Raw genomic sequence first — 144179 nt, 5'->3', positions numbered from 1 at the left:
TTCATTAACTCCACAGGAATGGGTCCCTAAAAATATGTGTGTATATTATTACTTCAGGCATATTTTGTGTGTTATTTACCAAGGTGAAGAACATTAAAATGGCCACTATGGATGGTACTAGGGAATAATGATATTACAAAATGGTACTCGGGAATAATGATCTTTTAAAGATATTGGTGGACCTGATTTTCCTGTTGCTTACACTAATTTATTGATTTACAAGTAAACAGGAGGAGAATTAGGCCCTTCATGGACGTTGTATTCCTCCCCATATCTTTCTTGCTCTGTTATCTTTCTCTCTCCTTTGCTGTCCTGTGTTCTGCTATTTGCTCCTATCTGTTGCTCACTCTTGTGAGTATATTGTCTTCCCACCCCCAATCTCTATTTCCTTTCCATAAACTTTCTTTTCCTAACTTACCTTCTCTATCTTTCTCTATGGGAGACCTAACAGAATTCTTTCTGAGACCCAGATTGTACTTTGCAGGTTCCAATGGACTCTCTATGGCAGGAGCAGGCAAATTTTTTGGCCTGAAGGCCACATCAGGTTTCGGAAATTGTATGGAGGGCCAGTTAGGAGAGGCTTTGCCTCCCCAAACAGCCAGGCGTGGCCTGGCTCCCACCCCCTATTCCCCTGCTGCTTTTTGCCCCCTGATGGCCTCCCCAGGACTCCTGCCCCATCCAACTCCCCTTGTTCCCTGATGCCCCCACCCCGGACTCCTGGCCCATCCACCCCCCTACTCCCTGTCCCCTGATCACCCCTGCAACCCCCACTCCTGACTGCCCCCCACCGCTCCATCCAACCCCCCATCTCATTCCTGAATGCTCCCCCCCAGGACCCCTGCCCCATCTACCCACCCCTTCTCCCTGACCACCCCAGGAACCCTTGCCCTGACTGCCCCCACTGCCCCATCCAACCCCTCCTCCTGACTGCCCCCAGGGCCCCTGCATCCATTCAACCCCGTTCCCGCCCTCTGACCGCCCTGACCCCTATCCACACCCCCGCCCCCTGACCATCCCCCCAAAGTCCCCCGTCCTCTATCCAACCCTCCCTGCCCCCTTACTGTGCTGCCTGGAGCACCAGTGGCTGGCGGCACAGCTGTGGCTGGAGCCAGCCACGCCACCACATAGCACAAATCACAGGGTCAGGCTGTGGCTCTGTAGCTGTACTGCCTGGCCGCCCAGAGCACTGCACTGGCAGTGTGGCGTGCTGAGCCTGCGGGGAAGTGGCATAGCGGCGGGGGGGCAAGGGGGGCGGGGTCTAGCCTCCTGGGCCAGGAGCTCAAGGGCTGGGCAGGATGGTCCCACGGGCTGGATGTGGCCCGCGGGCCATAGTTTGCCCACCTCTGCTCTATGGTATGTATCTACATCCTTCTTGGCTTAGTAATACCAGCTTGAATGTTGTACCCAATGCAGATGGCAGGGTAGATGTCTCTCTGATCAACAACTAGCAGTGGACTAAAGGGTCTGTCTTTGATAATAATGTTAGATTTATAAGCAGCCCTCTACATCTAACTGTATGACAAGGCTGTGGATCCTGGCAGATGGAGAGTTGGGATGCATGAGAGAAGAGGAGTGGTTAAGCTCATAATGCAAAGTATGTTTCAAAAGGTGGTCATGGGCAGGGGTGGCTCCAAGCACCAGCACACCAAGCGCGTTCCTGGGGCGGCAAGCCATGGGGGGCGCTCTGCCGGTCACCCTGAGGGCGGCAGGCAGGTTGCCTTCAGCAGCATGCCTGCGTAGGATCCGCTGGTCCCGCAGCTTCGGCGGACCTTCTGCAGGTGTGCCACTGAATCCGCGGGACCGGGGACCTCCCGCAGGCAAGCCGCCGAAGGCAGCCTGCTTGCAGTGCTTGGAGCGGCAAAATACCTAGAGCCGTCCCTGGTCATGGGTGTTTGCCAGAGGTGAAAGTAAGCCGGTACGCCCCGGTATGGTGTACTGGCAAGAGCTGGTACGCCAGACCGGAGCGGCTTCCCCAGGTGGCAATTTAAAGGGCTTGGTCCTCCGAGCAGCTGCTGGAGCCCTGGGCCCTTTAAATTGCTGCCAGAGCCCCACTGCAAGAGCCCCTGGGTAGCGGAGGTGGCCAGGACCCCCGGGGCTCTGGCGGCGATTTAAAGGGCCCAGGGCTCCGCTGCAGTAGCAGTGGCTGGGAGCCCCTGGCCCTTTAAATCACCGCAGGAGCCCCGCCATCACTACCCCAGGGCTCTGACAGCGGGGCTCCACACACAGGTGGCAATTTAAAGGGCCCAGGGCTCCAGCTGCTGCTTGGAGACCCAGGCCCTTTAAATTGCCACCTGTGGAAGCCGGTCTCGTCTGGTCCTGTCCGGTAGAGCTCCGGCAGTGGGGCTTGGGCAGCGATTTAAAGGGTCCATGGCAGTAGCGGTGGCTGGAGCCTTGGGCCCTTTAAATTGCCGCCCGAGCCCTACTCCCTGAGCCCTGGGGTAGCAGCAGCAGGGCTCTGGCAGCAATTTAAAGGGCTTGGGGCTCTGGCCGCCACTACTGCCCCAGGCCCTTTAAATCTCTGCCGGCTCCGGCAGCAGGGCTTGGGTAGCGATTTAAAGGGCCGGGGGCTCCGGCCACCATTATCATCCTGGGCACTTTAAATTGCAACCAGAGCCCCACTGCCATCAGCAATTTAAAGGGCCCAGGGTGCTAATGGCCCCTGCCTCTTCCTGTTGAGGCCACACCCCCTGCGCAGGACTCCAGAGTACCAGTAAATCCTTTAAGTTACTTTCACCCCTGGTGCTTGCTCATTGTCCAAGACTCTCCCTTTCAAATTATTGCATAGTACAATGCTGTTTCGTTTTGCTCAGGGAATGCATGCTTTCCTAGTATTTACTAAATGATAATATACAGGGATGTAGGTTGAGATATTGTTAGGATGCTGGCTGAGATATCTCCACTATGCCCTCTTTACTTTTGATCCATTGTTAACTTGTATCCTTTTCTTTTTTATGCTAATATTGCTACAGTCATCCATCCCTTTGTCACCTACAAGATAGAGCATTGCAATTTGCTCCTAATTGGGTTTCTCTGGAAAGCAATGGTTGAGGTGGAGAGTTGGAGTGTAGTTAGTATACCATACCTCCAAGCCTCACAGCTCTGAAAATCAGAACAGCTGTTCAAAAGGTGAGATGGGGAGAAAAGCATTGAGAAAAAAATTGGAACATACCACCATCCTTTTTGAGAGTGAAGGTATATCATCATTTCCTCCTCCTCTGCCGCCAAGTCTGTTCTAGAGGCTGCTGCAGTTACAGAATTTGTCTGCCCAATTTTCTCCTTCTATTTCTAGTCCTGTTGTCAGTTTGTTGTTCTTCATGGTTTATAAAGCTATCCTGGACTTTGGTTATTATGAATGACTATTTATTATTTATTATTATTTGGGGATCTGTTTCTAATGAAACTGAGTTTCCCAGTACCAGGTGAACCTTGTCTGGTTTGTGGTTTTGGTACAAACCTGACACTTCATGACAAGTTTCACCGAATCTTTAATTAACTTGATTAGCGTTTCAGGTGAACTTTCCCGGGGTGAGTTTTGGGCAAAGGGCAAGTATTATCGGACTGATCCTTTGCTAAGGTAAATAGTTATAGCTCTGCTGACTTTAATGGAGCTACAACCATTTATACTAGGAGAGGATCTGAACCATCAAACCTAAGAAGCATTTCATTTTTTCCTCTTTTTTTTTTTAACAAAAAACAAACACTAAACTCCCCAAAAACCACACACTCTGGGGGGGGGGGTGAAGAACAATAATCAAAGATACTTTGAACTACCTGTGACCTGAAACCACACTTAATGCAGGTACAATTAAAAGGCTTCCAAGAGTTGACAGTCTTACCTGTCTTAAGAACTAGGAGTCTGTTTTTGTACTGCACATTGAAATGGTTTTAAACACAATGTGTTTTTGACACAATATTAATTCTCACAGGTTAAATCATTTTTAGACCTTTAAAGGCAACGAACTTTGAAATAATCTTAAAGTTGACCTTGTTGTCTACTCATCAAACTTAATGTAATCTAGATCCATAGATACAACTTTTCCAGAATGAAAAAAAAAAGTATATTTTGTGGTTTGTATGTGTGGTGGTAGTGGGGTGGACAGGAAGTAGTATAAGAGTACAGGATAGCCATACTATTAAGTCACTACTAGAATTTGTATGGGCTATCACTGTGCATGCTCCACTAAGGATTTCTTAGCATTTCAACCTTAAGGTCATAAACATCCCTTAGTCTTTTCAGTACTTGATGGTGCCTTGATTAGTGGAACACACCTATATATCTACAAAAACAAAACTCGCAAGGAGACGTTGGGTCTTTGCAATATTGTAGTAGTGGATTACACCTGCCATTCTCTTGTTTGATGTTTTGTTTTCAGATATCTTCTCATAAGAAGAGAAGAATTACGGTAAAAAGCAAAGATGGGCAAAACTGGAGGTGGTTTTGGTTTGCTAAACTTTTCCCATTGGGTTTTGATTGTGCTGTACAAAAGAGAAACAGGTGGTTCAGATTTGGGTTATGTGAACTTCCAGGGACTGCGTGTTTGGAAAGTTATTCTGGTTTTGGCTAATCTCTACTAATTCCTAACACAGGGGATACTAGTCAAATCCTGAAAGCCTTTCAATTATGCCTGCATGGAAACATAACACTAACAAAGAGTAGGTATCCTCACCAGTTCTGATGTATATTTTAGGAGATGCAGATGTGGTAAATGATTAATCAGGGGACCAGCAAGTCCTGACAAAGAAAGGGACTCATAAGACCCTCAGGCTTAGAACTAACAATGTTGAACAAGATTCTGCCTGTTTGATGTAAGCCTTGACTAAATACTCCAGTCCAAGAAAATAATATCTGAAGACAGTCATAACATTATAGAACTGGAATCCAATCCAAAATATTTCAGCATGTATATTAATGTTTATTTCTGGGGTGCAGACAGCAGACCACCTTCTCATTTGACTTACATTGGTATAAATGAGGAGTACATTACCTGAAAGAGATACATAGGCATAAAAATGGTGCAAGTGATTGGGGAATCAGGCCCAATGTGCTTACCGCTGCTCAATACATAGATGAAAACATGGTGTATTAAGACAGAAAGAGGACTGATTCTTCACTACATTGTACCTTCCATAATCATTTACGCCAATGCAAAGTGTGTATAACTATTATATATTATAAATATAACTGCTTGGAACACACTTTTGACAGGTGTAAATAAATATACAAATACAAGGCAGTTGAGAATCAAGGCCAAAGCTCTTACTTGGCCATAGCTCCTATTGACTTTAATAGTTTTCACTGAGTAAGGACCATAGAATTTGGCCTGTAGTCAAAACATTTATGAGCTAAATTGCTATGGACGTCTTCATTTTTTTTCATTTTCAAAGCATTTCCTCATGGAAAGATTAACAGCAATGACTTACATTATGACCAAGCTCATAAACAGGGTGTGGATGACAGTGTTTTTGTTGCATAATTTCTCAGCATACACTCAAAAAGCCTAACTCTTGTCCTCACTTTAAGGCAAGCTACTAAAGTTATTAGTTCAGCAAAAAAATAGATTTCTTACAGCAGAGTCAGACTCATCCACTGAAGAATGTTAAAGTTATTAGATTTCTTGGGTAACAGGATTGACCAATAAGTCACTGATACAACAGAACCATCTATTTGAAAAAGCTACTGCAGGTGAAAAAGGAGGAATGGATATTCCAAACCATAAAAAGAAAAAAAATCACCATACCAGATACGTAGGGAACAGCGAAACAGCTATATAATAGACCTCAAATTAATCTGGTGTAACTCAGTGTCACCACTTTAGTACCAAAATCAGTAAGATTATATTTTGTGTATGGCATTTTCATTGCTGACAGAGTTTGATGGCGTTTGTTAGGAAGAATGCTGGTTGCTCAGTTAAGAGAAAAGTACACTCCCATGCATAATGCAAATAGCTATAAACCTTCATGGTACTATTCTTGATATTTGTAGAAAGGTCAAGATTTCATATACTGGTTAAAGGAACAGATCCATGTTGTTATACACTGTACCATTATAGCTTTTCTAAAAACAATTGTTTAAATATTAGGAAATTAAGCAGCCAAGAATAAAAGTTAACATATCATGATGAGTACTCGGACCAGCATAAAAACAATGCATTTTATTGATGTTGCTGCCTATTTTAGGATTAATTTGCTTCATGGCTGCAGAAATAACAGATCTGTTCCTTTTTTTTTTAAATGTGAGTTTTAATTGTTGCCAATGTTGCGGCATTGAAGTCAGAAGCCTACCAGTTTTCCATATTACACACACACACACACGATGCACCAAAAATTCCCTTTGTCTTATTGGCCATTCAACTTTAACCTTTCTACTGCCACTGCCGCGAGGGTACCAGTTAGCGCCAGGTTATGATATGGAGAGCTCCTCACACTGGCTTCCTAGTTTAAATACTAGGTATCAGCCAATCAGTGGGCTGTGAGGGACCACCACTCAGGCTGTGCTGGATGGTACTTCCTACCAAGCATAACTTCATAGGATCCTCATGTAGCAATTCAGAGGTCTCAGCAGCCCAGACACCCTATGGCAGGGGTTCTCAAACTGGGGGTCTGCACCCCTCAAGGGGTCGTGAGGTTCTTACATGGGGGGTCGTGAGCTGTGAGCCTCCACTCCAAACTCTGCTTTGCCTCCAGCATTTATAATGGTGTTAAATATATTTAAAAGTGTTTTTAATTTATAAGGGGGGGGGTCACACTCAGAGGCTTGCTGTGTGAAAGGGGTCACCAGTCCTAAAGTTTGAGAACCACTGCCCTATGGTCCCAGGTTCTAGCCCTTCAGGGTGGTACTGGTCCAGAGTTGGCTTGGGTCCAGGGCATGGACATGGGATACAAGCTCCAAGTGTGGTATTTGGGGAAGTAGTCTTCCCAGTCCACCAGATGGTACAGACAGCCAGGTGTCCGTTGGGAAGCAAGGACTGCATGCACTTTGTATTCCTCATGACCCTGGATTTCAGCTGGTGGAGGCAACGGTATAGATTGGTCAGGGAAGGGGTTCTAAGTGTGAGCTTCAGAAGGGAAACAGGAAAAACTGGCTGTATTTTGAGAGACTGGGGAGGCTGTAGTCTGAAGGTAGCAGGGTTAATCTGCAGTCATATCTGCAAGAAATCGAAGAATCATAGTCCCCAAATAAATACTTGTCTACTGGCTAATCAAACACAAAAGTGGGAACATTTTTAGTGATATCAGTCACAGCAGAATCACTTCTCAAATTGCCACAACCTTCTGTGTACCTTTCTAGTAGTCAGTAACAAGAAGTTATAAGAAAAATACATTAAAAATCAATCTTGCTACATAGGATGGAGATATTCACAAATTTCCAAACAAAACATAAGGACATTCCTAAAAAAAGAACAGGAGTACTTGTGGCACCTAAAATAAACTATCATACTAAAAGTGATACTAGGATGAACAGAAAAATAGTAGCATGTATTGGTCCTGATTCTTCTCTCATTTTCACTATTATAAATTAGCTGCATGAAGCGCTACACTGTAAATGAGAGAAGATTCAGACCCATAATCTTCCAAGCAATATACAAACATTAACCAATAAATCTTATATTATTATTATTCTCATTGTACATATGGGGAAATTGGAAGACAGAGAAGTTAAGTGACTTGCCCAAGGCTACAAACAGAGTCAGCAGCACAGCCAGGATTAGCAATCAGGTGATATAGATTACTACTTATTTCACACTTCTGCCCAAGTATTCAGCAATGAACATTTACTTGCAACCATGACACATACACAAATATAATATGTACAAGAGGCTATGTCTCCCTTTCCCTTCTTTAATAAAATTTCTGCCTTAAAGAAGGATTTTTTTATCCTAAAAATTTACACTAACATAAAATAATTATATACATCTTATAAATCATAAAAAAATAATTTTGTTTGATTTTACTCCAAACAACTTTAAATAAGTACACCTATTAAATAGGGCACATGAAGATTATGTATTGTCAGCAAACTGATTATTATACATACTGTCAGCATAACTGATTTTGTTAGGGAAGTAGGTGTCATAGAATTCCAGCTTTTCAAGGTTGGTTTTTTTTTAAAAAGAAGAGACAAAATCATGAAAAAAATAGTGAAGCATTAAAAAGACTAAACCACATTCAAATAAAATATGAACAAACAGTATGTTTTCAACATAATTCAACTGTGAACTGCAACATCCACAGATAAATTAAAGAAATAAATATTTTGCTGTAGTATGTAAGCAATGGCAAAGATTTTATCATGTACAAGATCAGTATAAAGCATACAGGCCATAATGTGATTCCAGCTATAGGATGACAGATCAAAGATTCAAGTCAGGTGTGGCTCTGGAGTTTCATTGCTCAAGGCTAATTATTCACAAAACACCCTACCCAAGAAAGTAGTTTAGCAGGTTTTTCTGTTTGCTTGTAGACACTTTTAAAGAGAGCTATTTTACATGGCACTCTACAGTCTTCAGAACAATTCTGCACCTTTTAAGGGGGAGTCAAATAAGCCTTTTATATACGTGGACATAGGTTTGTTGTTTGCTGCTAGGAAATGGAGAAAAACAAACCCAGTCATACCATGCAATGAGCACAGAAACACATGGGAACCTCATGAATTTCAGGTTTGGTTGAACTCCAACTAAAAACTGTTTCAGTAAGCAGGCACAAGGCAAAAGCAGTCAACTGAAATGATCACCTTCTTAAAGAACAAGCTGCCAAGCAATGACAAAGCATCACCTATGCCATTATTAATCCTGGGCACATGTTTAGCAGTGAAACAGATGCTGTAAGTTAAACACCACGGGAGTAATGCCCTCATCAACCTCCTAACCTTGGGCGATCTGGGGGACTAGCTATTGATAATGTAGAAGCAGCAAAGAATCCTGTGGCACCTTATAGACTAACAGAAGTTTTGCAGCATGAGCTTTCGTGGGTGAATACCCACTTCTTCGGATGCAAGCAGTGGAAATTTCCAGGGACAGGTGTGTATATATAAGCAAGCAAGAAGCAAGCTAGAGATAATGAGGTTAGATCAATCAGGGAGGATGGGGCCCTGTTCCAGCAGCTGAGGTGTGAAAGCCAAGGGAGGAGAAACTGGTTCTGTAATTGGCAAGCCATTCACAGTCTTTGTTTAGTCCTAAACTGATGGTGTTAAATTTGCAGATGAATTGGAGCTCAGCAGTTTCTCTTTGAAGTCTGGTCCTAAAGTTTTTTTGTTGTAAGATGGCCACCTTAAGATCTGCTATTGTGTGGCCAGGGAGGTTGAAGTGTTCTCCTACAGATTTTTGTATATTGCCATTCCTAATGTCTGATTTGTGTCCATTTATCCTTTTCCTTAGAGACTGTCCAGTTTGGCCGATGTACATAGCAGAGGGGCATTGCTGGCATATGATGGCATATATTACATTGGTGGACGTGCAGGTGAATGAACCGGTGATGGTGTGGCTGATCTGGTTAGGTCCTGTGATGGTGTTGCTGGTGTAGATATGTGGGCAGAGTTGGCATCGAGGTTTGTTGGTCACATTAACACTACCCTATACCGAATACCTACCGACCGCTATGCCTACCTTCATGCCTCCAGCTTCCATCCCGGGCACACCACAAGATCCATTGTCTACAGCCAAGCACTGAGGTACAACCGTATCTGCTCTAACCCCGCAGACAGAGACCAACACCTAGAAAATCTCCACCAAGCATTCTCAAGACTACAGTACCCACACGAGGAAATAAGGAAACAGATCAACAGAGCCAGATGTGTACCCAGAAAACTCCTTCTGCAAGACAAACCCAAGAAAGAAACCAACAGGACTCCACTGGCCATCACATACAGTCCCCAGCTCAAACCCCTCCAACGCATCATCAGGGATCTACAACTCATCCTGGACAATGATCCCACACTCTCACAGGGCTTGGGTGGCAGGCCAGTCCTCGCCCACAGACAACCTGCCAACCTGAAGCATATTCTCACCAACAACTGCACACCACACCATAGTAACTCTAGCTCAGGAACCAACCCATGCAACAAACCTCGATGCCAACTCTGCCCACATATCTACACCAGCAACACCATCACAGGACCTAACCAGATCAGCCACACCATCACCGGTTCATTCACCTGCACGTCCACCAATGTAATATATGCCATCATATGCCAGCAATGCCCCTCTGCTATGTACATCGGCCAAACTGGACAGTCTCTAAGGAAAAGGATAAATGGACACAAATCAGACATTAGGAATGGCAATATACAAAAACCTGTAGGAGAACACTTCAACCTCCCTGGCCACACAATAGCAGATCTTAAGGTGGCCATCTTACAACAAAAAAACTTTAGGACCAGACTTCAAAGAGAAACTGCTGAGCTCCAATTCATCTGCAAATTTAACACCATCAGTTTAGGACTAAACAAAGACTGTGAATGGCTTGCCAATTACAGAACCAGTTTCTCCTCCCTTGGCTTTCACACCTCAGCTGCTGGAACAGGGCCCCATCCTCCCTGATTGATCTAACCTCATTATCTCTAGCTTGCTTCTTGCTTGCTTATATATACACACCTGTCCCTGGAAATTTCCACTGCTTGCATCCGAAGAAGTGGGTATTCACCCACGAAAGCTCATGCTGCAAAACTTCTGTTAGTCTATAAGGTGCCACAGGATTCTTTGCTGCTTCTACAGAACCAGACTAACACGGCTACCCCTCTGATATTGATAATGTGTATCACCTCCAAGCTGTCACTCAAGAATCACGCTCTTTTGTTCACAAACTCCTGCCTCCAACTAGCCACTGCAACCGACATGGGAAAGAATTCTAGAAATGTTACTTACTATCTCTTTTGGTAGCCAGTCATTGGGCCACATCTGTCCTGATTAAAAAAATAAAAAACAAATTCCATCATTCCCCTCTCTCCTCCCTACCCCCAACCCCCGCACGTCCTCTCTTCTCCGTCCCATGATGCATGTATTAGGTGCTCCTGCCATTGCTCACTGTAGATGGGTGAAATCCTGGCCCCACTGAAGTCAATGGCAAAGGTTTCATTAAGGTAAATGGCCAGGATTTAACCCCAGATACACAGTAGGGTGACCAGACAGCAAATGTGAAAAATCGGGACAGTGGGTGGGGGGTAATAGGAACCTATTAAGAAAAAGACCCCAAAATCGGGACTGTCCCTATAAAATCGGGACATCTGGTCACCCTAATACACAGCCACAAAGCAGCTGCTGCTGACACAAGAGGGGAAGCCCCTGGAAACTCCTCTGTGGTGACAGCAGCATGAGACTGGGGTCAAAAGGCAGATTAATTGCTGAAGGCAGAGGAGGGTGGGCCTACCTATGATCTGGCCTACTCCTGAAGACCAAGTACTTCAGTACCTGGTGTTACTGGTACACCATGGCCTGGTGTCATCAACCATCTCTTGTTACTTAACAGGCATCACAGTTTGTAGCAGAATAAAAGATTATCCAGATCTTTGTGGTGTGTTTTAGTTAGGGGATTGTTAGTGGAATCTTGTTGTTGAGCCAAAGGCCAGAGGCAAGATCCCGGCCAACCTGTCACTATGCAGATTCTTAGAGATCTGATGCAAGTTCTTCACCAGATGTGACAATGCAGTTGTTCCAGACGACAGTCTTGTAGCATTTTTTCGAGCATTAATCAGTGAACTTGTGCCTGAATTGGCAAGGTTTGGGACTTTCAATGGGGTGAATGATTGGCCAACATGACCCTGAGGATGTCGAAAACAGATCCGGGAGGGCAAGCTGAGTCCACAGTGCTACAAGAAAATGGTGATCTAGTTGGGACTTTAAGAACTTAGGTAACATGGAGGCTGGTTGGGGATGAACCTTTCTTTCTTCATGGTGACAGAAAGCACCTCACAAAATACCAGTTTGTGGGAGTTTTTTAAAAAAGGATCTTTCAATGTCAGGTAATTCAGGTCCCACTCATTCAAGATTGGGGCAGCAACAACTGTGGCCCAACTGGGGAAGGTATCGGGGGTACAGGCAATTGGGCGTTAGCATTCGAATGCATACAGGATGTCCATGAGGCCTCTGATTGAGAATAAAGGGCTAATTTTACTATATATCCAGTTTCAGGAAGAAGTGCACAGGTCAGGCGTGTGGCTCTGTGAACACAAGATTGTGCACTGGGCGCACAGGCAAGTGGCTACATCCCCTGAAGGTTCACAGCTGGGCCTCAGTGGAGAGAAGATTCTGAGTTGGTATGGAAGGAGAGCCGAGGGACCTCCTACATTCTTTGGCAGCCAGGGGGGCACCAGATTCTGGAGCTGCTGTTGTCCATGGGTTGACAAGGCCAGATGGTACATGAATCAAGAAGTGGCAAAATCTGTACATCAATGGGAAGGGTCAATAATTACCCATCAAAAAATACCATAATGGGTACTCGAGTCATACAGGGATTATGGAGTATACTTCTCCATCTGGGGAACAAACATATTTTTGGCTGGTGTTAGGGAGGGAATTGTTAACTATCTGGGATCCTGGATTGGGTTGAGACTAGAGAGGGGGCTGGGCAGCCAAGCTAATTGCTGGTGCTTCCTGATGGCAGGTGTCCAGGTCAGGTACTAGTTGTTCCATGGGGGGGGGTCTGATTCCCTGATAAACTGGAGTTGAAACTGGAAGTGCACTTAGAAAGTTGGGGAATGTAATTAGGGCTCCTACTGTCTGGTACAGCAAGGAGACAACCTTATTTCCCCAGTCCCTTAACCCTCATACTAGATCCTCGTAATGGGCTGGGACCAGATTTGGGGCAGAGGAGAGCACTGATGGCAGCTCTCAAATATGTTGGAATGATTAAGGGACATGGATGATCTGCAATGTTAAATAGTTCCCAGGTGAGTTAACAAGGTTGTGACCTAATTCAGCTACATCCCTTTTTTTTCGTCCTGCATGGCTGGGACAATGCAACAGAGTACATTGATACAGTCATCTTCTTAAAGAACAAGCCTATTCAGCAACATATTTTCTGGGCATCAAGCCAAAATATATGAACAACTATATTCCTTACTGCAAGAAAAATATCATTACTTCAGAAATAGATTAACCATCCACAACACTTTTGAACAGAAAATTCCTACAGAGCTATTTATTAAAGAAAAATGATGCCTTTATGCTGGGCAATAACTCATTAGGTACATTCATGAATGCTTCAGCTTATCTCATTTCTTTTTAAACACATAGAGGGAAAACATCCATCGTTGCCACAGCTACCACACAAAGGATTAACAAATGAAATAATCATATTGTTAGTCTCATAGAGACAAAACCCTGTGTCCTGAGCAGCACATTAGATCTCAGCTCCTCCAATGTATGCTGCAGGTACCCTGGATTTATTCACTACCCCTCCCAAACCCATCCCTATTCCTCATGAAGATCAGCTGGTAACTTCTGGCTTTGTTTTTTCCCAATTTCAATATTTTAGTAGTGGACATTTGGATATTTTTTAATCTCATTTTCTCTTTTGTGTGAGCAAGTGATTGGCAGTGATAAACTTATTTCTTAGAAATAAGGTCACAATGATCATTCGAGCATTTAATAATTTCAGAAGATTGATTCTTTTTCCTGGCAGTAGAAAAACTGTGGCTATTGTTTCCTGCCTCTGTTCACTTATATTTATTTTTTCTCCACTGATCTCCCTACATTTGCCCATTGAAAAGTCTTCCTGGTGTAGAACAATTCTAGATTTTGTAAGGTCTAAAGTCTTCAAGAGGCAGATGAACCCCTGTCTCACAATTTTTGTGACTGTTTGAAGTCCACCTTTGAATTTAACAATAAGACATGAAATCCTGAAGTTCTTACTCAGACAACATTCTCCTTGAAGTCTGACTGAGAAATGAGTAAGGGCTTCATGATTTGCCTCAATAATAAATATGTACAACTTTTCATCTTCAAAGCAAACATTAACCAACTACATTAACCAATTAATGCAACATCCCTGTGAGACAGGCATTATTGTCCCAATTTGCAGGTGTAGCTGCTCAGTTAGAGAAAATAAGTGGTATGCCCAAAACCATGAGGGAGTCATTGTCAGGGACATGATTAGGGCTCATGGAATTTAATCCTGTGCTCAGGCCATTAGAATTACAAGTCTCTCATGAAATACTGTATCCAGTCATAAAAAAATATTATCCCACAGAATTAGGTTGTCTGGGTCACAGGGAAGGATGCTATGCTACAAACAAAGGCTGCTCCAGACATACTTGCTCTCTAGGTCAGGCAGACAATTATCCTTGCCCTAATATTTCACCCACTTAATTTCTTTGGCCAGTGGCAGCTCCTATGCATATGAAAAAAGTAGCTGATGTAAGCAGCTGCATAGGACCTCCTGACTTTTTTTGGGAGAGCGAGTTCCAACTGATATTTAAATATCAATTTCTTTAAGATTTGTGAAACTACTGAGAAAGCTACTTCTACTTCATTAATATTTGTTAGGGAATATCATGAAAAAACTATTTAATGAATAAAATGAAACCAACTCAGGTCATTCTAATTACAATCTTGCTTTTCCCTCGCCTCAATTCCAGCATGATTTCTAGCAGCCTGTGGTCTGCAGGTCAGATAAATAAAACATAATGGCCCCCTTCTGTCCATACATCAATGTTTTCCTAGACTTCTAGAGTCAGAGATTAATGTTTTGTGCAGTTTGAAAAATTGTATTACTAGATTTTGGGTGCTCTCCTTTTATAAATATTTTGTGAAATGTCTAATTTGTCTTTGTCCCCCTCTTACAGCTCAGTGAAATCACATTGCATCACAAAATTCAAAGCAAAAGTAGTCACTTTCAATACTTCACCACCTTAGGGTTGTATTTTGAATCAATGCACAATGCTGATAGTGCTTTAAAATACCAATAGATTACTTAGATTTTGACACTGGCTCATGCAACATTCAGGGCTATGGATATTGATTTCCAGCCATAATTAGTTTGACCAACTCCATTCACGCCTTCGGTGTAATAATCTGATAAACAGTTCATCCCATGTATTTTATGTAGAATGTAAGAACTGTATCTTTATTTACCTATAGAAAGACTCCTCAGCTCTTTTCCAACCCTAATAGTCTATGATGCTATGATTCTATGAACATCAATACCATCAAAACTGCCTTGGGAAAGATTTAAACCAAAACATTTCTTTAAAAAAAATGTTGTAAAGTGACAACTTTGTGGTTACCTAGGATCATAAAAATAGGAACTTGGGAGCTGTCAAACCATATCAGATCAGAGAGTTAATCTAGCATCCTGATTATGACTACATATGTAACATTATTCCAGGAAAAGCAATTATAAAAGCAATAGAAAAAACCTAATAATTGATAAAGATATTAACCAATATTTCCCACACTACAATATCTCTTAAAAGAAACAATTGAGATATCAAAAAACGTTTATTTTAAAAATCTATTGATCTGAATTAAGGTTATTGTGTTGTGGTAGAATATCAATTTCTTGTAATTATTAACAATAAAGTTTATTCTTAATAGGTGGAAAGTCTAAGATTTAGTATGAGCGAGATGAGGTGGGTGAGGTAATATCTTTTATTGGACACCATGTCTCTCTCATATCCTGGGACCAACTTGGCTAACACTGAAAACAAAATCTATTATGTCATTTAACTTGTTTTTATGTGACCCAGGGACTTCTTGATGCCAACTGGCAGCGAGCACAAGGTGGGCATAGGATTTTACAGGGCTCCCCTGGGTCAGATATATGCATGTGGCATGTGAGGTATCAATCTAGCCCAGTAGCCCAATGATTACATAGTCACTGCGAAATGTATGTACAGATAATATGTAAGGAGTTATGTATCTGTACAGAAAATTATGTTCTTAAGGCAGGTAACCAGAAGGTGACATGTCTCAGACAGGTTCCTTTCAAGCAGGGGATAACAGATGCTTATCTTCCTTTCTGGTCATTGTGTAGTGTGTGCCTCAAAATGTATGCCTATTTGCATACTGAGCCAGATGCTGATTAAGAGATTGTAAAATTTACAAGAAAGTAGTATATCGGAAAAATCAACCAGCAGTGGAGTGTCCTGTTTATGGGTAAGGGCAATGGGTTGTTCTGTTGTTAGATATGGGGGTGAAAACAGACACCCTGGATCTTTTCACTGAGGAGACAAGCTGAGAGTGTGACTTGTCTCATAAATGGAAGGTCCCAGCCAAGCCTGGCTGTAAAACGCTGGAAGGACTTTGGGTGAGCATTGCTCTGTGTGACATGAAAGTATCTAGTTAATAAGTCCAGGTTCTAGAATGCATCTTATGATTTTGATTTGATACGTAACCATTTGTTTCCACACTTCTTGCTATTACTTTGAAGCTCTATGCTTTGTTAAATAAACCTATTCGTGATTTCACTATAAACATATGCAAGTGCTGCGCACTAAGCGGAGAAGTGATCTGAGGTGTAGCTGGTAAGCTGGGGTGTACTGCTTCGTCAGGAGCAGCGAATCTGTGGATACTGCAAGTGTCTAGTAGAACAGGGCTGGACACTCCAAGGAGAAGCTCAGAGGGCTCAGGGGTTACAATATGCCTATGGCTAACCTGTAGAGAGAGAATAGAGCCTGAATAGGTCCAGTGGGGCGTGCTTATATTGCCCATGGTCGGTGGAGTTGGGGAGCTGACTCCCAGCACGAACAGACAAAACTTCCTTGTGCTAAGGGCAGATGGTAGAGAGGTGCCTCACAACCCTGAGTACCCCTGAGAAATGTCACATTTCAACTTCTTTGATTTTGTAAGATATATGTGATTGTGTTTTCAACGGGTTATGAAAGGTAGCCAAATTCATATATGAAACTGGAAGTAAATTGTGCTTCATGCTACATGCTGTTTGGGTTCATGTCTCTTTCATCTCTGTGCGTACATACTTGGATAGAGGAAAGGCCTTAAAAATAAGTATTCTGGCATTCCATTGTGAGCTACCCAACCTTGGATGTGAGTGCATAGGGGATATTAGAAACTGCATGCCCTCCTCACTGGAACTACTGGGCAGAGAGCAAGTAGTGTGTTGGCTCTGTTCTGCCCTCCCAATGCTAAGCCATTATAATAGTTGTCATAATTTGCTGCTGGTATAGGCTGACAAAAAATTAGAATTCGCTCGAAGAAAGGGAAAAGCAGGGATGGAATTGTAATTCAGAGGGATACATCAAGGGCCCAATGCCTTCCCAGGCTACTCCTGGTAAGGTGCAGTTTATTCAGTCCTGCTTAGGGGTGTGGCCCAAAATATGTGCCAAGACACAGCTAGTAGGGAAATCCTTATAAAGTACCACACTGGACTGGTATATTTATGCAAACGTGTTTATGTTCACCCCCGATATGTGGAGTACCAAAAAAATAAAAATAAAAAGGAGAGGCAGAGAGGCGCAGAACGACAGACATTTTTAAAATGTTGTGATACTGTGGATTACAATTTGATTTTTTGCTTTCTCAGTGGCTAGATAGGTTTAGCTTTCTTCTAACACTACATACTTGGAGTGGGAGAGGAGGTACTGTAAATGGAGAAGTTGTGTGCTATAAATACTCCTAAAGAATAAGTATTTTTAGCAATTGGTGTTTTTCAGGAATTTTGCAAATAGTTAAAAAGTGGAAGATGGTAAATAAGAACCAAGCAGATTAACTTTTCATGACTTATTGCAGTTGATACTCCCTATTTTAACTGGCTATTAAACTAATCATGAACTACAAAGATAATTCCTTCCTTGGCTAAATGACAAAGGAATTCTTATTTCCATGATATGTACTGCTGAACCCCTAAGGCACTCTGCAAGCTAAGGCTAACACTTTGTGTATAATAGAGACCTTCTGATTAGTAGTTCTCAAGTTTATTTTGGACATGGTATGATAAATCAGGGAGTGGCATCCTTGGTACAAACCCTGACATTACACCTTGTTTGCACTTAAAATAATCTGCACTTCTAACATACTTTCTCAAGAAAATGAAATTAAGTTAGGATTGATGTGCCTTTGACATTCCAGATGTTTGATAATTTCTCTAACCTGATTCTGTTCAATTCAGAAGCTTATATTGCGCCCATTGCTGTGATAGCTGACAGCTTTCCAAAACTGCATTACACAGCGTGACTAGATTAGCTCGTGTGTGGTTCCTTCTCTATTATTCTCCCCAGCAGGCAAACTGCATGTGAGATTGTTTTTGCTTTCAGTGTGCTTTGTGCTTTTATGTGTAAAGGCGAGGTCAAAGAAGTGTGCACTTGGAAAGGAAAATTTTTGAGCTTGTGGTTTCATATTGGCGTACCCATATCACTTTGTTCTCACTAAAGTGAGCAAAAACAAAACGTGTAAAAATCCTGTCAAAATAAAAAAGTGAGCAAAATAAAACCTGTAAAATGCTGTCTAAAAGACGGTGGACTGTTATTTACAGGTAATATATTGATTTGGTCACAGAGCTCCGTTGTGGCTTTGCCTTGAGACCAAAGAAAGAAGCATTGTTGTACTGCCCCAGGAGCAGCCTAGGAAGGGGATTATGATTCTGAGACTAGATTCACAAATTCCAATCTCTCCTCCAGTTTCTGCACTGCTCTCCAGGGAAGGAGTATACTTCCCTGGGTCTATGTCCAGGCTAGCATAAGATGCCTGGCCCTTTCCCACTCTGCAGCTGTATGGAGCCTGCTTCCTCACCCTTGGTGAGAGCAGGCGTAGGAGCACTATGCAGGGCGGTAACAAGGTGCTTCATGTTTCTTTATTCCCTTGTGCTGGTGCATAGGATGGGCCACAGTCCTGCCCTGAATGTCCTTATTGTAGCATTATTTAGACACAAACGACCACATTCTCAAAGATAATGTGCAAAAATGCGTGCGTGCACAAAATACAGAGATGCAATACACACCCCAAATGTCTATGCTTGCAGAAAAAGGGTTTATAAACACCGAAGTAGAATAAAACAGAAGCTAGTTATCCTCATCTGGGTCATTCTGGCAGCTTCATTACTGAGTGTAGTTATTAGCCAAGATTTAGTCAGTTGTCAAAAGGAAAGAATGGCGTGTTCAATCACAGCGTCATTCACATTTAGCTGAAAGACGAATATAACTGATATTCTACTCTGTGCATGATGTTTGTGGGTCACACAAGGGGAGTCCACAGGCCTGGTCCCACCCTCCCCACCCAAAAGTTGACACCATCTATAGAAGGTGAAGCTCATAAAACCTGGAGCAAATGATTATTAAGGGCTAGATTCACAAGCAGGATTTAGCTACCTAAATGCCTCTTTCAGCATCTAAATCCAGTGTTTAGGCACCACTGACATGCACAACATCTCACTCAGTTGTTGCCTAACATTGCAGGCCTATACATTTCCTATATGCCTAAATTTCTGCTGCTGGGCATGTGCAAAGCCACCTCAGTCCTGACACCGCCAGCAATTGGGTGCCTAAGTCATGCCTGAGTCCCAGTGGGATTCAAAATTAGGCGTTTTCCTACATATCTCACCTTCGGCTTCCGATCTGGTTGGCCTAACCCCAACAAAAGACAGGCACGGCAGCCAGGAGGTGGTTCCCCCATGGTATGCAGGTCTTCTACCTCCCAGATGAAAGCCCTAACTAGTGAACTATCAGAGGGCATTCTGGGGGTGAGGTATCTTTCTCAAACTCTCCTCTTGAAACTATTCCACTTTGCATGAAATACTTAAATAGACATTAGGCCAAAGTGGAAATGACTCTAATCCAGTGGTTAGGGAAACCTGGTTTCAAGTTCCTGCTCTGAATCAGGCAGGGTGGAGATTCGAGTGCTGGTCTCCTACATCTCAGGTGAGTGCTTTAACTATTGGGAGATGGTGGTAGCACCTCTTGTGTGTTTTTGGTGAAGACAGCTGACTGGGTTAAGTGCCCAACTCCCTACGAAGGCTCACAGTTATGAATCCTGAGCACACATAGGTGCCTATCTCTCTTTGAGAGGCAGGGCTTAGTCTCCAGCCCCATCAGAATTACCTGCTGGATAGCTTTAGATGGCTTCTCGCCCAGCATGTTGGTTTCAGTGGATTCCTTTTTTAGGCACTTAACTCTCCCCATGCAGTGTGTGGGGAGCCTGGGCACCTATCTCAGGATTGTAAATTCCACGAGCTGGCAGGGCACCTAGGTCCTCCTGTGAATCTAGCGCAAAGTATCCTACTATCATTGGCCTATTATAAAAAATACTGAATACAGGCTTAAATTGGTGTTACTATTTTGAGGAATATTCTAGAAAAATCTATCTATCTAAATTACACTGTCTCGTGATCACTGCCACTTGCCTTGAAGGGCTTTTCAGCCTTGGTGCTCAATGAAATGATGTTGTATCAAAGCCATGTCAACTTCAACTTCATTAAAAAAAAAACCCAAACAATCTTAATGTAAGTGCTGCTCAAGAAAAAGCCAGGGAAGAGAATGTGCCCAAGTCCCAAATACTAAATATTTAACCTAGCAAATTACCTCTCCTTTCTGTCCTTTAACTGTATCCTCTGCTAGCAGTTACTTCATTTTTACCAGGGAAATGTGTTCCTCCTCATTCTGCTTCAATGCAAGTCATGTCTTCTTAACAGCTGCAATCGTTTTAGGGACAGAGATTAGAGGTGCAGGTGGGAGGGTAGTAACATATTAACATTTGGAGAGAGGATATGATAAACATAAGTATTGTCTGTCAGTGCTTCTAGTTAAGTGTTCTTAGGCTTCAAAATACTATCTAGCTGCTGCAATTACACTTGATTAGCATAAAAATATTTTTAAACAACCCCAAATGATGTTGCTGATTCCCAAAGGCAGGAAACCATAGAAAGATTATTCACCAGGCTGGCATTTTCTAAGAGCTGATCATCCCAGTCTACAAAGGGCAGCCCTCTACCCTTCTCAAAGAAAGTCTTAGGGGCAGAGGATTTAGGAAAAAGATCTTGGAACTCCCCTTGAAACTCACTATTCCCTATTCCAATCCCGTTCTCCTCCTCCATGTTAGGGCCAGACAGGGAAGGGAAACCACTGCAGATCTTCTGTGGTTCAAGTGTGAGTGGGGAAAGCAAGGAGAAGAGAGAATAATGAAGCTGAAGGGATATGATCATTTTTTGTGTTTCAAAATAAACACATACCTTGCCTAGTATAAAAGAAAAATACTTTGCAAGTCTCTAGCACCTTTTATCCAAAGATCTCCAAGCACTTTACAGATATGTTTTTAAGTGAATAAACCTCACAGCATAATCTGAGCGAGGTAAATGTTCTTATTCCTGTTTTACAGATATAGGAATTAGGGCACAGCAAGGTCAAGGCTAAAAGTGTCAAATTATCCCCTGTAGTACTATCCTTTCCATAAGGAACCAAATAATTCTGTTTTCTCTTCCCAGTAGCAATCACCCTCTGCTGTTCATCTTCTCCTCAAGTGACTGAGTTAGAAGGGTCCAGGCCCATCATCCACAACCAGTGAGAGATGAGGAATGGTCTTGTGGTTAAAGCAAAGGAACGTGAGGTAGGAAACCCTTGGGTTTACTCCCAGCTCGGGCACTGACTCACCGCGTGACTTTGGACAAGACACCGCAGTCAGGTTTTTGTTAAAGCATCTATTAATTTTGGGTGCCTCCGTTTCAGGGTGCCCACCTTGAGATACCCCAAATTACTGCTGAATAATACAGTACGTGATATGTACACATTAGTTTTCAAATCTAAGCTACTCCTACTATATACAATTATCTCTCAGGTGCAGTATAATTATTTAATACTTAATTGCAGTGACTACTTACTCCTTGATTTTGTTTACCATAATTTCACATTCAGTAAGTTCAGTACATTAATGCTGTATATATTAAGGGTACAATTTTCAAAAAAGGGCCGAAGTATTTATGCAGCTGAATCACATGGGCACTTTTGAAAATTGTACCCTTAATGTATATATATTTAAACTAATAATACCTCCCTCTACATAGTGCTTTTCATTAGCAGCTCTCAAAGAGCTGTACAAAGGAGGTAAGCATCAGTGTGATGGTGAAACTGAGGCACAGAGCGGGGACATGGCTTGCTCTAGCAGTCCCCTAACAGCCAGCGCCAGAGTTGGGAGTAGAACTTGGGTCTTCTGAGCCCCAGTCCAGTTCTGGTTTATAATATGGCTCTGCCTGAAGAATTTGGAATATTTATGAAATAAATATATAGGCCGCAAGGCTGCAACTTGATCCATAAGAAGCAGGGGCCTGCCCAAGAAGGATCAAAGCTATATTGTGATGAAGGACTGGTCCATAAATTGTACTATATTTCAACCTATATTTCACTATGGCCACAAGAGATGGCCTAACTGACTCCATTATTCTGTAGCTCATCAAAATTATGTCCATAATGAAACACAAAAGAGTAAGGAAAAAATAATTTTTCACCAAATAGTTTGTAAAATAATTATTTATTTTAATTAGATCTACTAGTAACAGATATTTTAAATGGCTATTTCTATTCCGAATATGAGAAAATAAGACATCAAAACTCTAGAAACAAGATGGGACAAATGTCCTAAGTATTGTACTAGTCCAATATAACAAACAATTGGTTCAGGTGCATCTTTATTCCAAAAATACTCCTTTATTTGTAAAAAAAAAAGTTTATAGATTTTTTTTAATGAAGAAAGAAATGAATATTTCACATTTCTTGAGCAATTTGAGACCAGCTCTGGTTTGGACTACAGATGGTAAAAAGGGTAATCAGTGACCAATATATATGATACACAATTAACCTTTATGAAGAGGCTCCAAATGTTTTTTTCAATGTAGCTAACCATTAACTACTCATAAAAGCTAAACTACACATAAAAGCTGAAATCCCTTCCCCTTATGCTGTGGTTAGATACATTTACAATTACTGCACACTGCCAAAGGCAATGATTGTTCTTCATTAAGGTCCATAGGGGTCAAGACATCCAAAAGGAGCCAGGGAGAAGTAGAAGCCATTGCTTGCTGCGCTCCTCCCTTCACAACAGAGATCATAAACTGCCTACAAATTTTGCTATTCAAAATTATTCATGAATTCCATCAGCAAACTTGCAGTGACGGTTGTTAGTCGTGCAACAGGAAAGTCTAAACGTTTTGATGCACACAAGCATTTCAGGAAGTCCATATTACTATCCTTCTTTGGCTCAAAATGTTATTGAGTTGGTATTCTGATCTCCAAGGCCGGGCTCCATGATTCAAACCAAGAAATCAGGTTACGTACCTAAGAACACAGTAATGTAATGCTGCCACTAAGCTAATCCCCAGAAAAGCCTACAGGTGGGCTTCTCTCTAGAGCTGTCATGTAGCCTATCTGCCTGCCTCCCATTTTAAAAATAGGTTCAAATGCTGTTTGGGATATAAGTGAAAATAAGTTTACTTGTTTCTATCTAATCTCAAACTTTAAGAGAAACAGTTTGGTCTAGTGGAGAAGGCCAGACTAGGAATGAGGTGACCAGATTCGGTTTCTGAGAGCCCCTGATCGCCTCTGTGTCCTTGAAAAAGTCACTTCACTTCTCTGTGCTTCTATCTGTAAAATGGAGATATAGATATTTACCATCCTTTGTAAAATGCTTCAAGATCTGAGAAGAAATGTGCTATATACACATAATGAGTATACAAAGAATAGCCTCTGCTCAGGACAGAAATGAGTACTCATGATCAAGAGTCAGAAATATTCATGTAGCTGGGTGAAGAAGATTCAGTAATGCCTGGCTCTAATTAGTTAGTGCTTGTACTCTACTTTTACTAACAAGAAATTAATCCAGCATTTTAAACAAAAAATGAACGTTTTTGTGAATAACAGTTACTCTCTTTGTTTTATCAACTCATGCAAAACAAAACAAAAAGTGATCCTGTAATAAGGTACTTCAGAGTTGTGTACAGTCCAGGGTCTTGAGTACACTGGAAAGGGTTTGCTGCTGAAGCTTTACTGGTGCAGACATATTGGTCAACCCTCCTAGTGGAGAGACAGCCTATAGCAGCAAAAAAAAAAAAAAAAGGAAAAAAAAAGTTCTTTTGCTGATGTAGTTTTTACCAGCTCACCAAACTGGTTTAACTGTGTCTACACAAGGGCCTTTGCTTGCATAGCTATGTCTGTTAGGAGTATGAAAACAAAACAAAACACTTGTTGCAGACATAGCTGTGCCAGCAAACGTGCTAAGTGTACAGCAGACCAAAGTGAAAAGCATGCAACATTTTTTGACGTTTAGCAGACTTAGCTTCCAGCTCCTGCCAAACAAAGCAGCTGTGGTGTGCGTATATCTCACTATCCCAGAATACCATTTCATGTGCTTGTGTTATTTTTATTCCTATCTGCCACTCCTTCATATGCGTTTACTATATAAATAGCCATGCTTTGTTGACATTTCTGTGATCTGCCCATGAGCTTTCACAGTAAATCACAAGCACAAAAATGAAAAGATCCAGTTTTGCAAAAACATAATCTTACTTTTCAATTCTCACAAATGTTAGTGCAGCAAAACCCAGAAAATATTTACCATCAAGTATTCTGTATAGTATTTTATTTTTGTAACTTACTGTTTTCTATTGCTTATTAATACATATAGAAAAAGATAGATATTTGTGTACATATCAAATATCTTTTTTTAAACACTTTATAGTTGCAATAGTTACCCTTTCCCTCTATCTCTCTAAAGAAATATTATTAAGGAGTAAGCTACCATTTTCCAAATTTAATTTGAACTCACAAATGTATTTATTTTGGCAAAGAATCTATTTTTCAACATGACTGATTCTGTTTTTAAAAGAAAACTCTAGTGTTTTTCTATGGATGTCTTATAGCTAGACAAATATTTCTGAAAAAAATTAAGTGCACCTACATGCTTAAAAATGACAAATAATAAAAATAAGTGCAAAAGATTCAGGGTTTCCATGAATGACACATAGTGCCAAAGGGCCTGCTGTTTGTGCAAAATGTGGGCTAGGAGGATGGGGAGAAACTCATTTTGTAAAGAAATGAATGGAAAAAGCAGGCAGTGCTGAATGTTATTTTGGGGGAAGTTTCAATGCTTGATTACAAAACTGGACCTAGAGGGGGTAAACATACAGTGTACATACCTTAAATCAACATGTTTGGATTTATTTTATAGGGAAATTTGGGTGAGAGCTAGATGAAGAAGATAATCTATATCCTTTGCCTCATCCCCAAGAATTGATGCTCTTCTGATCTCCTTTCCGCTTCCCCATATTCTCCAGCTAATTTCTCCATCCTGCCTATGGCTCCAATTCAGAGAATCACCCTGAATAGGGACCTATGTATCTCCTGCCACTCTCCCACCGTACAGATATGCTTCCATCAAACCCTGATGAAGATAGTTAAACTCTTCTTTCTGCATTTAATATTTCTTTTAAAACATTTTCAAATCAATGTATTAATAACAATTATTTATCAATTATGTGTTATTTTCATTAACTAACTTCCCAAATATGCAATTTACACTGTATGTTACTGTTGCCCTAAACAGCATTAGCTTCTCCTCCATTCACTTGGACTGAGGTTGAGATGGAACTAGGAGACAGACTTGTTGAAAGTCTCGGGGTAAGGATAAAAGGGGTAAAAAACAAGGGTGATGTCAAAGTAGAGGTCTACTACAGACCACCTAACCAGGAAGAAGAGGTGGAGGAGGCTTTTTTTAAACAACAAAATAATCCAAAGAACAGGACTTGGTGGTGATGGGGGACTTCAACTACTCAGGCATCTGTTGGGAAAATAACGCAGCAAGGCACAGATTATCCGACAAGTTATTGGAATGTATTGGAGACAATTTTTTATTTCAGAAGGTGGAGAAAGCTACTAGGGGAGAGACTGTTCTAGATTTGATTTTGACAAATAGGGAGGAACTGGTTGAGAATTTGAAAGTGGAAGGTATCTTGGGTGAAAGTAATCATGAAATGATAGAGTTCATGATTCTAAGGAATTGCAGGAGGGAGAACAGCAAAATAAAGACAATGGATTTCAAGAAAGCAGACTTTAGCAAACTCAGGGAGTTAGCAGATAAGATCCCATGGGAAGCAAGTTTAAGGGAAAAAACAATTGAAGACAGTTGGCAGTTTTTCAGAGACATTATTAAGGCCCAAGAACAAACTATCTCACTGCGAAGGAAAGATAGGAAGTATGGCACAAGACCACTGTGGCTTAACCAGGAGATGTTCAATGATCTAGAAATAAAAAAAAAAGTCCTACGAAAAGTGGAAACTAGGTCAAATTACAAAGGATTAGTATAAACAAATAACACAAGTATGTAGGGACAAAATTAAAAGGCCAAAGCACAAAATGAGATCAAACTAGCTAGAGACATAAAGGGTAACAAGAAAACATTCTACAAATACATTAGAAGCAAGAGGAAGACCAAGGACAGGGTAGGCCCATTTCACAATGGGGGAGGGGGGCATAATAACAGAAAATGTGAAAATGGCAGAGGTGCTAAATGACTTCTTTTTTTCGGTTTTCACCAAAACGGTGGTGGTGATTGGATGTCTATCATAGTGAATGTCAGTGAAAATGAGGTAGGATCAGAGGCTAAAATAGGAAAAGAACAAGTTAAAAATTACTTAGACAAGTTAGATGTCTTCAAGTCACCAGGGCCTGATGAAATGCATCCTAGAATACTCAAGGAGCTGACTGAGGAGATATCTGAGCCATTAGCGATTATCTTTGAAAAGTCATGGAAGACGAGAGATTCCAGATTACTGGAAAAAGGCAAATATAGTGCCAATCTATAAAAAGGGAAATAAGGACAACCTGGAGAATTACAGACCAGTCAGCTTAATTTTTGTACCCGGAAAGATAATGGAGCAAATAATTAAGCAATCAATTTGCAAACATCTAGATGATAATAAGGTGATAAGTGACAGTCAGCATGCATTTGTCAAGAACAAATCGTGTCAAACCAATCTGACAGCTTTCTTTGACAGAATAACAAGCCTTGTGGATGGGAGGAAGCAGTAGACGTGGTGTATCTTGACTTTAGTAAAGCTTTTGATACTGTCTCGCATGACCTTCTCATAAACAAACTAGGGAAATACAACCTAGATAGAGCTACTATAAGGTGGGTGCATAACTGGTTGGAAAACCATTCCCAGAGAGTAGTTATCAAAGGTTCACAGTCATGCTGAAAAGGCATATTGAGTGGGGTTTCACAGGGATCACTTCTGGGTCTGGTTCTGTTCAATATCTTCATCAATGATTCAGATAATGGCATAGCGAGTACACTTATAAAGTTTGTGGATGATGACATACTTGGAGGGGTTGCAAGTGCTTCAGAGGATAGGATTAAAATTCAAAATGATCAGGACAAAATGGAGAAATGGTCTGAAGTAAATAGGACAATAAGGACAAATGCAAAGTACTCCATTTAGGAAGGATCTATCAGTTGCACACATACAAAATGGGGAATGACTGCCTAGGAAGGAATATTGTGGAAAGGGATCATGGAGTCATAGTGGACTACAAGCTAAATATGAGTCAGCAATATAACAATGTTGCAAAACCCAAACATCATTCTAGGATATATTAGCAGGAGTGTTGTAAGCAAGACACAAGAAGCAGGGGCGGCTCTAGCGATTTCGCCGCCCGAAGCACAGCGGCATGCCGCGGGGGGCACTCTGCTGGTTGCCGGTCCCCCGGCTCCGGCGGACCTCCCGCAGACGTGCCTGCGGAGGGTCCACTGGTCCCACGGTTCCGGTGGACCTCCCGCAGGCACGCCTGCGGATGCTCCACCGAAGCCGCGGGACCAGTGGACCCTCCACAGGCACATCTGCGGGAGGTCTGCCGGAGCTGCCTGCTGCCCTCCCGGGGACCGGCAAAGCGCCCCCCTCGGCATGCCGCCCCAAGCACGCGCTTGGCGTGCTGGGGCCTGGAGCCGCCCCTGACAAGTAGTAATTCTTCTGCACTACTCTGTGCTGATTAGGCCTCAGCTGGAGTATTGTGTCCAGTTCTGGGCGCTACATTTTAGGAAAGATGTGGACAAATTGGAGAATGTCCAGAGAAGAGCAACAAAAATGATTAAAGGTCTAGAAAACATGACCTATGAGGGAAGTGGAAAAAAATGGGTTTGTTTAGTCTGGAGAAGAGAAGTCTGAGAGGGGATGTGATAACAGATGTCAAGTACATAAAATTTTGTTACAAGGAGGAGGGAGAAAAATTGTTTTTCTTAACCTCTGAGGATAGGACAAGAAGCAATGGGCTTAAATTGCAGCAAAGGAGGTTTAGGTTGGACATTAGGAAAAAACTTCCTAACTGTCAGGATGGTTAAACAATGGAATAAATTGCCTAGGGAGGTTATGAAATCTCCATCATTGGAAATTTTTAAGAGCAGGGTTAGACAACCACCTGTCAGGAATGGTTCAGATAATACTTATTCCTGCCATGAGTGCAGGGGACTGGACTAGATGACCTCTTAAGGTCCCTTCCAGTCCTATGATTCTATGATTACTCTTTGGAGGGAAATCGGGGAGACAGTTGATAGGATGTCAGCTACTGACAGCATGAGGGAGCAGATTGCTATTTATCTGGTGCTCTGGGATGTCAGCATCAGGGCTCTCTTGTACTAAGTACTGCACAAACTCACAGGTAAACACAGTCCCAGTCTCAAGGAGCTTACTATGTAATTTGAAATAGGACACAACAAGGGAGTGTGACAAACAAAAGAAGAGAAGGGGAGGAAAGATTAGGGTAACAAAAATAAGATCACATAAGGATCATATAAGGAACGGTGAACCACGGCCACTGGGAGCAACAGGTGGCCGTACAAATGCAAACAGTCTGGCGACCCGCCCGCAGATTACCCTGATGGGCCGCAGGTTGCCCACCACTGGCTTAGGTTCCCCACTCAATGTGCTGGCTTCTGTGAATCCCTTTTTAGCTGCCTCACTCTCCCCAGGCATTGTATAAGGCACCTAAAAATTAGGTATTCCAACACGTAAGTCCCCCTGGTGAATCAAGCTCGTATTATTTTACATCATTTTTTAGTGAGAAAGAGTTGAGCTGTTCTAGGCAGTTTATACTTCTGACTCACTATAATCTAAGCAAATTAATCTTTACAATGTCTGGTTTCAGCATAGCCAAATTCAGGTAACAAGCATGAAGTTGCCTGAAGCAGTATCACTTAAAAACAAACTTGCATTTGCTACATCAAAAGTTGTATTCAACAGGCAAAGCTTGAGTTTCAAATGCCACATCCCAACTGGAAATGTGCAGTGTCACAGGTTGCTGGCCAGCCTACCTGTGACAGGCTCCCCTAAGGAGAACAAGCAAACCCAGAGCCACCTGTGAGTAGTTCATTGCATAAATGGCTGAGTGGTGGTTCATTAGCTAAGGAACATCTGGGCTAATAAAGGGCTATGAGGGCCCAGTAGCAGAACTGAGGAAGATCCTGAAGAATGGGACTTCTCAGGGGAATTGGTGAGGGTGCTTACCAGGAAAGAGAGTGTAGGGAAGGTACCCCTAGAAAGAAGAGGTTTTGAAAGAAGTGCTACAAATTCCAAGCCCTAGGAAGAACTGGTCCTAGTGAAGAGACTTTACTACACAGTGGCAGGCAGTCCAGATCGCAGAGGACCTATATGCTGTTCCAGAGAAGAGTTGCAATGGTTTGACCCCTGTGGGGACCCTGAGTCCAGAGAAGGAATTTTTCTTCAGGTGATGGCAAGAGGCTTGAATCCAAAGGGAGGCCCTGGGTTGAAAGGGCCTTAGCAGTAAGGAGTCTGGGTGGAGGAAATAGATGGATTCAGGTGGGACAAACAGACTAAGATTAACTCAGCCCCCAGGTAGGATTCTGGGGTGAAGTCTTGCTTGTGCACCATGTTTGGCCTTTGGTTAAAGAAATTAGACCCCTGAAGGGGCATTGTTTACTACATGAAAGCCTCATTGAAGTCACTGGAAGCCTATTGGGGAAAATGAAGCAGGGATATACCTGTGATTCTGCACAGAGCCACTAGGGGGTGACATGTCAGGCTTTATACAAGTGGGTACTCCATGAGTTAGTGCCCACCATTACATGGAGAAAGAACTAAACAGTATTTCTAAAGTCATTTCTCAACTCAGAGATATCTGAATTTGATCCTGTCTTGTTCTGAACTGCTAATTAATCACAAATATATGTAATCCACCATCATCATAGTATTTGTGCCTTCAAAGTTAGCTCCCAAAGAACACATTACAGTCGTTTAGACAAGTACCAAGAAGAGAATGGATGTTCATGGTGAGGTCTGCATCTGATATGAAAAATGCTCAATATTTTGATCAAAATTAGAGCTGGGCAAAGTCTTTCGGCAGATAGTAAATGTGCTGACAAATGCAGTTTCAGGGCAGCCAAACCTATTAATGAAATTGAGACAAATGCAAATAGTTTTGAATGAAAAAAAAAGAGGGGAAAATTCAAGAAAGTCAAAATGGTTTGACATTTTTGAAATTAACTGTTTAAAAATGTTTCAAAATGAGATGTTGAAACAAAAATCTTGTTTGACATTTGAAAAGTTTTGTTTGACCAAAGTGAATTTTTTTCCATTTTTTTTTATTCTGACAAGAAGTATAGAAAAAAAAAGTTTTGGTTTAAAATTAACAGAATTTTTTTTTTCAGTTTTGTCACTGAACAAAAAAATCAACAACAGCATAGGTCAAGTTTTGCCATGGATGCCTATTAAGTTTATAATATAAACTTTACTGTTATGATATAATATAATCCATTTAACTAATTATTTACTCCTATCATCGAAACTAAATCAATTAAACTGAAATTAAAAATATATTTTATTGTGATTGTTAAATGTTATAGCAATAAGTGTAGCTACTTCATTATTTAAACCAGAAGAAAAATGCATAAGGAATAAAATTGAGAACAGGAAAGTAGCCCATTATGAACTGATTAGTCTCACTAGCGTTCTAAGTAAAATATTGTTAATTTTTATATAATCTATTTTAGGGCACTCATTTCATTAGAAAATGTGGTGAAATATATCCTGAAGATAAGAAGTGTAAAACACAACAGTTAAACGCCAACATGTCTTTATGAAGAACTGACTGCCAGCTAGATAGATATTTTACCCAATTTGTCAAACTAGGATATATTCCTTCAATAAGTTCTAGTGATTTGCGTTGGTTACAAATATCACAACAGGAAAGGAAGTGTGCAAGGATAAATTAGAACTATAATAATGGAATAGGGGTTATCATAGCCACATCCTGTCAGTGAACAAATACAGAGAGCTTCCATGTATTTTACATGGCAACTTAGAAATACGAGACGCAGAAAATATCTAAACAGAAAATGTCTTGAGTAACACACTAGAAGACATCACCATTCAAAAGATTCTTATGATATTTCAATTAAGTTAGATTAAGTTCTGAGGCGCCTGCTCTCCGATCTGACAAGCCAAAATATTTCACCCACCCCAGACAGCCTGTTGGAGTAGAGGCTGTGTGAGGACAAAGCACCTCATAACCATACTCAAGCCAAAATGATTTTTTTAAAAATCTTTCTCAGTCCTGTGTCTCCAACCTGTAGTTGCCATCATCTCTGTGGGGCTTGCTAGGTGAGATAGGGGACAGAATACATAGCAGACCGCTCAATGGACAGGGAGCTCATTTGTGTGAGCTCCGCACCTCTGTGGGTGCTGACTGTGAAGCAAATATAAAGTATCTTCATGGACTTCAGTATCTTCATGGACCCATCCCAAACCTATAGATCAGTCAGGCTAGTGATGACATCACATAAGTAGATGCAATGGGCATTTCCGATGTCTTACTCGTCTGCAAAAGAGGGAAATATTTTCCCCCATAATAAAAGGCTAAAATTCAATAAAAAAGTGAATGCAGATTTATACAATGCTAATGGAAAAATTAGGTCATGGGGAAAATATTTTAATGATGTCAGCTGAATTTTCATGTTCTATATGACCAATGAAGTTTCCTTTCTTGTCACTCATCACAAGCCTTCACATCCCCTAAATGGCATGTCAGAGGAGTCTGACTACTAATCGGTGATCCCCATTGCTATATCAGACAACAAGGGGGGAAGAGTTACAGAGTCAGCCAACAAACAGCCTTCATTTATAGGAGGCAATGTAACCACTGTTTAGTATGGAGTTCCTCCTTCAGGGTCCCTTTATTCCCCTATAGTTCATCAATGCTCTGTGGCTGCAGAAGAAGCACAGGCTATGATATGGCAGCAAAGAATCCTGTGGCACCTTATAGACTAACAGACGTTTTGTAGCATGAGCTTTCGTGGGTGAATACCCACTTCTTCGGATGCAAGTGGTGGAAATTTCCTGGGGCAGGTATATATAAGCAAGCAAGAAGCAAGCTAGAGATAACGAGGTTAGATCAATCAGGGAGGATGAGGCCCTGTTCTAGCAGTTGAAGTGTGAAAACCAAGGGAGGAGAAACTGGTTTTGTAATTGGCAAGCCATTCACAGTCTTTGTTTAGTCCTGAGCTGATGGTGTCAAATTTGCAGATGAACTGGAGCTCAGCAGTTTCTCTTTGAAGTCTGGTCCTAAAGTTTTTTTGCTGTAGGATGGCCACCTTAAGATCTGCTATTGTGTGGCCAGGGAGGTTGAAGTGTTCTCCTACAGGTTTTTGTATATTGCCATTCCTAATGTCTGATTTGTGTCCATTTATCCTTTTCCTTAGAGACTGTCCAGTTTGGCCGATGTACATAGCAGAGGGACATTGCTGGCATATGATAGCATATATTACATTGGTGGACGTGCAGGTGAATGAACCGGTGATGGTGTGGCTGATCTGGTTTGGTCCTGTGATGGTGTTGCTGGTGTAGATATGTGGGCAGAGTTGGCATCGAGGTTTGTTGCATGGATTGGTTCCTGAGCTAGAGTTACTATGGTGCGGTGTGCAGTTGCTGGTGAGAATATGCTTCAGGTTGGCAGGTTGTCTGTGGGCGAGGACTGGTCTGCCACCCAAGGCCTGTGAAAGTGTGGGATCATTGTCCAGGATGGGTTGTAGATCCCTGATGATGCGTTGGAGGGGTTTTAGCTGGGGACTGTATGTGATGGCCAGTGGAGTCCTGTTGGTTTCTTTCTTGGGTTTGTCTTCCAGTAGGAGGCTTCTGGGTACACGTCTGGCTCTGTTGATCTGTTTCCTTATTTCCTCGTGTGGGTACTATAGTCTTGAGAATGCTTGGTGGAGATTTTCTAGGTGTTGGTCTCTGTCTGCGGGGTTAGAGCTGATACGGTTGTACCTCAGTGCTTGGCTGTAGACAATGGATCTTGTGGTGTGTCCGGGATGGAAGCTAGAGGCATGAAGGTAGGCATAGCGGTCGGTAGGTTTTCGGTATAGGGTGGTGTTGATGTGACCATCACTTATTTGCACCGTGGTGTCTAGGAAGTGGACCTCCCGTGTAGATTGGTCCAGGCTGAGGTTGATGGAGAGGTGGAAGCTGTTGAAATCGTGATGGAATTTTTCCAGAGTCTTCTTCCCATGGGTCCAGATGATGAAGATGTCATCGATGTAGCGTAGGTAGAGAAGGGGCGTGAGTGGACGGGAGCTGAGGAAGCGTTGTTCCAGGTCGGCCATAAAAATATTGGCATATTGTGGGGCCATACGGGTGCCCATAGCGGTGCCACTGATCTGGAGATATATATTGTCAGCAAATTTGAAATAGTTGTGTGTGAGGATAAAGCCACAGAGCTCAACAACCAGTTGTGAGACCTCTACACGGGACCTCTACACGGGAGGTCCACTTCCTAGACACCACGGTGCAAATAAGTGATGGTCACATCAACACCACCCTATACCGAAAACCTACTGACCGCTATGCCTACCTTCATGCCTCTAGCTTCCATCCCGGACACACCACAAGATCCATTGTCTACAGCCAAGCACTGAGGTACAACCGTATCTGCTCTAACCCCGCAGACAGAGACCAACACCTAGAAAATCTCCACCAAGCATTCTCAAGACTACAGTACCCACACGAGGAAATAAGGAAACAGATCAACAGAGCCAGACGTGTACCCAGAAGCCTCCTACTGGAAGACAAACCCAAGAAAGAAACCAACAGGACTCCACTGGCCATCACATACAGTCCCCAGCTAAAACCCCTCCAACGCATCATCAGGGATCTACAACCCATCCTGGACAATGATCCCACACTTTCACAGGCCTTCGGTGGCAGACCAGTCCTCGCCCACAGACAACCTGCCAACCTGAAGCATATTCTCACCAGCAACTGCACACCGCACCATAGTAACAATAGCTCAGGAACCAATCCATGCAACAAACCTCGATGCCAACTCTGCCCACATATCTACACCAGCAACACCATCACAGGACCAACCCAGATCAGCCACACCATCATCGGTTCATTCACCTGCACGTCCACCAATGTAATATATGCTATCATATGCCAGCAATGTCCCTCTGCTATGTACATCGGCCAAACTGGACAGTCTCTAAGGAAAAGGATAAATGGACACAAATCAGACATTAGGAATGGCAATATACAAAAACCTGTAGGAGAACACTTCAACCTCCCTGGCCACACAATAGCAGATCTTAAGGTGGCCATCCTACAGCAAAAAAACTTTAGGACCAGACTTCAAAGAGAAACTGCTGAGCTCCAGTTCATCTGCAAATTTGACACCATCAGCTCAGGACTAAACAAAGACTGTGAATGGCTTGCCAATTACAGAACCAGTTTCTCCTCCCTTGGTTTTCACACTTCAACTGCTAGAACAGGGCCTCATCCTCCCTGATTGATCTAACCTCATTATCTCTAGCTTGCTTCTTGCTTGCTTATATATACCTGCCCCAGGAAATTTCCACCACTTGCATCCGAAGAAGTGGGTATTCACCCACGAAAGCTCATGCTACAAAACGTCTATAAGGTGCCACAGGATTCTTTGCTGCTTTTACAGAACCAGACTAACACGGCTACCCCTCTGATACTTGAGGCTATGATATGGCTCACTTAAGATAGAACTCAAGGGAACAATTAAAAAGAGAAGAAAGAAGTGCCAAAGAAGCTTCTGAGTCTCTCCATTTTGAAGAGAGCAACATTTTGGGTTGAATGCTAGGCTTTGGCTTGTTTCAACTTGTACATAGGCTTGTGCCCAAATACCTACTAAGTTAGCATAAAAATACAAAACCACAGCAATGAATCACCGAGAGAAAGGATTCAGAGTAGCAGTCGTGTTAGTCTGTAAAAAAATTGTTAATCTCTAAGGTGCCCCAAGTATGCCTGTTCTTTTTGAGAGAAAGGAGGATCCACTGAAAACAGTTTTTTATAGACCTAATATAGTAACTGAAAAGCAATCAGACACGGAGTGGTGGAAGAAAAAAAATAGTGCTGTAGTGGTGACATCGACTGAGTTATTTACTCAGTTATCTGGAGATAACACCATGTTTTTATTATGAGTGAATCAGTTTCTGGGACTCAGTGTGCTGTGCAGTAGCAGAATATAGCCTTTGTTCTGACCTCAGCAATGCTATTGAAACACTGAACATTGTGACTCAAAGCCCTGCTTAATTTGATGGTGGTCTTCCACTGTCTGTGACAAAGAAGCTTTCCAACACAAAATTAAATCAACCCTCTTTACCCCCCTTTCTATTAATTAAAATATTTTACATTTATGTGGAAGAATTTGAGGACAGCAGTAATCAACTGGAACATTGGACTCTCATGGAGGAATCTGAAGGAAGAGAGAGGAAGCTTGGTAGAAAAGAGTAGAGGAAACCTTTCCAAGCACAGAGGTGAAGAGGAAATGAGGTTACTCAGGTGAGAGATAACTGGGAATATAGTAGTTAGATGGGAGATGAGGGAAAATGGAATTAGAAATGTAAATTGGATAAGGTTATGTCAGGCCCTGGAGGTGAGGATGTGTTTAATGGTGTTAGGGCCAGGAAGATGGTATAGGGATTCAAGTCTGGGGAAGGGAGGAAGGCTGACAGGGACAGTGTAGCAGGAGAGATGGATGATCTTAGCACAAGCATTTTGGATAGAATGGACTGGAGAAAGGAGAGACATAAGAAGTCTAAAAAGGAGAAGATAATAGGAATCAAAAGAGATGACCAAGACATGGGTGAGAGTTTTGGGGAAAAGGATAAATAAGAAAAGGTATACATTGATATTGGAAAGGAAGAAACAACCATAGTTAAAGATTTAATGAGGAGCAAAAGAAAAGGAAGAAGTCAAAGCTGACATTGACTTGAAGAAAGGATGGTTAGTGGAATTGCTGTTGTAGAAGGAAAACTGGGAGAGCACTGAGTCATGGAAGCTAAGAGAGGGGCACATAGAAAAGGATATAGTTGAAGGCAACAGACAGTTTAAGATGGATAAGAACAGAGGATTATCCCTCAGACTGAGGTAGGAGCAGGTCCTTAATTGACTAGTTAGCTATGTTTCATTGGAATGAAGCAGGGAGAAGTCAGATTGCAGGTGATAAAAGGAGAAAATTAGAGGCCAGAAATCTCAGGCAGGGTGACCACTCATTCAATTTAGGGTCTCTTTCAGTAGCTGCCTAGAATTAGTTATTGCCCCTCTCCTCTGAAAAGGGCTTCTGGGACAAAAGAGGGGCATGCTGGTTTAGTAATATCTAGGGAGATGAGATGGCTGGTAACCTGTACTCTGGTGTGTAGAGAACCTCCCAGTTGGAAAGGACCAACCATTCCATATTCCTCCAAGTCCCAGGAATGTAGGGAGAAGACTTGAGTTGGAAACCTGCGTCTACTGAAGTCGATGACAGAAGTCTAGGACTTCATCAGAGCCAGGATTTCACACTTGGTGTTAAGATAAGGATGGCTGTGGCCAGGCAGGCAAGAGGTTCTCTGTGAATACCTCAAACAATGAAGTTATCTTCCTGGTGCATCTTGGTCACGTGCTGTCTGAGGCATGTTGCACATATGCTAAGATGACTTTGGTCCCCTAATGTCATGTAAAAGGCCCAAAGCAACATACAGGAGCCCTGAAAGCCCTGCATCCAGCTGGGGGAGAATTTCCCCAGTGTGGGTATTATGGACGACAAACTAGAAGGCTGCCTCCCGAGGATGCACTCAATAGCCTATAGGTGCGAGGGGCATGCCAAGGCAAGCCTGCAGCATGCAGCACTGTGGGATTGCAGGAACTGCTGCTGTCCATAGAGGAGCTCCAGTATATTATAACTTAGGCCTGTAGGGTTGTCTAAGTTATGCCAGCAGCCATTCTGCCCATAGAACAATCAGTATCAAGAGGCTGCCTCTCAAAGATGCAGCATATAATCTCACTCCTAGAGGGAGATTTTCAAAGCCCGAATGAGAGTTCTCTACTCTAATCCAATTGACTTTAAATAGGAGCTGGTTGCCTAACTGTTCTTTGTGCCTTTGAAAATGTTCTCAGTATAGTCTAGAATTTTCACCAGCAAATAACTGTGGTTGCAAAAAGATGCAGTTGCAGGGGGGGTTTTATGTTCCCCTCCCAAATTAGATGTAACTGTCCCCCTTGAAATTGCGATCCTGCAAGTCAAATTTAGTCCACCACTGCAACCACACAACTCCCATTTTAATCAATTAGATCTCTTTCTTAAGACCTTTTCATATAGATAAACTGTTCTTTCCCCCACAGCTTGGTCTTGTATGGCTTCTATGTAAACACTAGTAAAGACTAGATCTGGCTTTTTCATTTTTAATTAAAATAATTTATGTGGATTGTACATCAATTTATCTTGAGGTTAATTCCCTTTCATGTAGAAATTAAAAAGATCTGATGACTATATCCTTGTATAATGTCTTTTTAAACAAAAGCTAACTGTTATGATTGTTTTGTTTCTCATAATTACATGGCAAGGATTTGTAAACTTGTTCAAGCTTCCTAAATAAATAGTTAAAAAAAGAATTAAAACTTTTTCTAAGAAATCTTCTGCACCAAGGATTTAATGACTCTTTTTGTTAGGGGCTGGAAGCTAGATACAGTAACTTTTGTACTTTACACTGAGTTCTGCTCTAACATCCGATTATGTAAAAGCAGAACCTTCTTACTTAAGATATGTGCCCAGTGTATATTCAGTCATATCTGCATATGTTAGGGACTAAACAAAAGCCCATCAAAGTCCATGAAAAGGCTCCCAGTGACTTCACTGAGCTTTACATCAGGCCTTCAAGGACAAAAATAAGTTGTCACAGTTCCAGGGTCAGCTGTCCCCTTTGTGGTCTCTGAGTGCACACACTCAGGTGTCAGGCCTCACCCCTTTACTTCTCCCAGGGTGGAATTTTGCAATTTCCCCACTCCTAGAGTAGGCCCTGGGCTACAGTACCCTCTGTAGCAACCATGCTTACCCTGCAGGTCTGACTGAGTTCAAGTACCTGCAGTAGTGTATGGTACATAGTGACCAGAAAGCCTTCTTAAGTGACTCTATGGGCTATTCTGCACTACCTCTTAAGTCGATCTAACTTACGTCACTGAGGGGTTTGAAAACTACAGCCCCCTAAGTGACGTAAGTTTCATCAACTTAAAGCGTTGACCACACTGCGCTATGTCGGAAGGAGATGCTTTCCCGCTGACATAGCTTCCGCCTCTTGTGGAGGTGGAGTAATTATGCTGACAGGAGAGTGCTCTCCCATCGGCATAGCATGTCTTCACCAGACATGCTACAGTGATTCAACTGCGTCAGTGCAACTGTGCCGATATAGCGCAGTGGTGTAGACTTGCCCATTGTCTTTTTGTCTAAACAACATTGTCTCGCTGTTTCTTTGTACTCCCCTACTGCTCTGTATCCATCTGTTGTCTCCTGTCTTATGTTTAGATTGTAAGCTTCTTTGGGCAGGGACCATCTTTTTATTGTGTTTGTACAATGCCTAGCAGGATTCTGGTCCATGGGTGGGACTCCTAGATGCTATAATACAATTTATTATTGTAACAGTAGGAACAAAGCATTTCAAGAAAAGGGATTTTAAAACAATAAACTGTCTACATGCACAGGTTTAATGCCTAAAGGCTTACCATCCTGCTGGTAACCTAGGCAGGCTTAACTTTTTCAGACAGCCAACAGTTGCTGTGGCTTAACCATAGTTCCACTCACCCCCACCCAAGAGTGTTCCTTTTTCAACATGATACCGTTCTTCTGATTTCATGTTTGCGTGGTCTTTTCCTGTCCTGGTATCATCTCTTAACGGCCCTCAAGTGTTCGCAGAGAAGTGGCTTATCTTGAACCAGACCTTTTCCTTCTGTGTTTTTCCTCACAGTTCCTTCCTGCACTAAACCAATATCTTCATATCATACAGAAGACATCCCAATAACCAGGTCAAAACACAGTATTCATAAATTATTACAGAGCAGCTCCAAGTCTGTCACATTAAGTTTTTACTGCTTTTATTGTGGTAAGCATAACAAAGGAAAGGGAACTGGATTCTATACCCTATTACGCATACTCAACACAAAGACTTACTACATTCCAAGGATTTGTATCTGTACAAACCCAATTAAAGCAAACAGTTTCCACAAGTGGCACCGAGGTTATAATTTGAAGACAATGGGTTACTCAGATGTCACTGAGGGCATAGACTGCCCTGAAGAGCCTTAATTACAGGAAGGAGAAAATGCAGCTTGAATTTCACAGCCCAGATTGAGTGTAAACAGAAAAAGAACATCTATTTTTACTTACAAACATATATTTATTACAGATCAATCATAGATTCATAGAATATCAGGGCTGGAAGGGACCTCAGGAGGTCATCTAGTCCAACCCCCTGCTCAAAGCAGGATCAATATAAATCATCCCAGCCAGGGCTTTGTCAAGTCTGACCTTTAAAACCTCTAAGGAAGGAGATTCCACCACCTCCGTAGGTAACCCATTCTAGTGCTTCACCACCATCCTAGTGAAAAAGTTTTTCCTAATATCCAACCTAAACCTCCCACACGGCAACTTGAGACCATTACTCCTTGTTCTGTCATCTGCTACCACTGAGAACAGTCTAGATCCATCCTCTTTGGAACCCCCTTTCAGGTAGTTGAAAGCAGCTATCAAATCCCGCCTCATTCTTCTCTCTGCAGACTGAACAACCCCAGTTCCCTCAGCCTCCCCTCATAAGTCATGTGCTCCTGTCCCCTAATCATTTTTGTTGTCCTTCACTGGACTCCTGCCAATTTTTCCACATCCTTCTTGTAGTGTGGGGCCCAAAACTGGACACAATACTCCAGATGAGGCCTCACCAATGCCAAATAGAGGGGAATGATCACGTCCCTCAATCTGATGGCAATGCCCCTACTTATACAGCCCAAAATGCTGTTAGCCTTCTTGGCAACAAGGGCACACTGTTGACTCATATCCAGCTTCTTGTCCACTGTAACCCCTAGGTCCTTTTCTGCAGAACTGCTGCCTAGCCATTTGGTCCCTAGTCTGTAGCAGTGCATGGGATTCTTCCATCATATGTGCCGGACTCTGCACTTGTTCTTGTTGAACCTCATCAGATAACAGTGAAAGTCAAACATGGAATCTAACAATCCCATTTTATAGTAACTTCTTAGAGAAGATTCACAATTTTATGTCTCTTTAGCTGGTGTACATAGCACAGAGTTAATTAATACAAAGTTACATATAAGGATTTTTAAATACCACTAGCATATAGTAATAAGGAGGTAGGGAGTAAGAACAAAAGGTTTACTTGGGCTTATCATTTGAAAAGATTTAGAATACAAAACAGGTGTTGGCTGTATGTAAAGTCCCTAATACATTATTCTTAAAAAGAAGAATCAATAGCTTTTTATCACAATTTTTAAAAAATGCTAAATTAGACATTAGCTGTAATAGACAAAACATTGTCTATTGTCTGAATGTGTGTTATGTATTAAAATGCAGACTGAAACTTCATGACAGTATTTCATGATATTTGAAATTTTTAGACAGTTTGTACTTGAAGGTAATCAAAAGTTAATTTTGCCCTTAACTTTATTACTATGTGTGTATGAGAGATTTTTTTCCTCTAACCTTTGAACACACCACTGAACCACATGTGATGCTTTTCTTTTACTAACATTACAGGTAGAGAGTCAAAGATCCCAAGTGTTTAGAAAATGAAGATCTTTAAGATGAGTTGTGGTGCAAGAGACAATCTATCAATGATCTTTACCTTACAACTATTTATCAACTTATTTATATCAGCTAAAGAAGAACTCATTGCTATCTAGTTTCTTCACTGAGGGATTGCCTTTTTTAAACATCTGGAATCTCACAAGCTTCCCTGTATTCTGATTAAAAAAAATCATAGATCCTAACTCTATGCACCACAACTAGTAATACAAGCAGGGGCGGCTCTACCTATTTGGCCGCCCCAAGCAGTCATGCACGGGAAGTGCCCCAGAGCCCCGGGAGCAGCGGACCTCCCGCGGGCATGACTGCGGAGGGTCCGCTGGTCGCGCGGCTCAACTGGACCTCCCGCAGCTGCTCCGCCGCGTGACCAGCGAACCGTCTGCAGTCATGCCTGCGGGAGGTCCACTGGAGCTGAGCGCCCCCTCCGCAGTCATGCCCGCGGCAGGTCCGGTCGTCCCGGGGCTCCGGTGGACCCAGCCTGCCGACCCCCGGGAAAGGGCCGCCCCACGCGCGTGCTTGCCGCGTTGGGGTCTGGAGCCGGCCCTGAATACAAGACTAGGTTCTAAGAAGGCAACTGTGGTTCAAACTTAACGTGTTACAAACACATCAAACCAATATAGTAAAGAATATGAAGAGAAAAATGTTTTCAGTTGCTTCTATATCAATATTAGGAGTCTGGGTAACAAGCAATAGGAATATGAAATTCTCAGTGATCAAAATAAAATTGATATAATTGGTATTACTGAAATCTGGTGGGATGATTTGCATGATTGAAATGTTAAAATCGCTTGTTATAACCTAATGAGGAAGGATAGAGAGGGTAAAAAGGTGGGTGGAGGTGACACTCTACATTAAAGACTCAGTAGTTGTTTTAGAATTATTGATAACTCACAACTACAGGATCTTGAATGCACATGGATCAATATGCTAACTAACAAAGCCAAGATGGAGACTTGAGAAGAGGATGACTTACTCCATTAGCATCTGTCTGTAATATGTGGAAAGACAAATTGTGTTGTTATGTGGGACTTCAATTTAGGAGACATATGGTGAAGGACCTATGCAGTCAGTAGTTTTCTAAAAGATTTTCTAAAAATTATACATGATAGTTTTCTAACTCAAAAAATATTGCGCCCAATATGAGGTAACTATTTTGGGCCTTGCTATTTGCATAAAGATGAATTAATCACTGGACTGGAAGAGGGTTGTTGACTAGGGACCAGTGATCATGACTTGATTACATTCAATATGGGCAAACAGAGGAAAGTTCCAACCAGCAATATGAGAGCTAATTTCCCAAAACTGAGAAAAAATATAAGTGAAATTAACTACGAGGAAAAATTTAGAGAGACAAATGTGAATGAAAATTGAGAGTTCTTTAAAAACAGTTTATTAGATGGCCAACCTCTGTGGTGAAATGAAGACAGCAATTAGAATATACATATAAAAATGGAAGGTGAAACAAGAACCAATGGCTAGAAGTGAAGCCAGACAAATTCACATTAGAAATAAGGCACACATTTTTAACTGTGAGGGCAATTAACCATTGGAACAAACTACCAAGGGAGGTTGTGACTTTTCCTCTCTTGATGTCTACAAATTAAGACAATGTCTTTCTGGAAGATATGTTTTAGTTAAACATGAGTTATGCTTTAATCAGACCCAAGTTAATAGGCTCAATTTAGAGATAACTGGCTAAAATGTAACGGCCTGTCATATACAGGTCAGACTAAAGGATCTAATGGTTCCTTCTGGCCTTAAACCTTATGCATCTATTAATTCCATTTTGAGATGCCCTTTTCCCACTAAGTTTCATTTCCAGGCTCACTTAAGCAATTTTTCAGGACAAAAGTTAGATGCCAAGTTCACACTAACTTAAATCCTATCTAAGATCCAGTCAAGAGTGCAACATTAGGTACTAAGAAGAGCCTCATTAGTGAGGCTATAGGGTTTCAGCTAATGTAGAATGATTGGTAAGAGTTCATCATGTTTAAGCTTTTCTAGTTTAAGTTGTAAAACCTGATCCAGTGGGGAAGTGTCCATAGCCCAGATTGAGGCATGATTACAAATCACTAAAAAGGCACTTATTATGTGATCTTACAAAGGAATAAAATATGTAAGACACTGCAGCCCCAGGAGGTATCATTCAATATATTCCAGCTCTCCTGACTGACTTCAGTCAACAGGTATGTCTTTGACCCCTGGACTGAAACAGATACAGAAAAGAAGCCTGGGCAAATATCGACAAGGAGAAGTTCTGTATTGTGTGCAAGGCTGGTATATGTATCGTTCTAAAATAGCCTAGCTGAGTGGCAGTATGTTTGTAAAACCTAGATATCCCAGGATATACAGGGCCAAGTCTTTAGCTGGTATAAATCAGCACAACTCCATTAACTACACTGAAGTTACCCCTATGTGCACCAATTCAAGATTTGGCACTTCGGTAGCTGACATTCTCAATCATCATATTACTGATGAAATGCAGTCTGTAATTAAAATTTACATGGAAGTGTTTTGTCTTAACCTGCAGACATACTTGATCTGAGATGCTCTTTAGTATAATTGGAGGCATATCACATGAATCATATACTTTTTCATTTTTGTTTTAACAGATTCTAATCCAGTGATTTCCTGTTGTTCAGTGTCGCATTTTATTTGCTGCTCAATGCTCTCCATCTCTTTCTATTGAGTTGATGAGATCAAGTTCTTCAGAAAGGACATATGCAGCAAATCTGTGCAGGACATGCAAGATAGATATGTTTTTAAAGAGACAAACTATTTCCAGCGGACAGGTGAAGGAGTGTAATTTAAGGGTACATAATATGGTGGCTTTGTCTCCTCAGCAGCTTGATTCATAACAATCAGGTTGACCAAAGATAAGCCTATAAATACAAAGAGTGGGGACAAGAACATTGGCTGGAATGGTGCCCACTCAGATTTTCAAAAGTCTCTAGGTGGCTACTTCCATGGGAGTTAGGTACCTGGGTATTTTGAAAATCTCACTAGGTGCCTATGTGCATCTTTAAAAATGTAGCCCATAATCTTCAAGGAATCCAAGTATCATTATTACTATTATTTATTTGCATTCCAGGAGAGCCATCAATGTGGTAGGTGCTGTACAGCAGGAAGAAACATGGTCCTTGTTCTGAATCGCTTACATCCCAAGCAAGTTTTGCTTACCATATAAACATAAGATTCAATGGGAATCAGACAGAGTTAAACAGAAGGCTATGGCAACTGAAACTTAGTGAAGGCAGCTGCTTTGGAATCCGGTGTGCGTTACTTCCATTTTGTAGGTATTTTTTATATTTCTGATGCAGTTAGAGAGATGCTGACAGAAGAAATACATATGAAAAATATTTACACCCAACTTCTGGCCCCAGAGAATTTTCTACCTTTTATTACATGATGCTTCAAGAAGGAAAATGTAAATGAGGCAGGTCTCAGCTTGTACAGAGCATAAAATCCTAAGAGTTATCACACAGAAATGGGAGGTGTTGACAAGCAATAGCTGCACTGATGTCACTAGAAGTAGACCGGCCTGGTTTGAACAGTGGGTGGAACAGATAATTTCCAAAATTACTAATCAAACTAAATCAGATTATTACTAATGAACAAAAGTAATTGTTGTAATTGTTTGAAATAACAAAGCTGCTGTTTTCTGATTATCCAAAAGAAGGGTTGGTGTTTATTATTCTGTGGGGAAGAGGTAAATCAATATGTCAGAATATCTCATATGTTGATACACTATCTTTTTATATGTATATGTATGTGTATACACATACACACACAAACCAGACTGAGAAGGTGTACACAATGAGGAAATGAAATGACGTACACAATTGCAAACACCTAAGTTGCACTCACAATTATCACAATTGCATGTATAAGCTGAGTAATGGCACATGAAAACAGATAATTAGATGATTTACATATGCAACTACAAGTTTACTTTCCCAATTGAAGTTCTTAGGGACAGAAGACTAGAACAGACCTCTTAGATAAATGTGTCTAAAACACCATGTCTACTTCCTTAAGTTCTGGAGTTGTTAATTAAAAAAAAAATTACAGTTTTCCCATTAGAATAGAAACAACAAATAAATCACACCCAAAGCTCCAGAAAATTTCTCTTATTTAAATTTAAACTGAATAAATGAAATTAATATTTCTGAAACTATTGTACCTGACAAACCTTGTCAGAATAAGGCAGTAATACAGAGAGAGCTAAAGAAATTCTGTGTAAGCTTAAAAGTTTGCCTCTTTCACCAACAGATGTTGGTCCAATAAAAGCTATTACGTCACCCACCTTGTGTCTCTGAAAACATATAGACAGAAACACAAATTAAGACACATCCTTCCTTTCCCTGAACAAAAGTCAAGTTTCTATCCATACACTGATTCTTTTATCTCAACATGTGCTTATGAGAAAATAGCAGGGAATCAAATGTATGCTTCAGCTGAGAGCATGCCAGCTAATCAGTGAGTCATGGCGTCTTACCTAAAGCAGGTGTATATCTAATACAAAATAAGAGTTTGCTCCACCCTGCCTGGAAGCGATTCTCTACCCAAGCTAGGAGTTTCTAAGTTAACTTCTAGAGTTAGTACCAAGCCCATTTTTAATTGGCAAGTTAATCGTGTGAAAATGCTGACCGAATGTTATTCATAAGTACTAGCCTTTTAAAGAAGCAGAGTTGTGGGTGTGGCATATATGAACATAAAAAAATAAATATAATTTTCGTACAGCCTTAGGACTATCTGAAAACTACACTCTGGAATTCACAGTGTCCTTTAGTTAACGCCCACAGTAGAAGTTCCTGAAAACTAAAGATTCAAGCCCAAACTCTGCTGGTGCAAATCGATAAAATCCCATTCCAGCAGAGAATTTGGCCTGCCAGCCATTTGTATGCATATGCTAAAGCAAAATTTGTCTTTCCCCATCAAAATGTATACTTTACCAGCTCTCTTCTATTCAAATCTAAATACAGGATACAATTCATGAGCTAAATTCTGAAGTAATTTCCATGTAAAATCTCATTGAAATTAATGGACTTGATTCTCCCTTTTCTCACATTTATGTAAATAACAGATAATATCATTGAAGTCAGTGGAGTTACACTAGTCTAAAATAATGTAACTGGCCTAATTCTCATCTAACAAGATGAATTTATACTGGTGAAACCATTAATTTCAATGGAATCACTGATTTCCACCAGTATAAGTAAGCACATAATCGAACCCAATGGGCATGTTGCTCTAGAAAGGACTGATAAAACTAAAATAGGGTGTTCAGACTTCTGCCCACTGTAATTACTCTGACAAAAATTGATTACTATAGAAGTGAAAGAAGTCGTTATTAAACAAAAATGGCATTGCCTTAAATTGTAAGTATTTGACCTGAGTCTCCTCAGACTTTAAATGCTGTAAACTGACCATCATATGTGTGGTCAGGAAGGAGTTTTCCCCCAGTGGTAGAGAACCATTATAAGTGAAAGCAAAATTAGGCCCATTTTTTTTTCTAGAAGCAGGCCCAAACCAAAACCTTTGATCTAAAACTCCCCCAAACACTGGGGAACATTTGAATCCTGATCTAAAACTTAGTGGCTTAGTTATACCATAATATTCTCTTATTTTTTTGCAGGGAGCTATATAATTTGAGGCAGGTAGGTGTTTAAAGGGAACAACAGTGAGTGCTTCTGAAAGATTAACATTCATTATAGTGAAACCCACTTCCAAGTACTATGGATAAATTAATATATTGTTTAAATATTCTTTATGTTCAAAATCATTTTCTTCTCAGTAATAACGGCAACCCTCAAAAGACTTCTTGTTAAATTAATATAGTTGTTTTAAGTATCTCATTATTCTTTTAGCAGTTTAATTATTATTTACTACGTGTCCAGTGCCACACAAGTACAAAGTTAAAAGGGTCTCAGCCTTGAGGAATTTGCAGTCTCTCTGGGACTATGTTAATACTAACAATTTAAGGGTCAGACATAAGAGTGGGTGCAAAGAAGTAGAAAAGGTCAGTGATAAAAGGTTAACTGAAATAAATGGGATTCAAGGAGAGATTTGAAGGTGAGGAAGGTCATGGGATGCATAGGTGTACAGGAAAAAAAGAAGTTGTTACAAGCAGTTTCATTTATAAAATTTCTTCAAACCCTTCCCCAAAATAGTTATTGATCTTGAGCATTTATTTGGAAGTTTTGTAATGATCAGAAAATGACCTTTACAAAAGCGGGAAGAAGGTGGTGGGAGTAGTGGTATGTGCTGGAAGAGTGGAATTTCCATGTAATTATTAATTTCCTATGGTTTATAATGCTCTGTTTAGTTTGCAATAATTTTTAGAAAATTAATTCCTGATCCTGCAGCTTTTACTCATGACAGCATGGATGACTAGGGTCTCAATTTGTTCTAACCATTTGTGTTTCAAAATGTGGTTCAAATTCTGACAAGTGCAGGGAAAGCCCACTTCTCTCTCCCCTTTCTCCCTAAAATGTACACACCTGTACACAGCAAAAGAGTTGAGGGATATATGAAATAAAATATATAGATTGCTAGAATTTACAACACATGACTGCATTTTTAAATCTTGTATCTGGAAGCACATCATATTCATTTAACAGATTAATCTAATTATCCAACTTTTCCCCAGTGTTTTGAAAGCAGAGGAAGACACAAAAGGAAGGAAAGCTGCAGTTAAGACACACATAGTGTGTGTTTCAGTACAAATAAATATGTTACATTCAATCTCCTATAAACCTCCTTGGGTGGGTGCATAACAGAATTGAAGGCATTTAAGAATAGACAATCTATATTATGCACACATAACTCTCATTAAAGATAATGGGAGTCACATTTGTACCTTCAATGGGGAGTAGATAGTATGTTATAATATATTGGTTCATAAAGTATACTTGCAAATGTTTTGTTCTGAATTTCAAAGTTTTACTCATCTTAGACTCTGTAAATGAGAAACTATGAAATAACATAATGGGAAATCATATCTGAACATGATTAAACCATGTGAAGAGCAGTGGTGATTAGGTTGTACTCAGTATCTTGAAAGCTCATTGGTATCAGGCAAGTAAAAACTTGTTTCATTATGCATCTTGGCACTGCTATCTCCAAAAGAGCTCACTACCAACAAAGGTATACAAAATGATTTGAAGAGGATGCTTTAAACCTTGTGAGAAATCCAAAAGAAACAAATAGAAAACTGTAAAAGGAGAATTTATAAGCTATGCTACCTTTGTGCCATTGGTATCATAGCTGAAAAGCTGCAATAATTAATATGCCATCTAGTAATTAGAGAGGATTATTGTTCTTATAGCTTGGCATTTAGGGGGAAAACTACTTAGAATGAAAAACGCTGCATCACACAGTACATATGCTTCATAGAGCATAGAGACATTTAGTAATTGTGTTGTGAAGACATTGCACAACAATCAGTGGAAGGAAAAAAAATCTAATATGGTAATTTGCTGCATTTCCCACATTTTAGAAAGATGTGTTTGAGCAACAGAAGTTGTTGGCATTATTTGCAAATTTTTTTAAGGAACTGTTTTCGTATCCTCAAGTGAGATTTAAAAAAAAGATAAAAAACAAAAAGAAGAAAGGCCAGAAAGATTATGATCCGTTTAATGGAAATGAAGAAGAAAGCAAGTAGTACCCATGCTGCCAAACTACAAGTACAGTCTTCTCCTCCAAGCGCATTGCAGCAAGAGTCAGTACAAGTGAAGACAGCAACCAAGCATAATCCTGAAAGCTGTGTACCTGGCAGAGGTGGTGCGTCAAACCCAATACTAGGAGGAGCTGGCTCAGGTGCAGCATACGCCCAGTTATGACAAAGCAACTTCAAATACCATTAGTATGTCCTGGCCAGGCCTGGGTCTGTCCCTTCGACACCAGAGTAGCTTTCTACAAGTCTGTAATAGAAGGGCAGCAGCTAAAACTAATAAATCACTCTGACATTGGCAAAGAAACAGTAAAAGCAGCAGCTCAAGTACCTCCTGTATTTATTTCTACCACTTTAGTTGCTCGTTTTCCATTAATGAAATTAATAAAAATCAGAGACATCACCAGTGAAGGAAGCGTTAACTTAGACACTAACCTCAGCGCACTTGCCTTTCCCTGCAAACATTATACTATTCCAGTGCACACATTCAATTCTTCACAATCACAAAGTGTGATCTCTAGCCTCAGACGTTCTTATGTACAAATATGTTCTAGAAAAAACATGTAGTGGAGACTATAATATCTTAATCTTGCTAAGGTTGGAATTAAGGTTGTGGGTTAGAGTGTGACTCTGAAGAATTGAGACATTATAAGTCTCCAGAGTAGGAGTCCCTTCTAACAGATTTTAGTGAGACTAAGGTGGGTGAAGTAATCTCTTTTCTTGAACCAATTTCTGTTGGTGAGAGAAACAAACTTTTGAGCCACACAGAGCTCTTCTTATGACCTGATTCATTCTTCAGGCCTGAAGACCTCTGTGTGGCCTGAAAGCTTGTCTCTCACCAACAACAGTTGGTCCAAGAAAAGATATTACCTCACATACCTTGTCTCTCTAATATTCTGGGATTGAGATGGCTGCAATTACACTGCTATGATCTTTCAGTCTGGGCTCCTCTTCGGAGAAGGTTCACCAGAGTGAGAAACTGCGTCTGTGGTCAAGCTGCTAAATCCACTCTTGGGATACCTTTTGTTACACCTCTACCATTCTCCTGGCTTTTTTCCACCATCTTCTAGCCCCTAAGAACAGGGGCAGAGAGATAGAAAATTGCTCTAAAAGTGGCCTGAGGAACAGAGCTAGCAGCTGTTATGGAAGCAGCTTCTCTTTTTGGCAAATCTCCTGTGGCTCACTAGTGAGGCTCCTGATTCCAGTCAAAATGGGAATCCCACTGATGATGTGCAGAACATTTCAGACGAGCTGGTGGGAACAGGACATAGGTGTGGGGACACCATGGATGATGGAGCACAGAAGCATCTAGGATGCGAGGTTGACAAGAGCAGTATCCAGGAACCAGGGAGGGAGTCAGGGCAGAAGGACTAGATGTCTGTGGATATGCCTGTCCTAAAATATCCAAATGTAGTATCAGTTCAATGTTCTTGAGGTTTTCTGGTATAAACTTCACCCTTAAACAGTTCCCCAACACTCAGGATGACTGCCCGGGCCATTTATCTGTGCCAAAGTTCACCAGCCTCAAAGCCTTATGCTAACTGCTTAAGCCAATGTTTTAGAGGATACAGACCTGTAGTCTCATTGCTTTACTGTTTTAACTTATGCCTATGCCTTACCTAGAAAATACCTATAGGTTACAGTGTACATAAAGTCTGGTATGCTGTGTGACAGGTGCATGAAGCCATGTGATGCAGGAGTCTGAGGTATGTCTTTGCAGAAATTTCTGGTTAATAATTCCACTATGGCATGGAACCTATTCTGTGGTAGATAAGCTCTTGCTGACGCTGAATCTAACACAGCTCCTAGGATCAGCCAGTTGTCCAAGTGTGGGTATTCCTGAGTGCCCTGACTTCTTAAGTGAGCTACAATGACCACTAGGCACTTGCTTAATACTCTCAATGACATGAAAAGACAAAAGGGCAAAATCCTGTGTTGGTAGTGAGTCCTCCTCAATTCTGAATCCGAGCTATTTTCTAGTGTGCGGCACTTATGGACAGAGGGAAATAAGGGTCATGGAGGTCAAGAACCATGAACCAATCTTAAGGATCTAATGAGGAAATAATTGAGGACAGGGTTACCACCCTGAACTTGAAACAGATTAATCTGTTGCAATGTCTCAAATCCTTTGGGATTAACAAATAACGGTAGTAGAACTCCTTGCCTTTGAAATCCAGGGACACCTCTTCCACTGTTCCAAGTTGCAGAAGGTAATCTCTCCAGTATTAAAAGTATATCAGAAGAAGTGGGACCCCAAAAAAGGATGGGGAAATAGGATGTAAGGCTCTCAAACTGGATAGGACACCTCCTGTTTATAATTTCTAGTACCCACTGGTCAGAACTGATTCATGTCCAGGCCTCCTGAAAATTAAAAAGGAGAATGCCACATGGGAGCATGATGAAAGGGGTTTAAACCGTGAGATTATTCTGATTAGTCTTGATGATGGTATCAAAACTGCAGCTGTGAGGTAGGTGCAGAGTGTGCTGCAGAGAAGAAAGAAGCAGAGGACCTTCTATGATGGGCTCTCTACTGCTTCCTCAGTGGGTCTCATGTTTTCTTTGGTTATAGCAATAAGAAGTAGAGTGCTTCTGTCTGGTGAAGCTTTGGGAATTGGCCTGCTATCTTCTTGGAGCCCAATGAGCAGAGAGTGACTGTTGAATCCTTTAAAGAATGAAGGGTTTAATTGGTTCATGCATAAAATAGTTCATAATCTTTGAACGGGAGGTCCCTGATGGTCATTTGAACCTCCTTGGGTATTTCAGAAGATTGGAACCATGAAGCCCTGCACATCACAATGCAAGGGACCATTGAACTTGCTGCTGTATTAGAGGTGTCTGAAACAGCCAGAAGAGATTACTGCTAATTACTCTTCAGACACAAGGAATTTTAGCTCCTCCCTGTGTTCTTGTGGAATCTTCTGTATGAATTGTGACACCTTATCTAATTCAAATAGTCATATTTTGACAGACATGCCTTAAAATTAAACACACACATCTGAAGACTAGCAGGAGAGGAGGTCTTTCTGACAAACAAGTCAAGTTTTTTAATGTCCTTCTTCTCCCTTGGTGTCAGCTTTGGAAGCCCTTGCTGTTTTGATCTTTCATGCACTCCAGCCACCACCAGTGAGCCCAGTAATAGATGGGTGTCAAAATACTCAACTCCCTTAGAGGGAACTTGATAATGTCCATTGGCTTTTTTGGACATGGGTGCCTCAGATGGTGAGGTCTGCCACACATCTCTATCCAGTTCCAACAACCCCTTGTTGGAGACATGATGAGCCTACCAGGCATGGAGGAGTGAAGAATATCCAGTAATTTGTGGGATTTTTCTTCCACCACCTCCATCAGAATCTCCAAAGTGCCATGTGTTACAAGAAGTCTGGCTATGAGTAGAAGGGATGATTGCCTCATAGAATGATGCTCACTCCTATCCCTTTTGTAGACTAAGTGAAGAAGATTTGACTGCTCTGCTGGGCTCCATAGTCAAGGGGTTTAATTTCTTTGATGAATTACAAGCCCTGGAGCCCAGTGTAGACTTGTGACTCACAGGAACACTAGCTGATTGTGGCTGTTCTGGCTCAACAGAATCTTTCCCGTCAAGCTCTGAAGAGGCCCTCATTGAGAATTCCAGTAGAAAAAGCTTGAGGCAGGTTTCCCTTACTTTCTGTGTCCTCTTGAAAGAGCAATAGACAGAGCACTTGTCAGGGGTGTGTCCTTCATTCAGGCAAAAGAGGGCCTGTCTTTGGGTGGGATAGCAGACTCTCAAGAGGGGCAAGTTTTAAATTCTAGGGATTTTGTTTCAGCAATAGCAGCTACAATCCCAGTACCAGGACCTATAGAGTCCCCTGATCTGTAATAAAAAGGTTGTTCTGTTTTGTTGCCAATGGGTGTTTAAAAAAAGCTAGTAACTATACTAAGTACACTATTTCTAACTGGCCTAACAAGAGATCACACAGTGCGCAGAGAAGAGGCCAGACACTGGAGGAGTTCTGTCTCATTGCCACAGGCAGTAAGAAGGAAGTGAGGGGTGGTTCAGCTTTATGTCCTCAGGTAAGGGGCAGTGAGGGTATCCAGGGCACAGGCTCAGCCCCAATAGTAATTGCTAGCCCAAAAGAATCTGATCTCATGAGCCTGGGGTGCATGCGTTCCAGAAGTGGAATCCCAGTGAACACTCGAAGAACTAGACTTTATTTCCTGGCCCCAGTCATGTGATCTGGGTCAGATGATAAAGGTCAATAGTGGTCACATGTCAAGGGTTGGTATTGTTTGACTCTACTGGTTGTTACCACTGGAAATGTATATCTTAAACTGATGACCAAAAACTGGACCATGTTAACAAGAGAGAAGATGATTTGCAAGGCACTACACAGTATTTTGATTCACTTTTGACCCATATTCTCCTCATTTACAGGAGACTGAATGTTGTGTATTTGGAGACTGAAGTCATGATTAGGCCAGTGAAATCATGTGCTGTATAGAACATCAACTGACTTACCCAGGCTAGAAGGATGGATGTGATTTTTAGAACAAGACAAGGCTTCTGAATCTGAAAATGCTGCACTTCCTAGTATCAGGAAATGATGAAGATCTTGGCGGGGGTGGGGGGGTAGAGGGGGAAAGCATAATCTTATATTTACATATGTATTTTTCAGATTTGGATAACGTTATGAATATTTACTGAAACCTACCTAACCCTTCTGTAGCTTTTTTTTGTCTTTAGAACAGACATGTCTTACAGAATATTCAAAATGATACAGCAATGTTCTGAGCTGCTGGCAAACTACTTATACTGAAACTTGATAGGGCAAAAATATGTAACTGATGAAATTAACTTAAATAACATAACAGCGCGCGAGAGAGTATTAAAGAGAGAACTTTAAAAACTGAGTACCACAAATGAAATTTCCATGTTTTCATCAGGTATTTCTGGCTCATGTTTTTTGCATTCATATATAAATACTACCATTTCAAATTCTGGTCTTGCAGAAGAGAGAAACCATATAAGCTTTTGTAGGCAGACTACTCCCTATCATGAATAATTTTCAGTTGCAAGAACACGTGAGTCACATTAGGATTTTGCTTGGATGCATGCTGTCTGGGATATAGGAGGGGACTGTAGGAGACGCACAGTTGCAAAGGAAAGGGAGTGGTTCAGTACCTGTTTATTTTTTGCAAAGTAAAACATTTAATGTGGTTTAATCTAATTAATTAATGAGTGTTGTTATAACTACACCATACGTACGGAACAAGTTTAACTTTCATCTTTGAATCACAATAGCATTAATAACAGCTCACTGGAGCTATAATTAATATAGTTAAAACATATTACTCAGGACCATTATCTCTCACTCTGCTGGTAGGGGACGGGAGGGCTATAGAGATGGCATTTTTAGTTCCCAGTGAAGGGAGGCATCAAATCTTATGTCACTCAAAAGAAACACCTGGGTCCTGCTCCCATGGAAGAGGACTGCAAAACTCTCATTGACTTCAAAGAGAATATTAATTAACTTAAATGAGAGCAGGACTGGCCCCCTGCCAACATGTAAGGGTATCTCTACACTGCAGCTGGGAGTGAGCCTCCCAGCCTGAGTAACCAAACACGCACTAGTGGGCTCGAGCTAGCACATAGCAGTGTGGCCATTCCCGCTTGGGCTCTCAAGCCTCAGGGGCCAGGTGGGCTCGAGAGACAAAGCTGCAACATCCAGAGTGCTAGCTTGAGCCCGCTAACATGAGTCTATCTACCCATGCTGGTAGGGGAGCATAGTTCAGCACTCCTGGATTAAGAACTCAGGCATATAGATAGAAGTCCTCTACACAGAGAAGGAGGGTTATCCAATGGAGAATTCTTATAGGGATAAACTGTTTGCCAAAAATATTTTAACCTTAAAAATCATCTTATTCTTATATCAGCTTCCCATAAATGTCAGCTTTAATTAAAAGAAAATACTGGAAACATTCAGTACCACCCAGGATAGGACCCTTGGGGCTACATCCTACAGACCAACTAAAAACCTCACACGAGGAAGTAAGGGGGCTGTGCCACCTCAGGAGGAGCTCTGGGAAGGATGTGTGTGTTAGAAGGCTAATCCCTGCCCCCTGCCCTCACATTCATGAGCATTATAGGAAACCCACAAATAGCCATTATGCACACTGCACTGTTCCTTTGATCTTGCCTCCCCTCTGTTTCTCTTTCTCTGCTTTGGTGTGACTTGCACCCTGGAAACCTTAGAAAGGAGTATTTCCTGTGCTCCTTGATTTTAGAAATCAAGGGCCCTGGCCCTTGTATGTGGAGTGAGGAGCAGAAGGAGTAGGCTGTTTGCACCCTTTCTCTGTGCAAGTATGGCAGAACCAGGCAGAATTTGGCCCTAAGTTAGAAAGAGATCCTTCACAATGTAAATAAGTGAACCGCTATTCCCTAGCATAGCCAAAAATTCTCTCCACCTGACCTTAGTACAAAATTCATGATGTCATCCTTCACCTATGCCATTCATTCTAGTGAGGTGTTAACTTCAAAGTCTAACTCCTCTTTCAAAAAAATTCCCACTGTTCCTAACATTGATGCAGGGTTGGCAACACTCATACATCACCTGCTAGCTGCTGACACCACTGACTCAAAGGTATAGGTTTATTTCAGTTCAGATAGATGAAAATGGTGTCCATAGACATAGCCTTGTCAGGTCTCCTGATGCTGCTAACTTTGGTTCAGATGAACTTATAGCAATTTTGGGAACATTTTCAAAAATTATCCCTGGACTAGATAAGGCCTATTTAGTGTTATTTAAATATTATTAAATGGGAAATGTGAGGAAGATACTTATCTGGAATTGAAGTATGATTTTTTTTTAAAGTTCTTGTATACCATCACACTTTTTTTTACCCAGAATGGAAGGTGGGTCTTGGATCGAAAACAGTGGAGGAATTGCAGCATTTCAAACAATAGACTAAATAAGTTATGGGTTTAAAAAAAAATCTGTCATCCATTTTATTCATTTAACAAACTTTCGGTATTTTCAGTTAGAATAAGTGAAAACTGTATAAAAATTTGGGGGGGCATTTATTCTTATCAATGTTTTATTCTTTTATTATTAAATATTATAAATGGACTTCAGTTGCAAAACAAAACAAACTTTGATGAAGGCACAGGCAGAGATGGAATGCGTGCTATTCTCTTCCTGAATTTATGACACAATCACATTTACTCCTGGGATGATCCCAGATTCAGAGGGGGGGAGTAGAACATAGCCAAATAGCTAACTGTTTAGCATGGGATGGGGGAACCTACACATTAAAAAAGCAGCAGTGCAAATAGGGGTCAAACCATGAAGTTTTAAGTCAGCCTTTATAGGCAAAATACTCATGGAAGAATTGCAAGATTGGGCCCAAAGAACGAGAAAGGGGGAAAAAAAACCATTGAGATTCTTTCATAAGGAATCTGAGGGAATTATCATATAGGCGCCACATACAGATATATACAAGTGAGTTGTAGTTTACCTTTATTAGGGTGAAATGTAATGAGTAGGTAGATTTTATATAGCATCTTGAAAGATCACAGTACGCTTTACAATCATATCCAACTGCTATACAAACTATACACAGAGATGACTTCATCCACCTCTGAAAGGGATCAATCTATGCAGTGAAATATAGAATTGTTTAACACATTATACTATAGAACAGTTTAGGACAGGAAATGAGGAATACCTGGATTCAACATAAATCTGCAGGTAGAATGTATTTATCTGCATTGTACTAGTCCTGGATACTGAGGGCAGATCTTCCAGTGTGATCAGAATGCACAGCGCTCAAGAAAAGGAAGTGCAAAGCCCTCTTTTATACTCCCTTGATCCTGGTGCTACTCCTATCCGTTTCTCACTTAGGTCATGCTGTGATAGTCATTAAGGGCCAAAAAGACAGCCCCGGATTTGGGAGTTTTAGGGGCATCGTGTCATTTCTCCTGCCATGCAGTTTTTTCCCTGTTATGTTGAGAATTGGGTACATATGTGACATAAGAGTCTCTATTGACTCTGTGCCACTGGAGAATCACCTTTATACTAAGCTCATCCTCTTTGGGCCAGTTTGGATGGCTTTATGGCCAAATTATGCTGGTAGTGCAGCCAATGGAAGATCTGGCCGGCAGGGAGGATGCGGTTAACACCCATAATCCTGTGAAAATTGCCATTAGATCTTTAATCTTAAAATGAGTACCAGCAGCTTTCATCAACATCAAGGGCAGGTACAGGTGCCTGAAGTTAGTTAGGTTTCTAATTTGATGCGTCTAAGTGTGGAAAATTTGACCACGGTACTTAAATGTATTTCTCAAGAGCTTTACGGTCTACCCTATATGTACGCTTTACTTTTGCATTTATCTCACCCTTTTACAAAAGGGCCACAGTTCATTTTCCATGTAGTAATGAAATAATTGATTAGTGCCTTGCAGCACACAGTCATGTAAAGGGAGTCAAGGTGGGTAAGGTGAAATTAGTAAGAAAGAAGCAAAGTAACAAAGTTGCCCTTGATGCTGAATCATCAACACTGTAATCAAGTACAACACCAAGGATTTGGACTATTAATTGTAGAAACAGATTATTTCCCCCTTTTTACTACAAAAAGAAAATAGGAGCACATGTTATGTGTCTAGTTGCGCTACTTCTGTTGGATAAATGTTTCGCCATGCTTCATTTATCTGGGCCATATCCACACTGCCTTCATTTATCTGGGCCATATCCACACTGCCTTCAATAAAGGTTCTATGTATAGCTCTGTATGTGAAACCTCCAAGCATCTGTTCACAGGAAAAACATCTGCACTGTTTACAGCACCTCACAGGAGAGGACAGTAAATCAAGGGGACTGTGAGAAAGTTCTTATTTATCCATCAAGAAAGTAGATTATTAATTATGTACCCCTCTTATCGTTATAACACGGCAAGTGTAATCTACTGTCTTCAGTTTTTTAAAACTAAAACTCTGTGAAGGCTAGCCACTTTTTTCATGTGCCAACTAATTTATAAGTGGCTCTAGAAGGAAAAGACCCATAGTCTTCCTCACATATACTCACAGTAGATATCAGCCATAATAATAAATAAACCAATCCAAAGAAAGATAGAGCTACAGAACTGGGCTCTAATTTCAATGGTAATTCTCTTTTTGGGATACTGAAACAGGACATTTGGCATGTGGCCATTTCCCTCTACTGCATTCCTAGGTCCGTTTCAGTGTCACTGCATTCCAGGACATAGTGCCTGCATTCCAGAACATTCTCTGTTTCTAAATGTATGACCTTGCATTTGGTTGTATTAAAACACATGTTGTTCAAGTGAGCTCATCCAGGTCACTCTGTATAGATGACTTGTCTCATTCATTATTTGACTCCATTAATTTGTGTTATCTGTAAATTTTACCAGCAACGATTTTATATTTTTCATTGATACAAATTTTGAGCATTGGAACAAGAACAAATTCCTGCAGAACCCCAAAAGAAACACTTCCACTGGTTGACAGCTCTTGACTTTTTGAGATCTATCAGTTAACTGGTTTTTGATCCATATAATATGGACATTCATTTTATACAGTGCATTTTTAAAAACCAGAATGTTACACAAGACTAAGTAAAATATGTTATAGAAATCTATCATATCACAGTTACCTTTATTTACCCAGCTTATGATCTCATTTTAAATGATTGTTTGGCATAACCTATTGTCCATAAAAACATATTCATTGGCATTCATTTTGCTACTACCCTTTAATTTTTTACTGACTGCCTCCCATATCAGTATTTCTATGATTTTGCCTGGGATCAATGTCAGGCTTACCAGCTCATAGTTACCTGGATCGTCCGTTTAAAATTTTTTAAATACTGGCATGACATTAGCTTTTTTTTCCAGTCTGTGAGAACAGTGGTTCTCAAAGCTGGTCCGCCGCTTGTTCAGGGAAAGCCCCTGGCAGGCCGGGCTGGTTTGTTTACCTACCACATCCACAGGTTTGGCCAATTGCAGCTCCCACTGGCCGCTGTTCGCTGCTCCAGGCCAATGGGGACTGAGGGAAGTGCCACAGGCCGAGGGATGTGCTGACCACCCTTTCCGCAGCCCCCATTGGCCTGGAGCAGTGAACTGTGGCCAGTGAGATCCGCGACCAGCCAAGCCTGGAGATGTGGCAGGTAAACAAACCGGCCCGGCCCTCCAGGGGCTTTCCCTGAACAAGTGGCGGACCGGCTTTGAGAACCACTGCTTTAGAACTTCCCCAGTGTTCTATGTCTTGTTAAAAAAAATCTACATAAATGGTTCAGAGAGCTCCTCACCTAACCCTTTTTAATACTGGGAGCAAGTTATCCAGTTCTGTAGATTTAGAGACATTTAACTGTAATAGTTAACATACTAAGGCAATTTGAAAAATGGGACTTAGATGCTTTGGAAAATTTTAGCCATAGTCAACAGCATGAGCTGTGTCTTGTTATGACAGTTTTGAATAGATGCCCTCATGCAATGGTTCTCAGCCTGTTGCCTGCTTGCGGCTCAATGAGCACTCAGCTGTGGCCCATGTGACATCTTCAGGGCCATACAGGTAGTGTGTGTGTGTGTATATATATATATATATAGTGTGTGTGTGTGTGGCTGCAGCCCACATAACACACAGAGACCTGCATATGTGGCCTACATTGGCAAATAGGTTGAGAACCACTGCCCTAATGTATAATTGTACAAATTCACCATTTTGTTTTGAAAGAAGGTCAGATATAAAGAACTCATATTGTCTGTCTGTATGGCCATATTGTTCATCACATTATGCATAGAATGCCTTAACAAGGGGGATCCATAAAGCTACAGCCCTTTACTCCTACAAATTCCCTTCAGGACACTGCTCTGCTATGACATCTACAATCCGTGGAGAGTCTGAGGGGCAGCTGTGGCAGGCATATGTGGGGTAATTGGAGAAAGTAAATATTTATTTACATCATTACACATCTATCTGTATTTAAAACATATATTTAAAACTATACATTTCCTAATCTTCCTCTCACTCATCTTTCTAATATTGCTCCTCTGCTTATATTTTAAGCTCCTAGCACAGGGACTTCTGTATTTTGTACAGAATTTAGCACAATGGGATCTATCAAAACACAAATATTTAATCAAATATTTTATACATTTTATATTCAAATAATAAATAATAATAATAATAGACTGAGATTCCTCTCCTGCCTTTGTTTTTGAAGTAAAGGTTATGCAGCTATTGCAGTAAATTACATATATTCCTGCAAAATGATTTTTTTGCCATATATACAATATCCATATGATCTTTTAACAGCAAGCTTGTTTTAAATAGTCAGTTTCTTCCTATTTATATGTGCAGCTGTACTTTTTTTTTTGTGAAGATTATGAGGAAGAAGAGTTGAAAAGTTAAGAGGAACGTTAAAAAGTGTTGCAAGGGTAACGGGTGCTAGTGGTATCTGACATCTGTTGTGAACATAAACCAGGGGTAGGCAACCTATGGCACGGGTGCCAAAGGCGGCATGTGAGCTGATTTTCAGTGGCACTCACACTGCCCGGGTCCGGGCCATCAGTCCGGTGAGCTCTGCATTTTAATTTAATTAAACTTCTTAAACATTTTAAAAGCCTTATTTACTTTACATATAACAATAGTTTAGTTATATATTATAGACTTATAGAAACAGACCTTCTAAAAACATTAAAATGTATTATTGGCGTGTGAAACCTTAAATTGGAGTGAATAAATGAAGATTCGGCACACCACTTCTGAAAGGTTGCCAACCCCTGACATAAACAAATGGTCTTACTTTATTTCCCAATATTGTCATTGATTTTAAATATTCCTCTTTCTATACTTAACTTTAACTATGGATTGATCTTAAGATCAGTGGAAGAGAAAACTGGATTCCTTCTCAATGGAGTAGATACCCATAGTATCTATGGAAAAATAGAGAATCTACCCACAGATACAGCATGCCTTAATTTCACACTTATTAGTGTGAAGTGGTATTGCTAACCCCCAGCATTCTAAAATTATGAAATTATTTTAAAATCATTTTTTCAAAATAATAAATGTTGAGGTTTTCTATTTGTCTTCTGGTTTTTGAGCTTTAGGGTTCACATTTTCATGCTTTTCTCTGCAGCCATGAGGGATAGGAATATCTATGTTTTTAAAATGAAAGCTGTGATTCTCACATAATCCCTTGACTCTAAGAGTTGGGGCTTTAAGAAAAACACAAAATATCATGAGAATTGTGATACAGTCATTAGAGTTGACAACACTAGTGTAGTGCACTGTTCAACAGAATCATATAGCAGCTTTGAAATGTAGCTTGAGTGTCTGGCAAATCCATGGAGAGACAAGGTGGGTGAGGTTATATTTTTTATTGAACCAACTGCTGTCAGTGACAGGCTTTGTATAAGCTTGAAAGCTTGCCTCTCTCACTAACAGAAGTTGGTCCAATAAAAGGACCAACCTTGTGTCTCTAATATCCTGTGACCAACATAGCTATAATAACACTGCATACAGCAAATACATAGTCTTAGTCAGGCCATTAGAGTTTTGTTGAATATCTCTGATTATTTCTTATCACAAAAAAGATGAGTTCATTTGTTCTTTTGAAGGGCATTGCTAAAATTTTTAGATAGAAGTATCAGGATGTACTTGAATCTTGGACTGTTGACATGGGAAAAGGCATGAAGATAAGGACACTGGGCCTAATCCAAAACCCAGAATAAATCAAGAATGCTTTTCATTAAATTATAAGGGCTTTGGATCAAGTCCATTGTGGACATGTTCCAGTTCTTGTCCCCCTTTGAAGTTGAAACCAAGCTAGTCAAAGTCATAAACGATTTGCTTTTCATATGCTAGACTATGGATTGTTGCTTCAGCAATGAAGAACACATTGCTAGTGTCAGGAACTTCCTACGGGTGATTCAAATTGCAGCTAGGAGATAGGAGTTAATTGATAGTGGTAGGTAATTGTATAATATCACTAAAGGATTCAAAATGTAGCAGCCATCAATTGTGTGTCCAAACTATGTTGTTCAGTGTATACATGAAGTCTTTTAGGGAGGTCATTTGTAAGTACTGTGCAGAGTATCATCAATATGCCTATCAGTGGTGCCAAGTCAGATATTTCTTGAAGGTGGCAAATTTTTTAAATCAGAATTTAAATACACAATAAAAACAACAGGATGGACATGTTTTGATTTATTTCTACACAGTAGTTCAAACTAGCTAGCTTACATACAATAGTTCTATCAAACAAGCCGGCTACAAATGTCACTGAGAACTATATTTCTGTCCTTGGGCAAGCTTACACTTTTCTTTTCTTACACTATATTGCATTGAAGAATGAGATATTTTTCGATTGAGATTTCAGTAATACACATATAGATGGAACACATAAGCATACATAGCAGTGGTTTGAGTACCTATTAACTTTTAAGAATTTGAGAGATAAAAACCACAAAGTTAGAAATCCAGGGAAGGAGGAGAACCTGCCTTCCCCCCCACTCATGAGTCCCTATATTCACCCCTCCCCAGGAGTCTCAGCCTTTGAGGGATCCCTGTTACTGTCCCCTCCCAGAAGGCCATGCCTCTCCCCATCCTGCTCTTTACCCCTCTCTTCTAGCTCAAGGATTCTTTGAGGAAGGGATTTTAGGCCAGCCCTGCTCCCCTCTAACACCCATCCCAAGAAGGACTTGCCATCATAGCCTGGAATGGGCAGGAGCACATAGATTGGGTATCTCTGCCCCAGGAGCAGTGGCAGCACAGGTTCCCCGCACCCCTGTCCCCTGAGCCACAGCTCCCTGCCTCCCCTAACCCACTCCTCACCCCTTCTTGCTGGGTCTAGGCTTCCCACAACACCAAGAGTAGCTGTTGTGGGTTCCTGGCAGGAAAGTGGGACCCGCATGCCTGCCACAATCCCTCCCAGGAGCCCCTGCCTCCCTTCATCCTGCTCTTTACCGCTTCTCCTTACTGGCTCACTGGCGGCTTCCAGCCAGTCCCCAGCAGCAAGAAGAAATACCATGGGTTCCTGGTGGGTTGAGGACCCAGGTGCTAGCCATGTTCCCAGCCACTTGAGATGCATGGTAGGTACCCTGCACGGCCAGGCATATTCACAGCTTAGCAAATGCAAAAATCAGGCCCTCCTAACTGGCACTTCTGATGTGGATGATATGGAGATATACTGTATATTTCTTGCCTGGCCGACCCTGGATGTTTGGTCTTTCTCCTGGAGAAGTGCTTCAATGTATTACCAGATGACTTAATCAGAACTGCCTTTCTTCAGCCTTGGGAAAACAGAAGTCTTGCTTCTGTGTATAGGCCATTTAAGGGCCTGAGCCAAAGCACATCGAAGGCAATGGAAAGTTGCAAAGTACTTTGGACTGCAGAGTGCCATTGACTGCAGATTGCTCTGGATCAGCCCACTGATGGAAAGGACTTGCCTTCCTCTCATTTCCCTACAAGCTGAGGGATTCATTTGTAGGCAGTGAGTCAGTCTGAGAATCCTGTCACCACTTCTGACCATGCCCTACATATGAACAGCCATGTGTTGGACACTATAAAAGTCTGTGCACATTGCACAGCTGGGAAAAACACTATGTCCCTATTTATCCTGTAATTACTTCACAGTGGTACCACAAACTCTCATGAACACATGAGGCTGGATTACTAGCATTCCTTCTTCTGAGGGTTTAAAACAGGGCTTCTTCATTGTTTGCAGCTTATTCTTAATACCACATCCCATTTCCTCACTGATCTGAGGAATCATGAGTTTTACACTGGCTCTATGTTCCTTATGCTGCATACCTAGAAGTGTGGCAGATTCATTTTTAAGTTCTTAATAAATTTTATATTCCAGTGGGATATCTTTGAAGCAGGAAGTGTAGTTGCTGCACTGCATTTGAGGAGGAGATATAATCTTTGATCAACTGGACCTCTTTGCCCTTTCTAGAGAGGCTAATGCCAGTTTTTCCATGGTTTTCCCACACTTTCTTAAGAGAGGCCATAGCTAAGCAAGTTAGCCCCTGTCTTCTTCCGATGTCTTTGGAACAGGTTCCTTGGCTGGATATATATGACCTCAGATAATTAAATTCATCTACTGCCTCTACAGTGAGCATGGTTGACATAGCCAGGTTCTTCCCATTTGTATGTTCCACTCATGTCTGTTCATTGTGATGTGCACTTGCATCTTGCCTTTGTTCTGCCATAATAGTTCTCATGGGTGAAAGTACAAAGGGTGGTTTCCTGTTGCCTTCCCTCTGGTTTGAGGCTGCTGTCAGGGGCAGCACTAGCAATTGCGCCGCCCCAAGCATGGCGGCGGGGGGCGCTCTGGCGGTCGCCGGTCCCGCGGCTCCAGTGGACCTCCTGCAGATGTGCCTGTGGAGGGTCCGCTGGTCCCGCGGCTCCGGTGGACCTCCCCCAGACGTGCCTGCGGAGGGTCCGCTGGTCCCGCGGCTCCGGTGGACCTCCCCCAGACGTGCCTGCGGAGGGTCTGCTGGTCCCGCGGCTCCGGTGAACCTCCTGCAGACGTGCCTGCGGATGCTCCACCAAAGCCGCGGGACCAGCGGACTCTCTGCAGGCACGCCTGCGGGAGGTCCACCGGAGCCGCCTGCCGTCCTCCCAGCGACCGGCAGAGCGCCCCCCGCGGCATGCCGCCCCAAGCACGCACTTGGCTTGCTGGGGCCTGGAGGCGGCCCTGGCTGCTGTTGGTTAAGTCATGCTTTAACTCTTCCACCTTTCAATGGCATTTTCTCCATCAAGGGTCCTATTACCCTCCTTAGGTGCTTGCCTATCCAAAAGCAGTGGCACTTTTTGAGGTTTGCCAATTACAGTAGAACCTTAGAGTTACAAACACCTTGGGAATGGAGGTTCGTAATTCTGAGATGTTTGTAACTCTGAACAAAACATTATGGTTGTTCTTTCAAAAGTATACAACTAAACATTGACTCAATACAGCTTTAAAACCTAACTATGCAGAAGAAAAATGTTGCTTTTAATCATCTTAATTTAAATGAAACAAGCACAGAAAGTTTCCTTACCGTGTCAAAATTTTTTAAACTTTCCCTTTATATTTGTAGTAGTTTTTATTTAACACAGTACTGTACTGTATTTACTTTTTTTTTGTCTCTGCTTCTGCCTGAATCCATATTTACAGTTCCAAATGAGGTGTGAGGTCAGTTCATAACTCTGGTGTTTGTAACTCGGAGGTTCTACTGTACTTAACTACTGCTTAGCACCTGGAGTTGGCCAGGTGCTACAGTCTACTGCCACTGCGGTAGCAGTTTCTAAAACTGACCTGACTTTCCATGGTGGAAAAACCATGGCATCTTGAAATATATTAATGTGCAACTGGTGAAAAGCCTAATTTTTCCTATATGAATTTATGGATGTGAATCATGGGAAATTAATGCCACTGACAAGATGAAAATTGAAGCTTTTGAAATGTGGTGCTGGTGAAGACTTTTGTGTATCTCCTGGATGGAAAAACAGACAAATGCCTATGTTAGAAATATTATTGGAGAGAAGCAGACTCTGATGTTGGAAATCAACAGATGCAAACTTCTGTACTTTGGTCATATTAGGTGTAGAGAGGGAAGTAATCTTGAGAAAGTTGTTATGGAAGGAATGGTGAATGGTCATCCTAGTGCAGGATGACCAGCAAGGAGATGGATGGATGGAAGGTCAGCTGCAGTGTGCTTCAAGTTAGTGATGGATTGTGAAGGTTTCTGAAAATTTTTCTATGATGTCATCAATGGTCAGACGAATAAATGGATTTACTCACTTACAGAATGCCAGTAGAAATATGAACCTTCAGTGCATGTGCAGCCTTTATCCCCCCCATGCACACCCGGTTAGGGACTGGTCACAATGTCCCTATTTAAATAATTAACAATGTAATAATCACTCTTTAAAAATAACGTCACTTAGGCTTTTCTTCAGCTAACCCAAATATTTTGCTGTTTCAGCTAAAATTGTTGCTTACGTTCAAACATAATTGTTTTGAATACTTTGAGTTTTCAATGAGAAACCACACCACTTTCTCACCAAAGTGTCATGACCCAGCTTGCTGTGCTGAACTCATCATAAACTGTACACCTGAGTGCAACATTCTTACAGCTGGTGTACTAGATCTTTACACCAGTGAGATATTTGCATCCCGAATATACAGACATTTACAAGGTAACATAAGCATATCTAATTTTTTCAAGGAATTAGATATTTAAAAAAGAAACATTTAGTTTTAGCACTTCTAGACTACATCTACATTGGAAGCCACTGGTGGTGGCATGTAGGGTATGTGTAGTGACAGGCCGCAGTGAAAAGCAGACTGCATTCCCACTGTGGTGTGTATCTATATGGTTCCAGAAGTGAGGAGGCAGTGGGACACTACATTGCTAAAAATAGCAGTGTAGACAGGGGAGGCACTGCATGGGTGTGTAGAGAGCCATGTAGGGTTCACAACTTAAGGGTTCAGACATGTCTTTACTCTCCTCACTTAAGCAGTGCCTCACTGTCTACACTGCTATTTATACCTGTGCTGGGGATGTGTGCAGTGTATGTACTCTACATGCCACTGTAAGGTGTGTGCAGTGTAGATATATGTTTAGTTTTAACAATAGTGGAGTTGTGTGACCCACCATTATAGCTTTGCACAATCCATCAGATTCACCAGGGTCCATATCCCTTAGGTTCATTGAGGTTTGGGGCTCTCATGCACCTGAAAATCTATGTGAACCTCAAGCAACGTTATCAGAAAATCTTCAGTTTTAAAACGTAGTTTGCAAGTTAGTGTTTCCAGTATGACTCCACAAAAAGTTCTGCGCACACCAGATCTAGGGCACACACACTTTGATTTGTCTTCTGTGGGAAAAGCCAGCAAACCTCCCTGAGAGACTCCCAGCTCTGCAGCTACTGAGGCCCAATTGAATTAGGAGGGGCACTGCTGAATTTGTCTTATGTGTTGCTGAATAATGCTTTTGTGGTACTTTAACTCTGCCTTCTACCCAAATGTGGAATCCACAGGCCAGATCCTCCTGTCACTTATATTGGTGTAAAACTGGAGCAGCTCCATTGAACTCAATAGATTGGCACCTGTGTAAAACCAGTGTAAGTGAGAAGAGAATCAAGCGTTGTGACTCCATCTGAGGTTTGTTAGGCAGGCCCTGAGGAAGATATTAAGTGTTTTCAGCAAAGTCAGAAATAACTCTGACTTCCTTTTTTTCTCTTCTATCTGGGATAGGAAAGAAACACCCTTTCCATTCTTACCATAAAGATGTCCTCCTTGTAGCTTTATAAGCACCCACCCACCCTCCATCCTCAAGATGCCATTTTGATGTCAGAACCCTTCCAAAGAAGATGGACTGGATGGCCTCTCTTTAGTGACTGTTAATACCACTCCTTAAATTGGCAGGAGATGTTAGCTATTGGATTTAGTGGGGCACTCCCTTCTCCCCCAGGGCTGAGCACTCAGTCCAAACACTCCCAGCTGAGGTAACAACACATCCTGAATAGGCATAGAACAGCACAAACACTGAGCAGGCCCAGCCTGCTCTTCTACCCTCCATTTTACCTTTCATCTTCACTTTAAATCTCTTTTCCAGTTTTCCTATGGGAAATGCTATCCTTGCAAGGCCCACAAGCGTATTTTGATTCACTATGTTCATAGATTCACAGAGTTGAAGGCCAGAAGGGACCAGTATAACCATTTAGTCAAAAAAAATTCCTAGAGCATTTCTTTTAGGAAAAACATCCAATCTTGATTTTAAAATAATCAGTAAGGAGAATCCACCACAATCCTTGGTAAATTGTTCCATTGGCTAATTACTGTCACTGTTAAAAATGTATGCCTTATTTCCAGTATATATTTGTCTAACTTCAGATTCCAGCTGTTGGAACGTGTTATAGCTTTGTGTGCTAGAGTGAAGAGCCTATTATTAAATATTTGTTCCCCATGTAGGTATTTATAGATTAGTCAAGTCAAACCTTAATCTTCTCTTTGTTAAACTAAATAGATTGAGCTCCAATCTATCACTATAAGGCATGTTTTCTAATAATTGTGGCATTCTCCAACCCTCAGCAATTTATCAGCGTCCTTCTTGAATTGTGGACACTTTAAATGGACACAGTATTCCAGCAGTAATCACACCAGTGCCAAATCCAGAGGTAAAATACCCTCTATACTCCTACTTGAGAGTCTCCTGTTTAAACATTCCAGGATCTTATTAGCCGTTTTGGCCATACCACTACACTGGCAGGTCATTTTCCACTGATTATGTATGATTATCCCAAAATCTTTTTCAGAGTCACTGCTTTCCAGAACAAAGTTCCCCATTGTGTAAGTATGACCTATATTCTTTGTTCCTAGATGTATACATTTACATTTAGCCCTGTTAAGACACAATTTGTTTGCTGTTATGCCCAGTTCACAAAGAATCCAGATTGCTCTGTATCAGTGACTTGTCCTCCTAATTAATTAGCACTCCACCAATTCTCGTGTCACCTGCAAACTTGATTATTGATGGCTCGATGTGTACCATCTATCTATGCAAGGCTTGATGGAATGGTGCTTCTCTAAATGCTGTAAACATGGCAGAGGACCTTCCTAAAGCCATTGGATAAAGCACATGGGAGGAGGACAGAAAACATGAGGAGCATACATGTGAAGATACTGCTAGATATGGGTGAGCAATGTGAGGAGCATGAATTGACATCAACAATCAAATAAAGTTGATAATATTTAAACCTAGACCATTCCTAACTGTTGTTTGTCCAACCTGTTCTTAAAAGCCTCTGATTATGGGAATTCCACATCCTCCTTTGGAAACCTATCCCAGATCTTAACTATCCCAATATTAGTTACAAAGTTTTTCCTAATATCTAACCTATATCTCCTTTGCTACACATTAAGCTCATTATTTCAGAGGACATGGAGAACAACTGATCACAGTCTTCTTTTAAAAAGCCCTTAATATATGTGAAAACTGCTATTAGATTTTCCCTTAATCTTCTTTTCTCAAGACTACACATGGCCATTTTTAAAACTTTTCCTTATAAGTTAAGTTTTTAAACTTGTTATCATTATTGTTGCTCTCACATGGACTCACTCCAATTTGTTTACATCTTTCCTAAAGTATGACATTCAGAATTGGACACAGTACTCCAGATGAGGCCTCACCAGTGCTGAGTAGAGCAGGACAATTACCTCCTGTGTCTTACATACACCCCAGAATATTATCACATTGTTGACTCATGGTCAATTTGTGATCCACTATAACCCCCAGATCCTTTTCAGCAGTACTAATACCCAGCCAGTTATCCCCCATTTTGTATTTGGACATTTTATTCTTTTCTCCCGAAGTGTAGTCTCTCATCTTTATTGAATTTAATCTTGTTGATTTTAGACCAGTTCTCCAATCTGTCAAGGTCATTTTGACTTCTAATCCTATCCTCCAAAGTACTTGCAATCCCTTCCAGCTTGGAATCATCCACAAATTTTATAAGCATACTCTCAGTCCATTTCCCAAGTTATTAATGAAAATACTGAATAGTATCGGATATAGGACTGACCCTGGTGGAAACTGATACATTCATGGAGGATAGGTCCATCAATGGCTATTAGCCAGAATGGGCAGGGATGGTGTCCCTAGCCTCAATTTGCCAGAAACTGGGAATGAGAGACAGGGAATGGACTACTTGATGATTACCTGTTCTGCTCATTCCCTCTGGGGCACCTGGCAATTGGCCACTGTCAGAAGACAGGATACTGGGCTAGAATGACCTTTGGTCTGACCCAGTATGGCCATTCTTATGACCTCACAAGATACATCCTCTCAGTTTGACAGTAAACCATTTGAGTATGGTCTTTCAACCAGTTGCACAACTATCTTAGAGTAATTTAATCTAAACCACCTTTCTCTTGTTTGCTTATGAGACTCTTGTGAAACCGTGCTAAAAGTATATTAAAGTATTTGGCCAGATCCTCAGCTGGTGTAAATTGGTCTAACCCCATTGTTTCATTTTCATAGCGTTTGACTAAATTATCATTACAAACTCTACAAAGAATGCAAGTTTAAAAATATCTAATGACATTTTCAAATATTCATGAATTAATTTGACTGAGATGCTAGCAAGAATTACTTCTCCATTTATGGGTATTAGCAACTATGTTTCAATTTCTATTCTATACATCTGTCTCCATGGATTTTATTGACCCGACTTGAATGCTACATTGAAATAAAAGCTCACATCAATAAAGTAAAATAGTCAGTTAGGCTACCTACAGTACAATCAATGCCACAGTAATTTTGCCCTCTCAGTTCAAACAAGCTTAATTGACAAGGGAAGATCTTCCATTTAACTGCATAATTTAGAAACTCCCCACTCCAGAGAGTTAAAACACATTGTGGGAGGGAAGGTGATGAAACATACCTGAGCTGTACAATACACTAGAACTAGCCCTGCTGCTACACCTTTGTACTTCAGGAACCTCTAATTACAGACTTGTAAGTCACAAACTGTGCCAATATTGTAAAATGTTTTCCTAATGTGTACTTTAATGTTTCTCTTTGTTTTCCTGTTATGATAAAGAAATGGTTTCAGGTAGCCAAACTACAGTCTATTCAATAGATTGGCTATGTAGTCAAAGCTAACTTCCTTTGTATTTCTGATTGCCCTGTCATTAGCACATTGTCACAGTGGTCTCTCATGTTCAACAGGAAATCCAGGATGCCCTCCTCTAAGTTCCATTCCTGATGCTGCTTCATTTAGTAATTCACCTGCTGTTGCTTTCAAAGCTGTTTGGATAGCAACTTCCATCTGAGGGACTATGAAGGGGTGGCCAAAAGTACTGACCCTCTGAGACACATATGATAATCTTCAGAAGTTAAAGAGCTGGGTGCACCTGCCGGGGCTCAGGGCTTCAGCCTTGTGGCAGAGTGATGGATCTAGGGGCTTCTGTCCTGCGGGGAGGGGGTTTTGGGGCTTCAACTCCATGAGAGGCTTTGGCCCTGAGCCTTGGCAGGTGTGCCCCATGGGGCTGAAGCAGGGGTACATGCACACAGGCATCTGAGATGGGAAGGAACCCTAAGAAGACTCAGTGAATATAATCTGGCCACGGACAATGGAGTCCATCTGCATACACAACACGCAATGGCTACCCTCACCGTGCAAGGTGTGAGATTAGTGGGTCTGCTTAGGCCCATGATGCATCATACATTACAATCAGAAGGGAATATTCTTATGCTTATGTATTGGGCATTCAATATTATGTAATGGGCATTCAAATGTGTTATATCTGTACATAATTTGCTAAAGTTTAAGCACTATTTTAATGAGGCGGTAATTTTGGTAATTTTTTTCCAACATTGTGCAAGACCATAATCATGTAGAAAGGATAAATTTTTTTTAATATAATCCACTTTAAAACACTACAATAGAGTATGAAATCAACACCCTGTTTCTTATAATTTTAAAACAACATTAGCCAAAAGAGAGATACACGAAGAAGAGCTGTTTATGAAAAAGGGTATAGTTTCACTAGACTAAAAAGTATTTCAGCAATACAAACATCTTCCATGATAATCTCAGAAAACATCTAAATAATAATCTAAAAGTTAAAGATGTGCCGAAACTAATGTACATGCATGAACTTGTCTTTGCTTATGAACTGAATAAACTTAACGAACATGGCAAGGGAGTTAGTTATAAAATGAATACACAACCACACCTATCTCTAAAAGGCATGTAAAGGTAAATGACAAGAAAGAAATCCATTAGACCAGGAAATGGGATATCTATGACTATAAACTATTTGCAATGACATTAATAAAAGGATGGGTGGAGTGGACCACCTTTTCTTACAAAACTGGTATCTGACCAATGAAGTGAATAAACATACAAATATTTCTTAATTTGTTAATTGCTGTTTGTCATTCATGACATCTTTAAATTTCTCCTGGCTGTTGCAGATGTCCTGCCTCTGAATAACACCTGTAAATAAAGACTTTTGCAGTCTTGCAAGACCAGTGGAATTTTGAGAGCCCAGGATTTTATGCTTGTGTGATGGAATGAGCAACACAACCAATTCTGTATTTCTGTGATAATGACTTGTTTTTTATGAGTCCTTATTCAGACAAATTCTCATGAGCTTCAATGGAAGTTGAAGCTGATGTCTGTAGGAACTGTGGGTCCTTAACACCTGAGAAAAATCAGATCCCTTATATAAGTGCCTAAATATGGATTTATATTCCCAATTTTAGGCAGCTGAGTTTGAATATTTTGCCTTAATGGTCAAACAACTCACGAAAGTCTTAGAATAGTACATCTAAAGTTACCTTTATCAGCCAAACTCATAATCTCAAAGAATTAAATCAGGTTCATTTGACAACATCTACATTCCATAAAACCAAATTGACTGGCATTATCTTCATATTCTTTATCAATTAATTACTGTATCACCTTTTCCACTATTTGTTTGGGCTTAATGTCATGCTAACTAGCCTACAGTTATCTTGGTCATGCCACTTGCCCATTTTGAATATTGTTATAACATTAGTGCTCTTCCAGTCTTCTGGAATTGAAGACAAGATGCAACATATGAAGAAAAGGAGGAGTGCAGAAAAGGGAAATATTAAGAATATGAATTCAGTGGCCAGCTATGTGCACAGCTAGATGGTTCATATACATTTATTTTTCAAAAAAAAAACAACATCAATCATCATCAGGTATTAGTTAAGAAAAGACAATCAAAAGTCTTTAGTAGGCATCTGCCTAGCTATTAGGGCAGGGTGCGCAATAATTTTCGCTGGGGGGGTCCACTCCATGAATTTTGGTAAGTCGTCACAGGTTGCACATTTCTACTATATTAATGGAGAGGTGCAGGGTCTGGGAGGGAGTTTGGGTGCAGGAGAGGGTTCTGACCTGGGGCAGAGGGTTAGAGTGCGGGAAGGAGTGCAAGGTGCAGGCTCTGGCTGGGAGGTGCTTACCACAGGCAGCTCAAAAGCTGGCGGTGCAGCAGGGCTCAGGCAGGCTGCCAGCATGCCGTGACCCCACGCCACTCCCGGAAGCAGCTGGCTGCTGCTGCTATGTCTCTGTGCACCCCTTGGAGGGAAAAAGGCAGCAGATTTCTGTGCGCTGCCCGTGCCCGCAAGCACTGCCCCCGCAGCTCGCATTGGGCAGTTTCTGGCCAATGGGAGCTGTAAGAACAGTGCTGGGGGTGGGGGCAGCGTGCAGATCTGCCTCCCCACCCTGCCAGTGACCCGCAGAGACATGCCAGCAGCAGCCGTCTGCTTCCAGAAGTGGCATGGGGACATGGCATGCAAGCAGCCTGCTTGAGCACCCTGCTGCACCGCGGGACTTTTAGTGGCCTACAGATCACGAGAGGGCAGCCAAAGAGCCTGGTGGGCCAGACAGAAATGTTAGATGGGCCGGATCCGGCCTGTGGGCTGTATTTTGCCCACCCCTGTATTAGGGGATTGCAATCTCCCACAGGAATCATAACAGAAACAGCTCATAATGGACATTCTTAACCCTAGAGATGGAACCACTTTTTTTTAAACAGTTTGTTGCTCTACTACAGCCAAAATTTCTGTTCCACTATGTAACCAATATGGGTAACAGATAGAGACATCTTACATAGCAACTAAGGTCAAATTCAGTCCTCAATGACACCCATTCAATCTTATTGAAAGGGTAGGGTTGCACAGGTGTCAGTGAGGACATACTATGACCTCAAATGTAAACTATATGTAAACTTACCTGGTACTGATCCAGATCACAGCTGGCCCTGGTGAGTACTGCAGCATGGTTGGACTGGTACTCCAGCTGCTGTATTTGGCATTTGGAGGGACAAAGGTTTAGATTCACAGACTCCATCCCTATGAGGAATAATCATTGGCCATCTGTGTAAACACAATGCAGCCACTGATATGTGGGAGGAAAACCCCAGATACTAGTGTTGGGAGCCATGTAAGTAGCTAGATAGATACACACTGAAAGGACCTTAACATTTCATGTTAACTCCTGGCTCTGAAGCTGAGTGGTCATGAGATCTCAATAGTAGAGAGGTGCTTTGAGCCAGGATTAGGTGCTTAAAAGAGGATACATCAACTGAGCATTTTTCTTAAACCAACCAAGATCAGTTCCTTCTGTTTAAAATGAAACAAGTCCTCTAACATTTTAATCCTTTTTTTCTCTTCACTGATCAGAGTGAATTGAGATGAATCCAAATATAAATAATATTCTAAAGAGAAGCCTAAAAGGACTTAGTTTGGAACTAGCCCTTGTACATTTCTTTATAGCTACCACGCAGAAAACATTAATTCTCCATAAATCAGAGAGAACCAGATCACTTTCAAAATATTTCTTTCAGATTCAAAACACAGTATTTTGACCAAGACTGCTGCATTTCGTCAAATTAAATCTGCTCTAAAATAGAAGATTTTAAAAATATAAATCTCTCAACCCCTTCCTCCAAAACTTATTACTTTAGAAAGATGATGTTACTATTTTGGTAGATTGTGGACTCTCCGTTATCTTTCCTCCTGGTGGTTGGGTATGGCATAGCAACTCTTTCCTCTCTAGCATCCCCCAGCCAACGGTTGCTCTAGTGCTTCAGTGATTTGCCTCTTCTTAAGACTCAGCACTCTGGCCAGGTAATGTTTAATCTCACCCCTTCCAGGGTTACGGGAAGTTCCAACAGAAAAAATCCAATAGCCTTATAAAAGGTCTTCAGCCATGACTCTGATCCCCATGGTCTCCACACCCTTTCTTTATAGTCACCACGCAGCTCCTTCCCCAGCTTGACTTCCTCTGGGCTTCTGCATCAGGTGCAGCCAGTTCAGTTAATTGGCCTCTCGAGCCATATAAGAGTCAGGATGGGGAATAGTCCCCATGTCATGGACCCACCATCAACATGTTTTTCAACATGATATGATCATCACCTTGATTGATCGGTCCATCAGCCCTCAGAGAGAGAGCACTGATCACAACACATCATTCATGTTGTTCGAGGCAGTCCTTCAGCCACCCACTGGTTAGGCAGTCAGTGGCACTGGACAGCTGATTGGCATAGCATACTACAGCCCAGAACCCGAGTGATCTGCCAACCTCAGCCTTCCAAGTAGCTAGGATTACAGGCACGCGATACTGTTCCCACTTCCTGATTTGTTACCCAGATTAATAAAACAACCAATTTGAATTTTAGTGTTTGAAATTAAATCCTCTATTAACTTTACACTTCTATGCCAGCACGTCAATGTCATAATTTCTTCTATCTACCACTCCTTATATTATTGTCCTATGTTAGTTACTATCCTATACTTGGTATAACCAAAGTAAAATCATTCTAACAGAACTTTGTCATGAGATGAATGTTTTCTGCTTGAAAATATATGACCTGACATTTACTATACTTGTATGAATAAGATGGAAGTTATTATCCTAGGAAAGTGTCCTGTACTACAAACATTATCTCTTTATTATATATTCAACTTCCTATTAATTGTTCCAAGTACATATTGCTCAACTTCAATGGGTTTAAAGATATATAGATAGACAGATAGATAGATATAAAGTTTCACCCATAAATGCATTCCCAACTTAATTTTTGCATTACAGAACTCAGAACATAAAAATGCCCTACTGGGTCAGACCGATGGTCCATCTAGCCCAGTGTCCTGTCTTCCTTCAGTGGCCAGTGCCAGGTCTGTGTAGACGAGCGGACTCACCCCTGCGGCGCCTCCTGCTGGTGTCTTCTGGGAATTAGCTCGATTCAGCTCCAGAGCGCCCTCTGCAGGCCAGTGATCCACCTGTCCTCTGGCTCCCGTGTGCCTCCCTGGACCCGGTGCCCTTTTACATGGGGTGCTGCCCCCTGGCAGTAACCCCTTTCTCTCAGGGTCTCCCCTCCCTGGGGAACCCCCACCCTCTATCCTACCTTGCCTCAGTATATGGCTACTGCCAGTCATTGTCTAGCCCCACACCCTGGGGCAAACTGCAGTATTAGCCTATTCATCACTGGCAAGGAGGGTTTGGACCTGCTGCCTTGGCCTATCCCTGGGCTGCCCTCTGCAACCCCCCAGTACCTGTTAGTCCAATGCTAGGCCACAGCCTGGGGCTTTCCAGGCTGGAGCTCCCCAACTCCTCTGCCTTTCCCCAGCCCTGCTTCACTCAGGTACCCTGTGTCCAGCTCCTTGCTGCCAGGCCCATCTCCCTCTATAGCTAGAGAGAGGCATCTGGCTCCCAGCCTCATTATACAGGCCAGCTGTGGCCTGATTGGGGCATGGCCACAGCTGAGCCTACTTTCCCCCATCAGCCCAAGCTTAGTAGCTCCCAGCCACAACCTTCTCCTGGGCTGTTTTAAGCCCTACAGGGCAGGAGCAGGGGACCACCCTGCTACATTCCCCCAGAGGGAATGAGCAGAACAGGTAATCCTCAAGTGATCCATCCCTTGTTGCTCATTCCCAGCTTCTGGCAAATAGAAGCTAGGGACACCATTCCTGCCCATCATGGCTAATAGCCAATATCCTCCATGAATTTATCTAGTTCTTTTTTGAACCCTGTTATGGTCTTGGCCTTCACAACGTCCTCTGGCAAAGAGGTCCACTTGTTTACTGTGCATTGTGTGAAGACATACTTCTTTTTATTTGTTTTAGACCTGCTGCCTATTAATTTCATTTGGTGACCCCCTAGTTCTTGTGTTGTGAGAAGCAGTAAAGACCACTTCCTTATCTACTTTCTCTACACCAGTCATGATTTTATAGACCTCAATCGTATCTCCCCTTAGCTGTCTCTTTTCCAAGCTGAAAAGTCCCAGTCTTATTAATCTCTCCTCATATAGAAGCCGTTCCATACTCCTAATAATTTTTGTTGCCCTTTTCTGAACCTTTTCCAATTCCAATATATTTTTTTGAGATTGGGCGACTACATCTCAAAGAAAACTCAAGGCCCGATTCTCCTCTTAATTACATGAGTTGTGCACTGGTATAAATTCAGGGGAATAACTCCTGCTTTATATCAGGTTAAGTGAGCGGAGACTCAGTGTTTTGGTCCTCTAATATATTAAAGATGTAAATGTGGAACAGAACAAAACATGTAGTGGTATAACCACAAGACTCTCAAAAAAAAATGCTTACAAAAATGTCAACAGTCCCTAGCTGATTCCAGCTCATGTGTTAATTAGACACACACACAGAAACACATCATCCATCAGTGAATCAGAGAGAATATGAAAGTAAACATGGAATGGAGGGAAAGAGAAGAAAGGAAAGAACAGAAAGAAGAGTGAGAGTCAGATAACAGGAATTATTTGTTGTCAATGAAATTAACAGATTTACTACACAAACAGTACAGAAAAATTTGTTATTTGATCACAGTAATAGCATTGCATTCATGCTACTCAGCACTGACTAACTGTCAGGCCCATTAAGTTAACTAACTTGGCTACAAAGCCCCTCTTTTCAGCTGAATTACTCCTGCCTAGGGTTTTAAATCTCCTGATTTCAGGAGCTTAGGAGACCGTCTAGCTCTGTAGTCATTGCTTCTTTAGGGAGGATACCTATGGTTAGAATTCTGGGATGAAATCTTGGTATTTTGTCACTGATTTCAATGGGGCCAGGTTTTTGCACCTGGAGTCATCCAGCATTCTAACCACAGAGCCCCAGCTAATGAGGACTATAACTACAGCATCCGACGAAAGCTCATGCTGCAAAACGTCTGTTAGTCTATAAGGTGCCACAGGATTCTTTGCTGCTATAACTACAGAGTTTCAGTTTACAGCATGATCTCCACCCCACTCCATGTGTGGTCACCAGCTTGGAACTGTATCTAGAGCAACACTGGCCGGTGCTCCAGCCATCTCTCTGGTCACATGGGCCTGAATGCATTAACTGGGAAGCAACAAACAGGGCCAGAACATCCCCAGCCAGGGAGCAAGCGATAAGCTAGGCACCCAGATAAGGGGCAGAAGTTCCACCACAACAGGAACAGGGCTGGCTCCAGACCCCAGTGCGCCAAGCGCGCGCTTGGGGCGGCGTCCCGCGGGAGGGAGGCAGGTGGCTCCGGTGGACCTCCTGCAGACATGCCTGCGGAGGGTCAGCTGGTCCCGTGGCTTTGGTGGAGCATCCGCAGGCGTGCCTGCGGGAGGTCCACCATAGCCACGGGACCAGCGGACCCTCCCCAGGCACGTCTGCAGGAGGTCCACCGGAGCCGCAGGACCGGCGACCGCCAGAGCGCCCCCCGCGGCATGCCGCCCTGCTTGGGATGGCGCAAATCCTAGAGCCGCCCCTGAACAGGAAGCAGCCAAATTCTCCTACTACTAGCCCAGGTAAATAGCAGCCAGCACCAAGGACTAGCCCCCAACCACTGCTCTGAACCCAGTCCAGGACAAGAAGCAACCATGGGCAGAGACTCAAGGAGCTGCAAGAGTAATCTGAACACCAACCCAGGGATCTATCGGAGCCAACCAGGAATATAGCAATTCCTATGTTTCTAAGTCCTTTTCCACTCTGTAGTCTTGTCAAGCTTAAATTCTGGTGAGCAGAAGATATGCTAACATTTATGAAAATAAATTAATGCATAATAAGCAAATATGCAAACCAGGGCATTAATTCTACTGTGTAACATCTCCAAATTGCTGGAACTGCATCTTTCACTAGTATATATTTTTATCACTTGATCAGGCAGGGAGTAAAAGGGGGAAAATATCTATACAACATTTTAAATTAATAAAATATTGCATTCATCAAATGACACACCTAATCACTGTTCAAATATTTGTCAAACCAGTCAAAACTGTAGTGAAGTATCACTTGAGGGTCAAAAGCAGAGAAGTGTATTGTGACTCAGACTTCCATCTGCTTCTACTTGTATATCCTTTCAAAACATTATTTATCTGTCCAATCATGAGCTAATAAAGAAAGAAACACATACTGGTGAAATCCTTCATCCACAACTGCTGTAGTTAAGGTTGCAAGATGGTTTCCCTTCTGTCCCTTATAATATACTATTTTCACAGTGTTTTCACTGTTTTCATAATAACTTTTAGAAACATTCCCAAGGAGGCTGACATTTGCTGTTTCTTCTCTGCCCAAAGGTGATGGTTATTTTGTTTTAAGTGTTGGAGTAAAATCCTTTCAATCCTTATTCAGTTATTGGAGAGGGGAATTGTAAACAAAATGTAACCACACATTTTTAGACATGGTCACAGCAAAAATGGCTAGCCTTTGAAACTTTGCAGATACATAGAGCGAAATCCTACTCCCATTAAAGTCAATGGGAATTAAGATATTGAGTTCTACAGGAGCAGGTTTGAGACCATCGCCCTCACCAAGGAATATGCTTTTTTTCTTAGGTTAAAAAATTATTTTGATTTAACAAAGTGAGGAGTATTGGAAAACTGCATACTGAGTATTAGGAATAATATTGATATGTACTAATATTATTAATATTATAATATCTAGAGGTGAAAACTTAAAGTGTAGACACAGTTAAACAAACAAGTCTGTAAAAATATTCCTTATTAAACAACAGATCCACTCCCATGTGTGTTCTGAATCACAGCTGTTTACTTGAGTGATAACAAAAAGGTTTTAGTAATTTTTTCTCCTGTTGGGACTACAAAGCCAATGCAATACAGACTAGAAACTGACACCTCTTCACTGCACACTCGCTTGCTGTCAATAGTTCTAATAACAACATTATTGTCACCTTAAGGACTGTCATCTCCCCACCAACCTGACTAGAAGAAAAATGCTGCATAATTCCATACAACAGAAGAGGAATTTTAAAAGGGATAACAGAAAGTGTTTCATTATGAAGGACTATTGGTTCTTTAATGGGGTGCAACAGCTCTCTCTCTCACACATACACAAACACCATTTTTAGAAGGATTTGACTAGGTCAGAAATATTTAAAATGCAGGAAAACATTTTTGTATGATGTCTTTTTAAAAAGAAATGGGGAAAGAATATTAGACCAAAAGGTTCTAGAAGGCTGAACAGAAACAGTAGCATGGCTTAAAGTGAAGTGCTTATTCTTGAGCCCTATACCTTGGGAGCAGCTAATACAAGGAAAACAGCCCTTTGATATTCTGGGAATAAGAATTTGTGATAGAGCAAGGAGGAGTGATATCTCAGGAACTGCAAGAGAAACAAGGTCCTGTGAGCAGATGAGAAACTCAATGCTCATACCTAGAGAGAGGAAATGTCTGACGGGGGAAGCCTTACTCAGTGACTGAAAAAAAGGACACAAAATTAACAAGTCTGGGTCAAATTATAATTATTTTGGTATAATCTTCAGTAAATTGATATGACTATAATGAAAGTCAGTGATGTTCATGGGATTTACAAGACTGTAAATTAGAACAGAATTTGGTAATTTATATTTGAGATAGAATTAGTTTGGGGAATAGTATTTTACAGACATACATATTAAATTGTTATAAGAACTAGAGATAGTTATGTACAGTTAATCTACTGTGTGTATTTTAAAACAGGAACTACAATAAAAATACTGGTCCAGCTCACCCTCTACAATGTATATACTACAAGGAAGAAAACTCTGTGAATTTTCTTTTCCAGGTTACCGCCATATTTTCCTGCTAATGGAGTCAAGTATCAGAGGGGTAGCCGTGTTAGTCTGGATCTGTAAAAGCAACAAAGAATCCTGTGGCACCTTATAGACTAACAGACGTTTTGCAGCATGAGCTTTCGTGGGTGAATACCCACTTCTTCGGATGCAAGTGGTGGAAATTTCCAGGGGCAGGTTTATATATGCAAGCAAGAAGCAAGCTAGAGTTAACGAGGTTAGTTCAATCAGGGAGGATGAGGCCCTGTTCTAGCAGTTGAGGTGTGAAAACCAAGGAAGGAGAAACTGGTTCTGTAATTGGCAAGCCATTCACAGTCTTTGTTTAATCCTGAGCTGATGGTGTCAAATTTGCAGATGAACTGGAGCTCAGCAGTTTCTCTTTGAAGTCTGGTCCTAAAGTTTTTTTGCTGCAGGATGGCCACCTTAAGATCTGCTATTGTGTGGCCAGGGAGGTTGAAGTGTTCTCCTACAGGTTTTTGTATATTGCCATTCCTAATATCTGATTTGTGTCCATTTATCCTTTTCCTTAGAGACTGTCCAGTTTGGCCGATGTACATAGCAGAGGGGCATTGCTGGCATATGATGGCATATATTACATTGGTGGACGTGCAGGTGAATGAACCGGTGATGGTGTGGCTGATCTGGTTAGGTCCTGTGATGGTGTTGCTGGTGTAGATATGTGGGCAGAGTTGGCATCGAGGTTTGTTGCATGGGTTGGTTCCTGAGCTAGAGTTACTATGGTGCGGTGTGCAGTTACTGGTGAGAATATGCTTCAGGTTGGCAGGTTGTCTGTGGGCGAGGACTGGCCTGCCACCCAAGGCCTGTGAAAGTGTGGGATCATTCTCCAGGATGGGTTGTAGATCCCTGATGATGCGCTGGAGGGGTTTTAGCTGGGGACTGTATGTGATGGCCAGTGGAGTCCTGTTTGTTTCTTTCTTGGGTTTGTCTTGCAGTAGGAGGCTTCTGGGTACACGTCTGGCTCTGTTGATCTGTCTCCTTATTTCTTCGTGCAGGTACTGTAGTTTTGAGAATGCTTGGTGGAGATTTTGTAGGTGTTGGTCTCTGTCTGTGGGGTTAGAGCAGATGCGGTTGTAACTCAGTGCTTGGCTGTAGACAATGGATCTTGTGGTGTGCCCGGGATGGAAGCTGGAGGCATGAAGGTAGGCATAGTGGTCGGTAGGTTTTCGGTATAGGGTGGTGCTAATGTGACCATCAATTATTTGCACCGTAGTGTCTAGGAAGTGGACCTCCCGTGTAGATTGGTCCAGGCTGAGGTTGATGGTGGGGTGGAAGCTGTTTAAATCATGGTGGAATTTTTCCAGAGTCTCCTTCCCATGGGTCCAGATGATGAAGATGTCATCAATGTAGCGTAGGTAGAGAAGGGGCGTGAGTGGACGGGAGCTGAGGAAGCATTGTTCCAGGTCAGCCATAAAAATATTGGCATATTGTGGAGCCATGCGGGTGCCCATAGCGGTGCCACTGATCTGGAGATATATATTGTCATCAAAACCCTTAGGAGAACACTTCAACCTCCCTGGCCACACAATAGCAGATCTTAAGGTGGCCATCCTGCAGCAAAAAAACTTTAGGACCAGACTTCAAAGAGAAACTGCTGAGCTCCAGTTCATCTGCAAATTTGACACCATCAGCTCAGGATTAAACAAAGACTGTGAATGGCTTGCCAATTACAGAACCAGTTTCTCCTCCCTTGGTTTTCACACCTCAACTGCTAGAACAGGGCCTCATCCTCCCTGATTGAACTAACCTCGTTATCTCTAGCTTGCTTCTTGCTTGCATATATAAACCTGCCCCTGGAAATTTCCACCACTTGCATCCGAAGAAGTGGGTATTCACCCACGAAAGCTCATGCTGCAAAACGTCTGTTAGTCTATAAGGTGCCACAGGATTCTTTGTTGCTAATGGAGTGGGGTTTCCAGCCACACAAATATATAGGGCAGAAGCAACTCACAGTTGAGTCACTCATTTCTTTCATGAGTATCCACAGTAACAGACTGCCCTTCCTACCCTCTATCTAATCTGACAAAATATTATGTGCAAAAGAAACAAGGTAGAGTTCCAGTGTTGACGTGATGTGAATAAAGAGGAGTCTTAAGAGTAATAAATGCAGCAGACGAAAGAAATGTTTAGTGAATAATTCTGTAACAATTGCCATCACACGAGTCTTTCCCATGTAATTTTAATATGCATCGTCATTTAAATGCCAAAATGTATGCAAAATAAAAATTCTACCATTATGAAGTCTGTAACAGAGTCTTTTAGATGAAGTTATAATTTAATTCTGCTGTTTTATTCCTTTTTAAAAAATAATTATCTTTTAACAATAATTTTCTCAGAGTAAAAAAATATATAAGAATCATATCACAGCACTAAATCCAGACTTACATGTACGATTCATTCAGCACAAAAAAGTTTAAATCTCCAGACTCGTAATACATACAATACAGTAATAACTGAAGATTTGGTTCTTGTTAATACCATTATCATAGCCATCTTTTGTCCTTGCCTACCCATGCAGTGGCTCCTCAATTATTCTCCTCTTACACCGTCTCATGGGTGCACAGATGGCATGCAAAAAAATGAAGCATGGAGAGGAGACTAGAACACCAGAGGCAGAAATTGTACAGAGTCTGATATCTTATGTCAAGAAGTTCTTTTGAAATCTTATACGGTAGCTGCAGTGCAAGCAAAGCACTCTTCTTCTCATCCACTAGAATGTCCATGTAATCTTGACCAGAGAACTTGTTCCAAGTGGTAGTGTCAGGGTGATAACTTTTCTGGGATGAGTGTGTTAGGCCCAGGCTCAAAAATACATGTTTTTACAATAAAAGAACAGGAGTACTTGTGGCACCTTAGAGACTAACAAATTTGTTAGTCTCTAAGGTGCCACAAGTACTCCTGTTCTTTTTGTGGATACAGACTAACACGGCTGCTACTCTGAAACATGTTTTTACGATGTTATTTAATCACTTATCACCATGTATTTAATCCTCCTGTTCTTTGAATCAGGTTAGTGACATAATTGTGATGAGGCAGATTTAATATAATTTGAAGTCATAAAAATTCCCTTTCATTCTGGCATTTGGCCTGAGCATGGCAGAGAGACTCATCTAGTTTTGTTGGTGATCATTTCCTTCTAACAATGGACTCAATCTACATCTACATACTCAAATGATGTTAAACAATGCTATTGTCTTTCTGACACTAGTGTATGCCTTGGAAATGTGGCTGATGGTGGATGTAATCAACAGGAAATGAAAACATTTCACCAGCTTTATTTAATAAGAATCTTGGGAATCCATTGGGGAGATCATCTAACCAATAAGAAAGTGCTGCACCATGAGTTAGCAGACTGCAGACTCAATAATTAGATAGTGACGATTATGGTGGTGTGGTCATGTCATCAGGCTACCCTGTGGAAGAAGCACAAGGTATGTCTTAGATTAGATTCCCACTGTGAAGAGGGAAAGAGAAGGGACTTATCATAGGACGAACTAAAAGAATACTGCCATCATGGAGATGAAGAAAGATGGAGTTAGACAGCAATGGAAAAATTGGGTACCCTCATATGTCACTAGGCACAGGAGATTCTAAATCTAAGTAAGTCATATCCAGTTGCTGATTCTTTTAAATGTACAGCTCAGCTCATATGCTTGCTACAAGATGAAGGTGATGCAAATGGCTAGAGGAAATATCAAGGAGTTATGGTGGGAATGGAATCTGTTCCAATTTATAAGGGGCCCACTCACCCTTTATCCAAAAGACTCATAATTAGGGGTGTTTTCGGATCCCTGATTGTTTGGATTCTCAGGTGGCATTAGCAGCCAAAAACAATACCCAGTAAAGCAGTTCCAATCATTTATTTCTGACAAAGGCCAATCTGCAGTTACCCATGCCATTTTAGCCTCCAGATTGGATTATAGCAATGTCCTGTACATAGGCTACCTTTGACAACTGCTCAGAGGCTACAGCTAGTACAGAATAAAAGTTCTGACCTGTTTGATGAGAGAGCTATAGCAAATTAATTTCTGGATGGAACTGACTTTCTGTTTACTTCCAGGTCACATACATCTGTAAAGCCCTAAATAGTGAGGTGCTGACTACCTGAAAAATTGTGTCTCTACTGCATCTGCCACAAGTCAGCCTGGGAACTTCTGCTTTCTAGGAATGGGGGCAGAGATTCTCAGAAGAGGGTCCTTCACTCTGGTATTCACTTCTCCCACTAGTCTAGTAGATTCCAAGTCAGCTGGCTTTGAAAGCATGGTTTAAGATCCATCCATCTTTTTTCTCAGGTCTTGCGTGAAAGGAGCATTTTTGAAGGTAGTATATTGTTCAGTAATGAATAAGGTTCTTCCAGGGTTGAAACTGTTGAACAATTTCCACACTGTATGTTATATTCTTCAAGCAATTCAAATACTGTACAGAATCCAGATTCATGTTATAAAAAATAGTTTTCAGATACTGGAAATAAAATAATTTTGATAATATTCCTTTAAAATACATCTTCTTCAGTTGTTTTAAGTTCGGAAACTATGTATTTTAAATTGTATTGGTAAAAAGACTCATAGACTTTAAGGCCAGAAGGGACAATCATGATAATTTAATCTGACATCCAGCACATTGCAGGCCATAGAATCTCATCCTGTAACAGACCCATAACCTCTGGCTAAGTTACTGAAGTCCTCAAATCATGATTTAGACTACAAGTTACAGAGAAGCCATCATTTACACTCATTTAAACCTGCAAGTGGCATTATCTATTATTTCAATGACTAGGCACAATGAAGCACGTATCTGTAATGATCTCATAATTCAAAGAGGTTTGGGTGAAAATCAGGTTTTGCTGTGACAAAAGGTATATTCATACCTGACATAATACACCTTTTGTCTTGGCAAATGGTGATTTTCATATGAAAGTCTTGAGATAAATCACTAGGTAAAAACAAGAAAAGCTAGCTAAAGTATGCTTGGGTGTATCATTTTATTTAGGGAAGAGACTGATAAAACTTCGAAAAAAATGTTAAACAAAAACTTTTTAATGAGAATAATTTTAAAATTAGACATTTTATTCAGACATTGTGGATGTTTTAGGTGGTTTCTTATGACAAAAAGAAAACATACTGTAAAAGCATGGGGCCATATACTGCAGTCTTACTCAGTCCAAATGTCAATTGGAAATGAGTAAAGTCTGAAGGATTTAAACCTTTTTTTTAATAATTATTCTCACAATTAAAGAGAAGCTGCATATCACCCCCTCTGATGGATTAATAAAGGCAGAGTTTGAAGAATTATTAGTTTCTTCAGGCCAATCTCATTTATTAATTATATACCCTTCATAACTGAGTGCATGATATAAATTAACATTCACCAAGTTCGACTCCCGTCAACATACAGAACAGTTCATAGTCTAATGCTTGGCAAAAGCATGTCTCTTGATCCATATTTTAAAGTACAGTAAATATGGCCTCTGGTGGACCACCCAGAGAGTGAGTTTCAGAGCAAGTAATGCTGCACTGAAAACATTCTGATCTAGGTTCTTGGCTACTGCAATCAAGGAGCACACAGTGCCACTCTGAAGGGAAGATGCAAAGGTGGTCTCCAGCCCCCCACTCCAATCCTTGGCTTGTGGTATGTTGCTCTGATATTCCTAAATAACTTCAACCAGTCAGATCACTTGGAATTAGTTTATATTCCAAGGGGCCCATGGACCAATTAGTAATCAGTGAAGCAAATGCCACATCCCTTTTTCCAAGACCATATGTCTATGCCACCAGTAGGAAGGAGGTGGTATTGGAGTTGCAACACTGGTTTTATACCACTGGAGGATCCACCTTGCCCTAAAGCAAGTGTCGGCAACCTTTCAAAAGTGCTGTGCTGAGTCTTCATTTATTCACTCTGATTTAAGGTTTCGCGTGCCAGTAATACATTTTAACATTTTTAGAAGGTCTCTTTCTAGAAGTCTATAATATATAACTAAACTATTGTTGTATGTAAAGTAAATAATGTTTTTTAAAATGTTTAAGAAGCTTAATTAAAAATTAAATTAAAATGCAGAGCCCCCCAGTCCGGTGGCCAGGACCTGGGCAGTGCGAGTGCCACTGAAAATCAGCTCGCATGCCGCCTTTGCCACATGTGCCATAGGTTGCCTACCTCTGCCCTAAAGTGATCCTCTTGGGGCCATTTGAAGGGGCTCCATGCTCAGAATAGTGTGGTACAAAGTGTCAAACTTTACCCCAAGTTACGGGCCCCTGCCACTAGGCCTCAAAAATACACATCTAGTGACTTTCAACATAAGTGTACCAATTGATTGAAGCCACTGCAATGACACACAGGAAGAGAGACAGTAACTATAGTAGCCAGATCATAAATTATATAGGGCTTTATTGGTTAAAAACCAACACCCTGAAGTGCACTCAGAAGCTAATGGAAAACTCATGTAGCGAATGGGACATTTTCAACTAGCTGAGGCTTCATCAGTAGCCACATTGTGGTATTTCTTTCTGTAGTTGAAAAAGACATGAATGATTGTGGGAACAGAGAAAGGAAGTATCAGAGGGGTAGCCGTGTTAGTCTGGATCTGTAAAAGCAACAAAGAATCCTGTGGCACCTTCTTGCATCCGAAGAAGTGGGTATTCACCCACGAAAGCTCATGCTGCAAAACGTCTGTTAGTCTATAAGGTGCCACAGGATTCTTTGTTGCTTTTAGAGAAAGGAAGATGTTCCGAATTTTCCTATTGCTCTGCAGTTGGAATTGTCATTGATGTTAATGAAAGTTCTGCAAAACCCTACAGTGACTCTAAGTGAACTTTCTATTGCCATAATTTTTAGTAACATGCTTTTGCTTACAGTTTGCAAGACAAGAAATATCTTAAAATGGTATTAAAACTGTAGTTAACGAAATTTTATTCTAAACTATTGCCCAAACTTAGTGTTTTTAGTTTATTTCTAATACAAGTGCTATATTTGAATTTTTGTTTTGTTGAGAAAGTAAACACATACCAGAACAATTCCGCTTTTGGACTACTTACTACAGTGACTAGTAAAGGATATTTGAGGAAGTTGTTTGTCTTTCTTCTATTTTTCTTTAAAAACATAATGAAAATATACATTAATCCATATATACATTCAAACAAATTCTATAAATCTATTATTGAATCTATACTAAAGGGTACACCTTAAACAACTGTTTTGTTTTCAGGATACTGTTGCTATAGGGTACACATGGTATAACATTTTTCTTGCTTTCTTTCTATTCAGACCAATATTTTCAGTGAAGGGATGAATCAGAACCTTTTTAAAGGTTTTGTAGAAACTGGAATGGTCAGATTTTTGGCAGGGGGGGAGGAAGAGGAGGAGAAAATGCAATAACATGTGGTAAGAGGAGCAGACTCCACCTTAGAGGAAAGACAGGGGACAGTCTGCAAGCAGAAGTTTAAGATGTGTGAGAAGAACCATGGATGAATTAAAGAGAAGTGAAAGCGAACAGAAGAAATAAAAAGAAAAGAAAATAAGAAACCATTAGAGCCAGGAATAAATTGAGAAAAAAAAGAATCTGGCTGAGCAAGAAAACAGACTGAAAGATCCACCTGTAGATATAAATGAGCTCCTAGTTACCTCATGTAGTGCTGAGCAGATGAAGGGCCTGGTTTACCTGTTTGTGAAATATGAAAATACAAACTATTTTTCTCCACCAACCCCAATGGAATTTTCTGTTTAAAATTTTTATCTTTGTCCAGATGGCAAACAGATTTTGTAAAAGTGGAACAGGCCTATTTGCTGGCTCTCAGGGCTACTGGTCTGCCAGGAGAAACCAACCAATAGAAGCCAATAATGATCTGTAGAAATGGAGACCAGTAGAAGAATTACAATAAAGTATACTGGGATTTCGATTAGGGGAGTATATTCTTATCTTAAAGACAGTACTTGTTAGCTTTGGTGAAGGGTAAATACATTCAGAGTATAAAATATATTCAGGATGGAAATATTTATGTAAATGTGATATGAGGGTTCAGGTTTTTAGCCACTCCTTCAGAATAAGGAGTTTGAATCACCCAGCTCTTGCTAAGTACACTGCTATGGATTTTTCCAGGCAAATATGCTGACACATAACTAAGGATTCAAAACTGCAAATACTTATTGTGGAGCATAATGCTTACTAATATGATTCACTTGGAGCATTACCTTTGGAAATGTGTCATAATTGGGTCCAAATTGTAGCCATATCCTGGCATTTTACCATGTCTGCAATTCTTTTGAAATGAATGAAAGTTGTGTAATTTTGATGGTAGGCTATGACCCATTAATATTTTGAAGGTTAGAATCATATTGTAACTCATTCTAACATAATTACCATGGGACAATTGTGATTTTTGCCACAAGCCCTATGTATGGGGCAACACATAGCTATGCTGCCCCAGGAGCTGTCACAATCTGTTTCCCTGCTCCAGGGGGTATGTAACCTGTGGCAGCCCTATACCTGGCACAGTACATATTCCCTGGTGCAACTGTGTTGGCTGGTGCAGTGGAATGGAGTATTCCCTGTTCCTTAACATCCACTCTCCACCCAAAACAACATATAAGGAATGCAGTGGTCCTGATGAAGTTTCACATCTCTCCATGCTGTCATGCACAGTATGAATAGATGGCACAGAGTAGTAAAAAGAGCTTGATGTCTCCATGGAAATGCAGAATGGGTCACGCTTTGGCCCTATATTTGTCTTAAAGATAGAAGGAATTGGCAGGATATGTTTATTAAACAAAAAAGGGGAAAGCTCCCAGTTCCTAAACGTTAGCTCCCGAATTCCAGTTTCCTGGCACACGTATTTGACAGAAAAATATGTCATTAGCAATATTATTAAATACAGAAAAATCAGTAATGAAAATACATAGTACAGATGACATGACCTGTCAGTAGGTCATTTCTTTTCTGCTTATTTCACTTAGGGGCAGATTCTACAAGCCTGTGCAGAAATCCCATACATCAGACCTATAATGTACAAGGTAAGGGATAATCAGGGCTTTAACTGAAAGACAAACTGGAAGCAAAGTAGACTGAAAGATGGTTAGGCTTGGTCTACACAAGGCACTTACGTTGACATCACTACATCACTTGGGGTGTGGAAAATCCACACCCTTGAGCAACGTAGTTATAGCAGCCTAACCCCTGGTGTAGATAGTGGTACATCAACAGGAGAAATTCTCCTGTAGGCGTAGGTAGCGTCTTCACCAAGAACCACAGCAGTGCAGTAAATGTATACAAGCCCCTAGGTTCAACAGGACACTATGTTAAAGAAGTTTGTGAACTTTTTTCAATTAACTTATAATACCCCTCGTAGCTCTTTAGAAGATAAACTGAATGTATTTAAAAATAATTTACTTTTCACTATTTAAGTAGTTTGTTTACTTATTGTACCTCACTCAGTTTAGACAACAAAACACAAAACCCATCTTCGCCTTTGTTTCTGGTCAGTTTCATTTTGTTTAACATTGCAATATTCAGTTGGGGGGAGGGGTTAAAATCACTATTCATTTGACTATTTAAAACCATCACAGAAATACTCAGCATTGCCAGCTGTTGCTTTTTCTTCACACCCCAGGCTCTGGAATAATGTAATTAAGTGAGAATCTCAAGCTTTCTCTTAAAAAAAAAATCAGAAAGAAATCTAGACAGCTCGGTTGCTTGAAAATGTGAACGCTACATGAAATAAAAATCAGAAACCCAATAAAAAAACCACAAACTTTTTAAAAAAACCCAAACAACTCATCATTTCAAAGCTCGTCTTGTGACTTGCGAGGCTTGACTCACACGCCCTCCGCTGCGGGAGATCTGGGGCTGAAAACAGCGGCTCATGCGCTGATCTATGAACGCTCCCAGGCTTTTGTCAACTTCCCCAAGCTCACCTGCAAAGCCGCCTCCCTCCCCCACGACTAACCCCACGCAAGGCAGCCTGAGCCCCGGGCCCCCGCGTCTCGGCTCCGGCTGCCCACCGGGGCTGCGCCTTTGCCTGCTCCCCCGCGTGCCTGGGGGCGGATTTCACTCGCTCTCAGGGGCAATGAATCCGAGCTCCTAGGGCGGCCCCCACCCCCGGGGACAGCCAGGGCCCCCCAGCTGGGCGGAGGCAGGGAGAAGGGCGCTGCCGCCGAGACCGCCCGCAGCCAGGGTGGGGAAGCCGGTCCAGGCAAGCGGGGCTCAGGTGCGCCTGGCACCTCCCTCTCCGTGCGCCTCTACGCCCAGCGCTGGGGCGGGGCAGGGCAGTGGGCGGAGGAGGGGAAGCGGCGCCTGGCCCGACCTGGCCGGCGGAGGAAGGGGGCTGGCCGAGAAGGGAGTTGCCTGGCCCGGGCGAGGAGCAGAGCAAACATCTCAAGTCCCTGCGAGGAGCCGCACGGCGCGTCTACCGCTGCGCCCCGCCCGCCCCAGCGAAGAGAGGGAAAGGAAAGTCGCCTCCGCCTTCCCGCTCGCCACCGCACCGGCGGCAGCAGCAGCCGCAGCAGTAGCCGCCTTGCCCCCCGCTCCTCCGCGGGCGCACTCAGCCAGCAGCCCCCGCCGCGCCCAGCCACCCGCGATGGCCCCCGCCGCAGCCCGCCACGGGGGCTCGCTCTGCAGAACCGCCTGTCGCCAGCTCCTCTTCGGCCTTTTGGTGAGTGTGGCCGGCGCCCCCAGCGGGCGCGGAGCGGCGCAGCGCCTCTTCCCTGCCCGCGGCGCTCTGCGGGCAGCTCCCCGCTGGGCAGAGCTCGGGGCCACCCGCGCAGGGTACGGGTGGGTGAGACCGCAGGCAGCGGCGCGGGAAAAGGTGGGGTTTGCACCCGGGCTAGGGCGGTGGTAGCTGTGTGGGTCTGGGGTAGTTTTCCCCCAGAGATGCGTTGATTTGGTTTGTCTGCATCGGTCAGAGCTGCCTCGTTTTTCTCTTTAGAAGAAACCAAAGGTAGTGGGCGGCAGTGAGAGGTTCACAGAGTGTGCGCCTGCTGGTTATTGAATTAATTGCACTGAAAAAAAGTGGGAAACTTTGGTTTAGATGCAAAGATTCAGAGAAACCACTTAACAACCCCGCCCTCCCCCCGAAAAAAAACTTTCCTGAATTCATTTGAACCTTTTTGGGTCCTAGTGGTCAGTGAAAGCTTGTTGAAGTTCATTCCTGGCTTCTCTCTCTTTTAAAAAATAGTTATTTATATTTTGGTAGGGTTTAGTAACCTTTGCCCCTTTTACACTAACTGTTAAATTAACGTGTCCGAAGGCACCATTGTATGTCCTGGAAGGAATATCATGTTGTATGGTGAAGAGGATATGTGCTTTTCTGGTAGGAAATCCTTATTTACTTGAACTTCAGAAAAGGAAGACTAGATGAGTTAGAAAAATTAAATTGACTTTGATGCTTTGTTATCTACATCAATAGATCTGTTTAGCCCAACTGCCCAAAATGGTGCTTGTGGTTTTTTTTTTTTTTTTTTTTTTTTAAGTGGTGTTTCTTGATTAGGGCTGTCAGACTAGGCATGCTTTGAGCAGGGGATTGGATTAAATGACCTCCTGAGGTCTCTTCCAACCCTAATATTCTGTGATTCTACTGGTTATTACAGCAGAAAAGGATTATCATTAATAAAGATATTTATTATTCATCAATAAATAGGTATGAAAAGGAAAGAGTCTTTATGTTGTATTTAAAAAAGTCAAATTCAGTTATTCATCTGAAGCCAAATCCTGCTCACCGTGCTCACACAAGTACTCCTATTTCCTTCAGAGGGTCCATGCATTGGAGGGTGAACAGCTTTTGGCCCATTTCAATGCAGGGTAACAAATCTATTTTTACCCATATATAATTATCAGCCCTGACCAATTCTATTTGCCTTCAGAAAAACAGCTCTTTTTAATGGGCGAGTAAAGTAACAGCTTGGCCGCCCCCCATTATCATAATCAGAGTAAAGAATAGGTGAGTAGATTGTCCCTGTGTAAGTAAATTTTCAACACTATTGCCAGGCGAAATTGATTATTTTTATATATAATGCACTCAGTCTTAGAAAATTCTCACGAAAACTTACCTGCCCAGACACAATCCATTTACTTACCCTTCCTGTAGTTTCGATGAATGGAGTGGGAAAAGCCATGCTAAATGTACTTTACTCACTAATCCAATTAAAGAAAGCAAAATTCCTCTGCCTTCTCTTGCACCCCCCCAATAAACAAACAAACAAATAAAACTCAACATAACAAATACTCCTTATATAATGCAAGTGTAGGCATCTGTGTCATATGTACACTCGGAGCATATTGAACCCTTTTATATTTACCAACAGGTCTGTTCCTATCTTTCTCTGTATATAGTACTTCCATAATTCTTCATGTTAGTATCAGACTAAACTCATTGGTTAATGTTTTGAAATAACATTTCATTGGCCTAGAAAAACTCCTAAATTATGTCTGATTATATTGTGTGTTATTTTTGATTTAAAAAACAAAAAAGTTGCTTCCCCTCCCTTCCCCCCAGGAGAGATGGGGAAGTTTTGTAAGGATTAATTACTATTACAAATAGCCCAAATGTTAGCTGGGAAATGAATAGTGATTTCAGTTATATGGTTGAGATTCATGAAAGGATGTGAACAACAGAAATAATTTAAATAGGAAAAGCAGCTTTTACTGATGCGTATACAATATTTTAATTATCTTAAATGCTGTGGTTATCCAGAGTGTTTCAAAATTAATCAGTTTTAAAATCATGATTGGCTAGAATTTCAAAGACTGCTTGCTTTTTAAACTAGGAACGAGGAACCACTATGCCTCCATTTCATTTTATAAAATGTGGTTGTTATTTACCGGCTACAGATGGGCGTTTTGAAATTTGAAGCCCCAATTCTGTAATGCAATATATGTAAGTTGACAGACCTCTGTGCATATTTGAAGCTTTATTTAAATCAGATGCAATTGAAGGATCTGGGGCTTAAGTAGTTTTAGTAAAGTACATATCAATTTGTATCTTCAAAAGTATGTGCCAAGTATTATATGACATTAATAAAATATTTACTCCTTTAAACATTACAAATCAATACAACCCAATAGAAATAAACTTCATGACTTGCTGAGTCTTAATTCTTAGTACACTTCATCCACGGAGTCCAAAGTGCTCTTTAAGGGAAGATACATTTTTATCTTCCCACTTCAAAATGTGTTAAAGTGGGAGGCCAAGTGTAATCCTGACCCTGTTGAAGACAATAGGAGTTCTGCCATTGACGTCAATGGGCCCAGCATTTCAATCACAGGTTAAATGTCTTTGCCGAAGTCACACAAATCATGGTGAGAGTCAAGACCAGACCCTGCATCTTCTGAGTTCTAACCCTGTACATTATGCCACAGTGCTTTCCTGTCATTTGTAATAAATGATACTTTCTAGGTTGTTTCGCTGGACTGTTTAAAAAACCAAAACAAAAAACCTCCCTGTATGTCTCAGTAGTACTTGTGTAACTTGAAATCAGTCACCAAAATATGTAATACATGTTTCAACTCTACATGTTGGTGTTCTTTAACATGACTAAAAATCTAGCTACTGTATACTTTTTATGCCATGATTTCAAACAATGTTTAAAAATACTTTCACAACAAGGGTGACTATTCTTTTTCGTTTTCTTTCCTTTTCAGGTATTGAGTTTGTTGTGTGAAGCTTGCAAGAAAGTCACTTTTAATGTTCCTTCTAAATTAGAGGCTGGAACATTAGTTGGCAGAGGTGAGAAGCTTCTAGAAACTTCAAGAGTCCTTCAAAACTCTGCATCATCATTTCACCATTTCTGTAGCTGCTTTTACAGTGAAGGGGAGATACTGATTTATTTTGTAATACAATTTATTGCAGTTGGGACAACACCCAGTTAGTTAAATTCAACTGCATATTGGATTAGCCTTTTACTGAAGGATTTGCTGTGTTTTGTTATACATTTTAATGCTGCTCACCAGCATCATATGCACATTTGATTCTTTTTATAACAAATTACTAGCAGATTTTTTTTTTTTTTTTTGGATTCAAGGCAGAAGTTTAGCCAACATTTTTGAACTTGGATGCCTAAAGATATGTATCTTAAAAAAAAATAAATCTAAATATGTGGTCTAATCCTCCCAAGTGCTAAATGCTCACAGTTTACATAGAAGGGATACACTTTCTATAGTTAAGGCCCTACCAAATTCACGGCCATGAAAAACATGTGTCAGACTGTGAAATCTGGTCTTTTGTGTGCTTTTACCCTATACTGTACAGATTTCATGGAGGAGACCAGCGTTTCTCAAATTGGGGGTCCTGACCTAAAAGGGAGTTGCAGGAGGATCATAATATTGCCTCCGTTACTTCTGCGATGTCTTCAGAGCTGGGCAGCCGGAGAGAGGCGGCTGCTGACTGAGGGCCCAGCTCTGCAGGCAGCAGCGCAGAAGTAAGGGTTGAAATACCACACCATGCCATCCTTTCTTCTGCACTCCTATTGGCGGTGGCTCTGCCTTCAGAGCTGGGCTCCTGATCAGCAGCCACCACTCTCCAGCTGCCCAGCTCTGCAGGTGGCACCGCTGCCAGCAGCAATGCAGAAGTAAAGGTAGCAGGACTGGAACCCCCACCCCCTACAATAACCTTGAGCTCCGCCCCTCCCCCACACACTCCTTTTTGGGTCAGGACCCCTACAACACCATGAAATTTCAGATTTCAATAGGTGAAATCATGAAAATTTATGATTTTAAAAATCCTACAACCGTGAAATTGACCAAAATGGACTGTGAATTTGGTAGAGCCCCATAGTATTTAACTTGGATTGTTTGTTTTTTAAAAAAAACAACCAGCTTTTCCTGTGTCACTAACATATGAACACACATGAAATCACATATGGCCAAATCCTCAGCTGTGGCTATGAAGTATTTAGTGCAGTATTCAGGAGAGAAGTTCTATAATCCTCAGGCTGTTCTGCACTGGGTTGAGCAGCCCAAGTTTAAGCAATTTGACAGGGATTAGGGAAGCCCAGACAACGCCCTCTTTTTCCAGATTAGTCTCCTGTGGCAGCATCTGGGAAGGGTGTGACATAGGAGTTGCTACAGAGGCTCTGTGCACCTGAGGATCTTTCTACACAATGTAGATCCTCTGAGAGCTGAATCTGAGGCTGTCTTATACCAGTATTGGCACAGTTTTGGAGCATAGTCCAGGGTAGTGGCCCTAGTCTCTACTGAAGGAACAGTAGATTTTTATCCCATCACAGTCTGAGTGTTTATTAATCAAGACTACCTTTAAAATGAGGGTGAATAAAAAGGACATGCAATGGAGAAGCTAACCTTCATGTCAGTTGTTTATAATGAAAATCAGTGCAACTGATTATTATGTATTTTGTATGAGGGAGGTGGGTATGTACCTTATTTTAACTTGAATGAATATGAAAGTAATTCATTTAATTTCACTTTATTCAAGAAGACTACATAAAAAAGTTTTAACCATAAAAGACTACCAAATGGAAGAATTTTATACAATGCATCTGTTTGTTTGTCTGCAAACATTTATCCATGCCGTTGTAGCCTGAATGCTGTTCCTTAACATTTTATTGAGAAAGGATGCTGTTTTTGTTGTAATGCAACTGGTGTCTCATAGCACAATAGTAAAATAAGCAAGGATTTTCCCCACAATTGCTAAGTTCTGTATGATTTTAATATCCTACAGGATATAACAATAGAGGAGCTGTTCAGTACTAGGAATAACGCTGACTTACCTTGCCGCAGAGGCAGAATTCATATTCAAGTGCTCACTTATGGGAAAGCAGTGCCATTAGCAAAGGAAGGAAAATTCCATGGTGTCTTGAATGCTGACCAATAAGGGGTATTATTTGCTGAAATGCTCGGTAATAATGTTTGAACATTCAATGGTAAGGCAGGCTGTTTTTAAGAAGAGAAAGGAACACTGTCAAATTACCCCCTCAGTGGTTATTCTTATAAAAACTATCTGTTTTTATGAATAAGTTTGTCTGCCCATACTGGAAAAAATCCTGTTCCCATTGAAGTGTGTTGGAATTTTGCCAGTGACTTCACTGGCGAAAAGATTTCACCCACTGTCTTGTAGCAGAATTATGTGTGTACATAGGTGATGGCACTATTTTAGGAAAGGTAAGAACTTTGGAGGGGGCAAAAAATACACAAGAAGAATTATGAGACTTCGGGAAACATCAGTGACCACAATTAAACCTATTCTCCTCGCCCCCCCGATAATGTCTTTGTAAAGTATTCACCGTGGCCAAGTATCCTTTGGCAAGTGCCCTAATGTGCTTATAAATATATGCTTTATAAATATAAACCAAACTTTAGGCATATAAGTTTGAAAACAGTTGTCTTGTTGTGACTTGAGAGAATCTTTGAAATTTCTTTCTTACAGTAAATCTGAAAGAGTGCCTTAAGTCCGCAGAACATATCAGTTCAAGTGATCCTGACTTTAGAATTCTAGAAGATGGTTCTGTGTATACAACAAATATCATTTCTTTACCTTCTGAAGAAAAGACTTTTACCATATTACTCAAGGACGTTCAAAGACATGAAGAAAAGAAGATACATGTCAATTTGGTAGCTCATCAAAAAAAGGTAGGCTCACAATTGCTACAGACATTTTATTTTTTAGAAACTGTCTTTTTATAGTCTGGCTTCTCATTGTGTAAAAGTTGTTGTTTATAACTCTTAAAATGATCAGGCATAGCTATTGTATTGTGTACTTTTAATTTAGCAATACCTAATAAGTGCATAGGTTTTAAATTTTCAGGACTCCTTGACGTGGCAAAGGCTGGAAATTATGATCTTCATCAGGGCATTAATATTTTAGAAAAGCAAATTTTAAGCAATTTAAAAACTTCATGAGCACTGTATATTGGTAGGAAGTATTAAAATGATGAGTATTGCACAGGGCTGAAGAATTCTCAAGACACTAGGATTAAATGGAATGGTGAAAAAATGTAAAAGAGCAAAAACTGGTCCTTAATATTTGGAGGGAGTTCTGAAAAATCTGTGAGGGAGAAAATGAGGGGAAGCAAACAAGAATATAAACCTTAACAATTTATGGGTTGATCTTTATTTAATGATTTCTTTTGGCCTTCTAAATCCAGACACATAAGACAAGACATACTAGAGATACAGTCCTCAGGCGAACCAAAAGAAGGTGGGCTCCTATCCCATCCTCTATGATGGAGAACTCTCTTGGACCTTTTCCAATGCAAATTCAACAGGTACATTTTATACACCAGCTATTTTTATAATGTGAGTTACAGTATTTTGTACTGGTCAGATAGGAAAGTAAGCCACTGCCTTTGGATTCAGATGGCAGCTTAGCAAAAAAGTGAAGAAAACCAACTAAATTATTGTTTTAGAAAAGCAACAGTGAATCCATAGTAACTGGTTTTCAGGAAAAAAATCATAAGATTAATTCGGCCCCTTTGTGTATATGCATCGATAGTCTTATCAAATACACATAGGAAATCTGAGGCAGAGGGAAGTCTAGAACACAACTCCTGAATCCCAGTCCTATTGCTCAGAACTTTTTGTCTTATTCTTTGTCTATACTGGGGTCCCACAGAACAAATCATATGATCATGTCACTGAAGACTGTAGCATGCATATACATAAAGGGGCTAAATTAAGGGTGCACAGGCAGTTACCCAGTCTGTAAAGGAGAGAGAATGATACTTGCATGCCTAGTACAGTAGAAGTGTGAGGTTTCACTCAAGAATAAAGGCTGTGAACTGTGCAAAGTTATTAACATCAGCCTTGCCCAGCACTTCTTCACTGAGACGAAAGAGGAGAGCTGCTGCTGTGTTCTGTCTGGAGCACTAGCTCTCTGCTTACTTTGTAGGAGACCGGGTGGGGCCTGAAAACATGTCCATTGCAGTTGCCATGGAGATCTGTGGGTCTGGAGCATGCTTATTGCACTTCTGGAGATTTTAGCAGCATTCCTCTTAAAAAGTTCTACTTGTGTAAATACTACTATTTAGAGGCTTATAATGGGGTGAAATCTGGGTGGATTTTTATGAGGACAAGAAAAAAGGCATCTCACTGACCCCAGTGCTATCCCCTTGCCAAATATCAAGTCCCTGCTCCAAAGAAAGAAGGTTCTAGATTTCTTGAAAGAAACTTTTTAGTAAGAACTAACAGTGGCAAAAACACCCACAAATCACTTCCAGTCATAAATGGCTGAACCAGTTTTGCCTAAAAAGTCAATCTCAGACATAGAAAATGTTAACCAGAATGGTTATGAGTAATTGAAAATAGGGGTTTCTAATGAAAAGCATTAGGCAACCTTAGCTACATCTGGCACCTCTGTATATAATGATGCTGAGACTAAATATATTTTACTCACATCTTCCCTTCCCCATTCACTCTACTCCAAGCTGGATTTTCTTCCAGTGGTATTTGTGAAGGAATAGCAACCTTTCTCACAAGTGCATTTACTATAAGGGTAGTTAAGATTGGCACAAAGCAGGCCATTTTCCTGTTCTTTGTAAAAGTTTGAACTGCTGTAGTACCTGAACCTAAGACTTGGATTTTATACATCCTTTCTTAAGTGCGGCACTGTTTTCTATCCCACACTTACATTAATTCAGAAAACACAAAAATAGGAAGGTGTTTAATGATTAATTATTTTGCCTGTGTTTAACAAATTACTCTTTATAGGTCCAGTCTGACACAGCCCAAAACTACACCATTTATTACTCTGCAACTGGTCCTGGAATTGATAGAGATCCAAAGGGTTTGTTTTATGTAGAGAGAGAAACTGGGAATGTTTTTGCTACTGGCCCAGTAGACCGTGAACAATATCCAGAATTTAAGGTAAGGGCCTAAATTGTATACACAATTAAATGTATTAGTACTTTCATTCTGTTGCTAAACTACTTCACCAGTGTGTTCTAACAGGAATGGGAGGAAAATGCATCTGTGCTCAGACAACTATCCCAAATAGTATTCCTGATATTTACAGGGCAGAAATTGGTGGTGAGAGTGAAGGAAGGTCTAGTTTTACAAGACTTCTTTTCTGGTGGAAGAATTGAAAAAAATCCACGTAAAGTTAAAATGAGACAAAAAGATAATCAAGATAGCTTTATTAGTTCCTCAGCATTTGCTTGTTCTGTGCAGTTTTAATGTTTATTAAATGGGTAAACTGCTCTCTCTGCTGGCTGAGAGGTGTAAAGAGGTGGCAGAAGTGGATAGCTCTGCTTCCAATGGACTGTTGGGAACATTAATATTCCATTGTTTTCCTACACAATAGGGAAATAATAAAAATAAGACAGTCTAATAATTCCACTGCACATTAGATTTGTTTGTTCATTCTGGTTCCCTCTGGCTTATTGCTCGGTGAATATGCTTCCTCCTTTCTCTTAGGCAATTGGTTAGCCAGGCTCATACCTTATGTGTTTCTTATTTGCTTTCTTTTCAATTAGTCAATTATGTCAACTGCTGTTGCTTCGACACTTTCTGCACCTCAAACACACATAATTAGAAGAGTATCAGAGATTCTTGCAATGTTTGGACACCATTTGACTATGCATTTCTGAAAACACGTTGTTTTTACTTGCCTGACTGTTGTCTCAGGTAGAAACAAGCAAAACTATACAAAGTGTTGGCTCTGTTGTTTTTGGCAGCACTAAAGTGTGGCACACCACAAGTGTGGCATGCTAATGTCAGCCAATGTTCCTCTGTAGGGTGATGAAGGAGGTATGCCAGAAAATAAACTTATGGAATTAATAAGTTTAATGTCTCTCTGCCACAGGAATTTGTAGAACTGCCAAGTGTGTCTGACTTTGACAGCAAGGCGGAAAGTGTCAGACAAGGCAGCTTCAGATTTGCCCACCAAGGAGAATATAGAAATAACATTAAGTGTGGGAAGTCTACAAAAAGTGCTGCCACTACTCCCAGAGGCAGAGGGAATGGACTTTTCAGTAAACCTGAAGCAATCATTCTGTAGCATGGTATTCTTGCATCTACATAGTCCCCACACACACAACTGCTGGTATTGCACTGGTTGCTCACTCCTCTGTTTCCACTTTTGCTGAAAGCTGCACTCTGCTTAAGTGAGCACCGCTGAGTGTGACACTTGGATACAAGATGGGTTGGTTAAGGATGGTCTCTTTGTGACTGATAATGGGTCAAATGTAAGTTCTTACTCAGTGTATTCAGATCCCAGGATGGAAATCTTTCACATGTAACTGGAAAATAATGCAAATAGTTGTCATGGGGGCTGGGAAGCAGTTAAATGCATTACTTCTACCACTGCCAGCCTGTAACATCAATCATCTCCTCTTGCATCTGACTGAAGACAAATTTGTTACCGAAATTGGGTCTAGCATGTTATCCTGAAGCAGAAACCATTAATAACAAAAGGAAAAGAAACTCCATGCACCAGTAGCTAGAAAGAACTCAGCTTTGTCCTCCATGGTCAACAAGGAAAGATTAGTATATGCAAATAGCTGCAAAATATCTATTGACGACATAAGCCATTTACTTCTATTATGTTTTGTCTGCTTATGAAAAGGGTATATTTGACATATTGTGCTTTGCAGAAATTATTCTGTAGATCCTGTTATTCACTGGGCTGAAAAGGAATATTTCACCCTGCTGTAGAACAGTGGACAACTAAGGTTTTTTTTTTTTCTCTTTTATAGATAATTTTCTTTGCAACCACTGCAGATGGATATTCACCAGAGATACCACTGCCGCATATAATCAGAATAGAGGATGATAATGATAACGCCCCATGCTTTACACAGGACTTTTTTACGTTTGTTGTTCCTGAACATTGCAAACCTGGTAAGCATAATTTTATGATTTTTTTTAAAGCACTGTATGATTTTTGACCAATAAATATCTAAAATGCTATCAACTTCCAACAGTGACATACCACAATGATGAGTGTGTATAATTCTCATGTTTGATCAGTTTTTCAGTAGGAATAACTAATCAATATTTTTATATTGAAGGCTACATTTCCAAAGTACTTCCAATTTATTTCAAATTTGCACATGCTTCAATTTGCGTGCAATATCCACACCTATGCATGCCATATACACATGGACAAATTACGTGCACACTCAAATCAGCAGGCCTTTGGAAAAACTGGCTTTACTGAGGGCTAGTCCACACTTACCGTCCGGGTCGACGCGGTGAGTTCGACTTCTCGGAGTTCGAACTATCGCGTCTGATCTAGACGTGATAGTTCGAACTCCGGAAGCGCCGCGGTCGACTCCGGTACTCCACCACTGCAAACGGCGGTGGTGGAGTCGACGGGGGAGCCGCGGAGTTCGACACCGCCGCGTCTGGACGGGTAAGTAGTTCGAATGAGGGTACTTCGAATTCACCTACGTTATTCCCGTAGCTGAATTTGCGTACCCTAATGCGAACCCCCTTTTTAGTGTAGACCAGGCCTGAATGTGCTATGGTACTGTACTTCATGAAGGGAGGATTTTCAGATAATGCTCTTATAAACCGTCAAGGCTACTAGAAGTTAAAATAGAGCATAGTCTTGAAAAAGAGATTCTGTGCACTTAGTACAAAAAGTATATCTAATGTGATACTGGTTCAGACCAGTGTCCCATTTTGCTTTATATCCAGTCATCTGACAGTGGCCATTGCCAGATGCTTTAGAGGGAAGGAACAGAATAGGGAAATTATCAAGTGATCCATCCCCACCTCAATGTGGGACAGCTTCTCATATTTGTTACTTAAAAAGAATGGCTCATGTTCTTTGCAGTGAAGACCAATGGAATGAATTCTCTGCAACGGCCTTGTCTTTCTAGAGTGCATCTTTAGCGCCTCAGTCACCTAGTGGCCCCATTGATTGGTTGGCAGGCTTCCTGCTTCTGATGTACTTGAATGTTTTTACTGTTAGTTTTTGGTATCTTTTGCTAGTTGTTGAAGTTCTGTTCTTTTCTTTTTTTTTTTGCCTACCTCTTACACTTGACTTGCCAAAATTTATGGCCTTTTCTATTTTCCTCAGTAGGATTTAACTTCCAATTTTTAAAGGATGTCTTTTTTGTTGTTGTCTGTAACAGCTTCTCTTACTCTGTTTAGCCCTGGTGGCATATTTTTGGTCCTCTTAGAGTTTTGTTCTTTATTTGTAGTACACCTTTAGTTTGAGCCTCTGTTGTGGTGGTTTGAGCCACTCTTGTGATTGTTCCTTTTAATTTCTGCTTAACTAGCTTCCTCATTTTTGTGTAGCTCCACTTTTTGAAGTTGAAAGCTACTGTGGTGGGTTTCTTTGGTATTTTCTGGCCTATGAGGATATTAAATTTAATTACATTATGGTCGCTATTACTAAGCGATTCAATGATATTCACTTCTTGGACCAGATCCTGTGCACCACTTAGGACTAAATCAAGAGTTGCCTCTTCTTGTGGGTCCCTGGGCTAGCTGTTCCAAGAAGCAAAATGGTGTCTAGAAACTTCATCTCTGCATCCTGTCTTGAGGTGGCATGTACTCAGTCAATAATGAGGGTGGTTTAAGCCTCCATTATTATTCAGGGTGTTTTTTTGGTAGCCTCTCTAATGTCCCTGAGCACTTCAGTCATTGTAACCATTCTGGTCAGATGGGTGGTAGTATATTCCTACTGCTAGAGTTGTCTTGTTCAGGCATGGAATTTCTATCCATGGAGATTCTATGGTACATAGTGATATCAATATCCTCACTTAATACCAGACACTCAAGTTCACCGATCTTAGTATTTAGACTTCTAGCATTTGTGTACAAGCTCGTATAATATTTGTCAGTATTCAGTTGTCTGCCTTCATGTGATGTAATTGAATGGGACTTTTATTGTTTGTTTGTTTGTTTCTCTTCTACCTGTATTTTATCAACTTCTGTCCTGTCTTCTTTACCAGGATATAGATCATTCCCTTTAATAAATTCCTCCGCAAGAGACATCTGTCTGAATCATGTGCTCCTCTGCACACTCAGCTTTCCCTCAGCCCTTAGCTTAAACACTCTGCATGTATTTTATGTAAATGGGGGCAGTTTAGCCATAATGTACAAAGATAATTACTCAAACTCAAATAAAGAATTGTGAAATACCACCTTTGTTCCTATCACAGGGTCAATGTTTGGAATTGATAATGCAGGTTTACTTTGAAAGCCACAAGTATAAACTTTTGGCCTTGTATTAAAAATTCATGTTGTGGTATCTCAAACTCTTATAGAGACCATTCAATTCAGTGTGTGTGTGGGGGGGGGGGGGGGAGGGGGAATGATCATTTTAAGCAGAAATGCAGAACTGACATCCCTATACTTGATCCACAAATCTGAGTCCTGGATCCTGCAAACGCTTAGGAACATGGTTTACTTTAAGCATGGGAATAGTCACATTGACTTCACTGTGACTAATCTTTAGCCAACATATAAAGACACAATACTCAGATTCTTCACCCACAATTCATTTTGAGCATGCAAAGTAAGAGTTGTAAACTTTATAGCATTTTTTCCCCTTCATATTGCAGCTATGAAAAGAGTGGTCAGTCCAAGTATTATTTGTCCACATTATATATCTGGTTTAGAAGTGGGTTTTAAAGTCACTTCTGGGCTGAATACCTAGAATGAAGTGCAACGTATATACCAAAATATTTAAATATAGAATGAACACACACAGGAGTACAATAGGTATACATTAAATACTGACAATATTTGCCAGAATAATAGATATAGGGCCCCTTTTTGCCCTGGGCTGTCTTCTCTCATCCTAAAAAACAAAGCAAAATACATTCTGCATTATGCTGCCCTTATAGCACAAGATCTATTGATATTTCTTACCTGTCCTCCTTTTGAAGGGGCAAAATTTTACCCTTCATTACTGTTAGGTGTGTTCTTTCTTTCAGAAGTAAGATAAAGGCCATGCATCCGCAGGGCATGTTCCTTCTCCCACCAAAATCCATAGGAACACTTCGGTTGCCTTCAGTGGGAGGAAATTGGAGCCAAAGACAAAGGACAATATTCACTGTTAGTGGAACTTCAGTGGAAGTTACTCTGGGGGTGAATTTGGCCCAGGCACTAGTGTATAAATTGCTGTTTTCTTGAACAGCAAAATAAGGGTCAGATTCTGCCATCTGTGTTCACAATTTAGTATCTCACTGTGTTAGATTATTTAAGACTAATTGCCTACTACAGTCTACTTCAAGCAAATGGACAAGGAATGGAAAGAGTCCTGGCTCTGCCGCCTCTCCTTCTCCTTATTGGCCAGAAGCACAGCGTAGGGGTGTAAATTGCTTCACAAAAAAGGGAATGAATTAATTTACTCTCTGTCCAGAATAATACTGGGGTGGAGTTGTCACTGAGTCATGTTTTGTTCTCCATTCTGCTCCCGAGGAAGTGCAGCTTCCTCTACTCTTACACCAGGCAGATTATGGGGTTGCAGTCTAGACCTTTGAATATGAGTGGGACTATGCGTGGAGAACAGTGCTACTTATTGTATCAGAATTTTAATCCTCAGTAAATGGATAAATCAGGTTACTCCATGGAAGAAATAATTTGGATATGTTTAAAGCTTTCCAGGAATGTCGCTATGTTTGGGCTGTTCCTATACAAATCATTCACTAAAATCTGATCTTCTGGTAAAGACCCTATTTACCTATTTTGTGTGGTTTTTATTAATCTGTCTGACGGCAGCCATAAATGGAGATTTAAAAATAATCAGGCAAATGCTCAGAAATAGAAAACACGAATTTACTAGGTTTTCAATAATATTCTGGTCTTGGTTTTTATAGTAAACTTGTCACAGAGCTGGTCAAGCTCCCCCTACTGGATGCTTGCCAGACTGCTGGGAGGGTATCCAAATGTTGAATCTTATGTGCCCCTACTGTGCTGGTTCTGGGGAGAGCTTAGGTATCATCCTGGGCTTTGAACCTCCCGGCATGCACTCCCAGGTATAGACCTTTGTGTCTGATACCTCTCTTGGCAGTGGGGACTTCTCAGTCCAATTGCCTAGGCCTGAAACTAGTGCTGTCTCTTTCAACTGTCACTAGCAGCTCAGGCACATTTCCCAGAATTCCACCAAAGGTGTGAGCCTTCTGGTTTACAGCTTCAGGGGTATATGATAGTCAAAACAGACTGACAGCCTTTGCACAGGTTTCTAAACATTATTAGTCTTTTTATATAGCTTGGGAGATGCACAGATCTAGACAAAATACAGTAGAACTCCATTTAACTGAGCATCCGTTATCTGGTTCTCCTTATTAAACAAGCCACCCAGGGCTGTCATCTGCCCCAAGCTGCTGGTGCTGGTGCTGTTGTTCACCCTAAGATGACAGCAAAAGCCCCAACCATCTGTTCTCTAGTTTATCTGGATTTTTGGTTATCCGATCTGGCCCCAGTCCCAGTTAGATTGGATAATTGGGGTTCCATTGTTTAAAAACAAAACAAAACACAACATTTGTATGCATTTTTCCTTGCCTCAGTTTCCTTACCACTCTGGTGAGTGCTTTGGCTTTGGGCAGAATATTCTAGGGAGTCAAGGACCCTTCCTCTGCCCTCTCCCTCCCCTTCACTTTCCTGCACATGGCTTCTCATCTAGAGTATGGAGTCTCTGGTCTCTTCTCCTTTGTCCCCCCTCTCCCTTTGATAGGTGACTCCCTGGTCAGCCTCAGATTACCACAGACTTGATTAAAGCAGTTGTCCTGGGTAGGAACTAGCCTATTGTCTAGAGGGCTTCCTTTTGATTAGTGGACCATCCAGACTTAATGTCGCTCTACTGTTTTAGCCCCATCCCACTACCCCTTTGGAATTCCAGACCAACATGGAGGTAAAAGAACAAAAGAGAAGGCAAACAAGCAGCACATTCACAATGAAGTCTGTAGCTGGATAAAGAGGCGCAAACACGCACGTGCACACACAATCAGAAATAGTACACAGATTCCCCCAACTTGTCACGTCGTGTAAAGAAGCAGCATTTGTGTGTTTCTATCTTACGTACAAATAAGTACCAAATAATCAGTTTGAAACTGTTACTTGGGGGATTTTTGGAATTTAAAATTTATAATGTTGTGTATATTCAGGTACAGTAGTTGGAAAAGTCACTGCAGAAGACAGAGATGAACTTTATACTCTGCACACTGCCCTGAGATATCGAATTGTATCAGAACAACCGCCATTACCCAAAATGTTTGCTGTTCACCATGAATCAGGTGTAATTACCACACTAACATCACAACTGGATAGAGAGGTAACTTTTATCTACAGCATTATATTTAACTTCACTTCACAACTCTGTATATATCTGCTCACAGAAAACTATGCAAGATTTTAATGAGACTAGAGAGGCACCATATATGGTTTCAGTTTGTCTCTAATGATTTAGAAGCAAGACTCTTCCATAGCTTGGGGAAAACTCAGATGAAATGGAGTCTGAACTTTTTTCTACTTCCCTCACCCAATGTGAGAGTGTCAATTTTGCATTGCTGCTCCAATCTCTGAAGTACCTTGTCAGCATCACTTGACTGTGCCACTTGCAAAGGGAGCAGTGGGTTCCTAGGCAAGCAACAAAGAGTGAAGAAACAGAGCAGTGGGTCTTAGGAGTGGACTATATTAAAGAAGGCCGCAACATCCATACAGAGGGATATTGTGAAATAGCTGTGCTCATCAATTTTCCCTGTGTACACAAAGCCTTAGAAAAAGAATAATGTTGAGATTGTGGGTATTGTGAATGAGAAATATTGGGGTGATGGCCATGGAAAGTGAATCTTGAGAGGGAGAGTACCATCCTACAGATGAATTTGAAGAGTTTATGAAGCAAAATTATCCCCTCTTCCTAACAAACCAAATTTAGCCCAAGAAATCTAGGGAGCCCTACTGCTGTGACTCAAATTATTGTCCAGTTAAATGCTTTTTTCCCCTCCCCTCAATGATCCTATCTGGATGTGTTGTCAGACCTTGCTGACAAGCATGCCTTATCATATCAAGACTTATCACAGGAGCATTTCCACGGTGCATTTCCATTTTACTCACGGTGTAGCATGAGAGAGGTCAGCACAAGATTATGGAACTACAAGATACACTGTTTTGCTCCATCCATGAGTAGTGGGAGAAGACAGTGGAAATCCCCTTCTCCAGAAGGGTGAGAGAAAAGAGCAGCAACCAGTGGGTGAAGCTCTTCAGCATCAGAAGACCCAGGAAGAGACAGCATAGTATATAGGAAACTTTCCCACTGCCACCAGACAATAGTGTATCAGACTATGTAGAACTCCTTGCTGTTTTTCCCAGAAGGGGGTGGTGGTGGGTGGGTGTGTGTGTGTGTGAGAGAGAGAGAGATGGGGAAGACCTGGCTGACGTGTGTGTTAGGGAAGAGGAGACAATTGTAGGTGTAGGATATTATATAGAGATCCTTCTCTGGTATTCAACATGATTGAAAGGTTTCTAGTAAAACTTTCTGAGCTCTGGTATTGCTTAGCCACTGAAAAATATTTTACTTGTGTTTTTTCACTGTTTTTTCTATTCATAAAGCTGGTGGTTTCTTTTATCCTAGAAAATAATTACATGTTTAACATATCTTTAGAAAGAAGGGGAGGGGAGTAAAGCATTTAATTCTACAATAAAAGTGACAGACCATTACATGAATGTGAAAGTTTTATCTGTAACCATATTTTTATGTTCGTTTTCAGATAGTAGGCCAACATCTGTTGCTAATTGAAGTACGAGATATGGCAGGTCAGCCTTTTGGTTTGTGCAATACGGGAACAGTTACCGTTACTGTTGGAGATATAAATGACAATGCCCCATATTGTAGCCATTCAGCTGTAAGTATGTTTGTTGTTATGCCTCTGTCACAATTGTGGGGTTGATTGCACCTCTGTGCCTTTCTGGATTCTGAGTGCACCCCTTGAGGTGTTAGGCCTCGTGTCCTTACCTGTCTTGGAGTGGAATCTTGCAGTTTTCCCACACTTGCAGCAGAATCTGGTTCAATACCCTGTCCATGCTAACAGGCCCGATGAGAGTTCAGGCACCTGCTTGATCCTCTCTTCAGACAGCCTTCTGATCAGTGATGTACATTGACCAACAGTCTTTTTACAAGAAGTATATTTATTAACAAATTGAACAAAGCATTAGGTAAAACTGTTTCAAAATAATAAATAGTATACATGCGTATTTACTCTCCTCTAATCTTATGCTTCATTACAAACTAAATTTAGATGGGTTTTCCTATGGAATTACAGGAAAAGAAGAGACCCAATATAAATTTTTTTTCCAAGGAACTCTTGGGATCCAGCCGGGACCCTGTTTGCTTCTCCGAGACTGACTCTCCTGGACTGTTTATCCCTTTCCCTGTGTCCCTGGTCTCCAAATACCATATTTCTCAACTATCTTTATTACAGAGCCTAGATGGGAAGTCGTGTGGTGTGTGTGGTTTTTTTTTTTTTAAATCATCTCGACTGGATTCTCCCAGTCATCCAACCAGACCATCTAAGGGGTTGCCTACATAGGAAGTTATACTGGTATAAGGAAAAGAGTGAATTTAAGGGCTTGGCTACACTTCAGAGTTGCAGCGCTGGTGGAGGCTTTCCAGCGCTGCAACTTAGTAACTGTCCACACCTGCAAGGCACATCCAGTGCTGCAACTCCCTGGCTGCAGCACTGGCTGAACACCTGGTCTGGTTGGGGTGTAACGAGTGCAGCGCTGGTGATGCAGCGCTGCTTGTCAGGTGTGGCCACACACCAGCGCTGTTATTGGCCTCCAGGGTATTAGGAGATATCCCAGAATGCTTTTAACTAAATTACTCTTTGTTTTGTTATGCTGCCTCTCTTTGTTTTGTTGTGAATCCGGGGCTCCGGGAGCTGCTTATCTAAAAAACAAACACAGCTCCTGTTTGCTGTGATCAATCTGTAACTGACTGTGAACAATCAAATGAGATAACCCCTGTGAATGAGGCAGGCAGGGGGGATGAGTGTTTGCTTGACGAGAGAAACAGCTGCTTATCTGGTCTGCAGGCTGTTTGCAGTTAAGAGTAAGGGGTAGGGAAAATTTTCTGATTTTGCAAGGCAGGGAGCTGATACACAGTGTCGGCTCCAAAAATCCTCTCTCTCTCTCTCTCTCTCCCCCGCTCCCTGTCACACTACACTCCACCCTCCTCTTTGGAAAAGCACGTTGCTGCCACTTGAACGCTGGGACAGCTGCCCATAATGCATCACTCCCAACAGCGCTGCAAATGCTGAAAATGCTGCTTCACTGCAGCGCTGATAGCTGTGAGTGTGGCCACACACCAGCGCTTTCCCTACACAGCTGTACGACCAGCGCTGTAATCCCCAGCGCTGCAACTCTCAAGTGAAGCCAAGCCCTTAGCCACTATAGTTATACTGGTATAACTCCTCACAAAGGATACTCTTATTCTGGTACAAGATTGCCCGTTTCTGGTTTAGCTCATGTCACTTTGGTAGCAGTTTAAACTATAAAGCTGCTGTAGTGAGGTTTTATGTTTTTGTTTATTCTCTAAGCAATGCATTAAGTATTCCTTTCGGCAAAGGCAAAATTCTCCGGATGAAATCCTGACCCAAGTGAAGTCAATGGAACTAAGATTTCAACCAGTGAATTTTGCCTACAATCACAGAAAGGGATGCTTAACATTTCACGTAGAGAAAAAAATAAACAAGCCCAAAACCTCCATTACCAAAGCTTTACACTGGCCATTGGATTTAAGGCTTTGCATTTAAACACAATATAACTTTAATTCCTAAACTAAGCAATTGATACTGTAATTCATATTTATTTAATTTAAACAATAGATAATATTTATTTCAGTATGAAACAAAAGTTCTGGAAAACCGAGTGAATGTGGAAATACTGAGAATTCCTTGTTTGGACAAGGATGAGCCTAACTCACCTGCCTGGAACTGTAGATTCAGCATTGTAAAAGGAAATGAAGATAATCATTTTGCTATTACAACAGATGGAAGAACAAATGAAGGGATATTATGTGTTGTTAAGGTAAGCAAAGATGAAAACATCAGCCAAAAGTCTGGTTTTAAAAAAGCAAAACAAAAACCCACATCTAGTTTTCACTTTTTTTTGTTGTAGCTCTAAATTCTGATTAGTTAATAACACATAATTGAATTTTGGATTTTGTCTGTTGGATTTTGGCTCTTCCTCCTCCCCAAATTGAACAAACAAATTCACCTGATATTTCTCTCAGGGTGGAATTTTTCTGGAAAATGTGTAGCAAATTGGACAACATCTTTAGTAAGAATTGATAAAATGTTTAGATGTTTCCCTTTTTTTTTTTTTTTTTGAGTTTTCCTAATGTTTTTTGGGGAGTGAGTGGAGTAATTCATTTTAATTCTGTGATAGCTAGGCCAAAATTCCACATTTGGTTTAATCTGGCTTTGACAAGGAATGGTACCTTTCACTAATTGAAACAGGACTACATCAACATGAGCTAGGTACCTTTTTTTTTTAGTTCACACCAACAGGGTCTACATGCAGTAGTTACAGCACAATGCTTTGGAGTGCCCTGTAATTCACATCCTGCCCCCTACCCTCATAGTCCAGATTGTGATGTGATGTAGATATGCCTGTAAAGTGTACATTGAGACTAAGTACCTAAAGAATGCATAATACTAATGTATAGGTTTGCAGGTTCACATCCAGTTTTCTTAAGTGCTGATCTTTCTTCCATTTAAGTCTATGGGGGCTGGCTCAGGTTCTTAAGAGGTCTTCCTCTAAAAGATCATATAGTTTAATGGATTAAGTGATGGCTTAAAACCAGGAAGTCCTGAGTTCTTATACTATCTCTGCCAATGGCTACCCTTAATAACAACACTTTGGTCTTACCCAGTATTGTTCTTTACAAATGTTTCGCTACAGTTCATAAAATTACTGTGAAGGAAGGAAATATTATCCTCTCATATTTTACAAATGGGAAACAGAAACTCATGGTGTTTAAGTAATCCATTCAAAACAGTCACTTAACCTTGGTTTCTTAACTATCTGTGTAATTTGGAGTGTGTAGATAAATGATTCTTGCCTTTCTGCCTATCTGTGGCTGTATACACCTTAGTTCTTGTATATGCTCAGGTCTGTTAGATTTCTTCTATAGGTATTATTTTGCAGACAGGCAATATGAGACAAAGGGAGGATTACAATTTCTCCCAGGCAAGACCCTTAAACTCTCTGTCTTCATTTCACCATCTGCTTTTTTTTTCTCCCCCCGCTTAAACAATCATAAGTATCTCCCACGGTGCACAGAAGGTTAATATGTACTTGGAAACTGTAAATCTGTTTCTGTGCAGATAAGCATGGGTATGGCTTAAAATGACTTTTTTTTTTAAACACACAACACCCCGCTATGACCAAAATGTACCAACTCACTTGAAATTGCTTGTCGTAATAGACTAATAGCATCCACTTGCTGGCCCACACAGGGTAACATTTCTAACAATTCTGCTACAGCTAGTTTGGATTCTGTTTTAACTTAAGAGTTAACACTATGCTTTCCCCATAATGTCCATACTTGCTGTATGGAACATGGCTTCATCGTATTTGTCTTCTTAAAGAGAAGAATTTTATATTGGAAAGTGTGAGGTAATCAAAGCATTTCAAGAATGTGGGGGGGAGTTGTGTGTGGGGTTTTTTTTATCAGTGTTTATCAGTATTTCTGAATGTGTAAAAGCAACCTAATATCTCTATTAGTGTTTATAAATGGGAGGCTTACAAGGTGAGAAATCCGCTATTAAGGACAGCCTAGATCCCATGTGCTACAAGTTCAGAGGCCCTTACCGTTGTTGAATTCCACTAAGCACACACATGCATTTTGAATAGGAAAGAATTCTTGACTTGTGGCAACAGATAGGAAAGGCAGCAAGTATTCTAGGAAGAAAGTCAGGGCATGTCTACGCTTCAGCGGCACAGCTGTGGCACCATAGCGTGGATGCTTTGTACATCAATGAAAGGAGTTTTTCTACCAGTATAGGTAATCCACCACTTCAAGAGGCTAGGTCGATGGAAGAATTCTTAGGGGGTTAGGTCAACCTATACAGAGTACTCAGGGTGCAAAATTGTTCACAGCCCTGAATGGTATAGCTAGGGCAATCTAATTAAGCGTAGACTGACCAGGCCTCAGTTACAGAAATAAACATACTTAGTTTTTAACATAGCCCTTGGGGTGGAGAGCAGCCCAATAGAGAGTTACAAATATAACCATGTTTTGTGGTGCTTCTTATGTCATTCTAGGGATGCTTCTTCTTTTTCTTAAATAAGCTGGTACTTAGCACTTCCGGAAAATCAGGCCCTTTTAAGGTTTCTTAGGTGGGACACCCAAAATAATTAGTCCTTTTCTAAAACCATGTTTGACTTTGTCTCTCTTTACTATTAAAAACTGCGATGAGAAAATTTATAGGAGGTTTTGGTGAATTTAATAGACCTAAATTTATTTTACAGGGATTGGACTATGAAACCGCCAATCTGAGGATACTTGAGATTGTTGCATCTAATGAAATACCTTATGTAGTAGTACCATATTCAAGTGCACTTGCCCAGGGCATCTGTACTGTTAGAGTTATTGTACTAGATGATGATGAGGGACCAGTGTTCAAACCGTGTTTGTTACCTATAACGATTGATGGATGCGCGGCAGTTGGAACAGTGGTTGGCAAATACCTAGCAGTGGATCCAGAAACAGGAAATAGTGAAGGCATACGGTATAAATAATTTTATTATACTGGTTTATTAAATGTTCAACATTTGGGGGGACATGGGGAGATAAGCATTATACAATTATTTTTTAAACATTTTTATTTTTACCAGCTATCGGATAGCACCTGGCCAAAGCAACTGGATCACCATTGATGAAAACTCAGGCGAGCTCAGAATTGCTAAACTTTTTGACAAAGATATGACAGGCAGGCAGTGCAATATTACAGTCCTTGCAGTAGACCAAAGTGAGTACAAATGTTTGAATATGTATAACCTATTTGGTCTATAAATGAATCACGCATGCTTGTGTGCGCACACAAATATTCATGGAACTGTGTCACATTAAACTATTTTCCTCTTAACCTGCAGTTAATCGTAATGGAGACAGGCTTTTTACCTTTGCATTTTTTTGGGAGTGGTAATTCCCTTCCCCCAATAGGAAGAAAAGAATAACAATCGTTCACAGGGACTGGGAGTAGCTGTTTTAGTTTGAGCAACTGCATACAGCATTCAGGGCCAGATTTTCAAAAGTATCCATCACTCACAGTTGAGGCCAGACTTCCACAAGAGCTTAGTTCTCATGTAAAATCTTCGATATTTATTTTGAAATATATTAAATCTGATACTTTCATTGGTGAACACTTTACTCTTTTTGTTTGTTTCCTTCCCTATTCCCAAATAACCTTCCTCCCCGCCAGTCCCCTTGATGGTACCACAGACAGCCATGAGGTTGGCTGGTGGGAGTGGGTGGAATCAGGATGTCATTCTGTAAATACAAAATCCCTGTAAAGCTTATTTTTAATCTTCTGTTTGATCCCCTGCAGTGTAACTGGGAAGCATATAAGTTAAGAGTACTTTTAAGAGTAACTTTGCTTTACTGGTTTTGGGGTTCCCCCCCCCCCTATATTTGTTCTCTCCTCTCCAGTACTCTACTTAAGGCTAGATTCTGCAATAAATTATACTTACTCAGATTAGTAGTCCCTATTTTATCTGGGGTTACTCAGTCAGGGTAAGCACTACTCATCATGCTTAAGGGTTGCAGAATCAGGTTCTCACTCTAAAACTGATTTTGGAGTTGAAAATTAACATTAAACTAAAAGATTACATATTCTCTATTTTTTATCCTAGGAAAAGACATCATTGAGATACACTAATGAAGTACCCTTTTTGTTTCCCAAATGCTTAGTATAGCTAATAGATTCTCAAGGTAAATTTTAGTGATTCAGCCCAAAAACTTAAATATTTTGGTGTGACAATGTGAGTACTATTAGAGGTATTACAAACATGTATTTCATATTGAAAGCAAAACTGCATTGGACCCAGTGGCAGGATCTAGCCTTTATCTATTAAAACCTGAACAGGAATAAATTTAAAGTTCTTCAAATTACTTTGTAAGCAGAACCTGTACTTAAAAAGTTTGACTAATTTTGATGTTATTAGATTACTCAAATTTTACAATTTAAGATGCTAAATGTAAATGCAGTATATAACAGTGAACAGATATAGCTATAAAAGGAAGCATTAAGAAATAATTTGACTTCAGCATTCTGCATATGTAAGCCCTAGTCATTTCTGTAGAAGTTACTAGATAACTTCAGGTGTTGACAGTGGGTCAGTTCAGCTAAGAGGAGGATTTTACTTGCATTGGTGGCTGTTGTCACAGGTCTGTTATATGGTGATGTGGCATTGCTGTATCCCATCACTGCAAGATGATGCAAGGGAAAGAGTAGGGACAATAGAAGAATTGTATGTGAAAGGAATTCACATTCCCAAGCAGGACCATAGCCAGCCAAATAAAGTGTGAGTACGTCAGCATGTGGAACTGTTGACCCCTTAATCCTGGTGCACCACTCTCCCACTTCCGTAAACACCATCATTTAGGTTTGATTAGGATGGAGAATCTGTAATGATGTAAAAACAGATATTGGCGACTAGGCAGGATTCTTGCCTACATGATTTTGAAATACCCTGTGGAATAGCTTCTATTTGTAAAGATCTTATGACCATTTGAGACAGAGATTTATCATACAATCTATTATGAATGATTCATAGAATATCAGGGTTGGCTGGGATCTCAGGAGGTCATCTAGTCCAACCACCTGCTCAAAGGGGGACCAATCCCCAAACAGATTTTTACCCAAGGTCTCTAAATGGCCCCCTCAAGGACTGAACTCACGACCTTGGGTTTAGTAGGCTAATGCTCAAACCACTGAGCTATCTCTCCCCCAATTCATCTTTCTTCCCTAAAGGGGAGATAAAGCTCCCAGTTGCAGGTCTCCCTACTCCTTGCAGCTTTTGTTTTTGGAAAGATTGGGGGTGGGGGCAGCAAGAAGCAGATTTTTCTTTACAGGTGCTGAGATGAGTAAGAGAATACCAACTGGAACATCTTTTGCGCTCTTGTCAAATTCTGCTATACCTGCTCCAAGAAATGCTGGGTTCCCCTTCTCCCCCTCTCCGCCTCCCCCCCCCCCCCCAAAAAAAAAGGCTACTGAGCAAGGCATCCATTCCTGATTTCATGTCACAGTCTTCTGTCTATTGAGCCCTCACATCAGCAGCCAAGGGGAAATCAGTATTCCTATAAGCTCGGGGAAAAGTTGGGAAACTCCCCGTCTGCTTTTACTTTTAAATCCTGGGTTAGCTTGGATTAGATGAAGCCACAGAGTTTTAAAACTTGGAGAGCATTAAAAGTTAAACAGCACTGAAATTATTATTTCTGTCTTCTAGGTGGTAAAACAGGTACTGGAACAGTGTTGGCTACTGTAGGTGCTTGCGACAGATATTACCCCAGCGTGACTCCAACAGAGTTTATAATGTGCAGAGACCGAAAACCAGTTTATATTTCTGCAGTCACTCCTAATGAGTCTCCCTATTCTGCACCTTTCAGATTTGATATTTCTGACAGGAGTATGAATTCAGGATGGCAAACAGTACAACAAGATGGTATGCAATATTGTGCACTCTTTTTTTAAAAACAAGAATATTAATAGTATTGCCAGATTTATTGTATCTTTTCAGTAAGCAGACTTGTGCCACTTTTTTGTATTTTTGACATACTTACAATAAGTATTTGGAGATGAATCATACCATACCAGAGTCACAGAAAGCATGCAACCCCTCAAACAGGAAATAGCAAAGCAAGATAGAAACCAGCATGATCAAATAGAGAGGTAGTTTATTTTAACCTAAGATATCCTTCAGAAAATGGAAGTCCAAGGAATAAAAAGGAACAATGCAGGCAAAAAGTCTGTAAGTTAGAGGACTAAAACCAATTTTGAAGGGCAAATAGCCAAATATCTGAAAACAAATTGGAAGATTTTTAAATAGAAGCAAGAAAATTGTAGGAGGTGGGTCTGTTGAATTACAACAGAGTAAAGGGGACACTTCAGAGAGAATAAGGACATGGCAGAAATGCTACATTTCTTGGCATCGCTCTTCACCAAATGAAGAAGTTAGGGAACCACCTACTCCAAACTAGGACCAAATTCAAGCTACCTTTGTAACCCCCTAAACAGAACTCTTTCTACAGTCCAGCATTGCCCCTGACCTGTAGCCCAATGCTGTCCTCCTGCAGATCCACCAGCTGACAGTACCTCAAACAGAAAAGAGATGGAGAGGAGCTCCAGAGAGCTCTCTGCTCCAGCTATTCTGGCTTGGGAGTAGCCCTTTTGCAACAGTGAGGAAACTCCTGTAAGTTACAGCAGATACAGGGGCTACTCTGAGAGCCATGCTGGCACCTTGATCAACCCAGAAATAGGAAGGTGCAGAGGTGGATGGTGTCTTCTGAGAGGCACAGCACAGAATCTGAATCCCACTCATTTCAGATAAAGATGAGATTAAAGTGTCAAAAGAGGAGGCGATGGAATAAACTAAAAAACACAATAACAAAAGTCACCAGAAACTGATGGTTTTTAAGAATGACATGGCCAAGCTGCTAACACAAATATATGATATCTCTTTAAAAATGAACAGTTATGCTGGAGGATTAGAAGGTACAACATGTTATACTTGAACTAGTCAAAAACAGTTGGAAAAAATGTGTTTTGCCCTGATTATTTCCTGTATCTCAACATCTGTAAGATCCAGCCTTTTCTCTTTCTCTCTCTCCCCAGACTTTTATAATTCCTGTTCAGGCTCTCACCACATTCTTAACTACTACAACATCCTCCTCTCTAGCCTTGACAAATGTAACATTGCATTCAAAATGCTGTCTCAGTGATCATTTTCCTAGTTTGTCATTTCAACCATTCCTCCTTCTTCCCCTTTTCTCATCTCCCTCCTTCTCCAGTGAGTCAGACACAAAAATTACTTGTCTTCACTTAAGACCCTTTACTTTAGCCCCTTTCTGGTCTGTCTCACCCTACCTATAAATCTTATTCATTTATTGAGATGTCTCTTTCTGCCTCCAATCTCCCAATAAGGAAGGGTTGCCCATTTTGTCAGACTGTCCACCAAGCACATTTGTTCTTTCTCGCGTATCTACAAGGAGCTCCCCGTAAACATTCTCAAAGCCATTTCACGCTTCCTCCTTCAAACTCTCCTGTACCATGATAACTACAAAAATTTGACTGTGGTTAGACACTCCTTTTCATGCTGTTCCTAATCATCACATTGTTACCTTGAGGGGCATCAAATTTAAAACTAAGAACTTTGCATTGTGTATCTATTTCCTTTTAACATGTGAAACTCACTGCCACAAGGTATTAATGAGGCCAAGAGTTTGGAGGAATTAAAAAGTGATTAAAAATATCCAATATAAATTTCTAGAGTTTCATTAGACAAACTGAAATATTTTAGAAGGGATATACATTTTCATGTCTCAAGGTAAAGCCAACCAGTAACTGGTGGGAGTTAAGAAGAAACTTCTCTAGTGGGCATCTTACTCATTGTTATCCAATATTGGTTTCTTGTATCATAGAATATCAGGGTTGGAAGGGACCAGGAAGTCATCTACTCCAACACCCTGCTCAAAGCAGGACCAACTCCAACTAAATCATCCCAGCCAGGGCTTTGTCAAGCCTGACCTTAAAAATCTCTAAGGAAGGCGATTTCACCACCTGCCTAGGTAACCCATTCCAGTGCTTCACCACCCTTCCAGTGAGAGAGTTTTTTCCTAATATCCAACCTAAACCTCCCACACTGCAACTTGAGACCATTACTCCTTGTTCTGTCATCTGCTACCACTGAGAACAGTCTAGATCCATCCTCTTTGGAACCCCCTTTCAGGTAGTTGGAAGCAGCTATCAAATCCCCCCCTCATTCTTCTCTTCTGCAGACTAAATAATCCCAGTTCCCTCAGCCTCTCCTCATAAGTCATGTGCTCCAGCCCCCTAGTCAGTTTTGTTGCCCTTCACTGGACTCTTTCCAATTTTTCCACATCCTTCTTGTAGTGTGGGGCCCAAAACTGGACACAGTACTCCAGATGAGGCCTCACCAGTGCCAAATAGAGGGGAATGATCACATCCTTCAATCTGCTGGCAATGCTCCTAATTATACAGCCCAAAATGGCGTTAGCCTTCTTGTCAACAAGGACACGGTTTACTCATATCCAGCTTTTTGTCCACTGTAACCCCTAGGTCCTTTTCTGCAGAACTGCTGCCTAGCCACTTGGTTCCGAGTCTGTAGCAGTGCATATCATTCTTCCATCCTAAGTGCAGGACTCTGCACTTATCCTTGTTGAACCTCATCAGATTTATTTTGGCCCAATCCCCTAATTTGTCTAGGTCCCTCTGTATCCTGTCTCTACCATTCCTCCCAGTTTAGTGTCATCTGCAAACTTGCTGAGGGTGCAGTCCATGCCATCCTCCAGATCATTAATGAAGATATTGAACAAAACTGGCCCCAGGACTAACTCTTGGGGCACTCCACTTGATACTGGCTGCCAACTAGACATGGTGCCATTGATCACTACCCGTTGAGCCCGATGATCTAGCCAGCTTTTTATCTACCCTATAGTCCATGCATCCAGCCCATACTTCTTTAACTTGCTGGCAAGAATACTGTGGGAGACAGTATCAAAAGCTTTACTAAAGTCAAGGAATAACACATCCACTGCTTTCCCCTCATCCACAGAGCCAGTTATCTCCTCATAGAAGGCAATTAGGTTAGTCACGCATGACTTGCCCTTAGTGTATCCATGCTGACTGTCCCTGATCACTTTTCTCTCCTCTAAATGCTTCAAAATTGATTCCTTGAGAACCTGCTCCATGATTTTTTCCAGGGACTGAGGTGAGGCAGGCTGGCCTGTAGTTCCCCAGATCCTCTTCCTTCCCTTTTTTTAAAGATGGGCACTACATTAGCCATTTTTCAGGCATCCAGGATCTCACCCGATCGCCATGAGTTTTCAAAGATAATAGCCGATGGCTCTGCAATCACATCCGCCAACTCCTTTAGCACCCTTGGATACAGTGCATCTGGCCCCATCTATTTGTGCTCATCCAGCTTTTCTAAATAGTTCTGAACCACTTCTTTCTCCACAGAGGGCTGGTCACCTCCTCCCCATACTGTGCTGCCCAGTGTAGTAGTCTGGAAGCTGATCTTGTTTGTGAAGATGGGCAAAAAAAGCATTGAGTACATTAGCTTTTTCCACATTCTGTCACTAGGTTGCCTCCCTCATTCAATAAGGGGCCCACACTTTCCCTGATCATCATCTTGTTGCTAACATACCTGTAGAAACCCTTCTTGTTACTCTTAACATCCCTTGCTAGCTGCAACTCCAATTGTGATTTGGCCTTCCTGATTTCACCCCTGCATGCCTGAGCAATATCTTTATACCCCTCCCCTGTCATTTATCCAAGCTTCCACTTCTTGTAAGCTTCATTGTAAGCAAGGATTTCACTGGTTTCAGAATAGCAGCCATGTTAGTCTGTATCCGCAAAAAGAACAGGAGTACTTGTGGCACCTTAGAGACTAACAAATTTATTTCAGCATGAGCTTTTGTGAGCTACAGGTCACTTCTTCAGATGCATAGAATGGAACACACAGACAGGAGATATTTATACATACAGAGAACATGAAAAGGTGGAAGTACGCATACCAACTGGAAGAGTCTAATCAATTGAGATGAGCTATCATCAGCAGGAGGAAAAAAAACTTTTGAAGTGATAATTGAGATGACCCATAGAAGGTGTGAGGAGAACTTAACATAGGGAAATAGATTCAGTTAGTGTAATGACCCAACCATTCCCAGTCTCTGTTTAAACCTAAGTTAATTGTATCTAATTTGCATATTAATTCGAGTTCAGCAGTCTCTCTTTGGAGTCTGTTTTTGAAGTTTTTTTGTTGCAAAATTGCCACCTTCAAGTCTGTCACTGAGTGGTTAGAGAGGTTGAAGTGTTCTCCCACTGTTTTTTGAATGTTATGATTCCTGATGTCAGATTTGTGTCCATTTATTCTTTTGCATAGAGACTGTCCGGTTTGGCCAGGATTTCACTGTTAAGCCAAGCTGGTTGCCTGCCATATTTACTTTTTTCTGCACATCGAGATGGTTTGTTCCTGCAACCTCAATAAGGATTCTTTAAAATACAGCCAGCTCTCCTGGACTCCTTCCCCCCCCCCCCCCGCCCCCAATGTTATTCTCCCAGGGGATCGTGCCCATCAGTTCCCTGAGGGAGTCAGTCTGTTTTTCTGGAGTCCAAGGTCCGTATTCTGCTGCTCTCCTTTCTTCCTTTTGTCAGGATCCTGAACTTGACTATCTCATGGTCACTGCCTCCAAGGTTCCCATCCACTTTTGCTTCCCCTACTAATTCTTCCGTTTGTGAGCAGCAGGTCAAGAAAAGCTCTGCCCATAGTGGGTTCCTCCAGCACTTGCACCAGGAAATTGTCCTCTACACTTTCCAAAAACTTCCTGGATTGTCTGTGCACCACTGTATTGCTCTCCCAGCAGATATTGGGGTGATTGAAGTCCCCCCATGAGAACCAAGGTCTGTGATTTAGTAACTTCTGTTAGTTGCCTGAAGAAAGCCTCGTCCACCTCATCTCCCTGGTCTGATGGTCTATAACAGACTCCCACCACGACATCACCCTTGTTGCTCACACTTCTAAACTTAATTCAGAGATGCTCAGGTATTTCTGAAGTTTCATACTGGAGCTCTGAGCAGTCATACTGCTCTCTTACATACAATGCAACTCCCTCACCTTTTCTGCCCTGCCTGTCCTTCCTGAACAGTTTATAGCCATCCATGACAGTATTCCAGTCATGTGAGTTATCCCACCAAGTGTTATTCCTATCATATAATTCTGTGACTGGCAGAACTTCCAGTTCTCCCTGCTTGTTCCCAGGCTTCTTGCATTTGTGTATAGGCACTTAAGATACAGGCAAGTCGCATCTTAGGAGCATTTAACATGCGCGAATTCAGCTTTGTGTGGTCAGCAAAAATGGGGAAAAAAAAGAAAAACAACAATATAAAAACTGCATCTGTAGTGCGGGCAATTCTGCCCACCATTCAGCTCAATGAGTGTTTCACTATACGCTGTTTTCGCTTTACGCGCTAACTGCAGAACGGAACCCCTGCGTAAGATGAGACTTGCCTGTAACTCGCTGATCATCCTGCTTTCTCAGTCCTCCCCTATTGCGCTCTCCTGCTCATGCTTCCTCGTGGTATCTGACTTCCCCACTTCCCTTGGTCTCCCCCTGGCATTTTGCTGTAAGACATCTTGCTGTAAGGCCACTCACCACCAGAAAAAAGATACCAAACCAAGACTGTTCCTCTGAGTATGGTAGTTCACATGTTAGGGAATGGAGGAAGATTTAATTAGCATCTGTTTCTTTAATAGGAAAAAAAAGACAACAGAAGGTCCCTTCATCAGGAGCATTGGCTGGCATATTCACTGTGAAAACAAATATCATTTTAAATCAATAAAACTGAAAACAAACAATAACAAACCCTATCAAAGTTTCTTACTAGTGACCTTCAGAAGAAGACTATGCAGCTCTCACGTTTCATTTCCTGTTCTTAATCATTAACAAAGTATACTTAGAGAAGGGGTGTAAATCTTAGAACTATTTTTTGTCCCTGTCAGTGATAAAAACTTAACTGTATGGTACCACACAGAATAACTGCTTTCCTATCCAGTAAATGAAAGCTAGAGAATTAAGCTCCAATCCTGCGAAGAGGTCTCTTACCCCTGTACAGTGTCTCATTGACTTCATTTAATACACCGGTGGCTTCAGCGGGACTTTATATATTTAGGTGATATAGTCCACCCACGTGGATTCCTTTGTAGGGCTGGAGCCTTAGAAATTTCCTTTGCATCACTTGCAAAGAAAAGGTAACAATTGTTTAATATTCAACGTTGGATTTGTTTTATCTTTTTTGCAGATAAATCTATATTACTTTCACCAAGGACTGATATTCCATATGGAATATATAAAATTCCTGTCAACGTGAGGGATAATAAAGGAAGACAAGGAACAAGTGTGGTTACAGTTAACTATTGTGATTGTACTACTCCAAGTGATTGTGGTACTCTCCGACAAAATGACCCAGCTGTTACTCTTGGTGTATGGGCCATCCTTGCAATGATTCTGGGATCACTATTACTGCTATGTAAGTATGTTGATACTTTTATGTGAAATGCAAAATGTTCTCTTTTTAAAATCAGATACTAGATTGTGTTTCAAAATTGACACTGCCTCTTCTTTTAAGATTCTTACATGGCCTGCATCACCACAGTATCTGAGCAACTTCTAGAAGTGTGTTAAATGTAATTAATATGTCACTTGTGGTTCTTTTCTTCTCTCTTCCTCCCTCGGGGGAGAGTTGATGTCGGGATTTTGTACAGTAATTTTTTAGGGCTGTCAAGCAATTAAAAAAATTAATCATGATTAATTGTGCTGTTTAATAATAGAGTACCATTTATTTAAACATTTTCAAATATATTGATTTCAATTACAAAACAGGACACAGTGTACAGTGCTCACTTCTGATTTTTTAGTATAAATATTTGTAATAATATAAAGAAATAGTATTTTTCAATTCTCTCTTTACAAGTATTATAGTGCACTCTCTTTATCATGAAAGTTGAACTTGTGGGAGATAATGCTGCTTGTTTCTTGTTTACAGTGTCATGTGACAGTCAGAAAAGGCATTTGCATGGGACGGTTTTAGCCAGCATCGCAAGATATTCATATGTCTCTTCTTGCTTCAACCACCATTCTGAGGACATGCGTCCATGCTGATCACAGGTTTTGCCTGATAACGATCCAAAGCAGTGTGGACCGATGCATGTTCATTTTCATCATCTGAGTCAGATGCCAGCAGATAGTTGATTTTTCTTTTTTAGGTGGTTTGGGTTCTGTAGTTTCCACATCAGAGTGTTGGTCTTTTAAGACTTCTGATACCATGCTCCACACCTTGTCCCTCTCAGATTTTGGAAGGCACTTTAGATTTTTAAATCTTGGGCCGAGTGCTGTATCTATCTTTAGAAATTTCACATTGGTAACTTCTTTGCGGGTTTTAAGTATTCTTAAAATGAACATGTGCTGGGTCATCATCCAAGACTGCTATAATATGAAATATATGGCAGAATGTGGGTAAAAAAAAGCAGGAGATGTACAGTTCTCCCCCCAGGAGTTCAGTCACAAATTTAATTAATGCATTACTTTTTTAACTAGTGTCATCAGGATGGAAGCATGTCCTCTGGAATGGTGGCGGAAGCATGACGGGGCATGCAAATGTTTAGCATATCTGGCATGTAAATATCTTGCAGTGCTGGCTACAAAAGTGTCAAGCAAACGTCTGTTCTCACTTTCAAGTGGCATTGTAAATAAGAAGCAGGCAGCGTTATCTCCTATAAATGTAGGACGTGCCTGCGGAGGGTCCGCTGGTCCCGCGGCTCCGGTGGACCTCCCGCAGACGTGCCTGCGGAGGGTCCGCTGGTCCCGCGGCTCCGGTGGACCTCCCGCAGGCACGTCTGCGGGAGGTCCAGCGGAGCCACCTGCTGCCCTCCCGCGGGACGCCACCCCAAGCACGCGCTTGCCACGCTGGGGGTCTGGAGCCGGCCCTGGTTTTTGCACACCAGAGTATTCAGAGGCTTCAAATTTGCCAGTCACTAATCACACTTCGTATTTTATCTCCAGACACAAATCCAAGTACTTTATCAATACTGGACTATGCACATATTCCTCTCAGAGACGCATAAAATCCAGTACCTTATACTCAAGATGCTCTTTCATTTTATTTTCCCTTGTGTAGTAATCCTGATTACACTTTGTGGCTGTTATGGCACGGGGGCAGTGAGTAAACATGTGCCTGATGATTTAGCTAATCAGAACTTAATTATATCAAACACAGAAGCACCAGGAGAAGAGGTGATGGTGAGTTGTGTTTTTATTTATTTAACTGTAGGAACATGTAATGAAGATAGTGTAGTTACCACAGTATGACATGGAGACCCTTTGCAAATTTGTGAATCAGTGAGTAAGTGAAACAGTAAAAAGCTAGGATAATGCATTTGTAAATGTATTGTTCATTTGAAAAGCATGGTTTAATTTTTAAATAGAGAGATGGGTTAAATACGAAAAGGAGCAGGGGGCTCAAATCCTGAGGTCAGGGTTTAGTAGAGGAAGACCCGGACAGGCTGTGGGGACCTGGACAGAAGAGTCTCATAACTAGGACACACTCTCCTCCATAACCTGGAATTAAATCCAGAAATCCTGAGTCTTTACACATTCCTTTGCTGTAAGCAAGTATATGAGAAACCCACTGGCAAATTCTCTTTCTCTCCCACTTCTAATGGCTGGTCCATACAGGGGATAACAGCATGTAACTGTTATCAGTTACTCTGTTAGCTCAAGTGGTTAAAAGAACATTTGAAGTTGCAAAATCAAGCACTCAAGTTTGGAAATGACAGAATTGCAAGGGGAACATTCATTCTGCAAAATGGCAAAGTCACTAAACACCTGAAGCTTCTAAGGCTGGGCTCATGCTGCTGTAGCAGCACTGCTACCACCATGGGAACACCTAGGAGCTGCCAGAGCAGCCTTACCTTTGGGATAGGAAAAAGAGCCAGGTCTCATCCCTGACCTGACACAGTTTCAGTAACCTGTGACCCCCCTCTCGGGGCAAGACCCCTACCTCCCAGGGTCAGGGGGGTGGGGTGGGGAGGAAGGAGAAGAAAAACCTGACCAGGCTCCCCTTTTTCCCCTCCAATTCCCCCCCCAAGAAGGGGAACATAGTGTCCCAAGAAGGGGAACTAGGCCGGCCTAGTTCCCCTTCTTGGGACACTATGCAGGGAAGGAGCTCCCCAAACTAAGTGTGTGAGTGGAGGGATGAGGTGAAAGGGAGGTGAGAACTGAGCCAGGGCTCTCCACACCCAGCTACCCTCAAGACTCCGTCTATTTCCCCCCTGTGGAATAACAGCCTTCTGCTGCTACCTAATGTTGCTCAGGTAATATCAGTCCATGCTGAAGCGTCTGGATTCAAATCATAATCAAGCATTATTTTGGGGTAAAGGGAGGTGTTACAGTTGCACACAGTAGCAGTTTTTTCCTATTAAAAAGTTAATCACATTTAAAATGTTCCTTAGGTTTCAAAAAGTTAGGAAATGTCTGATTTATGATGGCCTATTTAAGGTTACACAGGCATCCTTGTGTCTAGGCATTGTGGAAGTCTTTAATTATGTGATCATATACAATTTTTTCTACAGGACTCGAGCTTCATTCAGTGCAAAGACTGAAATGCCCAAGGGAACAGAATGAAGGTTGCATAAGCAACTATAAATTTGGCTTTGCAACTTTTTGGTGCTTGACTTTGCAACCTAAATAATGTTATTTTATTTATGTAACTTCATAGCGTACTAGCAAATGATCTGTAATATGAAAGTATCTGAGTGCTTTTTGCTTCCCAAAGTGGTCCTTTGTAGGAGGCTCTCTAAATTATATGCATCTAAAGGACATCAGCTGCCCATAATTTATGCACAAATGTCTTTCGACATCAGTGAGTGCTCAGTGGTTTCAGTACAATACTGTATGCACACAAAATAAGACATTTCAGTTTAAGCACTGACCATTTCCAAGTCCTGTATCCTTTTGAAGTGATATGTCCAAAACCAAAGGTGATAAAGAAAAGGAAATATTTTTGTTAGAAAAATTTACATCTGAAGTATTTTGGTAAGATTTTTCCCCCCTCCCCCACTATTATCTTTGCTTTTAGGATCCAAATATAATTCCTCTACAAGCTGCAACTGTAAATTCTTGTGATCAAGGGGTTGGCATGGGCACAATAGGACATGAAGTAAAAACTGGGGGACAGAGTTTTGAAATGTCCAAAGGAGGACATCAGACCCTGGAATCAGTCAGGGGATATGGACAGTCCACGATGGAACAAGGCAGATACTCATACTCAGAATGGCAGAATTTCATGCATTCTCGTCTAGGGGAAGTAAGTATGTTGATATTTGTCTCAGGTATCATACTATTTGAATTTACGACAGTTCTCTTCCCCACCCCCACCCCTTTGATGATTGTTAGACCACTCTTTGAGCAAAACGAAGACAATCATTTAACTATCTCCAATTACCCCCAAAGAGAAACACACCAAAATAGTTTTTAAGCAGAACTGTTATTTTCCATTTAGAATGTGACTGCTGTCTGTATGTGCATAGATGTACTTGCTTTTGGTCTAACTGTCCATTGTACTGATTTTTATCTAAATGCTTCCAAGAGATAAAATTTAATGCCTGATGCACATGCTGGATGTGGTGCACATATTGCTGTGCAACATTAGAAAATGTATGTGCACCATGCACCAAAACCCAAGTTTTATGTATAGGGCCCTGCCAGTTTCCTGGCTGTGAAAAACATGTCACGGACCGTGAAATAAGCCCTTCCCTGTGAAATCTGATCTTCCCACGCTACTGGGAGCGCCCCAGCCTGGGGAGGGACAGGACTTGTCCATCCCCTGCACGGCTGCTCAGGGAGGGGGAAAATGAGATCAGACCCACCTCCTGGGTACCTTTTGGGTTGGGACCCCCATGATTACAACACCATGAAATTTCAGATGTCTGAAAATGTGAAATTGACCAATTTTAAAACTCTCTGGCTGTGAAATTGATCAAAATGGACTGTTGGCAGGGCTGGTTTTGTGTAAATCAATGGAATTTGGTAGAGCTGTATTTGTGTAAATCATGCTTTTAATCTTGTTTTCAAATGGATTTAATTGTTTAACAGGTTAACCAGTTTCTTCACATTTTATTATGTGTGTGATCAGTAGAAAATGATTTTTGTTAAATACTTCTTTTATAGTATGAATGATATAGACCAATCATGTGCATTTTTTGTATGTAGGAACCCATTAGAGGACACACTCTGATTAAAAATTAAACAATGAAAGGTAAATCAAAAATTATTTTTATGCCATACGTTTAGGATAACAGTTAAAGAAAACTAATAGTATATTTTTCTTTTTATGCAGAAGGTGTATATGTGCAGACAGAATGAAGAAAATAAGCATTCTGAAGATTACGTCCTCCCGTATAACTATGAAGGAAGAGGATCATTGGCTGGTTCTGTAGGCTGCTGCAGTGATCATCAAGAAGAGGAGGTGCTTGACTTTTTAGATCAGTTGGAACCCAAGTTTAGGACATTAGCAGAAACATGTGTAAAGAGATAAGTGTACCTATCAGAGTACTGAAATCTGTAAATAAATGGTATTTTCGTGCTTCTCAGAGGATAGATATTTTTAAACTTGAAGGTATTCTGTATTTTTTTTTCTTACTAAGGGAAGTGGTTTACAAAATATATTTAGGGTTGTTATAAGGATGTAAATCCTACATTAATTCTGCAGTACATAATAATTTTTGACCTGTACTCATTACCTATGCTTTAAAGTTCATATCTTAGGTGTTTCTTTTAAAATGATGTGAATACAATAATGTTGCATTCTACTTAACATTATATTTTCTATTGTGTTTACTTTTAATACAAGACTTAGTGTATTCCTTATTTTAAGTATTCACCTTCAAAGTTTTCTTTTATTTGGCTTGAGAGGTGGAAAGCTCTATTTCATTTTTTTTCTTCATAGGAAAAAATAGTGTATATCAAAATAACTTGTTTTAATGTCTTACCTGTACAAATTGAGATCCAAGACTCTTTTTTTTTAATTTTACAAGTAAAATTTCAGATTAAGATACTAGAAGATTACATTGGAAGAAACTTTGTTGGATGGAAAACAAAAAGAAAAACAAACTAGTATGTACTGTATATATGTAACAATGTTCAAAAGTATATTTCCTCCTATTGGACTAGTGCCCACCAAACGTATTATCCCAAGGGATGTAGATAGGTATTGTATGTAAGCACTTTAAGTAATACGCTTGGAGAACATGAGTTCAGGATATAGGGATAACTATTGTAATGCAAGTGCAGTACAAGAGACCCCATATCTTGAACTCGTGACTGCCAGGAATATTACTTATTGTGTTCTAGATAAAATTTGTACCTCAGCTGTTTGTGAGCTTCAGTATAACCACATCAGAGATGGTGAATACTGCCTAAAGTTTTAAACAATATAGCTACTCATGCCTACTGTAAAATTCAGGTTAGGTATGTGTCACTGGAGGGGAAAAAAAAGGACCAAGGCAAAGGAGGCAGTGACAACTTTATTTATAATCATATTATAGAATCAGTCATTTCTTTCTGTGAGCAGAAGTGACACAAAAGATAGCATAAAACTGGACACAGACAGCATTGATGAATTTTTTTCAAGAATAATTTAAGTGTGAAGCCCACTGTTATGGACAGTAAATATCCTACTATTTATTAATATGAGGAGTTGTAACTTACTCACAGGTACAAATATAAACAGATCCCTGACGAAAGTTAACAAATGTATTGCCCAAGCACAATTAAAGTTTTAAAATACTTTGACACTGTACTGTATATAAGATTGTGACCTCATGATTGTGATAGTAAGATATAAACCACCAATTCCTGAAATCAATAAGTCTTCAGCTGGTTAATATTTGCTATCCTGGGTAAATTATTCATCTTTGCTGTGCTCTCAAGATTCTTTTGTGCATTAAATAAATTTCCCTTGTATTATACAAAAAAGAGAAACTTAAGTTTCTTTTTTTTTTTTTTAATGTTGCTTTTAGGAGTTGCTCTGTAAACACATGCCTTAGGATGGAAATTGTTTTTAACCTGTATTATATGATTTTTTTAAAACAAGTTATCCATGACAATAAAGGGTCATGTTGCTCTGAGTCTGTATGGAGAACTGCCATTTGATGACAATGAGAATTCCACACATGGTTACAAGTCAGAGCAAAACCCTAATTGTCTAAAGAACTGCAAAAGGTAGATACAAAGCTTTACACTTTAAGTAACATTTTATCTATCAGACTGTAAGTAGACTTCAGAATATTTCTAATAAGATCTAATTGTGATAAATAGTCTTCACAAGGATGAAAATGTTAAAAGTATTCTAGATGATCAGTAGTCTGTTTGGCAGTGGAGCTGAATTTACCCTGAGCAATGTCCGCTGCCAACACTAAAGGCAAGACCGTCACAGAGATCAAAGATTTTAATAAGATCCAAGGTATTCTGAACTAATCTTGTTACAATAAAAGTAAATCCTGATGGCATTTGCTACTCACCCACCCCAGTGAGTTTCTTTGTATATTAAGGGCCAGGACCTCAGCCAGTGTAAATTGGCATATCTCCATTGATGCAAATGGAGCTATGCTGTCCTCACACCAACTGAAGATGAGGCCCTAAGGAAATTATTAGTTTATCTGTTTTCATATACAGTATTGTCAATGTTAGGTGTAGATATTTTAAGATGACTTGATTTCCTCTTCCCTTTAGAATCTTTTTTTTTTCAGCTATAAGAAAGACTTTTTGACTTATGAAGGTCCATGGTAAATGTAACCACAAACAAAAAAACCCACACTGAATATAAAAAGTAAAATTCCAGGACTGTTTTCATTATTCAAGAAGACACCAGAGTAGTGGTACTCTGTTTAAAAATTAGGGCCAAAAAAATTCATCCTTGGTGTGACTTAATTGAATGTATTGGAGCGAAAAGCATGTTACCAATCTAATTTACATTCATCATTTATTCTGTTTGATTATTTTGTTCATTTTACTCAGCTTGGACAATTCAATTAAAATGAGTCAGTTTCACTTGTACATTGCTGCATGCATTGCTTGAATAGCAAACCATTTTCCTTTGACATTACTATTCATTTTTGTAAAGTATTTTTGTTACTACCAAGCCTAAATGTGGTGCCATAGCTACCTGGTAGTGTTCCTGTTAAATTTGGTAACCTTATGCTAAAGAAGGTAATAGCCTACACTAGGAAAATAATTTTAAAATAGATTGTCTAATCTAATTTGAGAATTTGTATAAACCATAACATTTATAAATCTTAAAACAAAACCTTAACTATAAAAAATATGCACTAAGCACACAGTATTTGAAAATGTATACTTCACTGATTGTTACTGTCTTGAATGACTTGTTCTCTCCAACTAGGTAATTTCAAAAACTGTCTAGTTGTGTAAACATGATCTTGTTTAATGTCATCATTTTTTAAAAAAATATTTTGTACAACAGTGAGTAATAAAATGGATTTTTGGAAAATAAAAGGACTGCAAAAGTAGTTCATTCCTTGTATGCTAGAAAAAGAATAGATGTAGACCTGAATCTATGCAATATCAATTAAAATATGTACTGTTACAAGTTAGCCAGGGAGGTTACCTGATCTAATTAGGGGAACTACTGTAGTTAAATACTTTTCCAATATGTAGAACAACTAAATGGAAAACTACTTACCTACCACACCTGAGCCAAACAGGCCACTGATTTTCATGCAGAACTCCTCTTTGTAACCAATGGAGAATTCAGGTGCAGGAAGAGTGAACCATGGCCACTTGGAGCTATAGGGGATCATGCCTGCGGACAGCAATGTAAACAAAATGTCTCACGGCCTTCCAGCGGATTACCCTGGTGGGCTGCATGCTGATGGTTGCTGACCCCTCCTCTAGTCAATAAGGTCCAAATTGATATTCTTGTTTTTAAAAAGAGAGTCCTATTCAGATACTGAAATAAGTTTGTCTTCAGCTGATGTGTGGTAGGTTGAACTTTACAAACTCCATGCAGTCAGATAATTTTCTAATGATTACAAATAGACTAAGTTACTTATTCCAGCTATGTACGGCATTTCCTTTGTATCTGCAACACTTTACCAAATAGCTGCCTGAGAAGGAAACGAGAAAAGATGAGTGGGGCAAATGGAATGAAATAAGATTCTACAGAGCCTTACACAAGTATGTCACACTGCAGTCAGATTACTCCCATGCAAAAGACCACTCACGTAAGTTATGGTTTGCCCTCACTTCAAGCTAATTCCTTGTTTCTGTCACAGGCACTTCTAGTAAGTGAAGAGATGATTGAGTCAAAAGACTATTTTCCCAGAGGCAAAAATGCTGGTGATTGGGGTAGCTACATTTCCAATGGAGATGGGTTTCAAAATATCTAACTACACTATAAGTCAAGCCTTGTGTCTTTGCCTTACCCCTCTTTCCAGTTCAGTTCTGCTAACGTGGTATGTTAACAAATATTGCTGCCTCCACCCCAATGTTTGCTCCATATCATCCCTGAAGTATTTAGATTCAACCACAAAACCTTTGGGAATTATAACAAAGTGAATTGGATCCTTTCCACACCTCACAACATAGGCTATGGCTCAATAAGCCTTTATGTAACCTCAAGACCTACAAAAATTATTAAAATAATATTAAGGTTACAACTCAAGTACTTAGAAGTTATTAAATGCCAGACTTCAGCTTGTAGCGTCCAACTGCTTCACAAACATCTTCACAACTGAAAGAGGCAGGTAATTAGATTGTATTGTAGTAAATATACACAAGGGGTCAAATTGAGGCTGCACAGGCAACCTCTAATTCTGACATTTCATAACTTTTGAGTGTGACTTTGCAACCTTAATCTTTTAATTATGGATGCTACTCCATGAGCAAACTGAAAAAAGCTATTCCAGTGTGTGGAATCACATTGACACCCACCTGGCCTCAGCAGTGTTGGAACCTTTAGACCCACTGCACAGACCTCTGCCTCTTGAACTAATGGAGTAACCGGCAGCAGTAGTTAATTGCAGAGCAGTCACTAAAGGCGGACAAGGCACACACTTTTACAGTCCAGCTCGAGCAAATTTCAGCCTGAAAATTTGACCAAGATCTAAGCAAATGCAAATAGTGTTACAGTGGGGAGACTTGGGCAATCTTAATTATAGGTGGTGCTACCAGCTCCATCTATAATTCTTCTATCCCAAATTATGGCATTCAAACCATCACAACCATATCACATGAATGTCTTAACAGCTGAGCTAGGCCATGGTGCCATTATCACCCCTCTCTACCCACTTTGGGAAGATTAACACCACCAGATCAGACAGTGTGTGGGGACTGGAATTATGGCTAGCTTCTGCACAGACATGAGGTGGGAAGTGCTTTGCACCATTTACGTGCTACCCCATCAAAATGTCTTTAGAGTAGGGGTTCTCAAACGGGGGGGGTTGGGACCCCTCGGGGTCACAAGGTTATTACATGGGGGTTTGCAAGCTGTCAGCCTCCCACCCAAACCCTGCTTTGCCTCCAGCATTTATAATAGTATTAAATATATTTAAAAGTGTTTTTAATTCATAAGGGGGTCGCACTCATAGGCTTGCTATGTGAAATGGGTCACCAGTACAAAAGTTTGAGAATCACTGCTTTAGCTCCAGTCACAATTTGGCCATTAGTCTGTTTTAATTCTAGTCAACACTATATCACCTGACAAAATTAATACAAAAAAGATAAAGTTAAGAACACAACAGCTAGATGAAGGAGGTGACAAACATTCAGGTAATAATCAAAAGCTACATCCTTCCTTCAATCCATTCATAAGCTTTCTGGTATCCAAAGGATCTGTGCATATTGAATGAGGGCACAATAGACAGGTTTTTAAAACCTTCCACAAAACTTTGGAATAGCTAAACTGCCAATAAAGCTTTTTGTTCGAGGGGCAGCAGCACTTCTATTACTTTATAGCATATTCTTTAGTCAGCAGCTAGTGATCTTGCTTCACACATTTCTACAGTAGTTCCTTAACTTGCATAATTAAAATTTACTAATGCAATAAAAATATTGACCTGAGATGAAAGCCATCAAAATGAAAGACCACGCTACTGTATGTATAGCAATACCCCTTCCTATTTGTTCACAAACATCCATGGGTTTTAGAATGTTATTAGCTTAGTAATATGAACAGGACATTAATATTATGCGGAAAAGAAGTTGCTATAGATTTTAAGCCTTGTCCACGCTCTAAATTAAGGACAGTGTTGCTAGAACCTTTTCCGTAACCACTGTGTCCAAGTGATATTTTTCCTGCTGAGATCTGCTCTAGTCAAACAATGCTATTTACTACTCCCCAGGATATTCTGTGCTAGATGTTTTTCTTTTTTATAATTGTGACAGATATAAAAAGAAATTGATATTTATCAATTTAAATTTTCACAGTTGTGGGAAACTATATAATGACAGTAGATGTTGAGATTCAAAAAGTTAAAGCTTTGTAACTGTTCAGACACAAATTGTCAACATCATGTAAACATATACACAGTAAACAAAGGTCTCACACAACATTTTTCTTAATTCAGTGAATTTTGATGATTATTAATGGAAATATTTTTCGTCACTTGGCATGTGTATGGGGAAATTGACATTTACTGATAAAAAACTAATCCTTCCAAGCATCTATGGCATAGCTTGCACTAGCCTGTAACATGGTTATGTGGAGGGGCGGGAATGAAACTCAGTTTACACTTGTAAGGGAAGTGGAGATAGCAGCATGCCAGCAGCAACCGTTTTTAAACATGGTGGTTGTTAGTACTACACTCCAAGGCTGTACACATTTATACAGTAGGTGACTTCATATGTGAACAGGATATTGATTGCCGAAAGTATCAGATGGTAACACCTGATCATCCAGAAGCATTCTCACCAAAATCATTTAATTTCATTTTTCTTCCTTTCATTTTTTTCCACATATCCTTTGAGAATATCTCTTTGCTCTTACCTAGTTTAATTAGAATATATTATATAAAACAAAAAAATTAAAGGTTACAATATGACTTGGAACCCCTGGCTTGGGAAGAGGCCACTGCTCTAATGATAGTGGAAGGCTGCATTACAGTTATGTCTATGTAAGGCATAATGCCCCTAGGGATATTTTTAAGTAAATGTGGCCTGCCCTACTCCCAGTACTCACCTTCTAGTACTTATCTCTACAGAGGTGGGGAGTGATAAGGTCCTGGCCACACTACCCCGCTATTCATGTATGCCCTCTCGGGAGCGGTGATTACTGCTGGCAGCACTAGCTGGCCCATTCCGAGCACTCCTGATTGGAGCACACACATTATGGCACGGTTATGCTGGGTGGAGGGGACTCTCCACATCTTGTCTTGCACCTCCACAAAACCAGATATAATTTGGCTTTAAATTTACAATTTGGGTCATATGCCATTCATCTGGGGGAACTGAGCAGTGGCAACACTACAGCCTGGACTGGACAGAAAAAACTGCACAAGGAGCTTGTAATTCATATTCTAGAATTGTAACATAGCTAGATATTTTGCCTGAAACATAACTCATTTTAAAAGGGGAGGAGGAACATGTGAAGAGAGAAAGAAGAACTGATTTGATTTGAATAGGGAATTGCAAGCCATTGACCACAGTCTGATAGTTCAAAGGAAGTTGTTTTTGCTAGAAAAATAAGAGATAATTTAATTTGTCAACAAAGCCAGAGTAGGCTTTGTAGTAAAATGTACTATGGTTCGATTACGTGTTGCTGTTGTTGCAAAGTTCACTTTGATTTGCTTTTGGAGGGAGATATTTTCAGTCCAATACTTTGTTATAGCTCTGCAGTTGCAAACATAGCTGCTGCTACCAGAACCAGACAGTTTAACTCACACACAGGAAGCATTTAAAACATATTTTTATATAAACTATACAGACAGACTTGGTTGACTTAAAAAATCCATTCGAAAAATGCCTTGAGCACAAACATCCTGTTGCTTTTTCTAGGTGTTTTTTTTTTTTAAAGCAGGGTCTTACAAAGGCATACAGAAGCTAGCTTTCTTACTCCGGATCCACTGTCAGGTCTGGAGCTGAGCTAGAAGTGGTAAACATCAAGCCTGAGCAGGCTGAGAACCTGTGTACTCTTTGCTGACACAGTAGATTTAGAATCTAGGGCAGCTGATAGCATCACTCTGGGAAGAAAGAGTTCCCATTAAGAGTTGTGGGGATGAAGACAGAGTGCTTGTATCAGAACTGGGCGGCCCAAATTTAGATAACACAGTAATGAGCATGTGTTGTTCAAAGCAGTGTGAAGTCAGCTTTAGACAAAACATGTTGTGCACTTCACTAGCTACAGCTCTGAGCTTGAGAGGCTCATAAAAAGTCTTTTAAAATATCCAAATGTATTTTTAAAATGTTTTCAAATTTGATTATCTAAACCAAAAAAGACAATGGCAACTTTGCTGACATCTCTGAAAAGGCATTGTCCATCTCCCAATTAAGTCTTTCTTCTTCCTTTGACTTAAATGGGACTTGGATCAATCCCCTGTGCCAGACAAACAGAAATAGGGTAAAGCTACAAGACCAGAACTGGGACTGAGCAGACCGTGCCTCTATCATAATCTCTATGTGCTAATATGTGTAGCACCTCCAGAGGTAAAGGAAGCACTCAGAAAGTGCAACACTGAGTGAGGAAGGGGAATCTCAGAAGATGGCTTTCTGCCTATAAGTTCGCCAGTGAATGCACAGAAATCAGATTTATATCTGCTTGTTTCTCAGTCTTCATTTCAGAATCATGCAACCTGTTTCAAGAAGTGATTTGAGATTCCATCATCAGTACATGATGTTTTCTGCTTGATGAGATTCAACACTTGTCCTGAACATTGTTTTGCTGCTACAGGGCAGCCGCCTCTTGCTGTCCAAACATGTTTTACAAACATGATTTAACTGGCTCTAATCAGAATGATTCTACTACTAACATTTCTAAGGAACAGCGAGTGCAACATTTCTTTCAACATGACTAATTCAGGAACAAGATAGAACATAAATGTAATAGAACAAACTAGGGATCCATTGTGCAACTGATGTAGAGTATTGTCATGTGAGAGATACCTTATAAGGCTAATTTTATTTCCTTGCTAACGGCTATGAGACCCTCTAGCTGTCTTCCTCATGGAAACAGAGAAATTGCAATACTGAATCAGACCAGTGGCCCTAACAACCTAGCTCAAAGATACAACATAACAACAAAGCTCAAAATACCTTAATGCACCTAGCCAACTGCACAAGGCTGTCCATAGTTCTTCTTGATCTATAAATATGATCAACATATGCCTTGAAGCCTTGAAAGCCAATGTGCATGGCCTTATGTTAGCTTGCTTAGCTACAAATGTTATCATTAACTCCTTCTCTTGCTTCCAAAGCCTTTTCACTTTACTGCTGCCTTTTTTTTCCCACACTCTAGGTTGTGGCACATGCATAAGCATCCCCCGCACTAAATTGGAGTGATCATGAGATTTCCTACTTGTGCATGGAATCTGGCCTTTATGCTACATTTCCAGTTTGATCATTGGACATACAAGCAGAAATCTATTCTGTATCCAACGGCTGATTGTGTCTTTGTAGCCATAATCTGGTCTATAATGGACACGTCAATATACTACAGTTAAAGCCAAATCGTGAAATCCTTCCCTGACACAGATTAATACCATCCATCATGTGGTGTCACAATCTAGCCCTGATTTTGTATACTGCATTACATATAAACTGGATCCCTAAATGCTTTAGAGGTTTAATTAATTTAAAGTAATTACAACGGTGGTTAGCCAAGACAGAGAAGAATAAAGAGGGAGAGATTAGATAGTTTGAGATGAAACATGCCAACCAAGAAATACCCAGGAAAGCTGAACTAGCCTGGACACACCGTGGTGAAGGCTTCCTCACACAAGCACTGAGTAAGAGGCAAATTGAAAGTGTTTCCTATGTTGAGCCGATAGGAGGGACTGAATTATTCAATGCCACTCTCTCCGTCAATTCACTTAAAAGCTCTCTCTCTCTTTGATTAAATAAACTTGTTTTAGCTTTTATTCTAAATCAATCCACTACTGTGTTTGACTTGAAGTGATTATTACGGGGGAGGGATAGCTCAGTGGTTTGAGCATTGGCCTGCTAAACCCAGAGTTATGAATTCAATCCTTGAGGAGACCACTTAGGGATCTGGGGCAAAAATTGGTCCTGCTAGTGAAGGCAGGGGGCTGGACTCAATGACCTTTCAAGGTCCCTTCCAGTTCTAGGAGATTGGTATATCTCCAATTAATGCCAGTTAAAACAAGAAGTTGTGCTTTTGTCTCTTTACAGGACCTTAATACTCTTCTGAATGTTCTAGGAGAGGGTTGGGCATTTCAGGGAAGATGGTTTTGGGGAATTTCAGGACTGGGGATGCATTGGGGTCACTTGGCTAGTAGTAACCAAGGCTGGTGGAGATGAGAGTGTTACTATGGCTTCTGGTATCAGAGCTGCTGCACTATGGCTGCTCAACACACAGTCATTGAGTGCATGCTTGTATGTTGGGTGGGAGCATCCAGACAGGGAGCTACAGCAGCAGAGCAGCGTAAGGCACTCAAAGTTACAGGACAAGTAGAGACACAACCTCTCAATTGCACCCTGGCATGTAACTGTATCAGTCCACAGTTACATGCCACCCAATAAAACCCCACTGCAGGTAGCTTAGTTGACAGGTCCAGCCCAGAACCCAAGCACTGAAGCTACATAGAGACTGAATTACCTTCACACTCTAAAAGTAGTTCTTCCAGACTGGGGCTGAACCACATTTGTGGGACAAGATAGCATGGCCCTGACACTGCCTGAGCTGGACCTGTTCTGTGGAGAAATATAGAATAATTTCATCTTCAGGGCTGTCAATCAACACCTTTACATAAGCCCATACAAATATAAAAGAATGAAAACATGGAGCAATAGAGTGTCAGTATATAGTTGCCTTTTACACTGTTCCTGATTTGTTATCTATTCATTCACTTTAAGTAAGAATAAACCTCTAGCTCATCGCTGATACAATTCCCATATTCAAAACAAGAGATATTTTTACATTACTGTTGTAGTATAAGAACATACGAATGGCCATACCGGGTTAAACCAATGGTCGATCTAGCCTAGTATCCTCTCGTCCGAAAGTGGCCAATGCCAGGTGCTTCAGAGGAAATCATCAAGTGATCCATCCCCTGTCACCCATTCCCAGCTGCTGGCAAACAGAGGCTAGGGACACCATCCCTGCCCAACCTGACTAATAGCCATTGATAGACCTATCCTCCATGTTCTTATCAAGTTTGTTTTTGTAACCCTGTTATAGTCTTGGCTTCACAACATCCTTTGTCAAAGAGTTGCACAGATTGACTATGTGTTGTGGGAAGACATAGTTCCTTTTGTTTGCTTTTGATGCTTAAAACAAGGCTTGATTATATACAAACGTATGGCTATGCAGTTTTTTTTTATTATTATTTCCCTCAAGGAAAGACCTAACATTTCTTGTAGGGTTTTAAAAAAAGGAAGACAGAAAAGATGAAAAGAGAAAAGGGGAAAAAGGGGAGAAAGAAAAGGAGCAAAGAGAAAAGGAAAGAAAAAGAGAAGCGAGAAAAGAGAGATGAAATGGGTAGTCTAAAACTCTTCTTTGAGAGCTTGTTTCCGCCTCTGAAAACTTGTTGCCTACTTTGAAATTGTTTCAAGTAGTTCAGGACAGATTTATATTAAAGACAATCAAAACTGGGATTTCTTAAAAAGCTTTTAAAAATATTACCATAGATCAAAACTCACTCCATATAACTTTACCTGCAATTTTCCTGAAAACAGGTTGTCCAGTTTCAGGCACCTTGAAAGTGAGCATTGCAGAAAAATAATACACATATATACATACAGAAGTCAACCCCCCTCCCCCCGCAAGAGTTATTCCCCACTTAAAAAAACAAAAAACACTACTAAAGCTGAGGAGTTCAGCAAAGCTACTGTTTGTTCTACAATTTGGGCAAGATTGAGACCTTGAGCTTGTCCACAAGGAGACTCTGTGTGCAGCACGCCAAGGTGTGAATGTACAGCACACTAACCTGCTGCATACAGCTGTCATGCAGACCCTGCTTCTGCACACTAAAAGCTCAGTAGTGCACTTTGATATACTCTCATTTCAAACAGCAGGAGGTCAAAGCACACTACAGAACTTTTAGTGCACAGTAGCATAGCAGGGTCCAGTTAGAATGGAACAAGCTGGTGTGTGGCAGATTTACACCTCAGCTTTCCATGCACTAACTGACCCTGTAGACATGCCCATTATGGCTCACTCTGCATTAGGGTAGCTCAGCTATGCATGGCCACACATGCAGTCCAGAAGAGGAACTGTGTGTTGTGGGGTGAGGTGGGATCATCTATTGGCCCACAACATCAATGGATGACTTCCTCCTCTTAGCCAGGGCATCACATTCTCTTCCTTCCTCCCCTTCTCCAGGCACAGACTGGCAATATGGGGAGGTAACACAGGGAAAGCCTTATTTCCCTTTTCTCCCCTGCATGGCAGCACAGAAAAAGTCATAATCTTGCCCATGTAGGGTAACATATTCTTGAACCAGCCAAAATAATAAAACATAGGCAGTGCTGCTAACTCTGGTGATGTTTCATGTTTTTCTTAAAGCCCAAGCTCTTGGAGTTATGTGATCATATTAACTCTCATTTAATAAAAATTAGTGCGTGAACCCTAAAGCCTCAAACCAGAAGGTAAATAAAAATTAGTTTTAAAAATCTCATTTTTTCGGGGGTGGGGAGGTCTGACTCCTGATTTCTGAACACGTAGAGTATGGCAATATGGTATATGGTTTGAAAACTGGCAAAAGGATTGTGACTACAGTGCCAGACATATATGTTCCTGTTGATGGGGTAGATTGTTTAGTAGTATATACCAATATCGTGTTAAGGCCCATCTCATTTAATAATGTAGTCTGATCAATTATTGCAAGTGTGTGTAGTAAAGTTATAATTATTTTAAACACAGCTCCTTTCCCCTGAGGTGGCTACTTAGAATTCTTGATTGGGACAGATTGATTGACTGATTGGGGTTGATGAGACCGATGACAGAGATAAGTACAAGCTTTACTTAACATTCAAATAAGCCCACTCATGAATATAACTAAGCAAATTAAAGCTACAAATAGAGAGATAGCTCTTAGGATTATAGGCATACTTACATACTCCTAAGGCTTATGGAAAGCAAAGATAGAAGCATGCGGTCAGTGGATTGCATCGGAGAGCAGGTCCCAAACTAGTTAATATCATTTCAAGACCCTGACAATCCCAAATTTAGGGACCTGGGTTAGAACTTTTATACTCTTTGTTTATATAGCTACTTGGACATCTAACTATATTTGCCCATGTTTTGTGACCATAATAAGGCTCATACCTGCCCATTTTCCATATGTGTCCATCATTTTACTTCTGATCACTAACCATTTGCATCAATCAATTTTTTAATAAATCATATACGTGGATGTGGTGTAACTGCCTAATTACTATATTGCAAAAGCCCCCAGATTGTGCCCCTATTTCAAGATAACTTTTGCAAGCTTGTGTTGTACCTGCCCTTCTGGTCACTTGTTTGCTTCACAGAATGAGACGGCATAATTCACAGCCAGGGTTATGTCCTTGGGCCTTGTTTGGTTCACTTAAATTCTTAACATGAATTTATCACACTAGGCCTCACGCTAGTAAAACATGCCTTTATATCATAACAAAGCCTAACAACACAATTATTTGTCATCCTACTTGCCCCCGGCATGTTTCAAGCTAATAGACATTCAAATCTATCAGTATTATACCCCACAGGTTTTTTACAGAGGTATCACAGGGCCTTAGGTCAACAATAACTCCCCTAAGGATCTGGATGAGGAGGTCAATGAAACCTACAGCTTATAGACCAGATCTAAGTCCCACTGAAGACAAACAGGTGTTTCAGGAGTTGCTTTTAAAAGAGTGTGAGTAGTTTAAAGTTTTACGGAACAGGGAGGAACACTCACAGAGGCCCAAATCCACAAAGATATTTCACTGGAAGTTAGGGGCCTAAATATCTTTGTGACTCCACACTTCTATATCTTGCACAGTGCTGTGCTGTGAGAGGGAAGTGAGATTTGCACTATGTCCAAAGACAGGTATTATGCATTTTAAATGGTCTAATCTACATTGATCAGATCCTCAGCTACTATAAATCAACACAGTCCCAATTACTTCAATGGCGCTACCCCCGTTTATACCAGTTGAGGTCTAACTCTCATTTATGTACATTTTAGGCCACTGCTATTCTTTAAATAGGAATGGGGATGGGTGGGAATGGGGGTACTTATCTTGATGAATTGAAGAGTTCTCTTTGAGGAAATAGTTACAATAAGACTATGAAATGTAATTTTTCAGAGCCATGAGAAATTAATCAGCAAAAAAGGAATTAATTGCTGAATCACTATTATAACAGAAAGGGGACAACTCTGTAGGTGCCTAAATTCACTCATTTGGGACCTACATTTTTCAGAGTAAAAGTTCCCTAGGCACCTATTTTCCTGCCGCTGAGCAGGGTCACTGCTGCCTACCAGCCACCTAAGCCCCAGAATGATTTGGGGGTAGTGGTAGGGATAGGGATATCTCAGTGGTTTGCGCATTGGCCTACTAAACCCAGGGGTTCTGAGTTCAATCCTTGAGGGGGGCATTTAGGGCAAAAATCTGCCTGGAGATTGGTCTTGCTTTGAGCAGCAGGTTGGGCTAGATGATCTCCTGAGGTCCCTTCTAACTCTGACATTCTATGATACAAACTTGGAGAAGACTGGTATTCAGCCTCCTAAGTCATGTATGGGGCCCTCATGGGCTGCAGGGCTAAAAGTAGCAGTGCTGACAATTGGACTAGGGCTAGACCCAGCAAAGGAAGGGGCAGGTCTTGGAGCCTGGGCTCCAGCCTGAGCCTGAACATAAGAACATAAGAAAGGCCATACCGGGTCAGAACAAAGGTCCATCCAGCCCAGTATCTGTCTACCGACAGTGGCCAATGCCAGGTGCCCCTGAGGGAGTGAACCTGACAGGCAATGATCAAGTGATCTCTCTCCTGCCATCCATCTCCATCCTCTGACGAACAGAGGCTAGGGACACCATTCTTACCCATCCTGGCTAATAGCCATTTATGGACTTAGCCACCATGAATTTATCCAGTCCCCTTTTAAACATTGTTATAGTCCTAGCCTTCACAACCTCCTCAGGTAAGGAGTTCCACAAGTTGACTGTGCGCTGCGTGAAGAAGAACTTCCTTTTATTTGTTTTAAACCTGCTGCCTATTAATTTCATTTGGTGACCCCTAGTTCTTGTATTATGGGAATAAGTAAATAACTTTTCCTTATCCACTTTCTCAACATCACTCATGATTTTATATACCTCTATCATGTCCCCCCTTAGTCTCCTCTTTTCCAAACTGAAGAGTCCTAGCCTCTTTAATCTTTCCTCATATGGGACCCTCTCTAAACCCCTAATCATTTTAGTTGCTCTTTTCTGAACCTTTTCTAGTGCTAGAATATCTTTTTGAGGTGAGGAGACCACATCTGTACACAGTATAAGAGATTTCTGCGTACCATGGATTTAAATCATGGCAATAATATATTCTCAGTCTTATTCTCTATCCCCTTTTTAATGATTCCTAACATCCTGTTTGCATTTTTGACCGCCTCTGCACACTGCGTGGACATCTTCAGAGAACTATCCACGATAACTCCAAGATCTTTTTCCTGACTCGTTGTAGCTAAATTAGCCCCCATCATGTTGTATGTATAGTTGGGGTTATTTTTTCCAATGTGCATTACTTTACATTTATACACATTAAATTTCATTTGCCATTTTGTTGCCCAATCACTTAGTTTTGTGAGATCTTTTTGAAGTTCTTCACAATCTGCTTTGGTCTTAACTATCTTGAGTAGTTTAGTGTCATCTGCAAACTTTGCCACCTCACTGTTTACCCCTTTCTCCAGATCATTTATGAATAAATTGAATAGGATTGGTCATAGGACTGACCCTTGGGGAACACCACTAGTTACCCCTCTCCATTCTGAGAATTTACCATTAATTCCTACCCTTTGTTCCCTGTCCTTTAACCAGTTCTCAATCCATGAAAGGACCTTTCCTTTTATCCCATGACAGCTTAATTTACATAAGAGCCTTTGGTGAGGGACCTTGTCAAAGGCTTTCTGGAAATCTAAGTACACTATGTCCACGGATCCCCTTGTCCACATGTTTGTTGACCCCTTCAAAGAACTCTAATAGATTAGTAAGACACGATTTCCCTTTACAGAAACCATGTTGACTATTGCTCAAGAGTTTATGTTTTTCTATGTGTCTGACAATTTTATTCTTTACTATTGTTTCAACTAATTTGCCCGGTACCGACGTTAGACTTACCGGTCTGTAATTGCCAGGATCACCCCTAGAGCCCTTTTTAAATATTGGCGTTACATTAGCTAACTTCCAGTCATTGGGTACCGAAGCCGATTTAAAGGACAGGTTACAAACCTTAGTTAATAGTTCCACAACTTCACATTTGAGTTCTTTCAGAACTCTTGGGTGAATGCCATCTGGTCCCAGTGACTTGTTAATGTTGAGTTTATCAATTAATTCCAAAACCTCCTCTAGTGACACTTCAATCTGTGACAGTTCCTCAGATTTGTCACCTACAAAAGCCAGCTCAGGTCTGGGAATCTCCCTAACATCCTCAGCTGTGAAGACTGAAGCAAAGAATCCATTTAGTTTCTCCGCAATGACTTTATCATCTTTAAGCGCTCCTTTTGTATTTTCATCGTCAAGGGGCCCCACTGGTTGTTTAGCAGGCTTCCTGCTTCTGATGTACTTAAAAAACATTTTGTTATTACCTTTGGAGTTTATGGCTAGCCGTTCTTCAAACTCCTCTTTGGCTTTTCTTATTACACTCTTGCACTTAAGTTGGCAGTGTTTGTGCTCCTTTCTATTTGCCTCACTGGGATTTGACTTCCACTTTTTAAAGGAACATCCATGCTGCTACTTTTAGCCCTGCAATTCAAGCCTCACAAACCAAAGTAAATTGACCTGGGCTCTGAGACTCAGTGCCATAAGTTTTCTTTGCAGTATAAACATCCCCTTAGGAACCTTATATAT

At 40.9% G+C, this 144179-nt stretch overlaps 1 protein-coding gene and 1 long non-coding RNA gene across 3 annotated transcripts; one reads left to right on the top strand and one right to left on the bottom strand.

The window, feature by feature from the left end:
- Positions 1–83539: 83539 nt before the first annotated feature.
- Positions 83540–90129, bottom strand: LOC120398979. Its single transcript, XR_005594856.1, has 5 exons — positions 90089–90129; positions 87898–87934; positions 87283–87365; positions 84388–84648; positions 83540–83696 (listed from the first exon to the last, which is right to left on the bottom strand). It is a non-coding gene; the product is annotated as an uncharacterized LOC120398979 (long non-coding RNA).
- A 193-nt stretch (positions 90130–90322) lies between these two features.
- Positions 90323–130487, top strand: DSC1 (desmocollin 1). Of its 2 annotated transcripts, XM_039526798.1 has the most exons (17): positions 90323–90920; positions 93905–93989; positions 96645–96847; positions 97363–97482; positions 98924–99079; positions 100909–101053; positions 106279–106445; positions 107881–108015; positions 110012–110197; positions 112646–112905; positions 113012–113145; positions 115625–115840; positions 122218–122445; positions 124093–124214; positions 126052–126279; positions 127185–127230; positions 127312–127449. In XM_039526798.1, the coding sequence occupies exons 1-16, from the start codon at positions 90846–90848 to the stop codon at positions 127218–127220; spliced, it is 2496 nt and encodes an 831-aa protein (XP_039382732.1). In that variant the 5' UTR covers positions 90323–90845; the 3' UTR covers positions 127221–127230; positions 127312–127449. The 2 variants fall into 2 exon arrangements, with proteins under 2 accessions (XP_039382732.1, XP_039382731.1); XM_039526797.1 differs by lacking the exon at positions 127185–127230 and having other exon boundaries at positions 127312–130487.
- Positions 130488–144179: the final 13692 nt, after the last annotated feature.

The sequence above is a fragment of the Mauremys reevesii genome, linkage group 2 (assembly GCF_016161935.1).
Source record: "Mauremys reevesii isolate NIE-2019 linkage group 2, ASM1616193v1, whole genome shotgun sequence".
Lineage (NCBI taxonomy): Eukaryota > Metazoa > Chordata > Testudines > Geoemydidae > Mauremys > Mauremys reevesii.
The sequence above is the reverse complement of the archived record's forward strand: the minus strand, read 5'-3'. Positions and strand labels throughout refer to the sequence as shown.

Excerpts from the sequence above, each read along its gene's own strand:
- DSC1 (XM_039526797.1), top strand. The coding sequence starts at position 90,846 with ATGGCCCCCGCCGCAGCCCGCCACGGGGGCTCGCTCTGCAGAACCGCC. Across the intron at positions 106,446-107,880 it reads CATCACAACTGGATAGAGAG|ATAGTAGGCCAACATCTGTT; the intron begins GTAACTTTTATC and ends GTTCGTTTTCAG. Across the intron at positions 126,280-127,311 it reads TGCATTCTCGTCTAGGGGAA|AAGGTGTATATGTGCAGACA; the intron begins GTAAGTATGTTG and ends CTTTTTATGCAG.